This window comes from Zophobas morio, unplaced genomic scaffold (assembly GCF_036711695.1).
Source record: "Zophobas morio isolate AGI-343-1 ecotype UQ-CSIRO unplaced genomic scaffold, CSIRO_AGI_Zmor_V1 ptg000019l, whole genome shotgun sequence".
NCBI classification, from domain to species: Eukaryota; Metazoa; Arthropoda; class Insecta; order Coleoptera; family Tenebrionidae; genus Zophobas; species Zophobas morio.
In genome coordinates this window covers 714,711-836,951 of record NW_026972124.1, presented here as the reverse complement: position 1 = coordinate 836,951, position 122,241 = coordinate 714,711, and the positions used below count along the sequence as shown (strand labels likewise).

The window sequence follows — 122,241 nt, the reverse complement described above, 5'->3', positions numbered from 1 at the left end:
GTGAAAGTATTAATTCTTAGTTAAACAAAAAAAATAGTTGAGTGTCAAAGTCGAGTGAAACATGTGAGACGTGTGTAAACAAAAGCATCTAAATAATAACTATTTCCCGCAGAATTTCTGGAGGCTTATAGAGTCGACATTGGCCTGAGCGCGCTCCGGTCTCTAGATCATACAAGTTCTCGGGCGATGTATCTAATAACGAGGCAGTTGAAATACCTGATATGTCACAGCGCAAAAAGTATTTCTCAAAAAACTTTCAAACCTTGATGTCTTTTTAATCGAACAAAACACAATTTGCGAGCGCAATAATCCAGAATGGTGCGCAGAAAAATCCTTTAGACTAATCGAACGTTATTTTGGTAAAATTTGCAAAATGAGAGAACAAGTAACACGGCTAATCCTACTGTACTGTGAAAAACATTTTACATCCCTGCAAATCTAGTTCTGCATGTACTCTCCCAAAATCTTTGCATAGAAAATGAAGCAAGAGCAACTGAAGCATTTTGCAGTAACACCAAACTGACAGTAAGACAATGCGGTTTGTACATTTTTAGCGGCATCGCCAGACGGCTTCATAAACAAAAACGCTATCTTAGAAATATATAAAATGTCCAATTTAAATAATGCTTAATTCAACGGGATGATAAATTTTGGGAAAATAATATGATAGAGCGAAATAGATAGAGAGAAAAATTTTATTTTATGCCTTACTTCTGGAGAGAGTAGATTCTCGTTATTAAACAAATCAACCCATTAGACAAATTGTAAAGAAAAGATTGTACAATTAAAATTTTTTATTTGCATTCGCGTCATGTGTAGTTCATATAAATATTTTCCCTTTCTACTATAAACACGCACAGGAATAAATAGTAATATTGGAATAGGTTTACTGGAGATATCACGTAAAAAACGTGCCTATAATACTCTACCTCATAGGTGGTGCGGAAAAGAGTATCAAAAAATTAAATTTAAATAAATATGATTGTTCAGGTAAATAAGTGGTTAGTGAAGTGATGAGAATCTAAATCTTGCCAGTTTTGTGTATTGATTTATAGTGAACCAAGAGTTATAAGGTTATATGGCCATCATAAAATCATCCCATTGTGTCGAAGTTAAGTTGTTTACAATAGAAAAGGTTTTAGGGTCGTAAATAACGTGTCCACTGCAGCTCGACCGACTCTTCTGGTTTCGTTCAGGGGCGGCTTTCACTAAATATGAAAATCCACCACTCCACTATTTCTTTACTACCTGCAGCCGCTGAGGGTTCCGAAATAACCACTCGCTTTGAAAGCCGGCCCTGTTAAATATGAGCAAGAAATGTTTAGAAGATGATTTATTGCCAACCGGTAAGCTTAGTGCGAACCACACAAAGGGGGTGTTTATTTGCGGTCAACTACTTTTATGATGGCCATATAACCTTATAGCTTTTGGTTCACTATATATATAGAATGACAGATTAGTAAAAACTACTGGAATAATTTTTTGTAAGAAAATGTTTTAGTAGAATGTATAAAATTATAAAAATTTGCATACTTTTAATTCAAATTATGTTAGCAATGAAAGAAGTCGACTTGTAAAAGAGTTTCAACAATGTTCGTAAGCTAAAAGTATTTATGGGTTTTATGACCAGTAAGCGGAAATTTATCTTACGGATGCAATTCCCCAGTTGAAGCAAGGTGTGTTTTACGGCGAGTAGCGGGGACGCTTTGATCTGGTCCACAAGGTCGTAGCCAGTGCGTCGCTAGGAGTGTTTACAGCTTGTTAAAAAACTACTTCTATATTACTATATTACTTAAAAAAATAATACTTGATGCCCCTTTTAATTTTTCAAACACAGGACCACAGATTTGTGATCTTGAAATGTTATATTATGTTGATATAGTCCAAAATAAAAATATATTTGTAATCAAAGTATCGCCGCGACAGCACTGGATCTAGCGTATGAAACACAATTCCGCCCGTTGTTTATGACGGTTTATGAAAGTACCTGGACGGATTACCTGAAAGGGTCGGTCGGCAAAGCTCCCTGCTGTGTCAAACTCAACCAATTATGGAAACGAATCCTTTGTAAATAGAGTTGCCTAGTTTCAATTTGATTTCTTTAGTCAGTATTTTTTTAAAACGCAAATATTTTGATAAATATAAATTTTAAACAAAAATGACCGGGTCTTCCCCATAGAGCTCAATGTTGTCTTTGCACTGATATAAAAGGTGAAGCGAAAAATGCTTTCTCCTCGTCTAAAAATGCAAATTCCTTCGAAGAATGAACGATTAATTAAACACTAAACAATCACTTATTTTAAAAAATATTGTGTGTTCCCCAGAGATTTAGACATAATCTATCAATTGAAATGTCGATCTTTTTTTCAATGTTGAAATTACGGCCGTAAAATAAAAATCTATTTAGCTCATTTTTCGGTCTGCTACTGGGGACCCTTAAGTATATACAAGTTTGTTGTTTTGTATTTTGTTATCCTGTAATTGGACTTCGGTCTGCTGGGTAAATAAATAAATCTTAAATCTTAAATCTTAAATCTTAAATCTTAAATCTTAAATCTTAAATCTTAAATCTTAAATCTTAAATCTTAAATCTTAAATCTTAAATCTTAAATCTTAAATCTTTATCTGTTTTCCCATTAATAATAATTAATTAAGAAATTAGCACTTTTCTGGGTTCTTTTTGAAATTCAAATAAAATTAAGTTTTAAAAGTTAAGTATTATTAATTTAAACTTTTTCTCAAAACGTTTTTTTTACGTTAGGTTTCTCAGAAATTAAAAATGTCTCTAATTTTCTTTAAAATATCTTTAAGATTTTGTTTCCTATGAATTTTAAATTTTCTCTTCTGGACACCACTTTGTATTTTTTAACTGATGATGAAAATTTATTTATACCTCAAAGGACTCGAAACCAGTATATAGTATGTACTGTGAACCAATTTAACAGCAAAAATGACGTGTAAAAACACACCGTAAAATGAGAGACTGGACGAAAAAATGCCGAACCTATAAGCATTCTTACATAGTAGCAACTGATTATTATCTAACAGTGATAAACATGAACTCAAATTATCGCAATTCACGTATCTATAACAAATACTCCTATATTCGTAATTTATATATTTTTTAAATTTAAATGTTAATAAATTAATTAATAATTAACAATAAAATAATAAAAAAATAAATTAAAAAACTAAATTAAATTTAAATAATAAAATAATTTTTTGAAGTGATTCGTTAGGGACCCTGAGCTTTTAGGGCGATCGCCGGGTAGCCGGGCGAGCCAGTCCGACGCTGTTTTAGTCCCTAGTCTATTTCTTTTAAGGATTTCTTCGAATGTATTGAAATTTTGTATCAACAATCCTCGTTTTGATAAATAAACAAATGTCGAGTTTTGACATGACTGGAGTATTTTTAACCCCTATTCTCCGAAATTTTGCATCAATAATCCCCGCATCGAAAAACTAGTAAATGTCACAGTCTGCAAGTTTGTTGTGGGGGTAGTTTTTAACGGTTTCTCCGAACGGATTGAAATTTTGAATCAACAATCTTGGTATTGAGAAATAAGCAAATATCGAGTTTTAACTTGATTGAAGCATTTTTAACCCCCAGTCTGCAAGGTAGTTTAGGGGGTGATTTTTGAGGATTTCTCCGAATGCGCTGAAATTTTGCATCAATAAATAATCCTCGCATTGAAAAACTAGCGGATGTCAAATTTTAACTTGATAGAGTTATTTTTAAGCCCCAGTCTGCAAGGTTGTTTTGGCGGTAGTTTTTAACGGTTTCTCCGAACGGGTTGAAATTTTGTATCAACAATCTTCGTATTGAGAAATAAGCAAATGTCGAGTTTTAACTTGATTGGAGCATTTTTAACCCCCAGTCTACAAGATAAACTGTGGTCTGCAAATTAGACAGGCCCGAAGTTAAGAAGATCCTACAAGTGTCAACGTATCAGACATCATCTGATGCCCTAGTTCGTACGCTGGAAATGGAGGCGGCGTACAATTCTTCAAGAACGTGCTACAAAGTCAGAGTGGTAGAATTAGAGACGGAAGAAAACGACAAGTTAGAAAAATTGTCACAAGAAATGGATGGTATAGCATAGCTCAAGGACAAGGATTAGAGAATGGTATGCCTTGTCAACCTAGAAGCTATAGGTGTGGGCGTCAGGGACATCTCAAATGCGATTGTCGTGCTCGATCACCAGCTCCGAGGAGAAGCACAGAATAGAGATCTCCTCAACGGAATGTGTGAGAAAACTAAAAACAACCAGTACTTTGGGGGATGTGCTGGCTGATAAGAATAAGGACCCCAGGGAAGTCAAGATAGGAAGTTCCATCAGAGGCAGTAGTCCAACTATACTGGGGAAGATTAATGGAACTCCCGTAGCAGTCACGATCGATACTGGCGCTGAGGTATCAATTATACGTCGAGGACTCGTGAGAGCTAAAGACCTAGCAGCTTCATCCGAAACAATCAGATTGAAGACAGTGCTCCAGTCACTGCCAATCATGGGCCAGGCAGAACTAGAAATCTACACTGGTCGGCTGAAGATAAGACATCGTGCTCTCGTGGCTGGCATCGAAGATGACTTCATTTTGGGAATGGATTTGATTAGCCACCATGGATTGACAGTCGATCCAGTGGAGAAAGTCCTACGTCTTGGCAACGAAGAGTTTATCCTGGATCAACGCAGTATTGAATCCAAGCCTGTAAGATTGATCGCGTGCCAGAATGTGAAAGTCAGAGGAATGCAGAAACGATTGTTCCAGTCAGAGCAGAAGTGAAACCCGGATTTGCCCTAGGCATTATTCAACCACCACACATCCCCAAGAAGAATCTCATGATTGCTAGTGCTTTAATCAATACCGAAAATGGCATACCTGTACGCGTTGCCAATGTTTTCCCCAAAGCCATGAACATCAAGAGTGGGAAGGTTCTTGCCGTCTGTGAACCAGTCACGAAGATAGTTCATTATAACGGAGGACTTTATGATAACAATGATGAAGAAAGAAAAAGCAAAGAATAAAAAAAAAACTTAGAAATTCCTGCCCTAGAGCTTGGTCATCTAACCGATCCTCAACGGAATGTGGCAAGAGACTTTCTGCAGAAACACAGTGGAATGTTTGCATCTGGAGAATCCTCTGGGCGCACAAACATAGTGCAACATCGGATAAACACTGAAGATCCGCAACCGATCGGTCAAGCTCCGCGAAAATTACCTTTGGCAAAACAAGAAGAAGCCGAGAAACTTGTACGGAAAATGCTGGGTGACGGCGATAAAAAGGAATTAAACAGTCCATGGTCTTCGCCTGTAGTGCTAGTCACCAAAAAAGATGGGTCGACGAGATTCTGCGTTGACTACAAGAAACTTAACGATGTAACCAATAAGGACAGTTACCCGCTTCCACGAACTGATGATACGCTTACAACATTATCAGAATCCGTCTGATTTTCCACGTTAGACCTAAAAAGCAGCTACTGGCAAGTTGCTATTCATCCAGAAGATAAGGAAAAGGCCGCTTTTTGCCGAGAGCGGCTTGTATCAATTTACCGTAATGACTCTGTAACGCTCCGGCTACTTTTGAGAGGCTGATGGAGCTGATAATTACGAGGGCTAACATGGAAAACATGTTTGGTTTATTTAGACGACAGCATGGTAATGGGAAAGACATTTGAGAAGCACTTGACCAAAAAGAAGTATTTAGTCGAATGAAAGAGGCAAACTTGAAGCTGAATCCAACGAAATGCCTCCTCTCTCAAAAAGAAGTAGAATTTCTTGGACATACTCTTTCGGCGAACGGGATCAAGACTACGGGAACGAAGATCAATGCAATTCGCGATTGGCCAAGACCAAAAGATAGGTAAGCAGGAAGTCCGGAGTCTCAGTTTGATTGGACTGCTGAATGTGAAGTAGTCTTCAAACGATTGAAGAATGCACTATGCTCTAGTCCTATTTTGTCCTATCCCCAGTCATCGGGAATGTTCACTTTGGGCACAGATGCGACCAACGGAATAGGTGCTGTATTGTCACAGGTGCAGGACAAGGAAGAAAAAGTCATCGAGTACTTCAGCAGAATACTTTCGAAACTCAAGAAGAACTACTGTGCCACGAGGAAGGAGTTGCTGGCGATTGTCAGGGCTGTTGAACACTTCCATAAGTATCTCTATGGACGCGAATTCCTGATTAGAACCGATCACGCAACCCTCACACCGCTCCTTCAAATGAAAAATCCCGAAAGACAATTGGCTAGATGGCTTGAACGACTCCAACAGTATCAATTCAAAATTCGAGACAGGGCTGGTAAGCTTCACAATAATGCGGACTCCTTGTCGAGAAGACCGTGTAAGAATTGCAAACACTGCGACAAGATCGGGCAGCGTGAAACGTCGTTCAACGGTGGGAGGACAGCAGTTGTGGAAGATGAAGAATGAACTACGGTCCAGCTTAGAAAAGACCAAGACATGGATATCGGCGGAATGGGACTATTTGGCGCGGCCAACTTGGCGCGGCCGACTTGGCGCGAGCCATTTTGGCGCAGGGACACTTTGGCGCAAGACATCTTGGCGCGAGCCATCTTGGCGCGAGTACGTCGGTATATAATATTAAAAATATTTATTGTTCGTACTTTAGTTGGCACCCTGTTATTTATGCTAAGTGTAGGCAACCAAATACACATTTTCATTCGCACAAATTCCAATAACTAAATGATCCACGGAGCAAGAAGTACCACGTTTAGGAGTATGTTTATAACGGGGTGCAGGGCGCGAAGCGCCCGTGTGTCCATTAAAAAGTCGACATTACCCCTCCCCGCGTTGGAGACTATAAAAATTAGGTTATGGTAACAACGGGTGCAATTTTTGTATATTTATATCTATTTTTCTTGGTGCGAGTTCATTCGCGCCAAGATGGCTTGCGCCAAAGTGTCCCTGCGCCAAAATGTCTCGCGCCAAGTCGGCCGCGCCAAGTTGGCCGCGCCAAGTCGGCTGCGCCGAATTGTCCTAGACCGGGATATCGGGCCGTTGCTCAAATGGAAAGAAGATGGGGTAGAACAATCAGCTTGGTCAGAGATATCAGACGAGTTTCCCTCTTTCAAAGCGTTGTAGACTCAGTGGGACTCCCTGAGGGGGCGAGAGGGCCGATGCAACAAAACAACGTCGGTTCGCCTTTCGAAAGAATTGCAGTGGACATAGCAGGTCCTTTCCTGGTGACCGAGAAATAGGTACATAATGGTCGTCAGAGATTACTTCAGCAAGGCAGAAACTTCGAGTCAAACCTATTCCAAAGGGTTACTGAAGTACTAAGGATACAGAAGACACAGACTACACCGTTGCACCCGCAGTCAGATGGAATGGTAGAACGGTTCAGTCGTACCATGGAGGAACATCTCTGGAAGGTGGTGGCCGAAAGATTGGGATCGACATCTTCCACTGTTCCTACTAGCTTATCGATCAGTTTTCCATGACATGAACTTCGTCTGCCTTGTGACACCTTGTTCGGCTCTCCGAGTGAAGAACCAAAGGAGGTCATAGAGTACGTCGATGACTTGAAGGAGAAGCTGCTGAGCGTTCAAGATCCGGGTGGCGAGTGACACAATGAAAACAAGCTACGACCTTAAGGGTAACTCAGTAGGATTCCAGGCAGGAGATTTAATATGGCTTTATAATCCCCGAAGAAGAAAAGGTCGTTGCCCGAAGTTGTCACCGGTATCGTTTACAGAATTCGATGGTGGCCGAAGACGAAAATAAAGATCGTTCATTTAGACCGCCTCATGAAGTACGACAGTGACACGGTTTACGTTTCTGATCGGGACGATCAGAACCAAGGAGGGGGCAAATGTTACGAAATAAACCCATACGGCGCCCCGGTACGACGCCTATGGGTGTTCTAGTATGTATGTGTTGTATTGTAGTACGTCAGTGGCGGCTCGTGACTGTCTGATGTGGTGAGGCGATGATAGAAGTTTGACAATAATAGTAATATTACTTGGTCATACTAGTTAGTAATAATAGAAGTCTTGCCTGAGTACCGGTCATTCCCGGGTCAATGGTAGGTCCCAATAATAATAATAATAATAACACCCATAACACATTGAATCAACAATGTTTTTACAAGTTAAAATTTTGTTGAAAGTAGCACTTTCTTGGAGGGATTCGGGAATAGTTGCTGTGTTCTTTTCTAAACGTTTTAAGCCCATGAAATTTTTAATGTGTACTTTGGAACTTTCATGTAATTTTGCACTTCGGATGAAATTCTTTAAATTGTTATATCCTGGGATATTGTGTAAATATTACGGCAGAGCCATTTATATGTTTCGTAGGTACCAAGTTGATTTAAAAAACTTGGAGTACTGACGATTCTGTCGCTTATCAATGGAAGTTAAATGAATTAACGGTTTTGACTGTTCGATATTTAGCAAAATTTGCCGACGTTCTAGCTCGGTTCGCCGTGAAAACGGCGTTTCAAGAAGCAACATGACGATATCATACTCGGGATTCATTTTTCACTCACGTACACCTACGAAAGAGACAATAACACAAAACACCAACACGTGGGTTTTTATTCACGTTCATGCTAATTACCCACGCACCCCGCAACCCTACCGTTCTGTAAAATAAATGGAAAAATGGTTTAATGAGTACGCCGAAATTGGCCGAGAAGCACCGAAGATATCGCCTCAGTTCCGAGCGAACGGATGTATAGGAGTATGGGAGCTGAGTCATGGAAATCCGTGTCTGTGATTGGGCTTCGCTGGTTCAAGTGAACCGACGTTCTGGCCGCTTCAGTTAAAGAACTAGGAGCATAAATCGTACGGTATTCAACGAAAAATATCAGCAGGAAGCGTAAAAAATAAAAAATCATGTACAGATTTCCCATTTCAACATATTTTTGTAACTAAAAATGCATTGAAAACTCTTTTTTAATTATAAATTAAGTCAATCTGTTCTTAAGATATATGCTGTGAAGCGCCGCCTCACTTGCCTCATCTGACGAGCCGCCACTGTAGTACGTAGTATGATTCTTTGGCCAGGCGGCCCGGCATTCGCTACAGGAAGGCCTGGAAGCGGATGTCGACATGAGTAAAACTCAATAATTTATTTCTCAGTACTTAATACAAATTTACACGACTAACTAGACTGCAGAAATGTAACAGCGAATGATTTTCAACTCAACTTGTCTGATACTCATTAAGCGACTCGGCTTGATCATTATTTGTATTACAATCCATATAAAACATTTACTGATATCTAAATTTGTAGTTAAATGTTAACCATAACTTAGAAATATGTCACATTGTTCAATTATTAGTGAGAATATGGGATGTAATACACTAAAAACTGAACTGAATGGGCGTGACTGATATTACAAATAAAAAAAAGTCAAAGATCCACATCCTGCTGGCATTGATTTTTGTACCATACAAAACTATAGTTTTTATACCTCGAAAGTCGAAGCATCTTGTTACGAAATAAACCCATACTCCGCCCCGGTACGACGCCTATGGGTCTTCTAGTATGTATAAGTACGTTTTATTGCTCACCACCAGACTGGGTGGGGCGGAGAATTTTGTTCACCTCGAAGAAGTTTTGTTGTAGCGTTTTATTGCCGTCAATTTAGTTTACTTTAAACTCATCTGACAATCCCCTCCACCAACCATTCCAGGTCTCATTTGCCCGAATGAAAAGTTGCCACTGATGGCGTTGGAACGGTCCAATAAAACGCAGTGGAACTCTTTCTGATAGCGGAATTACATAAACAAAAACGCAGCTTATGTGTTTCTTCTAGTATGTAGTATGACTCATCGGCCAGGCGGCCCGGCGTTCGCTACAGAACAGCCTTGAACCGGAAGTCGCGAATGGGTGCTCCCGAGAAGTCTAAAAGCGGTGACTTAGGTTTTTTGAGAAGGACCGCGTGCTGTTTAAATCGGAACCACCGTCGGGAGCAGTTAGTGTAGTCCAAACAACGAGAGCTGAATTCAGTTAAAAAGTCGAGTCCAATGAGTGACGAAGAAAACCAGTGAAGTTGCGCCGGATTTATTTTGTATATAATTGCTGTAATAATTAGTCGTGTAAATTCGAGTTAGCAAGAAATAAATAGTTGATTTTATTCACCGATAAATCGTAACTATATATTTCTTGCACTTCGTAGCACTCTGCAGGGGGCAAATTAGTCAATAAAAAACTGCTGTCGTTTTTTTCCTTACTTTATATTTTGAAAAGAATGATCATATTCACAGGGATATTTTTTAAATAAAAACTATGTGCACTGTTATCCAGTGTAGCAATTAATTTAGATACATAAGACAATAATTAACTCAACGTTGTGGAAAATACTACCGAACTACTATTATGTTTTAACAAGCTTTGTACTTTTCTTTCAATTGTGAATAGATGTTCATCGACAACGTCTGGTGCAATATTTCTCATAGCTTTTGCTAAATTGAAGACATATTCAACATTAGTGCCACTAGGTCCCTTAGAATTCACTACTTGATGTGCTATAACATCTTCATCTGCAGGTCCTGCATACTGTGGGTTATCATTATCAGCTACATAAATAATTATTTCAAAAGGATCTTTAACTTTGTCTTTTGGATAAAAAAGTATTGGAGTTCGTACATAGCCTCCTTTCTCTCGGTAATCCAAATGGTCTATCACAATAGCTCGATCTTGTTCACTAATCTGATAAGCAATGCCATAGACCTTGTCCTGAAATTGTTTCTATTATCAAAAAAAAAACATTTTTAATGAACTTACTGTTTCTGCCCCTGGCACCAGAGTTACCACCCGTCCTGGCTATAATTTACATTGATTATTTTTGTTAAAAAGTGAATTCATTCACCTTTCCAGGAATTCCTCGATGATCTACACTATGTTGATAGAATTTTCTTTGAAATCCGCTGATGTAACCAACAATTTTTGTCACGTACGGAAAATCTACTTTCCAAATCAAAGACCCATAACCAAAAACCCACATCTTACTAAAATCAAAATAATACAAAATCAAATCGCAGAGGTTAGTACAGAGTGGGTAAAACTTTACAAAATTCACTACTCGATTTCGCACAAACCGTTTGCACGAAACTGTTCTACAGCACCCCCTGATCACGTTCCTCACCTTCAAATGTTGTGCAAATACTTCCTTGTGTCTGATGGTGTCTGAAAAAAATATTTTAGTGTTCGCAATTTCGCACTTCGCACTATGGTTCACACCTGTGATTCGCACCCTATCAGTTGCGCCAAATATAGGCAACCAAATACACACCCAATTTTCCTAAATAATTCACAGCGCAAGAAGTTCCACGTTTAGGAGCATGTTTGTAATGGGGCGCAGGGCACGAAGTACCCGTGTGTCCATTAAAAACCAGGCATTAAACTATGACGCTTTTCTATGTATCGTGCCTATGCAAGTTTTTAATTTTTTATTTTAGAGGATTGCTATGTTGCCACTGGTAGTTATTTCTGAAAATTTTGCGGCGTTGCTGGTTCTTTAAAAAAAATTTAATAAATAGCTTCGGGTATTTTTTTTTTCAGATATTTTTCGAATATCTCCTATCACTTGGGTGGCGACATCTAGAAATAGTTTAGGCAACAACCACCAATGACGGCTTCTACTTCTACAGTAGACAAACGACACAATTGTCCTAACCTCGTTCTTGTGTAATTTTAATTATCTACAATTTGCTAGTTACGTTCGTTAAGGCCCAGTTATGTTTGTTTCAGAGTAAGTGTAAGATTTAAAAGAATCTAGTCTATTTTGAAAATTGCAGTGAAATGGTAATTGCGGCTCTCGTGAAAGATGCCAAAAGGTTCAAAAGCAAATGGGAATTACACACAGGTGAAACTATCCGATCAAAACCCAATGTAGTTTTTCTTAAAAGAACTTTGTCCAATGTTGTTAAAGTAAATCATGATTTAATGCGAAAACCACACAATGTGGAAAGTATGCATAGTACTTTGAATGAAAAGATAAAAGAAAAGGAAATTGAGAAGAGTCCAAAGAATGGTAGAAAATCGCCTTCTAGAGTGCCTAAAAAATCAAGAGAATGCTCCAAATCAAAATATCAGACTGCTAAAAATAAAAGTAAGTCAATGAACTCCTCACAGCAAAAGCGGAAGAAAGTCTAAGTGGAGGTCATCTCCAAAGGGATATTTTGTATATATTTAATGACCTACATAAGTACTTATTCACAAACATATTTACGTTGTTACATATAGCTTTTAATTGTAGGTTAAACTCATTTATGTCCTGTAAAATGACATTCGAGTGTATTTGTTTTTGATGTCACACATATAGGTTACTGTAAAATAGTACATAAGGTTTAAGGTCCAATAAAAATTCATTTTCCATCGCTCTTTTCTGAAGCGCATACTAATTTGCTCTCGCGGTCAGTTTTGGCCCATCACTAATAAGTAAATTGGGTCCTGTCCTCCACTGGGCAAGGCAGGTAGAATTAGAAGGGATTATACAGAACTGTTTTCACGAAATTGTTATGATACTATAAATTATTTAATTTTTATTTCAAAAATAAAGATTTCCGGTACGTATGAATGGGTGTCAACCCACAATACTGAAATAAGGAACAAAGGAAATTTTTTATCACTTATTGTTTATTACTCCCCGAGCGTAAGCTAAGGAAGTATAGTAATTGAGTTTATATTTTCTCGACGCGTGATGTGTGTGAGTACGAAAAAAGTGATCTCCCGTTTCCGTCTGTCTGTCTGTTGATGTGGTGTCTGTATCCATTCTTATTAGACAAATAATTTCCAAAGCGATTGTTGTCATATTTTGTATGTATATTAGGAATATCATGTAGATGGTTCAACGCTAACTAAAATTTGGCTAATCATCCCCACCACCAGTGGGATGACGTCATTTATAATAAAAAGTTTTTTAAATTTAACAAAATAAGATACGGCTGCCACTTGTGGTATGTGAATCCGTGTCGAATTTTCACCCTAGACTCTTGAAATAGCTACCGACAGAAAAAATAACTTACACCGTTGAGTGTGGTTATAAAGAAATACAACAGTATAATATGTAACTAAGAACATCAAAAATCATCGAAGAGACCTGGGACAACACGTGTCATATTCATCCCTTCAAAACATCAGGATTTGGGAAACTATTCGTTTAGCATAAAATTTTATCTGCCAACAATAGCGTTTACCGTATCTCCACCCCATCGTCAGAGGCTAAATATCGTCATAAATTTTTTTGAAGTATATCCTAAACGAAACGAGCATATTATAAATGATATGACATGACTGATGATTAAAAAAAGTTTAGAATCAGCAAGACTGTCTGTCTGTATCCAATTTTATTTGACACGTAATCTCCGAAACTGCTGTTGTCAAATTTTGTATGTATATTAGAGATATGTAGATGGTTAAACACTAACCAAAATTTTGCTAATCATCCCCACCAACAATTTGGTGATGTTATTTCAAAGAACATTTATTTGATCTAACTGTTATACAACGATATACTCCTATACGTGTGGTGTATGAATCCGCCTTGAGTTTTTCCCTAACCGTCCAAATTTTCGCAAAAACATAGTGCATAGTATAATCGTAACAGTTTACCATCAGCGTAATATATCCCGATCATGGTGTGGTGGATAATAGTTGGGAACGCGGACCGGAGGTCCCACGTTCGCTGTCAATTTTTGATCAAATTAAGAACGAGTCACTCCATTTTCTCGAAAGGGTGAGAATACGCCCGTCTTTATTTAATAAAAATTATAATAATAATATTCAGAATATTTAATTACTTTCAGTCCCCAGTTTTGAGGAGACAAACTCATTCAAATCAAAACAAATTTCTAGGTGACATTCTTTTCAATTCAAGTCTAATTTTATAATTTTTCAAAGAGGCGAGGGAAGTTCTATTGAAATAAACTTTGACCAATTTTTTTGCTTCAACTTAGACTTTGGTCGGTTAAGTAAATCTATCTTGTATAACTTATCTGAATTCAAAATTTCAGTTATTAATTTTGGTAACTTAACTACATACATATTTTCTAAAAAAAAAAACTTTACAGAAAAAGTTTATCCAATTCAAGTTAAATTTGGACCAATAAATTTTACCATTTGTCTCAAGCTTACATAATATCAGATGCTAACATGGATTTAAGAGTTACGAACTATGGACTAAAATTTATTTTTTCATCGCTTCTAGAAAATTAAATAATGCCATAAAAATTAGTAAATTTTAAGTACGATGTACTGGATAATATTCCAAAGTATCTAAAAACATCTGAGGCGCGTCAGGTAACCATGAAATCAGACATTTACGAAAATAACCGTATTGCAATACTTGCCGTAGCGGGAAGTAACAGTACACTTTTAGTTGGGTTGATACAAAAACACAAAAAATATGCCTTTCAGGAGCTTTAATTATATATTTTGTCGACCTTAGGAAACTTTAAACAAATGATTCCTCATCAAAGGAAAGTCATAATTTCTGTAAAAAAAGCAAAGCCCCCACAGGGGGAGCGATTTACGTAACTTCATGATTATATCGTTCCCCAATTCTGGTAAGTTGAAAACGGGAAATAATTTTAGATTAAGAGTGTTAATAGTCCAAACAGGTGCCTCCTTTTGTACCTTTGTTTTTGCAATAACTATGGCCTGACGTAGGCACCTATTTGTACTGGATGTCCTACGCTATAAAAATAAAACATAGACACAGATAAATAATATCTATTGATGCTGACTAGATAGTGCTACATTGATTTTGAGCCAGCATTGTCGAGAAGGTTGGGTAAATTGAATATTTCTTAATAAATAATATACAGATCACATTTAGGATACATCACCTTCACAAATTATAATACACAATATACTGTGTAATAAAATTTATGACTATGAAATATTCTGTTAAACCAACCAGTCTTTGGTTTATGCTCTTCACATTCACAACAAATAAATAGGGTACGCGACAAAGCAGATATGAACTATCACGAAAGCTCAGCGTATTGTGCAGAGCGCATGTCTTTGCTTGTATTGTCTTCAGTCTGTAGAACTTATACTAACCATAAAAAATATATTGATCTGCGACCCAAGCACGATCAAACTTAAAACAATTCCCAAGGACAGTTCAATATCAACTACAAGTAGGCACTTTCGGACCTTCAATTTGTTCAAACTAGATATACACAGGATTCTCCTGGCCGGTCAGCAGTCGGAACATGGACGTCGGCATAGTCTTCATTAGAATCTGAAAGTGAATTTTATTTAGTACAAGACTGCATCGACGTAGGGATTCATCAACAACAATCACGGGCCTCGTACAGCTCAAATGTCAGTTAACATTTTTTCAATACGTCGATCCTTGGTAATAGTGATAATAGTAAATAATAATAATAGCAAGACAGTTAAACTCGAGTTACACTAGTGGTGGCTCTTAGTTTATTATACTGTAGGGTCAATTATATATACACCGGGATTTTTGGAATCTTCATTTTCCTCATGTTCTTCTCAACGCCAATTCAAATGCATCACAAAATTTGATAAAACCTACAATTTTCGATAGCGATTTTTTTTTACGTTTTCATTGTGTTGATGAACTTGTCCATCACATAATTTATAGTCGGATTCGAGGAAGTAATTACGTCTTGAGATTTTCCACATAAAAACAATTTTCCTATTAAACTATAAAGATAAATTCAAATTTTTATGAACTAGAACTTCAGTTAAACTAAATGTATTGTTACAAAATAAACCCACACACCGCCCCGGTACGACGCCTATGGGTTCTAGATGTACGGCGACGATGACGCGGCCGGTTGGCATTCGCTACAGAAAAGCCTGGAAGCGGAACTCGCAACTGGTATTTAAGAAAGACCACGATCGCCGACATCTAGAAGGAAGTTTGAGTTTAAATAGAGGCCACGATTATTATTTAGTTAACAAGTCGAGTCCAGCGAGTGTTGAGAAGCCAGCCAAGTTGCGCCGGAATTATTTCGTACATAACCGCTGTGTAATCAGTTGTGTAAATTCGAGTTATTAAGAAATAAATTGTTGAGTTTTACCCATGCCGATTTTATTCACCAATCAACGTAACAATGGTGTCGGAAGTGAGATTTGAGATTAAAAACTGGTTTTCTGACAACTTGCGGGGAAATCGGACAAGAATTCTGAAGAATTTATGCCTGTCGAGACGAGAGCTCAAGCTGCGAAAATGGTGTAACAAGTAAAACATGATGGCTATGCTTGCAGAAATGAAAAAAGAAATGGATGAAAAAATGGATGCAAGAATGGAAAAAATGGATGCGAGAGGCGAACAAATGAACGCAAGAAACAAAGAAATAGACGAAAAGATGGAAATGATGGACGCAAAAATAGACAAGCAAAAAGATGACATAATCACCAGACTAAATCAGAAATTTCAAATGGATATAGAAGCAAACCAGAATGAACTAGAATAAATCAAAGAAATGAAGGACGTAAAAACAAATTTGGAAAATATGGGAAATATTGTCGGACCAAATGTGATCTTAATGGAGCATCAGTTGAAGAGTGAGTTAGAAAAATCAGTTATTATCGATCCCAGTGAAAAACCAAAGGAGGTCATGGATTACGTCCGTGACTTGGAAGGAGAAACTGCTGATAGTTCACGAAACGGTGCGTCATAAGATCGGGGTGGCGCGTAACACAATGAAAACATGCTACGACCTGAAGGGTATCTCAGTAGGATTCCAGGCAGGGACTTTGGTATAGCTTTATAATCCCCGAAGAAGAAAAGGTCATTGACCGGGAAGGTCCATATACTGTCGTGACAAGAATCAACGATGTAGTTTACAGAATTCGACAAGGGCCGAAGACGAAAATGAAGGTTGTTCATTTAGACCGCCTCATGAAGTACAACAGTGACACGGATGACGTTGCTGATCTAGACGATCGGAACTAAGGAGGGGGCTGTGTTACGAAAGAAACCCATACGCCGCCCCGGTACGACGTCTATGGGTCTTCTACTACGTATGTGTTTATTCTGGTATGTACGGCCTGGAAGCGGAAGTCGCGAACGGCAATCCAGAAAGATCCCGACCACGCACATCTAGAAGGAAGTATGGCCACCTTCCGGAACGATTATTATTCAGCCAGTCCAGTCAGCAAGTCGAGTAGAGTGAACGAATGCATTCAAGTTGCACTACGGAGTTATTCTGTAATAGTTAGTCGTGTAATTCGAGTTATTCGATTTTTAATTACCCGTTCAAAATAACAATATTATATACTATATAATATACTATATTTTTTTGTATTCGTTTCTTTCTGTAAACGAATTAAGCATTGTCGAACTGTTGTGTCGGTGTTATTTTTCATAATACATGTTTCGTTGCGTGTGTTTTTGAAGTGTTGCACAATGTCTGGTTAAATTAACCAGTTGATGTTCTATCAATTTATTCATAAATGTCCCGATAAACATAAATATGAAACGTGAAATAACAATCTTACTCACTTCACCCACAGACGTCGCCAGCAAATTGACGATCTTCTCATGCGGTACCGCAACTACACTTTGGTTGTTGATTTCAATTATCCGATGTCCGACTCGAACTCCTCCTCTTTCAGCGATTCCTCCACGCAACAAGCTGCATATCTATAAAAGCGTATTTGTCGCATAAAAGTAATGTACTATACGTATACTTACGACTCCATTTTGAACACTGAAGCCTAACTGATATTTAGTATCCGGTCTCTTAATTTTTACTTCAACTACGGGGGCACAAGGTACGACGGTTAATTTAACTACAGTCTGGTTTTTAGAGTTTTTAATATAATTCTGACATGTCGATAATGGAAGGCCAACAAGACTAACTCCGTTAATAGCGATTATTTGATCACCGATATTTAGTTGACCACATCGTGCAGCAGCTCCTGAAGGAGCTAAATTCGCGATTACCACGGTAGGCAACATTGAACCCCAACCAGATTCCACAATGACGACGCCCAAAATTTCGCCTTTGGCTTTGGGCACGACGACCTCTTTTTGCATTTCCTTCTTAGCGAACATTTGTAATTCATCTCCAAAAATTTCTTGCGAGTTGAGAACTTCTTGGTAATCCATTTCTTTTACAAAACTGTGATCTTCAATTCCATTCGCTTTCAAAAACTCCATGTAGGCTACTTGGAAAGCTTGACCTATAGATTGAGCAATAAATTGGGCTTCTTCACTCTCAAATACGTGACATATCATTTTTGGTGTTCGATTAATTTTTGGAACATCTTCCATTTCGTGGGGTACGAATCGCCTACGTGCCATCAGCACAACTAAATCGCCTATGTCAGCAATATAAGAAATCGTTCGTAGTGCATGATCCATCATGATTTCTTTTAAATCGGTATTTAAAACCATTATCTTTTCAGTGGAAATAAATAAATCGACTTCGGTACTAGGTTGGGTTTCACCATCTGGTGCCTGTGAAAAGAATGACAAAAATAACTGCTGTGTATATTTAAATAGAATTTTAACGACTTACCAAAGCCTAATAAGGCACCGAAAAGCAGCGATGAAAGATAAAAAAAAATGTTAGTATGTAAGCAAGAAGATCACATACACAATCAAAAGCTACTTATATAACATGCAATCATATTTGGTTATTTTCATTTCCATAAAATCAGTATATTACTGAACGTAAAAACTATCAACAGACCTTAATTTTCGTAACTGCGACTTCGACCATATTTTTCTTGAGGCGTTTTCGACGTTTGCGACCCCCTTCCTCATCCACCTCAACCGAACCCAGAAAATGCAGACGAAAAACTGTTCCAGTAGCACCCACTCCCAATGGCAGCGTATTGGGGTTGAACACTCGAGGTCCTACAGAATTACTTTTCAAACATTGCAATTTTGTTTTCGAGGTTTAATTACGAATGGAAACATATATAAATATATATCGTTCAAATACAAAATAGCAATGTTTGGAAAAGCTCACCCGATATAGGCTGCACGGTTGTTTCAGTAACCGAAGGCTCTGGTTCAACAGCAGGTTCATCATCATCAAAACTAGCATTTTCCGGAATACTCGGGTCATATTGGTGCCCACAATTTTGAATCATTTGGTTGGATGCCTCCTGCAAGTTTATTTTGTCATATGTGCACTTATTACGGGCACAATTAACCGATGGTCTACTTTTGTCTATCTCTAACAACAGAAAAATGAACACATAGGGCCTTTATGAATAAAACAACATACAGAAATATAGAAAAATCCACATAATGATCTTACACAAGTGCAGTTGTCTATATACACTTTAAGAGAACATCCAAAGCATAAATGGATAGAAGGGAGTGCGACAATGTGAAATCCAAGATCAGACATGTAGCAGGCAACCAACCAAATAGAGCACATTAAGCGTGCACCACGGCACTGCGAAGTCGAGAGTGGGGGAAGGGGTCGTGAATAATTTATCTTACTCGCCATTATATCACCCACTCTTCGAAATATTTTACAAAAGGATAAAATAGAAATCCATCCGTGCTGGTTTCTAAAGACATGCCGTATTCATGCCTTTCTCTTTTCCAAAAATTTTATTTTCATCTTTTATGCAAATGAAAATGTACACTTTATGATTTTGATTATTGTTTTCTGTTACTAGTGCATACAGATTTTGGGACTTGAAAAAAGCATGCATTACCTTTATTCGAGATACCGCTTCCTCAGCTTGCATCATCCTCGTCGTTTTCGTTGGCTGTCCCTCACAAACGAGCTGAGTCGATCCCAAATATCTCGCCCGAAACAGAACTCCTTCTATTAATACTGATCGTTGAATAACATCTGCAAAAAAAAAATAGCAATAACATAAATATGTAAAAATAAACAAAAAATTCAAAACACCAGCTCAGTTACTCGATACGACGTAATATTTAAACTTACCATCAAATTCCAAATGTATTGCAAGTTAAATAAAGTAGTTATTTTATAGTTACTAAATTAAACCAAAACAAAATACTTACCTTCTTTGTTTCTCCCTTTCTTTTTATTGTCTTTTTCCTGAAAATAAAGATGCCTTTAGAAATATCTTATAAATAAAATAAGGTGGCGTACCGAAAAAAAATAAAAACTAAAAATGCGTTATTTACAAATCAAGGATGCATTATTATAGCTCCTTCCATTCAATTTTTATTTACATTATTAAGATGATTAAATGATGTACGAAATACTTTTCGCATTGATATGAAGTTTGACGTTATTTTAACCTCTTAAAGAAACTACTTGCGCATAACCTAGTTTAGTGTTAAAGTAACGCCACTGCAAAATGTGTTGTCGTCGTTTTTTTTATGTTGTTTTAAGTATTTGATACATCGCAGATACATGCATTTACCGCAGTTGTTTCTCAACGGTTTAATCTATTTTTAGTGAGGGATCTATCTGCATGACATTATAGGAAATTATCACCTTTGTAAGGTTAGTATCAAATAAAAAGAAATTTACAAAGCTTTAACTAATCTAGAAGAATCTATACATGCCAGGCTCACACCTTTTTAACTTTACTTGACGAAACGGATCCCTTCTGACTTTGGGGCGACTGGCTTTTTTCAGATACAGCTGTGGGTGAGGAGGGGTTTGAAATTTGAGGTTCAGAAGGAACTAGGGGTAATGTTCCTTCATCCATTGCATTTAACATTTGTTTGGGATTGGAAAGACTATGTGAAGGCATTATTGTCCGACTTTTAGGTTTTCTCCAACCCTACCAATACAAAGATTTGGTTAAAAGGAAGATTGTAAATAATCACGATTTGTTAATATTAACCAATACCATTTTCATATGTCCTAATTTAATCCAGTTGCAGCAAAATCGCAAATCATGCACTTCACTAAATTTTCGTGACTACTCTGGACATGAGACAAAAAATCACTAAGAAAACTACTTATACAGGGTGAGTCACCAAGCGCGCCATCCCCGATATATCATTAATTATTAGGCTTTACAACCACAGTTTACTTTTGAAATTTCGATGCGACGTTGCCACGTTATTGCAATTTTCTTGAAATTTTTTGGTAAAGGGTTCGCAAAAAAAAAACGCAAATAGGGCTATTTTTAGTCGGTCTTACAATTAAGATAAACGCTTTGTTGTAATATCAACTACATCAAATTTTAATACACAGGGTATTTATAAAAAAATTTAAAACTTTACAATTTTCAAATATCGATATTTCAGATTTTTCAAACGGAACACCTGTATTTTATTTCTGTATAGTACTCTATTTTTTTGTCTTCATTCTTATATAATGTCAATAATATGTTTCTTAAAATCGCAGTAACAATCAACTTTAAATAACAAAAAAGAAAGAGAACAAAAAATAGAATAAGATGCCGAAAAAACTGAAATATCAATATTTGAAAATTGTAATAATTCAAACATTTTTTTTTAAACACTATATGAAAATTTAATCTCATTCATACCACAACAAAACGGGTACCTTTTTTTACTCTCCACAAAATGTTGTAACACAGAGTTTAAAAATACCCCTACTGTGATTTTTTTGCAAACCCTTCCTGTGCCAAAAAATTTCAAGAAAATTGGAATCACGTAGCAACGTCGCACGGTAATTTCAAAAATAAACTGTGGTGGTAAAGCATAAGAGATCAGTTAAGATACGTAAAGATATATAGGGCGTTTCACTTAAAAAAACAAAGTTGTGTTACGGGTCAAAAACAGAACACTTTATATATTCGAAATAATTTTAGAGTATAGTCCTCAAAGAATCGTAGAACTTTGGTCTTTTTTTTATTTCTAATAATTAACGATGGATATCGAGGAAAGTGCCCTTAGTGACTCAGCCTGTATATAATATATATAAGTATGCCCCTGGATTGAGTTTACAAGAGGAACTTTTTTTTATTTGTTATTTTACAGAACAAAATCAACGGAATAAAAACTTTAGCTTGACTTAAAATACATATTTCACCTACAAAAAACTTTTAAATAATGCAATTTTTTTAAATAAATAAATTTTTATCCAGAACAAGACAGTTAACCAGTATGTTATTAATAAATTTAATAAAAATTTTCGTATATATTTATGTGTCGAAAATTGCAAAAAAAACTACACACTCACTAAATTATGTATTAAGAAAAGCAAGTTTTTTTTCCTTTGATATTTTTTTAGAAAACCACAAATAAAAATGTTTTTCCTTCTGTAAACTAAATCTGAAGAGATGCACTATATATATACATAACAAAAAAAGACTAAGTTGGTACCGACCTGATGAAGTTGTGAAATAAGAAAAATAAAAAGGATTCAATAAAAACTGCAAGAATACTTCCTAAAAAAATTAAATTAACACAACTTACCTTTTCATCATAAAAACTTTGATCGTCTGTTCTTTGTTGACCCAATAACCTATCCGTCTCTAAATCGGTATCATTTTCTTCTGAAAATTGTTACAAAAATTACTCTTAACAACTCAACTTCGCTATAAAATACCTTCTTCCCCGCTGTTTACTTTTCTATCGGAATCACCGCTAGCCGCCGACATACCCCTTTGTCTTTAATAAAATAAATAATAAATAAATAAATCAAGCTTTATTAACAACCCGTGATATAATTTATTATAGGATATTATCGCAATTACCTTGGAACCCATATAGGGCTGACCGCGTTTTCTTCACGTTCTTCTTTGGGATGGCCTTTGAGAGGTAGGGTTTTTGTTCTTTGTAGCGTTAATCTTATATCTTTAATGGCAGCTTCTACTTCGTTTGTCTTTTCATTTTGTAATAAGCGGTGAGGAGCGGGTGCTGGAGGTGGTGGTGTCTTTTCTACTAACAAACGAGTTCATTAAAAATTCGGACGAATAACTGTTTTAATACCTAAAGAATCCATCTGGGGCAAAAGATGAGTTTCTCCAAAATTGCTGACGCACCCATTAACGTCATTTGGTGACGTACTGATGCAATCTTTCTTAGGAGATAATTCCTTTTCATCGTTTCTGTTATTCACCTGTTTCGATTTGCATATTCCTTGGTTAATTTCGCGTTCGATTTCTGTTATTTGTCTTTTCATGAGCATTACTGTAGGGTTATTGTTGTCAGTGTCACTTGCATGACCAGATGACAAACCATCTTCAAGAACTGGCATACTAGAGTATAAGCGTAATGAATCACTTGGAATAGCTAAATCTGTATTTGATCCTGAAAGAATAAATTGTAAATTACCACGTGGTGTAGTTAACGACAAGGAAAAATAAATACACAATATTTTTGTTTTACTTGGGCCGTTCTTGATTAGATGAATAAAATAAGTTTTCATTCTTTTTTTTGAGTCCTGTATAAGCAATTCTAAACCATCAGTCGTCCGGTGCACACGATTACAATACTTCTTTAGCTTACGCTCAAAAAGTAAAAATTGGGGCAAAGTTATTTAGTTCAGGTAAAGAAGCATGCTATGCGTAGTTTCAAGTGAGTTTTTCTATAATAAATTTTGTGATGACGTCATCAACATTTTTGTAAGGACAGGTATATCAATTTGGGAGATGCAGTGTAACAGTAATATTGACAGTACTGTATTTCCAAATTTTCAGGAAAATGGAGTGAGTCGCTCTTGATTTAATCAATAAAATAAACTACCTCATTGATTCATTCATTTTTTTTTAGGAATCAGGCATAAGTGATTCTTAACAATGAGTGCATTAATAAACCACAGATATAAATTTATAACATTATGCATATTTTAGAGAGAATGTATTCAGATAAATTTTGAACAACGTTTTATCATGCTTCACAGATTCATTAACCACAAGTGCAGAAGTATTTTATTTTATATAATTTAAATAAGATTTACTATTGTAAAATTTGAAAATTGTCATTCCGTCGTTGGTGAGGTTGATTAGCCAAATTTTGGTTAGCGTTTTATCTACACGACATTCCTAAATTACATACATATAAAATTTAACAACGATCGATCCAGTAGTGTCGAAGATTATATGTCCAATGAAAATCGACACAGACAAACGGGAAATCTATTTTTTCGTACTCTACAGTAGTCACCCAATTAACTCGATTACAATACTTTAGTTTACGTTCGAGAAGTAAAAAGTAAAAAACAAGAATATCTTACCTAGTAGACCGCTTGAAGGTCCCAATTCATTTTCCATTAACATTAAAGATACTTCACTATCTAAATCGCCACAATTCGAATCGCAATCGGTGGTTTCAGGAGATAAAGTGAAATTTCTGCTATGTCCTACTTGCAATCCAACTTCAGTTTCGCCGAGATCGCCGCTGGAACCGGTACCGATTGAAAGATCCAAAAAGTTATTTTCGTATTCAGTCATATCTTGATCCTGAAAAATGTGAACTAAATATTGTTCTAAAAGTCTTTCATCAACCAACCTGTACATTTGTAACGGGATTGTTGAAACATTTTCGTGGTGAATCTATTCTCATACAAAAATCGCTCTGTTCTCCTCTACCTTTTGCAAGCCTCTGTCCTACGTAAGAATTGCCAGAATCACCACCTTGACGTCGCAACTCATATTCTAGATCTTGAAATTCAACTTCTAGACGATTTTCTTCGTCTGGAGGTGGACATTTGAAAAATTCCTCCAATACTTTCCTGGTCTCCGAAAATTCATAAAGATAGTCAAAAGTAGATGTAGTGGTATTTGACGTAGTGGTAGGAGGAGGCGATGCTTTTTTCTGAGAAAAAAGTGCCATTTTAAGAATTTATTTATATAAAATGTCGGTATATCATTAAGTACTATTTTCACGATGACTGTGTGTGTGTGTGTGGAAAATGGAAAAGAATTTGTAACTTTGAAACGTTCAGTATTTGTTGCACGACAAGCTGTAAGTAAACATTAGTAATATATCAACTCACATTGAACGTGCTGTTTTCAGTCGTGGGACTTGTTTCGCTCTCGTTAGGACTCGGAGTATAGACGACCCTTTGGGGAAATCCCGGCCTAGGCGGATATACACTTGGGGAAGCTAATAAACTTTGTGCACTAGGAAGTTGTGGATGTGAAAAGTTAGTTTCCATTTGCCTAGGTCCGTATCGGCGTGGTGATCCTTCATAAACAGCAATAGGTAAATTTCCTATAATTTTGGTAACTTTTTCGACATCATCGCCTGAGTTGAATAAATTAGTGGCAGTGCGATTGGAATGATCCTCCCTTTTATTTTCATCGACATGCCAATTCTCGCCGATATCATCAAAAACCACAACTTCTCCTGGAAAAGTCATACTTATATTGGGACTCGAAACGTTGTCCGTCGAATCTCTCCGTTTTTCATTTTGCTGATGAGTCACCGAACATACTTCCGATGAAAAAACAGTTTCAGTATATTCTCGTGAATTTTTTAATTTTTTGGCATCATTACTACGGCCCCGTAATTCCCAAACGCCTTGTCTCATTGGTGATTTTTGTATTTTCTTTTCACCATCTTCACCAACTCCGGAGTTTCGTGATTTCCTTACCGCTTTACTGCGACTTTGAGAGAACAGTTCCCTACCACCAGCAATTTCGATTATCCTAAAAATATATTATTATTTCCAATGATGAAGCTTTAAATGATTGCAAATTTTAGAACTGTAACAAGATGTTGTACCTGGAATCACGTAATTTATACGTTCCTCCGGTATGCTCACGTTCTATTATAATATCTTCATCATCAGTCGAGTGTAGCTGACTCACATTATCTCTACTGATGTTACAGGAGCTTTCGGCCACCCATCTGACAAACCAATTTAGAAATAAATAACATACAACACCACTTTTATTAACTCCCTGCAAAGATATTCCTAACTTGCCGCTTATATGCTTTAGATTTACTGATAAATTTACTAAATCTACATCAGGAATTATTACGGGATACTCCTAATCTTAAATTTTATCGAAATTTAGTTAATAATGTAACAATATTATATTAAATTAAAAAAAAAAAAAAACGTGCTCACTACACCGCAATTTATTATACCTATATCACATCAATCTACTCTCGTTATAAAATGTACCGTTCGTGAAAACGTAATGATTTCATATTATACTTAAACCGTACACTATTTTGAGTACATCTAACCCTTCAGATAGACTAAAAAGTCCAATGTAATAAAAGATTTTTGTTAACTTTCAAGTATTGGGTGAAGCAGACGAATCTAATTAGTCTGTCGGGTAACACTTTGAATGCACATGCAATATTTTCTGTTATGATATGCGATAAAAGCTAAAATTAATGGTATATTAAATACATGTATTCACTTATAATTTGAGGTTTAAAGCCACTGCAAATTTTAGGAACTCATGTAGGGGAGAGACGAGCACTATGTCACATTTTGGTGATGCAGAATCAATCAAACGTTTTTTAGCTGTAAGAACCCAATTTTTTGAATTATAAACTGGATCACAGTAGTTTTTGCTTCTTCGGCGATCACCAATGTAACAATCATTTTGACAAATATCTAGTTTGAAGGGTACAGTGGTACAAACATTAAATTTGATCTCTAGTGGTTGAAAACTGTTAGTTTTAACCTTACTTTTATCGCATATCACTATCTCTACCAAAAACGAGAGATGTTACATAGGCATCAAATGACTCCGTGCAAGTATTCAAAAACACTATTTAGATATTAAAAAAAACGTAATTACCTATTCTACTAAAAAAATCACATATGACATCAAACTCAAACAGTTGATACCGTTATAAAAACATAGAATTAAGTAAATTATTTGACCTGTTCCAGCGCTTTTTGGTGAAATATTGTTAATTTTTTAACTTCTGGAATAAATTTTAATTAACCGGAAGTGATGGCCACACCATATTTTTTATACTTATTTTGTTCGATTTGTATGACTCACAATACTTGACAAACCCAAAGGATTCAATTGCTTTTCCTTCTTTTTTTATGAAATTGTTAAATTTACTGTCAATTTTGTCATTAAGCTGCATAGTTCAAAATATCTTTTCAGAGTTTAATTATTGTGTAAATGTTTATGTACATATACAGGGTCTGTAAGGTTAAGTGCGCCAGATAAATAGCCTAAAAACTGTATAAAGTAATGCCTATGAAATAAACACTTAAAAATTATATTTTTCTGCGCTTTAAAAATTATAACATGTTTGCAGACTTGTGATATGTGGGCGAATTTATAAAACAAAACAAAACTCGTGATGTCACATTTTATCCCTAGTTAGTACCGCTTAACACCAGGTTGGCAAATTAAAAAGAATATGTAGTATTCATGTCGAATTCTTCCGAGTATATGGAAAAACTTTAAAAGTGAATAACAACGGTTTGCAAAATAATTTAAAATTTTAAGCGACCCTGTATATGGTAATTTTCGTGTTTTTTTAGACACAACAGGGTAATCAGTTGCCTTCTTTCAATAAAGATTATTCAGACTATTACCTGTCATTGTCACTGTCGATATTCATTACAGTATTGGTGATGTTGTCTGTACATTCATTTTCATGTCCCGGAGCAATAATTGGATTAAGATTAATATCGCTTCTTGGTCGACACTTTGGAAACAATTTGCTAATTTGTTCTGTATTTTCACTCACATCCACATTATCTAATGTGAGAGTCAAACTGGTCATTGCTACTTAAAGAAAATTTCCATTGATTTAACGTCTCTCAACCTACGGATTATTTCCACTTTTTATTTTAAATACGAGCACAAGATAAACTGAATTAAAACGAAAGTAAGGATAAGAAACCACCCCTTTTTGGCAATTTCAATGAGGGGAAGTAAATGAGTCATCAGTTGGGAAGCACATTGTTTATTGTATTGAATTACACGTACTGAATTTAAAATGAATAACTTTCTTCTGACACAATGTTTTAAATTTGATTGTTTTAACACAAAGTTATATTAAAATGTGCATTAAATATACACAAAGAGTTTAACGTTTATTACAGGTTTTTATCTAGTTTTAATGTGATACTTTTCTTATTTACGTGCCGTCAAATACTCGCGGTGATGAAAGTCTAGGATACACTTTCTCACAACTGAGCAGTTCCAACCCAAAATCAATATTTGAACAAGCGGCGCAGAAAATTAATTATATACGAGAAACAGTCTTTATATGTATTACCGATTGATAACGTTAGACATGTATTACTTTAGCACAATTTTAATATACATGGTATAAACACGAACTCATATTTACTTTTTTATCATATTTTCACGGTTTAAATAGGAACCGACGCCATGCGCCAGTTTCGCGACGTCGCAATATGTTTAGTCAATGGTAAAATTATTGAACGCATGTCTCGTTATTATAATATTAAACATTTTTCGACATCAAACTCGATGTAAGACAACTACTGCAAAAACATGGTTAAGATCTTTTATGGGTCTTAGAAAAAACACTCCGAAATAATCAGCAACAATTAGTAAAATATATATTAATAAAAAAGGTGGGGCCCATTCATTTCAAAAGTAATAAATTCAATCTGAACTAATTTTTGAAGTACTGCTATCAAAACTTCTGAACCACCAAGTAGGTAACAAGTGACAGTTACGCGATGATAGGTTAACTAATTTGAAAACACAAATTTACTGTACCTTCTGTATTTTTGATGACTTGTGGCCTAAGGACTAAAACAGATACTTTAACTTCTGTGTCCAAAAACATTTCAGTTGTAAATAACAAATCTCCAAGAAACGATTTCCAGGACTGAACGATACAGAAAGTAGAGTTTGTACCAACCTGACAACGTTAAATAACTGAAAGTTCTCAAGGTGACAGTGACACATCTAGATTTACTAATAAATAAACGCTTTGAAAAAAACGTATCACAAGTTTGTGTTTTGTGTGTTATTAACTACAACATCAAACTATAATTAAAACGTGGACGAAAAATTTTCCTTTATTCAAACATTAAATAAATAATAAACAAGTAAATTACACATTTTTAACAAAACATCAGTTGTAATTTTTTCAAAACTAATTAGAAGAATGAGTAGCCTTCGACATCATACTTTCCACCCTATTCGCAGTTTCTCTTACAACATCAGACAGTTCTGGGAGTTCTGGCAAGTCCAGTGTAATGTGCGCAGAAAGTCTTTTGTACACGGAATTCCCGTCAATTCTTTTTTTCCGAGACTCTTCATATTTCAATTGCTGCTTTAAGAAAATAGCATTTTTTAAATTATCTTGAATATTTTTGAAACTATCTTCTGCTTTACTCATTAACTTGATGGCGCTAAAATTACGTGTTTTATAATACGTATTGCATCGTTTGGTTTTTACCTACCTAACAGCATATTCTATGTCATAACAATGTCCTTGCAATTCTTGGTGAAGATTATTAACATCAACCCTACGATCGACCATGGGGTTTAATGCTTTTCGAACATGTTCTTGTAATCTGTAGAAAGCTAAAGATGGTTCATTAGCTACTATATGCATATTTTCGGAAATACGTTCAGTTGCTGAAATACACAAATTATTTCGGCTTAAACATAGTCACCATTTACCTTTCCGAACTTTATTTTCTAAATCAGAGTCACCGTTAAAAGTCATTTTTATCACGATTACTGTTCCTATTTACATGTTTACATTCATTCGGATGTTGTCTTCCCCCTGGTTTTCCATTTGACAATTTAGCTAAAAGAGAAATCTATCTGAATTCTTCATTATGTCTTCTCGCAGAAGACAACTGCGCAATGCGCATACGCACGGATATCAGTCATCTACCTAATACTATTAAGGGACGTAAGCGGCGAGCAACGTGTAAGTGGCGTATAAAGCTCTATTCACAGTAGGAGCGTCGCGCTCGATCAGCGTCTAGCATTGTTGAGCGTTGCGTTAGCGTCGCGTGAAAGCGTCTACCAAGCGTTATTAGAACAGCAGACATCACTGCACTTATTTTATTAGAATTTATTGCTGGAAACCCCGTACTATTCGTTTAAGAAGTTAAATAAAAAAGCGAAAGATACTTATTTGGTGCTTTCCACGATCTTTATCCGAAGATAAGAAAATACCCAGATAGATCGGCACTTCAACGTATAATCGATCCCGTACATTTATGTTTTTGTAAGAAGCTAACTTTGTATTCTGTAGCGTAGGTCTTGACTGAATTTCTGCTATAAACAGAAGACCATCAATGCAATGGAAACGCTACCGTTTTGCTGCCTGACGCAAGAAGAAATGATCACTGTTGCCATATTTTTTTTAGGTAAGGCACAAATTCCATTGTCAATTATCGCGAAAAATCGCGATGACTAGGAAACTGCACAGGGAAAATGTACGTTTCACAAAAAAAGAAGTTTGATAGGTTTGATTATTGAAAATAAACAATCAACCCCAAGAGCCGGGTTGCCGGGAAGGGATGATCCGCGGACAGTTGGTAGAAGACCGGTGGAAGACCAAGACGAGTTCACCACTTATTACTATTGAACTATTGTACATATGTTAGTTAATATATAGTGTACCGTGATATCTAAAGCGTTACATCATAACACTGGCGACGAGAACGGAGAAGATTTGGAGGAAGCAGGAAGCAGGAAGACGAGGTCGAAAGATAGCGCCGATTGGAAACTTAGAAGAATTCAACCCACGCGCACCAGAAACTTGGGGCAGCTATAAACAACGGTTAGATTTCTTCCTAGTCGCGAACGATATAGACATAGAAGCGAAGAAGAAAGCTGCAAGGACAGACTAGTATGTGGGGTGCGAGATGAAAACCTTCAGATGAGGTTATTAAGTGAACAAGGCTCACATATAAAACAGCATTTGAAGCAGTCAAGGCACTATTAACATGTAAGTCTCTCTTGACACACTATGACTTGCAGAAACAATTACGACTCACATGCGATGCATCATCCTGGGGACCGGGAATGGTGCTGTTCCATATGAACCCAGATGGGTCCGAAAGCCCAGCTGCATATCATTCGAAAATAAATATTTAACAAAACGGAACGCAACTATTCGCAATTAGATAAGGACGGAACGTGGATATTGTCACAGATCACAAGCCATTAATGGGACTCCTGGGGGAAGGCAAACCAGTCCCGAAAATGACGTCGCCAAGACTAGTCAGGTGACCACTCTTCCTGACAAATTATGATTACAGACTAGTGTATAGCCCAGGGAAGTCGATTACACTGCGACGAAATTCCGGGTAGGACGGACAATGACGGTCCGGAACCTCGTCGATAATGTGTGGTGGCGGCGTACTTGGGTGCCAAGATTTGGGTCGACTAGTGTCGCTGATGTAAGAAACACGTTTGGTCGACCTTCACGCCGCCGGGGGTGGCGCCTTCGGTCAGGAGCGGCGGTCGCTCGGACGCCAGCTCCCTCTTCGGGGGATCGAGTGCCGGGGTGCTCTAAACCCGGAGACACGGATATCAGGTAGTGAGCGCCCGCGAAAACACGAGAATAAAAATAAAACGGCAAGGATTTAAACAATAAATAGGGTTTATTCCCTACCATAAGCTACACGGTCTAAAATAATAAATCTTAGGGCTAAACAACTTAAATAATTACAGATCGGTTTTACAAACAAAAGTAAACGAAAAGAATTAAATGTCCGGTACGGTCGTTCCTCCTGGGCGGCGACTTCCTTCAGGACTTGCGGGCGGCAATCTTGAGACCTGGAAATCGCGCGAAGACGGCATGGTGACCCGGGACGGTGATACGGTTTTTCGCTCGGGGGCGGCGATTCGAAAATCGGTACTTAGACGGGCAGACGACCCAAAAAGGCACTTACGGTGGTCGGAGGGTCGAACTGCTCTTTGAAACTTCACACTTTCAGGAAAAAGAAAACCCAGCCACAACACAGGCAACACTTCTTCCGTTTCCAAGACTTCGTTACAACACATGCAGATGCCTTGAGCCGACTTCCATCAAGTGCGGAATTGGAAAACGGAATAAGCTGAGTGATGGGAGATGTGCTGATGGTGGAGAATTTGCCGGAAACTCCATTAAAGACTGAAGTCGTGGCGAGATTAACAGCAGAAAACGAAGTATTGGGGCAGATCATGAACTGGGTACAACAGGGATGGCCAAGATAAGTGAAAGAACCAAGTCTATAAATATACAGCCAGAGACGGGAGTCGTTGTCAATATATAAACATTGTATTTTGCATAATAATCGCATTGTGATTCCAGAAAAAGCTAGGCAACAAGTCTGGAAATCCTGCACACGTCCCACACAGGTATGGTTCAACTCCAGATGAAGGCATTAGTGCGCAGCTTCGTGTGGTGGCCGAAGATGGAACACAGAAATAGAAAACACGGTTCGATCTTGCGAGGTTTGCCAAAAGAATCAAGAGTACACATAGACTTTGCGGGGCCAGTAACCGGGAAATATTACGTCATAATAGTGGACGCATTCTCCAAGTGGCTAGAAGTAGAAGAAGTGCCATTAACCGCAGCGAAACCCGTCACGAAGGTACTTGAAAGACTGTTCGCCACACATGGGATTCCAGAAGTCGTTGTAAGCGACAGCGGAATGGCGTTTACGTCACAGGAATTCGCCGAATTTCTAGAGAGAAACGTCATCAGGCAGGCCCTTACCGTCCCATACCACCCCAGGTCCAGTGGACAAGCAGAAAGAATGGTCCAGGAAACAAAAAACAAGTTGAAGAAGTTGTGTCAGGGAGACACAGATATAAAGATTGCGAGGTTCCATTTACACAACATACCACGCCATCAATGGCAACAGGCGTGATACCAGCTGAACTGATGGTGAACAGAAAAATCCCCACAAATTTAAACATGTGTCACCCCGGAATGACGGCAAAGTGGAAGAATACGCCCATACCACAGCTGAAGTCACCATCAACGAAATTTATAGAAGGAGAGAGTCTGGGCACGTAACTTCGGGAAGGGGCCGAAATGGATCCCTCAGACCGTAAAGAAAGCAAAAAACACCGAAGGCAGAACACACAAGAGGCATATCGACCATTTGAGAAGGAGATATATAGGGGTTCCAGAAGAATCGAGAGATAGGGACACAGTGGAAAGTCCCATCATATGAGAGCCCCCGCAGCAGGTCGAGAGGGAAGAACACGCAGAAGAACCAACTCTGGAGTTCTCAGCAACCAAGCAGACCCAGGAGAGAGGAAGACAACTTCAGGGAGAATCGTGAAACCCCCACTTCGTTTCAGGGCGATCTACAAAAGGGGGAGGGGTGTTGTTTCCTGAGGTGCAGGCGTGCAACCCCAAGTGCCGGGAAGGGATGATCGGCGGACAGTTGGTAGAAGACCGGTGAAAGACCAAGACGAGTTCACCACTTACTATTGTATATATGTTAATATACAGTGTGCTGTGATAAAAAAAACGTTACACCATAACAGTATAGTAGACGCAAACATTTAGGCCGTCACAGCCGGATATCTTAAACCCACTTACTGCAGTAAGTCATGACAACCTACCTGAAAAGACCTTTTGAGGTAAAAGCACAAGGTGGTACTGTCTCGGCGGTCCCTGACACGTAGCATGGTTTGTATTTGCTATGTTTTATGAAGGGTCGGCTGCAAAGTACTTTAAACGTCAAAGCCATAAACACACTAATAAATGTTTGCGTCTAGTGTACTTATACATCTTTAATAAATATAATCCTGACGGGTAATAAATCTGAACTCCATTAATAGTTAGAGCAATGCAGTAAATTATTATCTATTCAATAGAACCCTCATATTTTAAGGCTCCTCTTTACAGTAATTAAAATTAAAACGACATTTCCAATATCATCCTTATGATAGCACTTGAAGACTTGTGCGACATATCTACTCATTCGCAAACCAAAAATCTTCATGGAAATAGTTTTTATATTACTTTCGTTACTTTAATAAAAAATAAAAATGGAGAAACGTTCTTTACTTTTTCGGCCAAAACTATAAAATATTTTGGCTTTTAAAAAGCTGACAGTGAAGATAATATTACTGCCCCCCGGCTATTGAATTTATTTTTTCTTTGTTTCCCTGTGCAAAGGATTGTTTGACTGCTGACGCGACGTGAACGCAACGCGACGCACAACACTCCCACTGTGAACAGAGCTTTACTTTTACGCGTTGTACGCAAATGACAGGTAACCCAAACCGTTAAACGTGGTACGAGGACGTGGCTGTACGTGGATCTGCGTGGCTGACGTTTATTACAGTTGTCTCGTCTCGCGCGTGGTGTGGGTTTAGTTCGGACAGCTGTAACATCAAAATCACATTTCAGTTACATTTCCATTGATTTAAACACATTCTTCAGTGAGTGTAACTAGTTTGTAAACGTGGAACTGTTTTAAAATTCTTCATAGCCAAATTTAACAATGTATAAAATAACTATCGCCGTTTTCACAACCTTCCTTGCGGTTGTTATGTGTAATACAGAAGAAGAAGTAGGTCCGCGACTTCTCGTTTCTAAACAAATCCTCAACAGATATTTAGTGGAAAATAAGGACATCGAAGTGAAATATACCTTGTACAATGTGGGTACCGCTGCAGCTATTGGGGTTCAGCTGACTGATAATGGTTTTCATTCTGAAGCTTTTGAAGTAGCTGGAGGGCACTTATCAGCCAAATTTGATAGAATTTCGCCCCAGACTAATGTTTCTCATGTTGTGATTGTGAGACCAAAGCGTTACGGATACTACAACTTCACTAGTGCCGAAGTGACTTACAAGATTGCTGATTCTTCAGTGGTACTTATTTACTCATTAATTATTATATTTTTATCAATTTCTTAATTTGTAGGTACAGATCTCTCTTAGCAGTGAACCAGGAGAAGGTGGTATTATTGCTTTTCGGGATTATGACAAGAAATTTTCATCACATAGTTGGGACTGGTTGGCGTTTACTCTCATGACTACACCATCGTTAGCTATTCCATTGGCTCTGTGGTATTCCAGCAAGAGCAAGTATGAAAAACTTGTCAAGCCCACAAAAAAGAATCATTAAAATTTAAGTTTTTGTACTCTGATGATCAGAGAAGAATTTGTTTCACAACTTGTTAATTTATAATTGTTGCAATTTTGTAATACATTTTTTTTTGCACATGGTTTTTCATTTTGTATGAGTAAGTTCTGTGTGGAAGAAGTCAGAAACAGGTTATTGGTGTTTGTAGGAGTGTTGTTAGTGAATCGAAAGCTGATAAATATCCAGCTATTAACGCTATTTTTGAAAATAGTCGGCTATTTAACAACAATAATTAGCGAAGTGTACAACAGTTAAAAAACAGACAAAAACAAAGGAAAATAATTAATTGCAAAATTTATTAGTAACAAGAAAACCATTATAACAAGTCCTCAAATTAAACTATACAGAATACAATCGTTATATAATTCCTCTCTGAATTTATGAGTATATAAATATTTTAAAAGGATAAAGTTTTTAGTTGATCGCGACATAAATTGTCAGCAAGAATCTGTCTTAAAGATTCGTTTGAATGACAACTTATATCAGGAATCATAATGATTGAGACTGGGTCAATACAATAAAAAGAAACTATTGAAATACTTATCGTGCATGTACTTAATTACGTTTTTACTATTTATTTTAAATATACAAAATACACACCTTTATATTTGCTTATAAACTAAGCTCACAGCCATACCACAAGCAAAAACTATACTTATGCAATAGAAGAACCCATATCCGACCTTAACTGGACACCTACTTCATTAACATTAGAACCGTAAGATGGAGAAGATATAATAACTTCACTTCCTTGTTCTACATTTTGCGAACTTAAAAGGACAGGGGCAACATACTGTTCGCTGCTTTCTGGAAAATTAGCAATATTCGACTGAGTCGGTTTACACGACGGAAATGGACTCAAGAAACAGAAAAACGCAATAGTAACAAAAAGTCCCATTAAACTAACATAAAACTTAACATTTAAACCTCCTCGGATGAATGAAAATGCGGCCATTATTAACTGTAAGACGAATATAGCAACTCGTACCATTTTAACAGCACTCGCGTGAATTTGTTGGCCTTCTCCGCACATAGTTATAGGTCTATAAACATAATAGATGTTATATTTATCAACGAAATGTTTCAAACAAAGGTAAAGTAAACCGAACGGGGTAATTAAAGGACACGTCAAACTGTAAACGGTGCTTATTGTAAAGATAAGTAGAGTCCACGCATAATGGATGCCGAACGGAAATTCAGACATAATTTCTTTACGAATACTTGTCTTTTCTGCTTCTGACTTAATACGAAGAAATCTAAAGACGTACATTGCAAGTTCTGGAAACCGAAGGAGCTCCAAGGCTGTACCAATTAAAGCTGATGTTATAATATAATTGACAAAAAAAGCACCTTTATCTGCCAGAAATACACATTCCCATCGTACTGTTACATTATGAGATTGCAAAGGCCACTCGAAAAAAGCTTGTGCGCTTGTTAATCCTAATGAGGGAAGAATCAAAACCATGAATAACAGAAAGAAGAAGGCTTTGTGCATAGTCGCATGATTTTGCTTAGATTTGGTCCAGTGTGACATCCATTCGTCTGAGTACGCCACAAGAACAGGCATTAAAGCAGAAAATGATAAAAGCAGAAGAGTTGGAAGAAAATCAGAAAGTACAGGACTAAGTTTACTTACAAAAATGTCTTGGGCTGAAGTTAGATTGTTGAAAACGTTAACCACAATCAAAGGAGTTGTTAAGAAGAAGAGCACTAGAAATAATATCCCATTTATTATTATTGCTTTTGAGTACCAATTTCTGTAAGAAATTTCTAAGTTTTCCCAATTTATGTCAGATGGGGATGGCGCTTTAGTGATCAACCAGTGTCTGACAGAACCAGGTTCAAATGACTTGATCACGTGTTGCGCACTTTCTTCCGAATTTAGCGTCAAAAAAGCAATTCCAAGAGGATTTTCCAAAACCGTCCTTCTCTCTCTAATCACCAATTCATTAAGACGTGTTTCTTCTTCTGTATAATATAAAAGGGCGTTTTTTGCTTTCCATGGACAACATATAATACAACCATAGGGCTGAACTTTAAGGTCTGGTTTATGGTTAAGTATACAGTACATTTTCGCCTCGCGAGATAATTCTCGCTCTCTCTCTAATTTGGTTAATTTTTTTACCCTATATGCAATCTGGATATCTTTAATTTCAATATCAGGGTATTTTAGTGTAAAATAGTTTTTAATATCTTCTGAATTTCTTTGAGAGCGTGAAATATGCGTGATCATTATTGTACGCGACGTCAATGCAGTAACGCTGGGCTTCCGTCCCGAACATCTTCTCATAATTAAGACAGTTAAAGGTACAAAACAGAAACTTGCAATAACATGTACCCACAACCAATTAGAAGTTGGCTCCAAATTACTTACAGTAGTGTGACCAAAAGTCGTTTTGCCTCCTTGTAAAGTACCTTGGAAGTTGATAGGTAAGATAACACAAACTGAAAATATCATTATTGCAGATGACAAAAACAACAGATGCTCTTGAAACGACAAATAATGGGAAGCATCAGGGCCACAGCGTGTGTAAATTCTCTCACGACTTATTTTAAAAATTGAAGGAAACCATAAACAACCAGTATCAGGAATAAGAGAAACGTCTGTACTTGACTCTTCGACAGCAACTGCGTCTTCTGTGTTTTTGTAAAACAACTGGGTCCACTTTTCAGTGTGGACCAAAGCCAATCGACCATAATCCCATGCTCTATTTCGTAAAATGGCGAATAATAGGATAAGTAAAATCCAGGAGACAACATTAAGCAAAATTGTTTCTGGAATTCCTTCATACACGTTACTGATAACTGTTGCATTTGCACGTCTTGTGGTTAGACAAGTGTCGTTATTTAAATTTCCTAAAGGACGCGAGCGATCCCCAAAGTTGTTGAATACCATCTGCGAACATATGAACATTACTAAAGTTGTACTTACAGAAAAAAATTACTTACATTAAATTGCAAGATTCATCACAAATATACAAACTCTGTATTTACAAAAAATCTCAAAGAATGAAATGAAAGCACCGCATTCCAACGTAGTTGTTGATGACGCAATTTCAATTACATTTGACCATAATATGTAGCCAATTATTACACACACTACTGTGCACACCACAGAACTTCAATACTAGTGCTGAGTGGCAACTGTTAACACCAGGCAACACTATAAAATTTAATACATGCTTCCAATGCTTCGCTAATATGGTTCGAAATGTCGGGATCAGCTGTTAACTGTTACTCTCTATCCGTGGTCGGCACCAAAATACTGTAAACTGTAATAAGCTGTATGCCCTGCGATTGACTATAAATCTTTCCTCGAACTAACAATAATAATATTTTACAGTACGTTGGTCGAAGTACAGTCAGGATCAAATATTATGTTTACATGATGGCAAACAGACTCACTGCCATTTTTATTATTGTATTAAGATTCTCTCTACATGACGTTTCGACGTTGTATTTTCTCCATTTTAGTATAGATGGCACAGTAGACAGAGTATTTATAAAGTCACTAGATAGTGATCTAGTGACTTTAAGTATTTATTACCATATGTACAGACTATTATACCAGAGAACATAGAGAAGCGACATAGAGGCTGATTTTGCAAAACCACCCTTATTGACATTGGAGTCCTCAACCAGAGAACATAATTATACTGTGCTATTATTCAGCTAAGCATACCCACCTAGTTTTTTTAATGTGGCAACCCAAACTACCGATTACCAATACTGCCGGTTTTCAATTACAGACGGCCCCTTAAAATATGGAACACCACTCGTGTGTTGGACCATCGATGCGAATTACACTCAAATTTGGTTTAATTTTTTACTTCCGCAACGTAACCGAAGGAAGTATTGTAATCAAGTCCGTCGGCCGACTCTCTAATTTCAGATTTTCTCGACCTTTCGTCACCGAAGTACGAAGAAATAGGTCCCTGTTTCCGTCCGTCTGTCTGTCTGTCTGCCGTCTGTCCGGATTTTTATTAGACAGATAATCTCCGAAACTACTCGACCGATAATTATCAAATTTTATGTTTATTTGTATTACGAATATCATATGTATTTAGATAGTGAAACGCTAACCAAATTTTGGTCCCACCATCAATGTGACAACGTCACTTCAAAATTGTACATAGTAAATGGGTACTAAATTGTATAAAATAACATAGTCCTACACGGGTGGTTTATGAATCCGTGTTGAGTTTTTACCTGAAACGTTGTAAGGATCCAATTCGAATTTTTAAATTTCAAATGAATTCCGCGCGCACAAGAAACGGTTAGTGGTAAGAAGAAGAGGTTGGCAACCAACCACCCCAAAGAAACAGACGTGCGCAAAGCGAGGCTGGTATTGTCTTGAAAAACGGTCACTTCGCTTTGACCGCTTGGAACGAACGGTCGACTTCTTTTCGAGCGCTTCGAGCAACAGGTTGTATTTTTAATTGTGAATTATTCTGTGCCTTTTGCTGTTGTGTTTTGTTTTTCCAGTGTTGATCTGTTCCATTGGAAAATCTAGCAGCCCGTTGAGCCATTGGGTGTTCCTGATTTCTCATCGTTCTTACGACGAGGTTTTTGTGTTCCTGTTGGCGGTAAGCCGTGTCGAAATCTTCGCATCTTTGGAGAGGTATGTTTTGAACACCTGTTTGGCGGCGAGTTTCAAGCCCCGACGATACTTCTGACCTCGTGACACAGCGACGCGTGCGTTTTTTCCACTAATCTCGTTTTTTTTTTACCTTTCATTTAAAATCCATCGCAGTAGGGCTTTACAGGAAGTGATTTTTATTTCGGGCCATGCTTTATTTAGCTATATTTGTGAAATCTGTATTTTGGATGGCGGCAAACGAGTTGTTATTCTCACCGTTCTTTGTTCAGGCAGCGGCCATTTTGAAGCGTCCATTTGTTTCCTTTAATCGAGCACATATTTTAACTGAATCTATTGAACAAAATAACAACATTGTGGGTCTTGGGGGGACGTGCCTTTATTCCTTGGATTTAGCACATCGTTTATACAACGCCACAGGATTCATCGTATTTTTGCATCGCATATTTTCGACGCCTATTATTTGGAATGACGAATTCGTCCAACGCCATTTTGCAACTGCAGATTGTCTGCCATGTTTGTTTATGTGTTTTGTTTGGGGAAATGTATGTGTAATAATGGCCCACAATGCAGCTAAATAATTTCACGTTTGAATTTTAACCAATAACTTGACTGGACACGAATTAATATTAATCACATGTAAATCTGTTAACTTTACAATCTTTCACCTCATGCAATTTGTCTTTGTCTCACAGTTTTAGCTTCAGTAATTTTCTTTGCTGTATAATTTGAAGTGAACGTAAATTTCCATGCTCTACAGTTCTGACCTAACATGATATTTAATTTGTACAAGCTTATTTCACACCAGATTTTGTTTTTTTAAATCTTTGCTAAGTTTTGCTCATGTAAATATTTTGTTGATGAAAGTCTTTGTCCTGCAAATTATCTGATGTCCATATTTAATCTCAAGTAAGAATTATTTGTTGTTGAATTTTCGTAAGAGTGTGTGGCGAATTTAAATGTTGTGTATTGCTCTTTGTTGAAACTTTAACACTTGTTCGGTTGTCATTTAATATTAGAGTCATAGAATTTGAACATTTAAATAGAATTAAAGGTAAATAACACATAACTCGTAGTGTACGTGGGGCGCGCGACTCCTTCTCAAACTGACGGGATTAATCGCGTCACCTGCACAAGTCCGCGGGTGTTGTATAGCTTCAGGGGGCGATCGCGGGTCTTTAACGCTGTCGACTTGGCCCAATAGTCGGGACCCCACTACGGATCTGCGATCGTAACCGCCTCGTTTCGCAGGGCACGTTCGTAATGGAGAGATGCGTGTGAGCAGGCGTTGGTGTAGATAGAATCACCGTCGTGGGGGAGAACAGTGACGATCAGGAGTCCCAACCTCTACTTGCGCTACAACGCCCCCTCTGGGTATTTTGCTGTGCTCATAAATGAAATTGCTATATTTTGTTCTATATTTTGTTCGATCGCCACACTCTCATAATGATTCGGGTTCTGCCATCCAATTTACATATGTGTAAGTCTTGTGTTTGTTCGGTTTTCATATGTGTATGTCTGTCAATTCGCGAGTGTTTTTCTTTCACATATCTTAAGGTGTTTGACATGTAATATGTCGGTGAATAAAACCCCAGGGGGTTTTGGGGAATGAAGACCGATGATGCCTTGGCCCTGCGGACTCGCCAGAAGGGCAAATCGAGCGTCTGTCGTTCTTCGTTTCTTTTTCCTCCTTAGGAAGGCTCCTAATTTTGTCTATCATTTCTTGCGCTCTCGACAGTGTATGCACTTGTATGAAAGAACGTCTTCCCGCCATTTTTCAAAAACAAAAAAAAAAACACAACGTAGGTTCCTATTTGTTAGACGATCACAGCCAAGGCCAAACTTTGAATTTTTAAATTTTTCGCGGGCCCTTCAAACTGTTTCAAGGTCAAAATTTTGAGGCGGGAAGTTTGGGTTATCACAACGTCCAGATTTTTGAAAAAAAAAACATTATACCTATATCAAAATTTTGCAATTTAATTTTGAATAACCGAATGCTTTGAAATCTTGCAGATGTTTTAAAGTTATCATAAGCATGATACATTTTTAAACAAAATATATCTGTTTATTCCCCCAAAAAAATTGATCTTGTCATCTCAAAATTTTGCCGAATAAATCCTATCTAAAATATGCAAAATATGATGAGGATGTACTTGTAATTTATCACTGCATTCATATTTCTTAGAATTGCTTACACAGGTGACTCAAAAAATAAAATTTATTTGATCGATTAAATTAGGAACTGCAAAACCGAATGCTTTGAAATCTTGCAGACGTTTTGAATTTATTGTAAGCATGGTAAGTTTTTTATCAATATATATCTATTTAGTCCCCCCAAAAAATTTACGACGTCAACATAAAGTTCTTTCGAATAAATCCTATCTAAACATCCCGCCTTATATTGACATGTGAGAAAAAATTGAAAGTCCGCAAAAAATTCGAAAATTTGGCCTTGGCTGTGATCGTCTAACAAAATGGTGCCTTACATTGTGTTTTTTTTTTGTGGCGAAATGCGTTCTGCAAGTGGTGCACCCCAAGGTTGGAAAAGTACCGCTAAATAAAACACAAAGTATATGGAGGACACAAAATCATTTATTTCTCCACTCACAAAAAAAAAAAAAAAAAGCTGCGACTAAGTTGTGCCGGGTGAACGTTCTGAATCAATGCAAATATTTGAATATTACAAATTTCATAAAACAAAGCAAAATCTGAATTAAAGTAACTGGATGCAAATACACAAGTTATAACGGACGTGTGGCGGCAAATTTAAAATTATGAAAGTCAACAAGAGAACAAAATTTTTAATGAAAACTATGCAGCGGCAGCCGCACCAGAACGCTATAAGAGTGTGGCGATCGAACCATATCAATTTCATTATAGAGCGCAGCGAAATTACCCACAGGTGGAGCGTTGTAGCACGAGCGGAGTTTGGGGCTCCTGGTTGTGGCTGTTCTCCCACTACTACGGTAATTCTATTCTATCTGCAAGCACATGGCACCCAGCACCCCTCTATCTAAAGAAGAAACGTGCCGCGCTAACAGGCCGTACGGTCGCAAACTCGTGGTTGGAAATCACGGTATAGATAAGAGCATTAAACTACATGTAAATTCGCCATACACTCTCCTGAAATTTTAAACAGCAAGTAATTCTTATCTGAGATTAAGATTTGACATCAAACAATTTATATGATGGAAACTATAGCCCCTAGAAATACATAGTAGCGTCACCGTGGAGCGAACATGGCGGAAACTTAATAAAAACAAAAATTATTAACACCATTTGACAGACCGCAAAATTTAAAATGGTTTTATGTTGGCTTTAAAGTTTGTAGTTTATATACAAAATATGGATTTTAAATTTGAATAAAATATAAAATTTAATCAATAACGTCTTATTTAATAATTATTAGTTATATTAATTGACATTTAAGTGACTTTAAACAAAAAGACCACGCCAAGACCACGTGACAACAACGGTTTACGAGCTGTCAACTCTCTGCTGACACAATTTGGTTCCAAACCAGGGGAATTTTTTGCGTTACCAACTGCATTTGCTCCACTCGTACAACAATGAATGACGCTACTATGTATTTCTAGGGGCTATAATGGAAACATTAATCAACAAAATATTTACATGGTAAAAAAAAAACAGCAAAGAAGGTGTGAAGTAAAACTTGTGCAGACAAAAATATTACGTGAGATTAGGAACTGCAGCGCATGAAAATTTATGTTCAATTTAAATTATACAGCAAAGAAAATTACTGAGGCTAAAATTGCGAGATAGAAAAAAATTGCAAAGCTAACAAAATTACTTTGTTAATATTTAATATTTGATGTTCATTCGAGTTATTGGTTAATTTTCAAAAGTGACGTTATTCAACTGGATTGTGGGCCATTGTTATACATTACCCCAAACAAACACATAAAGAACATGCAGGCAATCTGGAGGTTCAAAATGTCGTCGAACGAGTGCGTCTTTCAAAGAATGCGTCAAAAATATGTCTCCCAGAAATACGATCAATCCTGTGGCGCTGTGCAAACAATGGTCTAAATCAAAGGAATAAAATGCAGGCCTACCATCACCCATGAAAATACTCTTTCAACATGGCCGCTGCCGGAACAAAAAATTTATATGATGTTAAATTATGCCACACTTTATCAACGATTCAAACAAAGAATTTACATTATGTTAAATTATGCCATTATCCAAGTGATTGGTTACTTAAAACAATTAGCTTTGAGAGTTTATATTGTGAACTGTCCTCAGCTTATCCCGAACAAAACACATGATAAATAAACACAAAATGCATCGAACTTTGCGAGAAATGCTTCTCGGTGGTGTAATTTTCCACGTTGCGAGAAAATATGTCTCGGTGATGTGATGATGATAACGATGATAACTGCCTAAGGGGAACGATATTATGAATTCTACCGCACTTTCCACGGTCCTTTTTTCCAGAGTGGAACAACGTTAGGTTAATTTTATTGCCGTAAATGAACTATTAGCAATCTTGTGTGAGGAATTAAGAAGTGTTATATGTAATGTAACACTTATGTATAAGTATCCAGAAACTTATTTATAATTTGATAAACAAAGGATGAGTCCTGACTCAGTAAATTTCATGAAATTCCCTAACAAGTGCTTTAAAATCCAAACTGTTAAATTGGGTTAGAACCAGTTAACGAATAAAATCCTGACATGAACTGTCAATTTACACCACGTGTTAGCATCGGGCGAAAATTCGCATATTTCCGCTTGGAAAAACCTCAAGAATTAGCTACTCGTGTTGGGGAAAATGGTAAATGGGTTTTAAATTGTATGAAATAACATAATCCTACACATGTAGTTTATGACTCCGTGTTGAATTTTTACCTGAAATGTCCAGAAAAAAATTAAAATTATAAAATCTTTTGCAATTTAATTTTGAATCGGCAAAACATAGTGCTTTGAAATCTTGCAGATGTTTTAAAGTAATGATAAGCATGCTAAATTTTTAATCAAAATATATTTGCTTACCCCCTCCAAAAAATTATTATTTCTAGGAGCTACAAAAACAATGAGCACTGTATTCCCTCTATACATATAAAACCTCTTTAGATGAGACAGACGTATGACAGAATGAGAGAATATGCACTGTAATCATATTCTACAACACAGACTACCCCCTCCAGACTGCCAAGTCCCGTGTAAAAATTTAAACTAGTAGAAGGTAACAAATATAGAGGGCCAGACGAAAGATAGTAGGGGAAACTGTGGGAAATTTGAAATTTTGTTGAGTAGGCGCCTTTGGCGGGAGATTCAAAGTCATTCTCAAAATATTGTAAAAACATATTTTGTATATCATAACTTCGTAATTAAATTATTTTACTAACGTATAATGCAATATTATTATACGTTAATAAAATAATTTAATTAAGAAGTTATGATGATACAAAATATGTTTTTACTACTTAAAAAAAAGTAATAAAAACACACGTACTTTTTGTCATTAGTAAATTTAATAGCAGACATATAATGGTATCTAACAGCAGTGGTATTGTTGATATAATTATTATACAATAGCTTAACAATATGATTAAAATGAGATGACATACCAATTATTATAAATAAGGAATCTTCTAATTCTCTTGCTTTATATTAAATAAAAATTATTGAAACTGCGAGGATATCACAATAATTTTTATTTAATAATAAAACAGAAACTAGAAATCAAAATCTTTATTTAAGTATGGATCTCAATTTCTTTTCGCGTGGAGTACACCTTTTCCACGAGAAATTGAGATCACATTTCTTAAACAAAGATCTACTAATCGATGGTGCTTTGGACTCGTTAGTAGACAAAATCGTCGCATTTTGACGAAAATTAATAGAAGAACAAGAAGAAGTAGGCGTTTCATGCAAAGAAGTGAGCATAGAAGTATCATACATCAGAGAAGCACTTCCTTTTGATGTCGATGGAACAGGATGAGTGGAGGGAACTTTAATTGGTGTTGAAAAATGTATGTCTTCATCTGTAACCTGAAACAAAGATCAATTAATCATTATTGCATACAAAGACATTATAAGTTTGTACCATTAACGGTTCGACCGGAAGAACTGGGGGTGTCACAGTTGGTGGCTGCAGCACATTCTCTTCAATGATCTAAAAAACATGAATATTTAATACAAAAAACAAAACGAAGCAAATTTCACACAATAGTTATTTTCTTTTCTTTAATAATTAGTACCTCAGTCTCGGAAGTTTGGATGTATTGCGAAGGTACTGCATTTCGATTTAAAGTTGCTGACCAATTGTTAGCGTAAAAATTTGCGGAAAAGTATTCACTGCAAATTCTCCAGTGTGCTTTCACTTTTTTTCTATATTCTCGATTTTTAGTGCTTCTCCCCATTCACGTAATCTAAAAATTAAAATGATTTTGCTTTAAATTTTTCTTTTTTTTTTTTCTTACTTATAATTTTTAAATTAAATATACTTCAATGTTTGTAAACTCACCTAGCAAGCGATCGAGGAAAACAATGCAGTGCCTTCGCATTTTCTGTGTTGTTGCCACAAATAATACAATATCTGCAACAATAATACATTATTTGTTTTATTTAAATTTGCAATAAAAAGCTAAAATTTTTTACCTTCTCGTCATGGCGTTCCTTCAAATAATTTTCGGTAGGTATTTACTTCTTGTTGGTGTTCGACACGTATTCGCACTCACACACTTAAATTTTTCAAATTCAAAATCGCGCAAATTTATTACCGTTATTGCTCATGTGCCGCAGCGCGTCACACCTGTGCGTGCGTCACACATACGTCAGAACACCGTTAGAAGTAGGGGTATCTGTAATGGCGGATGGCGTCCGGCAGTTGTTTTCTTTCAATTTTCAAATGTGTTACAAGTTGACAGAAATTTTGCGACTGCAGAGCCATCTGCCTTGAGATTTAGTTGTAGCATAAGGATAGGTTTATGTACGCCCAATATGATAACACGAGAGAGATATAGAAACGAAGACAGACTTATGGGTCTATAAGTGTATTGAAGTGGTATAGATAAACCGGCTCAAATTTTCCCACTCAACTTGGCAGGCCCTACACAATTATGTAATATCTTTGGTTATCGCTTATCGCATTGGTTATGGTTTTGAGGTTATGACTTATGCTTATGAGTAGTTATGACATTCTATCATCAGTATTCATGAGTGTAGAGCACGGTGGTATAAGTAAGGTGTTTCAACTCCATTCATAAATTTTCATAAAACGGGCGCTTAAGGGTGCCGTCTGGAGGCAAAATATCTGCCTGGTCAAAGTGAGAATAAAACGACCCGGGAGATGCTGCCTCCTGTTAGTGAATTGCTAAAATGTGAATAAATGCAGCACCGATCCGTAGAATTCTACATTTTACTGTACGGAAATAAGTTTTAGTACACAAGCCGCAGTGCCTGTCTAGCCATAATAGTTGCAAACAAAACCCGGGTACCTGAATTTACCCTTGACCGTTCAAAACCGGAAAGATGTAAAACTCACTGATTCATTTTCCTATTTTGGCTACAGTTAATTCTTTCCAGTTATTTATTTTGTTTCCGTACTTAAATTGTTTTCGGTAAATATATTAAATATATGTAAATATTAAAGTACCTCCTACTGTCGGGGAATCATCTGTAGATATGTGATTTATTCCTATCAAGGATGTGTCGTTTGTCTGAATTACAGGAACATCATGTAAAGCAAAAATTGGTCGCGCCAAGGTACTATTTACGAACGGGAGGGATTTTCCACATTTGTAGGCTAAACTTGAAATAAGAGAATTAACAATATTTCCGGTATAAGTAAATATTTTTATTATTTTCCTACTATCTGCACTGTCGGACATGCCCATTCATTACAAATAGAATATTTTTGGCGGAAAATGTTTCTTAAACTTAATAATGTATAAGAGTTTGGTTTTGTTATTTACTTTATCGTTTGCAACAAAACAATAGTAATAAAAATAAAAATATATTTACCAAGTAAATAACAATAAATTGTTAAAATTATTAGCCGCAATCGTTTGAAAATGAATAATAACGTGTCCTTGAAGCTATTAGCCACATAACAAAATTTTTTACTTTCTTCAACGCAAATCATTAGTACGTTGTATGCAAGTAATTCTAAGCATTCAACGGTGGTTTTTTATGTAAGTACTAAAATATTCATGTTAATTATTTTGGCGGCTAACTGCATGGCAGAAGGCAGTTTATTTAAAAATTTGACTTTGCTTAAACTGTTTGTTAGTATATCGTTTTGTAAGGATTTAAATAATTAATTTTAAATTTTTAATAGAAGCAGCTGCTATTTTTTATGCATATTAACTTTGACTTGCACTTTTAATTTTACGTATATCATATGCTTGCGCATCGTAAACCTCATTTTTTTGTATAAGGTGTAAATATTTTTTGTTCACTACATATTTGTCATACTGTTTCGGAAAGATTTAATTTTAAATTTTAGGCTTGAACAACAGCTCGAACGTAATTTTAAATTCGGAAAAAAATTGCTACTCAAATGGAGTCGAAAGCGTGTACAAGGGATAATTTCAGTCCGCAATACCAGTCCCACTTCCGGTGACAAACAAAAGTTGTTAAATTTATTGTAGGTGGTTGTTTACATCTGGCTGGTAGAAATGGTAGAGTCCTATGAATGTAATTGTTTGAAATGCACGTAAAGTACCTTTTTTCGGCAAAACTCAGTTTTGGAACAGTTGCCAATGTTACTACCACTTTGTCAGTGTCTGCCTAAAACATAGTTTCGGTCGTCCACTTACAAATTATTTGCACTATATTTTTGTTGTTACACCTTATTTTATAATAATGGCTCGTGACAAATTTTATCTACGCAAAAAAAAAAACAAAACGTGCAATTAGCACAAAAAATTGTACAAACAGTAAAAAAACACATAAGTTTATTGAATTGAAATAAAAACATCCAACTTAAACGAAATCATCAATACTTTTATCAAGTATGTTATAAGCTGTGAAACATTAATCCTTTTCCCGTCATAATTCAAACTACAACATTTTTAGATTCAAGGTCAACTGGAAATTTGTGAAAAGGAGATTTGCTACTTTGTGGTTTATAGTGGAGATAAGAATGACCTCCATATAGAAACAATATTTAGAGATCGAAAAATATGGACAGAAATTATGTTTCCAAAATTAGAAAAATTCTATCGCTGCTGTTTGGCTCCTGAAATAATACTGAACAGGAGGTCAAAAAATTTGAAATGTTTAAATTTTGTTGGTTGTCTGTATGCCCCATTTTTTAAGGGATTAGTAATATATAATTAAAATAAGCAGCATTTACAAATATTAATATTGCATGGGTTCGGTTTAACAAGTGTGTGCTGTGAAATTATACTGAGTATTACAGTCTGGATAGAAAGTCGCTAACCCGATTTGTTCTGTTACTGTCCTACAGAAGATAATATGCTTTTCTACCTGCCATCAACTCATCTCTCTTTAATCATACCTATATCGGCGTAGGTTGATTATGATTACAAAACTTTGACATCGTTTTACTTCTTTCATCTTCAGCAACAACTCAATGACGTTTCAGAGTATATATAATAAAACACGTTTCAATTTTATTTTTCATAAAGGATAAAAAATAATTAATATAAAACAGATTTATATGTGCCTCAGCTGCGGAGGATTGTAAATACCTTTTGATCTCTTAAATAAAACATACTTTACTATAACTAACTTTTAACGTATCCATCTTTTTTACTCTTTTAGTAAAAAAGATGGATACGTTATTTTGTCACTTCTAAAAACCGAAATGGTATTGTAAAATCGGAAATGCGATATCAAAATTTTATTCCGATAAATCGCTGAGTAAAAACAGCTCCCCCTGGTGGACAAGGTCCACATTAAATTAAGTCTGCAACCAAACCAGAATCTAAGTAAACCTGTATTCTGCTACGGCATCATAGCTCGTTTAATGGCGATTTCTCGTTTCAACAGATTCTGTCTTTTCGAGAGTTATTTACCTCAGTCGTGAATTTTTTAGGATTATAAATGGTATCAAAAGAGAGCTGACACTTTTCCCCAGGGGACCTCCTATCTCAGAATGCAAATCACTTCAGCACTTCTTCAAAAAATGCATCAATGTACCGGTTAAATCTGGTGTAAAAATTGGCCAACTTTATAATTTTTTTTTGTAAAAACTGCGGACTAGATATGAATATAAATATGGAGGTCCCCTGGACTCAAGTTTCTTAATTCGAAATATAATTTTTTTAAAGCGATATATCCCGTATTTTCAAAATGCAACTCCGGAAACCACGACGATGTTTTCAATGTATTTAGTATAGGGCAAAACCGATCCAGACGCGAGCCTTAAAAACTGGTATCGTAGTAGAGCAGCTTTCAACACGAAAGGGTACAGGTGGTGGGAGTGCGCAGAACATTGTTTTGGTTTGGCTTTACAAATATCGTGCAAGCAGTGGCAGCGGCGATGAATATTTCGATTTTGAAATATTAAAATATTATTGCGGTTAATAAAAATATCACTTTTCTATTTTATTAGCGTTGACATTATAGAAAAAGAATTTAAACTATTATTAGTGCTGTATTTGATGTATGAGTTGAATAAAAAAGTAAGTAAAAGAAGTAAAAAGGTAATTTTTAGTGAGCAATAATAACTGTTAAATTACGGTGCAGTCGAAGCTCTAGTTATAAACGACAATTAGGCTAGAATATGAACTGTGATTATTACTTCGATGTTAAAGACAGAACGTTAATCCTTATTATAATCCAACTTTACGGTATCGATAAATTGTGCCAGAAAATTAAAAACCATATAATTATAGTCATAGGTTGCTTATTCTCAGAGTTTTAACCCCGCTTTTATCTAAAGATTTAACTGTTGATTTAAGACTAGTCGGCTATAAAATAGTATATGATACTGGTTTATAATGAGGGGTTCGTGAAATTTTTTACTCATGCTACAATCCCTCACATTATAAACTCGTTTAATAATTAAAAATACCAAATTTTGTGTGATAGATTATCATAATTTATTCGTTACGGAAGTCTATTTTTTTAACAAACAAATTAATTTATTTTTATTAAATGGTTGTCTGTATTCTTTTGTAGAAATTGCTCTTTTTTAATTGTTTTTGAAAGAAGTACAACTCAGCCGAGCCTCCCTTCTCAATGCATCGATGTTACGCCACTGATGGCCCGGCTACAAGTCGCGCAACTTAAGCCCCGCCCCTGTACCATTTAGTGGTGAAATTACTTCTAGGTTGTGGGAGCTAGAGACCCTAAATATCTTATTTAGGGTCTCTAGTGGGAGCTTAAGATGACCGCCACCATGTGGCAGTTAATTGTGCTATTTGCACTAGTGTTGGGCATAATCGACATATTTCACTAATCGAATGAATCGAAATAATCGTTTAAAATAATCGAATAATCACTCGAAAATTCGATCAATGTCCAGTGCGCATGCGTGGCTTGACGAAATCTGAATCGAACATTCAATTACGATTTATTTATTGATTGAAAATAGTTTCACTGTCAGTGGTCCGTATTATTTTCTCTCAATTAATATTTAGAGACGTTCGTTATTTTTTTTTCTCTGATATATGCTTTTATCGTATTCTTTTCTCACTCACTGTAATCAAAATTTTAGAAACCGATTGGCTTAACAAAAGGGAAATCATACGGCCCAATATGTTTGTAAATTATTATATTTACTATTATGTAGTTAGTTATATTCAGTCACACTTGTAACACACTACCACCATCCTAACAAATGAAATTTACTAATGATTTCGATTATTTTCTACGGTTAGTTGCCTGAATCCGAATGAATTATTTCGAAATCTCGAATCGTAATCGGTTCGTGTACTCGTGCGCAATCGAAACGAAAAACGAAACGAATAAACGAATGATTTCTAAACGATAATCGAATGATCGATTATTCGGGTATAATCGAGATATCTCGATTATATCATTCGTAATCGCCCAACACTAATTTGCACTATCGACTGATGTTTGACATGACATTTGACGTATATTTCCCCTCATCTTTCAAAAAGACGTCACAAAACCGAACCTATAAAGCTGACATTTTCGACAACTTGCACCCAAGGACATTTTTACGCAAATTTCATTCATTATTGCACGACCTTTGTGAACAGTTTCATCATAGTGTCCAGTAGACGGCGCTAGGAACTTTAAGCTCCCGTGGCCTCCTGGGATCTCTTCTAAAAAAGACCATTTTAAATGGGAGTTCGCAGACCTGTTATATCTATAAGCGAATTTTCGCGACTAACTAAGTAAGTTACGGTATCTTATTACGTGTAACATTAACATTTTCGCTTTGGAAAGGTATCAGAGGAGAAGGTGTTGTGACGTCATATCGACCTTACCATGAACATACTGGCACTAACGGCCTAACGTTGCATGTATCTCGCGGTAACCAAATGTAGATCTGTCAAATGGGTCTAATGTGTTTCAAGTTTTGTTAGGTTATTTTCTTTGCCGCCTAATAAATTAATTTGCGTTCTGAGACTGATTGAGTGTTGATGGTGCAATTTTATATTAATTTGTGAAAAAAAATGTGTTCGTCAACAGAAGGTCAACTTATTAAAACAAGTTTTAACACTAATTAATGTCACAAGTTGATGAAAATTAAAACAGAAACGATTTTAAAGACAATGTTATTTCCTTCGTTAGAATTTATGTTTTGTTGTTTTTAATACATATTGTATCTATCTTTTCTTATTTTCTATAATATATATTATACATTGTTTAATAATTCTCTAGCTATTTGGTTCCTTTTGAGTTGTGCTCTTCGAGTTTCTTCATCATTGTCTTCTGCAATGAACTCTTGTACGTTAACATCTTCATAGAGCTCATCTTCCCACTGATCTTTATTCATGTAGCAAAAATTATGTAAAACGCATGCAGCAGTGGTTATTTCAATAGCTTTGCTAATGGAGTAGGTGTTAATGAATATTACTCTCCTAAATCGACCTTTAATGCGGGCAAAAATATGTTCGACCACAACACGATCAGCACTCAAATGATAGTTGTGCTGTCTTTCAATTCTATTTAAAGCTGGTCTACGCTTATAGGGTGTCATCATCCACATTTTTAATGGAAATGCACTATCTCCTAATATATGACATTCTTCATTAGGAAAATAGAACTGCGAACCATGTGTTGCAATGTTTTGGACAAATGTTGAGTTCGAAAAGACCTATAAGTTACACTTGAGGTTCAACTTCCATAATTTCAAAAATATAAATTACTCTGGAATCATGTGCCGATCCTGGGAATCCAATAAAAACGTAAGTCAAAATTTTTTCAGCAGTAGATATCACCATGGCATTAATAGAATGTCTAAGATATCTATTAACATAACTGTCATGTTGAGTATGTGGCACGACTTTTATATCTATCTGGCTACCATCAATAGCACCCAAAACATCTAAAGAAAAACATGAACATGAATCATTTTGAAATATCAAACAATTTAAAAATTTACTTGGATAATGAGTAAAACCGTTTATTACATGTTCTACCTCTTCATCAGTTCGAGGCCAAAATATGTATTTCTTCTTTATTTTTAACATAATATAAAGCAAAGCATTCACTATATTCATTGCAGTTGATGGAACAATTCCAAATCTTTGCCCAATTGACAATAAACTTTCTTGGGTTGCCATATGTGTTAAAAACGTAAGCAAAGCCTTCTCAGGTGGTATTGGTAAATTACCCCCGTGATATTTTTTCCTCATTAACTTATGGTTGTCATTTTCCAGAACAACATTTAATAAGTTTAAAAACGTTGACTTTTGTATTCGAAAAAAACGAAAAAACATGATGTCATGGTAATTTCTTAACCAATCTTCTTCAATCGGCCCTTTGTAATAGGTTTCACGTAATTTTATATACAAATTTGTGGCATTTGTTTTATTGAGAATCCAGTTACACAACAGAAGTTCATCAGCATCAAAAAAGTACTGTTCACATAAATTAATTACGCTGAGTGGCTCCATTTTCCACCAAAACTTTAATGCTGCACAGTTTTTGCAAATTGCAAGGTTATATTTTCTTACGTTCTTGTCACACTTCTTGACAGTCAATCATATTACATTATTTTCGTGATAATCGTCGCAGTATGTTGATTACGTCATTGTCATTAGGTGGGGATGTTACCAGTATCATACTTTTCAGTTACAGAAAGTTAGTCGCGAAAATTCGCTTTATATGGCCGTGGTGTAGAGTGTAGTTTTCTGTGGGTTTTATTGGATTGTACACCTCGTGGTGTGAGTGTACCAGTCGTTACATGGTGGCGTCAGCAGCGTCTATGTCACGGTGGTATAAGTAAGGTGTTTCAACTCCATTCATAAATTTTCATAAAACGGGCGCTTAAAAACTGGTATCGTAGTAGGTTGTGGGAGCTTAAGATGACCGCCACCATGTGGTAGTTACTTGTACTATTTGCGCTATCGACTGACGTTTGACATGACATTTGACGTATATTTCCCCTCATCTTTCAAAAAGATGTCACAAAACCTAACCTATAAAGCTGACATTTATGACAACTTGCATTCAAGGACATTTTTACGCAAATTTCATTCATTATTGTGGACAGTTTCATCATAGTATCCAGTAGACGGCGCTAGGAACTTTAAGCTCCCGTGGCCTTCTGGGATCTCTTCGAAAAAAGACCATTTTAAACTCGGAGTTCGCAGACCTGTTATATACGGCCGTGGTCTATGTTGTCCGTGTAATTAGACTGTCATTAAACGTCAATAGAATATATAACAAAATTGTGCCCAAAACTGATATTTCATAATCATTTCGACATCAAATGTTGACATTTGTGACTGCTGAACAGAGTTAATATACATAAAATATAACAAAACAGTAACTATATTTTGAGGTTATGTTTTAATTGTTATAAAGAAAATGAGTGTTAATTCTCTACCTCCACCTTCAACGCAGCGTGATTGTATCTCGGCGGCTACTAAACGATACAAGTATTTAAGAAGAATGTTAAAGTTCGACCAAATGGACTTCGAATTCGCATTTTGGCAAATGTTGTATTTGTTTATCGCACCTCAAAAAATTTACAAAAATTGCCGTTATAGAAAACGTAAGTTGGATTGTTAACGTAAACTGAAAATAATGGAGAACTTGCAGAAACGAAATCGCAGTTTGCGAGAGATGATCCAGCATTTCTTGTTTTGTTTGCAGCGTGGCTGTGCAGTAAGTGTTGCCCCAGTTTGTCTATTGCAACGATAATTTTCGATTTTAGTTACATCAGTTGGTTTTGCTATTGTATTAAAACTTAGATTTTGGCAATTTATTAATTTTCTTTTGTACGTAATTTTTGTTGATTGTATTGGCGTTGGAGTGATAACTGCTACATTGTTTTGGTAAATTATAATTCGAGTAACCACAGATGATTTTAGTTGGTATTTTTAGGTATGTGCTGAACAAATACTTTAGACCAAGTACTGAAGTACAAGATGTAGAATGGGGCTATTCTTTTGATGTTCATCTGAATGCCTTCTTCCCACCATTAATTTTGCTACATTTTTTCCAGCTATTCTTTTACAATGGTAAGTTTCCCTAATTGTTTACCATATAAATAAACGTGTACCTTGCAGGTCTGATAAGTCATGAATGGTTTATATCGAGATTGCTAGGAAATACCTTCTGGCTGGTGGCAGTGTTGTATTACATGTTTATAACATTTTTAGGTTATAGTTCATTGCAAATACTGAACCGAACTAATTTAATCCTCACACCAGTACCCATAGTTGTAGTTTTTTATATAATTAGTTTAGTTACTGGACTAAATATAACACATGCTTTAATGAATTTTTATAAACATAGAGTTGTTTAATATATATTTGAATCATAGTTTGTATCTAGTCTCTTAAAGTGAAATATTTATTCGTTTGTTAGTTTTTATACATATTGCTGTAATATAAAGTTTGTGGACGATTTTCATTTTTTGCGTAATGGATGACCTTCAATGGATATTAGATTGTTGTTACAAGAGTATGAAATTCGACATCGTTCAGCAATTGCATCCCCACTTAAGCGAGATTGTGATGTTTTAAATTTAATTTGTGGCAGGTTGTTTCTATGAATACTTCTTTTCTCAAGAGTGTCATTCATGGTTTGTACATTACATGTAGAGTCCGACTTTGAGCTCACTGTATCATAATTAATTTTAAAACCTTTGACATAATAACTGGTATCAGTATTTGCCTTTGGTTTACGAGAACATAACCTAAAAAATAACATTATTATTATTTTTTTCCAATAACGTGAAAACTAACTTATTCATTTTCTGCAAACCGTCATAAATTGTCAAACGGAATGAAGCCAAAAAAGGCACGATAGAGTGGACAAACGGTATGTGGTAGAAACACTAATAAATGTTTAATATTCCTGGTTCACGGAATACAAGGATTAAAAACCATAGATGACCAAAACACAGGACTTAAGCAACCAAAGCAACAGTGCAACAGTGATGAAAGGAAGGGGGAGAAAGGTCGGACCATGATACAAAGACTTTAGGTATGCTACTCCGGTGGACGAGTTTGTGCATTTTCTGAGCACAACCAACTGACGTCACAAGACCTTGATGCAGCAGCTGTCAGTGATGTGTTGATGATGTCAAAAGTCAAAACATTAACCTGTTTGCAGATTTGCAGATACGTTTTGTTATTTTCCACAGATTTTCTTGATTTTTCTTTTATTTTGCCGTTTTAAGTTAGCATAAAATGATCTTTTATTTAATTCGCGAATTCGAATAAACGTTCTTGTGCGAACTAAACAATGGTAAACTTCGTCTGCTAACATATTTTCTGGTAAGTGACGCTTTAACTGTTGTACTAGATATTTAATTATATATGGTTGCTTGTTGATTTGAGTTCCATGGAAGGTCAAGAATAGTGTTTCCAATAATTCCGCCGCATGCAGAAGGTCACTGGAGGGCTGCAGTAAATTTCCCCTGGAGAGAAATTGAATCCAATCTGCTTCAAAAGAGTGTGGTACATTTTCTGCTGGTGTTCCAAGGTGGGGATATTTGTGACGAAAACGATGGGCAACATACCCCGCCACATATCGAAGTCCTTCTGTTGAAATTTTATTGTCTTCTACATCAACTTCGACTTCGACTTCAGAAAAATGATGAGTATTAGTATCAACAAACTGCAATTTGACCAAGTGGCTATCTTCATTGCTTGGAAGAACACATTTGGTGTCGATTATTGATGAGAAAAGAGATTCCGTTAGACAAATTTCTTTCTCTTCCAAGGGAGTAAGCAATGATTCATCATCATCTTTCTCACAGTTCTTATTTATGGATATGGCAGCTGAGGAGTGTCTACCCAGTATGTACCACCTCAACCGATATTTAAAATCAATGGGGTTGGGATGATCATTACTGCCTCCCATTCCCCGAATCAATGAAAAAAAATTTTCGAGTACATCTTGATTTAAACGTCGGGTTAAAATGTAACTGATATTGTAGAATTTACTCATATACTCAAACAACGCTTGTAATGATTTGTTACTGATGATGACACCTTTTTGAAATGGTAATAATGTTGACTTTCCGATGGCTCGAACATTTTTCATTGTCTCTGTCATCATATTTATTACTAAATTTTGCTTGTCAAGTTCAATGCCATAAGCACTTACTCCTGATGGTGAAAATTTTAGGTAGGTGTTGAAAATGTCGAACCAGTCATTGACAAGTTGAATAAATTTCGATGTTTCTGAGTAGTTCCCATCAATTATTTTGTTATCGCCACACCACTGTATGGCTTTTGCAACGGTATTTGAAAAGAGTTGTGCAGCAGGTTTGACCTTCTGCCTCTGACTGCCTTTAACATCAAGGTGATACTGAGTAATTTTATGTGCAATTTTTAAATCAGATGATTGTGACGTTTTCAATAATGATTCAACATATGTTTTAGTGATGATTTCTCCATTAATTTCAAAACCTTGGTCAAGAAAATGATTTCGCAATAATTTTAGCAGATGTGGAATGTCAGCGAAAACAAAAATTAACTTTTCTGAATCAGATGGATGTGGAAACCAAACACTGTCTATATTTATTTGGAGCTGTTTCCACAGTGCCATATTTCCTGACCCCATATCACTAACAATTGCTACGACGGTATATTGGCATTCATAAAGTTGACTGACAATGTTCAATAATATTTCTTTTTTTATAGGTGTGTCAAAGTTATAATAAATTGGCTGCTTCCATGGCGAAAACAATCCACGACACATAATCACTTGTGCGGCTCTGTGAGGACCCAACGCTTGCTCAAGAGTTTTATCAAGGCAGATCTGATCCCTGATGTACATTTCATCAAATGATAGTATCGTGATGCGTTCAAGCTCTGACAGTGAGCGAGCCTTGTCGTTCATTAAAATCAAAACATCGTTTAAAACCCCTGGGTTTATGGTAAACGAGCAGGCCCATTTGCGTAATGTACTCAGTGCAGGAAGTGGATATTTACATTGTTGTCTCAAATATCTGTACGCTTTGGGGCTAATACTGCGAAGTGAAATTGCAGCCGAAATATCTTCAGTTGTCCACCTCACTCGTTTTTGGCTAATTAAAGCTTTTATTTGAGACTTTGTAAAAATGTTTGACAAAGCCTGTACTACTTTTGTATCAGATGATGTTTTTTCTAATTGTTCATTTAGTTCCATATTTTTCATTTCTGTCAGTTGAGTCTTTGTAAGCAAATCATTATATTTTTGTTCCAATTGCTCATACTTTGCTTGCCAGTCAAACGTTGCTACTTCTTGCAAGGGCTTAACATCATCGCCAAATAAATTCCTTCCACACCGTTTTGGTGATATAATGTGAGAACTCATTGTCTGAATTTTATAGTTTGTTGGCGATGCTGTTTCAACTATGTGTTGTATCTGCGTGCAGCCTTTCGGGCTTGGCGACAACTTACTTTTGTTAAATCCATTTTTTGTCGGGATGGCATTAGGCATTAACCTTCGCCTGCATTTAGGGCTGTACTCCAAAAGCCTGTGTTGTAGAGACTTATAAAAGCACTGAGCAGCAAAATGCAACGAACACATACGAGCTGAAAGGTAAAATATATTATGTTGTAACTGTTTTTTGTTGGTATAGGTTTTGTTTTAATAAATTATAATACATGAACATTTGTCTCACCATTTTTAATATTAATGACATCACTTCTGTTGCAAAATTTTACCCATTCTTCACAAATGGATTTTTCTTTCGGAAACCTAAAGAAGTGAATGTTTTTATTGTCTTTACACTTTATATATGAACTTGAACATTCAAGCACTGCACATTTCGCCATTTTCGGTACAAACTCAAAGTTTGAAATTCAAAGCACTGCAAAATACACCTGTTTTTACAAACACGATTTGCCGCCAAAAGAACGAACAGAGCTTCTATGGTTATAATAATATTAATACTAACCTGTCGGTGTAGAACAATGCTTATAACGCTCTTTTTAATGAAAAGTGTTGTAAATAAATGTAGTGAAACTTACACATTAGGCTAAATAAAATTCTACACATTCAAAAATATGATGTATTCCAATAAAAACAAAACTTTAAACAACATATTATGTATTTAATACTTTTTTAAGGATAACACGTTTATCGTACACTTAAAGTTCTTAATTTACACCTAATAATTACATACTTTGCTCGTCGACCTTTGCGTTCGCTGAAGTTTAAATTTAGCGGTCATATGTAACCGGGTGACGTCACGCAGATGTGCGCAATAGCATACCTTGTTTTCTTGTATCATGGGTCGGACCATGTCGGACGATTTCAGATATGTATTTAGATGACGCCACGGTAGGGAATTAGGGATCGTTACGTTTGGTGTTCGTTGGGTAAAAACATCTACAATTTAACCGTGCTTGTTTATCGCATCACGATCGGGGAATAATACCGGAATTGCGATTTTGTAAGGAAAAGTAGTGTGAAAATCTACTTGCCACTAGAGTATGAAAAAATAAGTCTCCCTTTTCGGTCACTCTGTTAATCGTCGAGCCGACTTGATTAGACAGATAAGCCTCTGAAACTACTGAACCGATCTTTCTAAAAATTTTATATGCATTTTAGGAATATCGTGTAGATAAAAACGTTCATCAAAATTTGTCTGCTCATCCCCACCAGTAATTTGATTACGTCATCTCAAAATTTTGCATAGTAGTACTTAATTGTTACGTAAATTTTATAAAACAAGTGGTCATTCTTAAAAACCCCCGACACAAAAAAAATAATGCTTAAGAAGTCTGAATTTGACGACATTCCCCCACCTTCGCGCTAACCGAGCTGATTTCTCTACTAACTATGTTATGGGGTTATGACTTATGACCTGATGATCCTGAAATGACTGAAGTGATTATCATTAAATATAGCTAAGAACCATCCAGAATAATTCAACTTTCAAATAAAAAAAAAACGCATTGACATCGGTTCATCCCTTTGGAAGCTACGGTATCACTGACAAAGGCTTTATACTTAAAAATGACTAATGTGATTATCATCAAACATAGCTATCCCGATGAAACCAGTTTTCAAATAAAAGAAACCGCATTGAAATCGGTCCATTCGTTTGGGAGCTACAGTGTCATAGACAGACACACAGAGAGGCAAAGGGGTCAGATATATCTCCCTCTTTTTGCGTCGGGGGTTAATAACATATTCTAACTTGTGGTTTATGAATCCGGCTTAATTTTTTACACAAGCCAGCTAGATTTTTAGACAAAATTTCAAAGTAGTATTCTTTGAATTAATGACATTTTAAAATTTACTTTAGAAATACTCACTACTAATAAGGCCCCCTCAGAACACAATACATTTTTAATGCTTTTAGCCTGGATTTCAAAGTAACTTGTAAAAAGTTAAATTTTTTAAAGAATTTGCAAGAGTTTTCGAACTCGCCCTTTTTCAAAAAAGTCAACATTTCAAGGAAAATACACCGTTTTTTCAAACAAGAATACAGTTTGGCCCAAACAAATTCCCCTTGTAAAAACACTAAAAATTCGTCTTTTAACCCTGTTATTCTGTTGGGGGCACTTCAGCACAAAAATGAATACGGTTTCGTCCAATCGTCAGAATATTAGAGCATGTAAAAATAAATAAAATAAGATAATAATGATACTTTAAGATGTAATTATTTATGATCCTATTAGAAGAGTAAAAACATCTCCGTGTTTATAAATTCCTTCAATTGATAAAGTTTTCCAATCTAAAAACATTTAAAATTAGGAATTTTACCTGGTTTTCAAAGATTTTACCCTGTTTTGAATTTTGTACTAGTAGGCCCCCTCAGAACACAATACATTTTTAATGCTTTTAGCCTGGATTTCAAAGTAACTTGTAAAAAGTTAAAAATTTATTTAAAGAATTTGCTCGGTTTTTCAAAATCACCCTTTTCAAAAAAGTCAACATTTCAAGGAAAATACACCGTTTTTTCAAACAAGAATACAGTTTGGCCCAAACAAATTCCCCTTGTAAAAACACTTAAAATTCGTCTTTTTACCCTGTTTTTCTGTTGTACTTCAGAACACAACACATTTTTAATGATTTCAGCCTGGTTTTCAAGATAACTTTTGAAAAGTTAAAATTTTTAAAGAATTTGACCGGTTTTTCCAAACGTAACCCTTTTTAAAAAAGTCAAAATTCGGACAAAGTCCTCATGAGCGAAGCGAATTTTAAGAAATATATCCTGTTTTATCAAACGTAAATACGGTTGCGTACAAACAAATTTCCCTTTTAAAAACATTTAAAATTAGGAATTTTACCTTGTTTTCAAAGATTTTACCCTGTTTTGAATTTTGTACTAGTAGGCCCCCTCAGAACACAACACATTTTTAATGCTTTTAGCCTGGATTTCAAAGTAACTTGTAAAAAGTTAAAATTTTTAAAGAATTTGCCATAGTTTTCGAAGTCACCCTTTTTTAAAAGTCAAAATTCGGACAAAGTCCTCATGAGCGAAGCGAATTTTAAGAAATATATCTTGTTTTATCAAACGTGAATACGGTTTCGGCCAAGAAAAGTTACCATTTAAAAACTCTTAAAATTCGTCTTTTTACCGTTTTTTCTGTTGGGCTACTTCAGAACAAAAAATGAATACGGTTTCTTTCAAACAAATTTCGAACAAAATCCTCATGAGCGAAGCGAATTTCCCTTTCAAAAACACGCAAAATTAGAGATTTTACCTTTTCAAGTATATTTTAAAATTAATATTTTTCAGACTTTCCCTTGTTTTTAAAAAAGTTAAAAGTTGAAGGTACTTATTTTTTATTCAAACATACATTTTTTTTAAGTTAATACACTATGTTGAAACAATATATGTTGAAACTAATTGAAAAATTCATTTATTATGATGAAGTTGAGGATAAAGTTGATCTTCCACTATATGTTGAAACAATATATATATAACAATCCCATTTGATCCCGATTTCGCCAAAACGATCGTCGAAAATAGTTCCGTAAAACTAATTTGTAATATGTTACATCATTTGTGCAATAAATAGTGTGGTCTTAAAAAAAAGAATAAAAATTCATAGTATATTACATTATTATTTTATTTCGTACAATATAAAACAAAATGCATACCTACATATAATACTCCTATTTAAATAAATTTCAGCTTGTTAAAAATAAATTATCCCTCAAAATTGGTTTACTTAAATTAACGACTCCACATATAATTATAAATAAAGAATCTACAATGGAGACTAAATGTAACGGTAAAGTATTTTTGAATATCTTGAACACTTTAATTCTCGCGTTTACACGCTCAATATGTACGCGAGCGGAAGCTATATCCCTAGAGCTTAACGCCACAGACTTTGCAAATTGTTTTTGTTTTTTTAAGAATGCTGGCCTTACCAATTTAATACCATATTCATCACATACCTTGTCGATTAAAAAACCCTTATCGACCATGATTTGGTCTACATAGGGTTCTAATTGGTCTAATAATTTTGACTGTTCAAAAATACTTTTATCTGATGCCCTCCCCCCATAAGAAGGGCTTACATAACATATAAATCCAGACGGAGTAACAGCGGTCATATATTTCAAAGTATGATGCTTTTTATAATGCGAATATAACTTTATCCGACAACATAACTTTTTGGGGGTTTGTACAGGTATTTCAGTGCAATCTAAGACAATTCGTACTGTTTGGTAATTTTTAAAACAAATAGGTATATTTTGTAAGATATTTTCCTTTGAGGGCAAATAAATGAACAATTTTAAAATATCTGATAAAACCCCAACAGTTTCAAAAAAAAAAGTCTTACATGTTGGTACACTTATATCATAAAAAAAACACATAAAGCTGAGTATGTCAAATCCAATTTACATTTCATAAAGGTCAACAAAATACGTTCTTTAATTGATAAACGTTTTACACGGGAATCCTTTTTGACAATTAAATACGAATTTGCCAGCTGATCCAAAAATTCAAATGATGGAAGCCCAGTCAAAATTTTCAAAACTTTTTCAGTTCGAATAAGACTAACAACAGAAAACCAGGACATTTGTACTTGTGTGCTTTGATTAACAACACATTTTGAGAATGCATTGTTTGTGATTTCAGTTTGGGTACTTGCACTGACACATTTTTCACTGATTGTTTGATTAAAACTGGAAGATTGATTCAATTCTTCGAGTACTTCTTGTGAATGTGATGATGATGCAACACTGAACTGCATAAGAGTTGCCGCAGCTTCTAACTCAGCTGTTACTTCAAGATTGTCTCTCCGTGTTCTCATGGTGGTCTCATTTTCAACTAATTCCTCTTGGATCTGGAATTTTAAAAAAGATCTGTACTAAACGTTTTTTGTATTGTTAAACTTACTTGTCTACGATGGTTTAATCGCTTCAACCTGTTCTCCTTTTGCTTCATCATGTGTTCAATATCTCTTTCTCCTGCTTTTGGCAAATTCTGAGTTGGTATGGCAGTTGTTTTTAAAACCCTCCTAGCAAAACAACCTGTTTGAAAGTTCATGTAGGTATTAAGTATGTATTAACATTTCCTAACTTCATTTCTTACATTCATTTGGGGTGATATAATCTTCTTCTGTAAAATGCCTAGAACACACTCTTGTATTCGAACGTACAGGTTTACCCATTTTTATATTCTTCACCCAGAGAACACGTCTTTTAACCCGAACTTTATTTCCAAAAGCATCTGTATATAACATCGTTTGATCCACAGTGGGAAATCGGTGATACAATAGTTCAGGGTTTTTCTTCATAACTGCATTGCAACCATATACGCAACAATTAACATTGGACTTACTAGTGGATCTTCTTTTATTAATGTCTTTCAAAATACAATCCATATTGGCCTCCGTTTGATTTATTTTTCCGAAAATAACACTCAAACACTCCACACCGTGAAACGTCACTAACTTGGTATCCCACCAAGACGCACGTGTCTGTTAGTACGCAATACGCCGTCAGAGGGCGTATCACTTGTCTTTAAAACACAATTATTATGATGAAGCTGAGGATAAAGTTGATCTTCCCGACTCGGGGCTTGGGCGATTACTATTAATGAATGAACAAAACATAAGATTATAGCTATGTATATGTACTTTCTCACCTGAAGGCTAATACTCGCTTGAGGGCTTCAATAAATGCATCTACTTGGACTTGCTCTATGAATACTAATCGTGTGTTTGGTTGCCCATGAAGAAATAGGGTGACTTCCCCAGGCACTGTATCGTCAAAAGTTTGTATGTCACTATCTTCCAAAAACGACAAACGTTCACCGTTAGAATAATAGAACAGCACAGTATCGGTTTTTAGGGTAACCTTAACAGCTTCTATCTGAGGGGACTCTCCCTGTTTATATGTTACCACGTAGGAGGACATTTTCGCTTTTCTGAACTTTATATTTCGACGTTCACGGGCAAACTGGCGAAAATTGCTTATCCTGTTTTTCATATTCATTTTATCTAAAATAAAAACTACCTATTCTCAGCATACATTAATTTCAACACCCATGCGGACCAATGGGCAATCCGCTTTACAGAGTCCAATAAAAGGCAGAGCACTTTAGCGCGCCAAATACAAAACGGAAAACGCTCGAACTCTTGTTACGTGTTTCTCCCTTCATGCAGAGGGGGTAGTTTGTGCTGCAGAGCGTGCACTCGTGCAGAGTTCAGCGGTGGTTCAGCGTTTTAAGCGGGAAAACATTTGTCCGTAAAAGTCACTGTTCTCTAGATTTTTGCGAACGCAATTTAAGTGTAAATAGTGAAGCTGTTAAAAAATCAGCAATTATTATTGCTTTAATTTTCTCGCTGCTATCAATTTATTAGTTCACTGTTCAATAGTTAATTGAAAAATGGAAAGGTATGTTTGAGGTTACGTTGTATAATTATTTATTAAGTATTGAATATTTTTATGTAAGTCCACCAACTTGTAATGCATGTCACAAGACATTTAGCAGCGTTTCGACAAAAAACCGGCACATGAAGACAATGCACAATATAATGATCGAAGAAAAAAAATCGAAACACATTCGTTGCCCTTTATGCCCCATAGAACAGGAAACTCTAGTAAACCAGGAAATGCTAATTAATCATTTAACAGAAATACACAAAGTAAGTATTAAAGAATTTGACATGAGTTTTAGAAATATGGAAGAATTTCAATTGTGGAGATCGAAGGAAAATAGAGAAGTAGATTATGCATGTGCTAGAAGTAAAAAAACGTCAAATGGTGACCAATTAATCTATTACAATTGTAACCGAAGTGACTCTTATGGTGCGTTGTTTAACGTAATTATAAAATGGATAATAACTGTTACAATGATGTGAATTTAGGCTTCCATAGTAGATGTACGAAGAGGGGAATGAAGACTGGGGGCACTATTCGAATTTCAGGAATATGTCCATCAAGGATAGTCGTTAGAATCTGTGGAAATGGTAACTTTTATGACTTCAAATTAATGGTAGTTATGGTGCAAACATTTTTAGGTATGGTGAATGTAAAATTTGTTGAAACACATGTTGGACATCAAAATGAATTAAGAACAAAAAGGTTAACGAAAGAAGATCAAATGATATTAGTGGAACAGTTGCATGCAGGAGTAACAAATGAAAGAATACTACAGGATGCACGAAAAATCAATGAAAACCAATTGGAACGAAAAAATTTAATAACAAGAGGGGATTTAGAATATTTGATAAGGAAATTTAATGTGAATAAAAGACGAAATGCAGATGACATGGTGGCTACAGCTTTGAAAATTGAAGAGTGGAATAAAGATGGGAAAAATTATGCATTTTTATTTAAGAGAAAAGGTAACTAAACATTCATATAAATTACTTAGCTTTTTTGCATGAAATATTAGTAAAATTGTAATAGTAGTGGGTTAAGTTTTTAGAAGTAGATATTTATAGGGTAACTGGTGAAAGAATGGTGGTGGAATTAATATGTTTCAGGTGAAAGTCACCCTGACCTATTAGATACAGATTTTGCAGTTGGATATATGAATGAGATAATGGAGAAGAAATTGAAAGATTTTAAACGAATAATTTGTATTGATGGAACACATGGAACCAACAGAATGAATTATGAGTTAACAACAATTCTAATAAGAGATGAAGATAATATGGGTTTCCCAGTGGCCTTTTTAGTTTCTAATAGATTGGATACATTAATTCAGAAAGTTTTTTTTGCAGCGTTAAAGGAAAAATTAGGTCACATTATTGAAGCTGAATATGTGATGAGTGATGATGATCCAAAATAGTATAATGCATGGATTGACATAATGAAGACTGAAAGAAAACCACGACGACTACTATGTAGCTGGCATGTTATTAAGAATTGGAACATTCAAGGACGATCAAAGTTAAAGAAACAAGAAAATAGACTCAAAATGAAAAAAGAGATGCGAAACATTTTAAAAGAGACCAAAGTCGAAAAGTTTATAGAACTTAAGGAAAATTATTTCAACCATCTAATGGAGGAAAATGAATTTTCTTTTTTAAATTATTTAAAAAAGTATAATTTTTATACCATTTCAAATAGGAAAAGGGTGTAATTATTATTACTAGAGCTGTGCGGTTGAAATTTATTTACCCCCACTATCGGCCCACAGTGCCGATCGCTACACAGCCTTGCCTTGCTTGCTTCTCGCTTTTCAGTTGTGGATTATTTTTGATAATTCACACAAATAGTTTTATTGTCAGCGAGACGGACACCTGAACATTATTAAAATTATGATTACTCTTATTTCGTGAATATGGATTTTAAAATCATGAACTGACATGCCGTTAACATTATTTTTCGCGTAATTTTCTTCGCGATACTTAACGTCGGTTGCAAGCCTATGGCCTGCCGGAGTGGGGGTCAATTCGCAGCGTTTAAATTTCAACCGCACAGCTCTAATTATTACTTTCAGGAACTACTTTCAGAATGAAGATAGGATCATGATGTGGGCTCACTGTTTTAGGATTAATGTTGGAATTAACACGAATATGGCCATAGAATCCCTAAATAAAGTATTGAAACATAATAAAATGAAGGGGAACCGTAATATCAGGTAAAAATAATTATTAATGTTTTAGTGAATTACATAAAATATAGTAATTTATATAACTATAATATTAATAGCTATATAAAACTATTATATTTCCAGAATTGAAAAATTATTAGACATGTTAGAAGAACTAGTAAACGAAAAAATGTGGAAAAAAATTTTGAACACTGAAAGACCAAATGCCAATAATTATCAACATAAAGTAACAGCAGAAGCACATAAGAAGGCGGAAAATATGACAAATTGTGTAGACACAATTGAGTTTGGTAAGTTCAGGGTAAAATCATCAACAGGTAAACATTTTTATTGCGTGTCTTATAATTTAATTTGTGATAAAGATTGTCGAAGTATGTATTGCAATGAATGTAAAGTATGTTTCCATAGATATAAGTGTGAATGTCCAGAATTTAGTGTGAAAACTGCTGTATGCAAGCATATACATGCGGTCGTTCTGTATGAAAGGAGAGTGCATGGATCTGTTTTAGATACTGTAAATACAGGTACAGGAGAGCCTTCAAATGCTAATGAATATACCAAAAACAAATACCAGGATGACTTAAATTTATTTTTAGAAGAACAAATGAGTGAAGGAAATAATCCAATTGATTTTGAAAGACAAAAAAAGGTGCATTAAAGAATTGTGTTTTGAAGTATGATTAGTAAAATTGATTTTTTTTATAGATTGAGCTAGATGAAGTGGTTAATTATACGATGAAATTAGATAAGGGGTCTTTTGAAAAGTTTATGAACATGTTTAGGAATTTTAAGAATAACCTGGAGGGTGCAGAGACGACTGAAGTACTTAATAAGAAGAGGAAAATAGAAAAACAGACGTATTATCCAAATAGAAAATAAAATGGTAAAATTTGTGAGAAAATTATTGGTGGGGGCAGTAGCTAGTCTGGTGGTAGATTGCAAATAAAACTGCTTTTATAAATTTAGTTGTTTTCTTGTACATATTCTTGAAATAAAATTTATAGTTATTACTGTATGATGGATTCTTTAAAAATGTAGTTAGTATATAAATTTGTTAGTGTTTTTTATGGGTGTTACTGGTGTTGACTAGAGCTTGTTGGTTTGTAATTTGTAACCAATATATTTCTCAAGTGATTTGTGTTGTTTTTTTTTTTAATAAATATATTGCACAATTTATATGTGTATTATTTTATTGTCGTCTGAAGCATTTTCCGAGTTTTAAATTTCATTTACGTTCCAATTTTATACAGTGCGTTATTTAACGAATGCATGGATTTACATGGTGTAAACTTCATCTCGTTTTAATGGTTTTTCTACTGCGAGTTTCCAAACTCTGATTGATATACGCTTACTTTACATTATTTTTACACGTTATGACAGTTTTTGAAGTCCAAAAAGTTAAAAAAAATTATTCCGATTTTTAATGTTTTATACTTCATTGTCACCAAAGAATGTCACAATAAAATGATAATGACATACCGTAACCATTTAAACCTTTGCTTGAGTTGTATAAATGGACGTTTTTTATTTGTATGTAAAAGTCAGGGGACACGTCTTCAAAAATATTAGATATCAGGTAAAGTGATTAAAATGATGGAATTATTTTAATTTTTAATTGGACTATCTGTGGCTCTAAAAATTATCAGAATTTGTAAAAAATAATGTGAACTAAGCGTGTACTTGCAGCAGAAAAACCATTAACACGACTCAAAGTATACGGCATGTCAATCCCTATAATGCATCCGTAAAAAAAACCCACTGTACAAGATTAATTTTAAATTTAAATTACGCGCCATTGGAAGACCCCGCCTCTTCTGTGTAATTGGTCCGCATGGGTGTTGAAATTAATGTATCCTCCTATTCTCTCAAACTGTAAACATCAGGTAAACATCATGATACAATAAATACTAGGTATGATATTGCGCACGTACGGAGTGGGGGAGTGACGTCACTGGGTGAGTAAACACAGGCATTTCGCGCGTATTCTGCAACGTTTTTCTGTCTTCCACGTATTTTTCAGAAGGTTTAGTGGCTGCACGTTATGTTTTAATAATTTGATAAAGTTACAACGATGCGTTGTGGCGTTTTTGGGTGTAATAGCGATAAACAATCAAGACATTTTCAAAAAGACATACAATTTTATTCGTTTCCAAGGGACAAGTATGGGTTATTTCTTGTCGTACGGACTCATTTATAGTAAAAAATGCAAGAGTGTGTTCACAGCATTTTAGTGAAGACGATTTCGAGCGAAATTTGCAACACGAACTTCTAAATTATCTTCCTAAAAAAGGAAAAAAAAAAAAAAAACTAAAATTTGGAGATCAGCCAAGTTAGTTAAAGACATTTGTTCTAGGGATGAAATCTCAGAAATTAAGTAGGTTATTTTACTTGAATATTGATATAAATCAAACAAATTCAATTAAAACAAAAAGTTCCCAAAGAACATCTTGTAGTACTCTTTTTTTAGCAATTATTTTATATTTTCATTTATTTTATAGCACTTAAACTAATGAAGCAAATGCTATTTCGGATGATAAAACAGAATCTACAAGTAAATCTGTTGGGTATATTGAACATTTATTGTATTTACTCAAGGATTCTTTTTTTTTGCACAATTACTTTTATGTTTGCACGGTTTTTTTTGCATGATGTATATTTCTTTCTCAAGGGAAACGATTATTTGTATATTTAATTATGTTTTTTACGTAGTACATACAAGTACAGATCAAGATATACAGACAGAAGATCTAGAAGCAAAAATTGCTTATCTTAAAAAACTAAACGACGAACTTTCAAAAGAAAATCAAGCTATGAAAACAATTTTCACTCCAAGACAAATCATCGAAAAATTGTTAATTAACATGTAGGTTACAGTTCAATAGTACATTGTACTTATTTTTAGTGGTTACTTTTTCTTGTACTCAGTTTTTGAAAGATTAGAACAGAATTTCTAAAGTAGATTTATATTTAAGATAATTATGTTCACGTTAAATGTACATAATTACCATAACAACAAGTCTGTTCATGATATCAAATAAAAACCTAAAAAAGCAAAAAATGGATAATTCTGAAGATCTTGGCATTTTCAGATAACCTGTGCGCTACTAACGAGAAAAATAGCACTTTTTTTATAATTATCTTCAAATTAAAGCCGCACTTTTCTATTGAGTACACGAAAAATAAAATTAAACGCGAAATTTTAATTTGATGCACACAATAGAAATACGTATCAAACTCCGTTAAATTCGTTTTTACAATTTAATTCAGATAATTCACGTAAATTTAGTTTTCAGGTTGTTTAATGCAGCATTACAATTATTATATTATAATATAGAGGTTGTACAACACATTTTTTTAAATATAAAATAAATTATAACAATAAAAATAAAAAATATTAGCGATTCTTCGTGCTTTTGTGTTGAAATCCCAATAGTTCTACTCACCGAGTGACGTCACTGCGCGAACTGGTTTCATTTTGAGCCGCACGAGTATCATACCTAGAGAATTATTATATCATGGGTAAACATCAAATGTGTCCATGGGACAAGACTACACGCGCGCGCAGTTGTATGTATAAATGGTTGCATATGCTGCATACCGTAAAATTAAATCGAGCGGCTTTTATGTTGATTAATAACTCACATTCCTAATAAATCGCTTTGTTTTTAAAAAAGTACAACAATATCCCATTTCTTTATCTAAGAGAACAAAAACAACAATTTTAAACAGATTTTAAAAATTTATGCACACGTTCTTTCACTTCTTCTGGAGATAACTTTGTGATTAAAATAACAGCAACTCGTAATTTTTCGCAATAATTCAACTTCTTCATCTATATACCATATAACCGAAGTATTTTTAATAATGTTTTTTAAGGAGAGAAATATTAAGTTGCATCACTCTGCATTCTACATACTGTAATTTTTTTTTGTCTAATTAATATCCAAAGGGTATTGTATCAAAGTTTTTTAGAATAACTCTCTTGTCATAAACAAAACCAAATTCCGTTGTTTCTACTTTATTTAAAAGTTCTTTAGTTTTAGTATCTCTGGTAATTCGATTATATTGTGTACTGATTTTTACTGTCTTTGTGTCCTAAACTATTATTCATGCTATCGGAATTAATCTTTTCGGACGTTTCATAGTTTAATGTAAATCCTTTAATTTTGCAAACAACTTTACCTGTATTAGTTTTATAACAATAACTTTTTGGACCTGTTGATACCCAATCAGCAATCCATACGTCCTTACCTAATTCATCGGTCCAATCTCCCAATAGACAACCTGTTTTAACAGTGTTTTTACCATTATCTATATATACAATGCTATCTGTATCATAATATATTACACTTTCTCCTAATATGTCTAACATTTCGTACAATCTTAGTCTAGCATTTGCAGTTGTAAAAGCAGCTATAAATATATTAGTATTGAAATCATTTTCTAGATAGCAACCTTTATACTTGTAATCAATTTGTAACATATTTTCGTTTAATTCATTGATATGTATATTATCAAGTCTGTCGTCTAATAAGATCTCATAAAATCTCTTAATATCTGTAACATACTCTGTTGCCCCCATATTTTGTCTTTGACCAAATTTACCCCATAAGGAATTTAAACAGATTTTTGCAACAGCTCTCTTTCCAGGATTATTTTCTATTTTACCCAATTCAATACCTAGATTCTCTTTTACGGCTTTTCTATATTCTTCTTCTGATTCAAAATCATTTCTCCATTCACTTGTCTCTAACTTTATTTTCATAAATGCTTTTACATATCCTTTAAACAAATAACTCAATTTTTGTTCAAAATGCCAAACTTCATCAATAGTTATTATTTTGTATCCTTTTTCAATTGCTTTTCTTACTTCGTTTGTACACCAGGTTCCTCTGATAATTCTTTGAGATTCCGTATGAGTACACTTATCTTGTGGGGTTTATGTTGGTCAGGACTCAATGACTCTCAATCCCCAACAATTAACAATTTATTCACAAAGGTTCACACAAGAGAAAATACAAAGCAGTGTTCACGTCAGAGCGAGACTCTCAGAAGTACTAATTCTCACTAGCCCTCTCGTGGGGGGAAACGCCGCGGTCAGGTCTACATAGATGGCGCCACATCACTCCTTCCCCAGTGAGAGGGTTGCGAACACTCGAGCGATTAGAAAGTTTTTACTATTATTTATGTACAATGAGTTATAAGCATTACATTTTAGTGAAATTGGACGAAATCTTTGTAGCGCGACGGAAATCTGACGCGTCTCCCTGATCGGGCGGTCTGCTCGCTTCGTGCTTGTTGGTTGGGCGCGACTGTCTCGGCGCCAGAATTGGAATCGTCACTAGGGACTTCATCTGGTGGGTTGGCGGTACGGTTGGTACTCGTGCATGGAGTGAAATCTGTCATTCTTTCGACGTATGCGGGTTTTAACCTATCAACGGATACGTTTGCAGCCCTACCCTTAATTAGCAAGGTGAAAAACTTGTCGTGGCGTTCCAGCACTTTGAAAGGACCTTCATATGGGGGCTGAAGTGGTTTCCGTATGAGATCCACTCTCACAAACACAAACTCTGATTGCTGCAAGTTGTTTGGCATATGGACGTAGGGCTTGTTGTGGTGCCGTGCTGCTGGGTATTTTAGGCACTGCATTCGGGCTTTCAACTGCTCCACGAACTGGTTTGTCAGCGGGGGCAGTGTCTGTGGGTTCGACGTTGCTGCCTCAAACATGTCGCCTGGAAGCCGGAGAGACGTACCGTAAACTAAGTCGGCTGCAGATGTATTGATGTCTTCTTTTAGCGTTGTTCTTAGGCCTAATAAGACTAGAGGTAGGGCGTCAGTCCACTTGCTATCGTGGCACATGAGAGATGTCTTCAGTGACCGATGGAAACGTTCAACTAGACCATTACTCGGTGGGTGGTAGGCTGTGGTTTTAATGTGGTGTGTGTCTAGCATCTGTGTCAGGGATGAAAACAGTGATGACTGGAATTGGGTACCTCTATCTGTAGTTATTTTGGCTGGTGTTCCGAAACGACAAATCCATGTGTTGACAAATGCTTTAGCGCATGTTTCAGCTGTAATATCTTGAATCGGCGTTGCCTCTGGCCATCGTGTGAATCTATCAATTAGGGTTAGCAAGTACTCCTTCCCATTTGCTGAGGGTAGTGGCCCTACAATATCCAAGTGCACATGGGAAAATCTGGCATCCGGGTTTGCGAACGTGCCAACTGGTGCATGGGTGTGTTTGTGCACTTTGGCCTTCTGACATTTTAGGCATTCTCTTACCCATGTTGCTATGTTTTTCCGCATGGAGGGCCAGAAATATTTCTTCGAAATCTGTTTAGTGGAGGATTTCACTCCGGGGTGTGCTACTTGGTGGATGGTGTCGAAAATGTGTCTTCGGAACGTTTTTGGAACGTAGAGTCTGTTGCCGTGGTTGGATTCATACCAGAGTGGTTCGTCTATGACAGGTGCTGTAATGGTGATGAACGCGAACTTGCTCTGCTTTTTTAGCTCTTGCAATTCTGTGTCTTCCTTTTGTGCTTTAGCTAGTTGTGCGAGAGAGAACTCTGAACGTGTAATTGCGCTGATTCTTGATAGTGCGTCGGCTGGAATATTGTTCGAGCCGTGAATGTGTCTGATATCGGTGGTGAACTGTGAGATTAAGTCCAGGTGTCGACACTGTCTAGGCGAGCATTTTTCAGGTTTTTGTTGGAAGGCGTACGTGAGTGGTTTGTGATCGGTATAGATTACAAAGTGTCTACCTTCTAGAAAGTGTTTAAAATGTATCACGCTTTTATAGATCGCTAGGAGCTCCCTGTCATAGGCGCTGTACTTCCTTTCAGCGGCTGTCAATTTCGATGAGAAAAATGCGAGGGGCTTTTGAGACGATTCTTCCAACTGCTGTAACACTCCTCCGATGGCCTCAGCTGAAGCATCTACTGCTAAACTGAGTGGCAGTGTGGGATCGGGGAATGTTAGTGTTGTTATGTTAGCTAGATCCGACTTACATTTTTCGAAAGCTCTCTCAGCTTCCTGGTTCCAACGTAACTCGGCGTTTTTACGTGAACACCCTTGAAGAAGGTTGTTCAGGGGTGCTTGGGTATTTGCTGCGCCATTGATCCATCTGCGGTAATAGTTTAGCATTCCCAAAAACCTCTGCAAGTCTTTTGAAGTTTTTGGTTTTGGGAAAGTTCTTATTGCGCTGACTTTCTCTGGGAGCGGTTCCAGGCCTTTGTTTGAAACCTTGACGCCAAGGAATGCTAGCTCAGGTACGCCAAACTTGCATTTTCCTGGATTGATGACTATGCCATGTTTGTGCAGACGTCGGAGCACTTCCTCCACATGTTGGACATGTTCTTGTTCTGACGTACTGGCAACAAGTATGTCGTCTATATAGGCGTAGGCGAAGTCGAGTCCGTACAATGCTTGGTCTACAAATCTCTGGAATGTTTGTCCAGCATTTTTTAACCCATATGGCATCCGCAGGAATTCGAAGAGTCCGAATGGTGTTGTGACAGCTGTCTTTGGTCTATCGCTTGGATTTACAGGTATCTGAAAATATGCGGTTAATAGGTCCAATGAGGAGAAAATTGTCTTGCCCTTTAAATTGGCGGCGAAGTCTTGGATGTGCGGCACTGGATAGCGGTCGGGGATTGTGACTGCGTTAAGACCGCGATAGTCCCCGCATAGACGCCATGTGCCATTGTTTTTGGGGACCATATGCAAAGGGCTGGCCCAAGGTGAGGAGGACGGCTGTATGATGCCATTTTCCCTCATGCGCCGAAATTCTTCTTTGGCGATTCGCAGCTTGTCAGGCGGCAGTCTTCGGGGTCTACAGTGGGCTGGGGGTCCCCGAGTTGGAATGTGGTGAACCACGTCGTGTTTCGTTTCGCGTGGTGTTGTTGTAGTTCGGGTGACCTCTGGGTACTTTTGCAGCATCTGTTTATATGTTGCACTCGCACCTTCGAAGACTGCGTGGATCCCGTGTTCGTGAGCGCGCTTCAAACACCCTTCGACCGAGAGCGATGTGCGCGAGTCACTTATTTTTTTGTTTTTTATGTCCACGCACAAGCCATAATGTTCGAGAAAATCTGCGCCGATTATTGCGTTCGTTACCTCGGCGACTATAAAGGTCCACTTGAATTCGCGACGAAGTCCAAGGTTTAGTGTGACGGTTATTTGACCAAAAACGCGGATTTCCGAACCATCGGCTGACTGTAGTCGCAACGAGGTGGGTTCACGGGCGCACTTGTGTTTGAATTTGGCGGGCAGAATGCTGATATCGGCGCCTGTGTCGACGAGAAAGTGTGTCTTTGAAGCTTTGTCGACAATAAACAGGCGTCGGGACGCTTGCCGGGCCACCGCAGCTGCCCTTACGTGCGGCCCTCGTGCCCGTTTTTTTGAAAGCTGCATGGACGTGTGCACTTATTGGCTTTCTCCCCAAATTTTCGATGATACCAGCACTGCTGGTCCTCTCTGCTTCTGCTTCGACTTCGAGTTCGCTTTTTGCTTTCCCCTTCGAGCCGTTGCATCAGATTGTCCATTTTTTCCAGGATTCTTGACATCATCTGCATCATGTCGACGTCGCTCGAGCGTGATGGACCTGGTTGCGGAGACCTTGCTCGTGCTTCCGCCACCGCTGCCGACGGGGTGGACTCAAGTATTTTGTCGGCCACTTCTGCCACCTTGTCGATTTCGACTTGTGTAAGCGACACGAGGATCGGTTGAATGGATACCGGCATCTGTTGAATAAATAATTCTCGCAACGCTGTGGCATTTACGTAGGGCGTATTTTGTATTAGGGACTGCATGTGTCTCAACAGCTGTGAGGGTTTCCTAGAACCCAACTCCTGGCCACCTAACAACTGCTTTAGTCGCTGCGTCTCGGTGATGCAGGTGCGACTGACGATGGCTTGTTTGAGACATGTGTAAGGCTCCGTGTCGTGTGGCTTCAAGATGACGTCGGATACTTCGGCTGCTACGTCGGGTGGTAATATGGTGAGCACATGGTTGAAACGTGTCTCCTCCTTTGTAATTTTGCTGATCTGGAACTTTGCTTCTACCGTTGTGAACCATAGGTCTGGCTTGGCTGGCCAGAATGGGGGCAGTACGAAATGGGTTGCGGCAGACGCGTGCGTTTGTTCGCTTTGTTCATCGTCGCCAGCCATCTTGTTTTCTCGTCCCGGTGCGGCGTGGAGTTGCTTGACCACGTGGCTGGGTTTTTCGCTCTCCTCGCGTTGATTTGCCTTTTAGTCGGGGTCACCAATTTGTGGGGTTTATGTTGGTCAGGACTCAATGACTCTCAATCCCCAACAATTAACAATTTATTCACAAAGGTTCACACAAGAGAAAATACAAAGCAGTGTTCACGTCAGAGCGAGACTCTCAGAAGTACTAATTCTCACTAGCCCTCTCGTGGGGGGAAACGCCGCGGTCAGGTCTACATAGATGGCGCCACAATCTTTTTGATTATTTAATTTTGCACACAATTGACATAATGGGAATGTTAGTTTTTCATCGCCAGATTTCCTTTTATTTTTAACAGGTAAAATAGGGTGATACAAACCTCTTGGTGGTAAAATTGCACATTTTATTAAACCATACCATTTTGAATTATACGTAGGAGGTTTGAATATTTTAGTAGGATGTCCAACTGGATAATCATCATAACATTGTACTGTTGGATATAAACTACAAATATCTATATATTTCATTTTCTTTCCATTAACTTTTAGTTTTGTAGCATTAGTTCTTCCTCCGAAGAACGCATTTCTAGGATTAAGTTCTTCAATTTCTTTATATTTGCTTTTAATTTGTTTCATTTCTTCTTTATATTCTTTAGATTTAATCCAATTGCATTCCCACATTTCTATTAAATTATAGCCAGCTTTTTTTATTTGCTCGCTTCTTTCTATTGTTTGTTCATAAAGATCTTCCATAGTTGTTTTATTCTTATTATTAATAAAATTTGAACTATAACATTTTGTACAACCATGCCAAAAACAACCGTGATATTGATAGACTGTATTAGTTTTTTGATCAAAGCCATCAACTTTTGATCCACATATTCTCACTTCACCATCGTTTAATGCATGTTTTATATTTGGATTATGAAAACTATTTAACCAAGAAATTGATTGTTGAGAATATTGATCGTTTTTTAGATTATCAACAACTGCAATTGTATCTTTCTTAATATATTTTGATCTATATATAGCCATACAAACACCTGCAATTGTAATGTATCTAAAAGGATCTATGTTAGCTATTTCTAGAAATTGTTTTCTTAATTCAAGACATCCTCTTCTTAATATATCCACATCAGAATTACAATAATCATAAAGTTCATTTTTAAAATCAAATAAATAATTTTCTTTTCTTTTTTGTTTATGCCATTCTAAAAAGTGATTGCGACAACTATCATCTCTGCATACCTTTAGAGTTTGCCCTTAGCTCACGAAGCATTACTGAGTTACTTCTACCATAACATTTTTTACATTCTCTCATAGAATTAACACCATAGTATTTTGTATTTGGTTTTTTTTCCAATATAGTTCTGATTTTCTGTTATGTTGAAAAAATGTGGAAAATAACCTTTTTTAAGTTCGTTTAGACCGAATGTTTTCGGGAAGTTTTTTAAAGGTCCTTGAACAAAATTACTACTATCAATAATTCTTAAATTAATTGGTTTTATTTCCATTAACATTATTTTAGATCCATTATATATGCAGAAAGGTTTAATACCGTTTTCAACGCAATATTTTAGAATAAAGTAAGAATCATAACCTTTGCCATAATGTGCAATAGCTGTGTATCCTTTATGATCTCTAGAAACTAACCATTTACAGAAATCTTTGTTAGTCTTAAAAGAATCAACATTACCGTAAAAATCGTGAGCTATAACTAAATTAGGTACGTGTTTGCCCGTTTCTTGCATCGCCTCATAATCAAAGAATAAATATTTTTGTGTGTAAGAGCATTTAGTTGTATTAAATGAACATCCGCAATTAAGACATTGATAACCGTTTTCGTTCTTCGTCTTCGACTCTGGGCTGGTCCTGCCAGTCTTTCTTGGTATTTTAACACAATTTTTACATTCTTTACATTGATAAATGTGATATTTTACTCTTTTGTTTGTTTTATCAGGAAAAGTTACTGTACAACCTTTTCTATCACAATTTTTACAACCTTTTAGTTTGTATTCTTTACCACCGTCTTTTATTTTTGTTTGACAGATTCCACCTTTTTGCCGCTTCCACTGCATATAACATTTATGTTTACGTATTTCAACCTCTTTATAACAATTTCTACATTTTTCCCAGCCACATTTGTGTTCTTTACTACCCTCTTCTATCATTTTATTACCTCTTTCAATAAATTTATTACATTTTTGGACCATTTTCGGTTTTGTAATGTAACCATTCCATATTTGGTGCGGTCAATCAATATATTTATTTTATTTTATTTTATTACGTTTCCCTACAAGCCGATGGCCCAATTACAGGGGAACGGAGGACATACACAACACCCAGAGCCGGGCGGGAATCGAACCCACGACCCAAGGTGTAGCGGGCAAGCACGAAGCTACCTAACCCATCCGGACCCTGGTTACTGCTACTGATCGCTATAAGTAAATGCTTACTTTTATTAAAATACTCGTAAGAACATACTTCAATTGTTACGGTTTTTGTAGTTACAATAAGTAAATGCTTATACTGATAAAGTAAGTACTAACAGCATTAGCATATACTTAAATTTTATTAATACATTTAGCAGTATCTACTTATAAAATCATCAGTATAAGCATATACTGTTATGATTGTGATCGTGCTGTGTGTACACAGGTTTAACTCAAGTTTCTGATTGAAGTGGTATACAATAAAACATAATGCCTCAACCAGTTTGTAACACATGTAATATTGTTATTAAAGAAGAGGACAAAGTAGTTTGTGACATCTGTAAGGATGTATTACATGGAGCTTGTTATGGACTATCTCGTCAAGAAATTGGGTGTCTTCGTAGTGTTAATCGTAAAATACACTTTTTCTGCAAAAAGTGCAACATTATGGAAGTTGTACATACGCTACAAGCCGAAATTACAGCTCTAAAAGCCGAAATCTCCGAAATAAAACAGATTCCAAAAAATGATAGTAAGTTGTTATCGCAAACTCTTATCGATGAAGAAATGCTGTTCAACGAACTCGAGGAGAGACAGACCCGTGGCAACAATATAATAATAAGCAAGTTGCCTGAATCAGAGGAAAATTTAACGGATGACAAATTAGCTGATGATCTTAATAAAATAAAACAAGTACTTAACAACAATAGTATTGTTTCTTCTCATATTGTTAAGCATCATCGTATTGGTAAATTTTCGAATCAAAAAATACGTCCCATTCGTGTGGTTTTCTCATCGTCTAGTATTGCTCGTAATGTCATTGTTAACTATAGGACTTCTGATAAAATATTTATCAACAGAGATCTGATTCCGATGCAGCGAAAGAAGGCTTGCAGCATTCGCAATGAATTCAAGAGAAGGATTGCAGCAGGAGAGAATTACATCACACTGAAATATCGCAACGGTATGCCTAATATAAAAAAAACCAATAACATCCCAACGGATAATTATTGACCAAGTCCCCTCAATTAATTTCAATATAATTTATCAAAATGTTCGTGGACTCAACTCAAAGGTAAATGAATTTTATATGAATATTTGTGCAAGTGATGCTGATATAGTTCTGTTAAGTGAAACATGGTTGCATGAAGGAGTTGCTAATTCTGAGCTTTTCCTACGGGATACAACGTATTTCGCTGCGATAGATTAACATCAAGAGGGGGAGATGTCCTTATAGCTATTAAGGCTCTACCACACCTCAAGAAAATTTCTATTTTAAAAGATATGCAACTTGTAAAACACCCATGCTACCTCGTTATGACAGCTGCCACTCATCTCTAAGGGTTAAAATCGTTTACTTCGTTTACAATAAATATTCGGCATGCTGTGTTATTTCTAAATCACCTATTCCGGAAATAGAGTTAGTTGCTGTAAAAACATGTAGCGGTTTACAGAGCTTCGTAATTGCATCGCTATATATCCCACCAGGACTTGTACACAATATATATGATCGTCTATTAGAATATTTGGAAGCAACTATTGCCTTTACGGACCCAGTGCTTATAGCAGGTGACTTTAATATCCCTGAATTTGTTGACTGCTTAAATGATATGGGAATGTCGTATCTTTTCAATATTTTTAGACACTTTCTCAGCCTTAATGGCCTCACTCAGCGAAATACAATTCTAAATCACAATTTCACGTTTACTTGATTTGGTTGTGTCAACCAAGGATGTTATCACTGACATTTCCAAAGAGGAGTTCCCATTAGTTCGTAAAGATTTACATCATCCCTGCTTAAGTATAAATATTACAGTTAAACTAGTTGAAAGCTCATATTGTCGGAATAATCCAAATTCGTTCTATTTTAATTTTAAGAAAGCTGATTTAGTTGGCCTCTATTCATCAATATCGACCTTTGAGTGGTCTAAAATAGAAGAAATTAAACAAGTTGATACGGCTTGCAACTATTTTTTTGTTTGATTTGTTCTCTCAGTTTGTACCATTAAGTAGTGGCCATTCAAAACGACATAACTATCCTGTATGGTTCACTAAATCTATAATCGATACAATCAAACAAAGGCGATATCATTGGAATAAGTACAGGAAAACTGGTATAATTAATCACTTAGACAAACACAAAGAACTGAGGCGAAAATTAAGTATGATATACGTAATGCATATTCTTCGTTTTTAAAAAATGCTGAACATTCCATTAAATATAACCCAAAAAATTTTTGGACGTTTGTTAATAATAACAAACATCAAAGTAGGATCCCTGGAAATATGATTTCTGATGGTAACACATTCACATCGTCGCAAGACATCGTTGACGCCTTTGGTCACCTATTTGCTGGGGTATTTAGTTCTAGTGATAATCATATATGTGGTCAGTATTGTGATAATATTCGTTGTGAATTCTGTGATAAAAAGTGCTGCCCATCTTTGCAATTGAAATCTAGCTGTGAATCTTCTTCTGTTCTACATCCTTTTAAAATAAATGAGTCTGGCGTTGTTAAGGCCGTTAAAAGAATTAAGTCTAATAATATTGCAGGTCCTGACCGGGTTCCTGCATTTATAGTATCTGATTGTATTAGTTGTTTCTTAGTACCTCTTCTTCATATTTTTAATTTAATCATAAAAACATCTGTATATCCCAGTAGCTGGTTAATATCTAGAGTCTGTCCAGTTTTCAAAAATGGTGATAAGTTTGATTACAGACCTATAGCTATATTATCAAACTTTGCTAAATTGTTTGAAAGTATCTTATCCAATGTCATATATGCACATGTAGTTAATCTTATTTCGAATGATCAACACGGCTTTATTAAGGGTAAATCAACATCAACTAATTTATTTGAATTTACTCAGTTGGTATCTCAAGCACTGGTTACAAGTTGATATGATTTACACCGATTTTACTAAAGCTTTTGATAAAGTCGACCATTGTATTCTACTGAAAAAACTGCAGAGGTTTGGTTTTTGCACCAGCTTAGTTTCCTTGTTAAAAGCCATGGTTATGAACAGATTCCAGTACGTGGAATATAATGGTTACAAATCGTGTGAATTTAGTTGTAATAGTGGAGTAACGCGAGGGTCAAATCTTGGACCGCTTTTATTCATTATATTTTTTAACGACATTTGTGAATACATCAACTCCAAATTTTTTGTATACGCTGATGACTTGAAGCTCATTAAGTTTATAAACTCATCGTCTGACTGTTATGATTTGCAAGAAAACATTGACTCCTTTGTTAAATATTGCTCACTAAACTGTCTTGTCATTAATAAATCAAAATGTAAGATTCTGTCGATAACCAGGAAAACAAACCTAATTAATTACAACTACAATATAAATGGTAATGTTTTGGAACGTTGTAATCAATTTAGGGATCTAGGTGTTATCATTGATACAAAATTATCATTTGTGCCGCACATTGAATATATTACAAATAGTGCTTTAAAATTGTTAGGTTTTATAATACGTAACAGTTCAGATTTTCGAAATATATTCTCCATAAGGTTATTGTTTTATAGCTTAGTTAGGACCAAACTTGAATATTGCAGTAATATATGGAGTCCTGCACAACAAACGTATGTTACACTGCTTGAAAATGCCTTACGAAAATATTGCAAATTTTTATTTTTTAAAATGTTCAGACAATATCCAGTTCTAGATTGTAATCAGAATGTGCTTCTTAATGTAGTTAATGAAAGGTCTTTGGTGAGTAGAAGAAATGTGGCTAGTTTAGTGTTCATTCAAAAAATAGTTAATGGCTCAATTAGGAGTGAATATTTACTTAATCAAATAAAAATAGTTGTCCCTAGGGCTGTAAGCAGATCGCTACTTACCTTCTTCTATAACATACCAAACACTTTTCACCATTACAACTCGCCAATGTTAAATTGTTTCAAATTATAGAATTGTATTCAAAATAAAATTGACACTTTTCATGATGACTTGAGCAAACGTAAGGTTAAGGATCAATTACTTGACTACTACATGCAATTTTAATAGTATATTTTGTTTAGTTGTTATGAGGTTGAAAATTATGTTTATGTTGTTTTTTTTTAATTATTATTATTAGTTTTAATTATTTTTTCTATTCATTTTTTTTGCCATTAGTTATCAATGTATGATTTCTATCTCTATATGGACCTTGTGTCTGTTGGGAAAATAAAACCTATTATTATTATTATTATTAATGATATTATATACTACTATTTATTAATATTAGCCATTATTACCCATTATCTGATGCCCTAATTTGTGCGCTGGAAGTGGAGGGGACGTACAATTCTTCAACAACTTGCCACAAAGTCAGAGTGGCAGAATTAGACACCGAAGAAAATGACAAGTTAGAAAAGCTGTTGGAAAAGTTCTCACAGCAAATAATAAATGGCCTAGCTTAAGGACGAGACAACGATGCGCCTCCTAAGAAAAGCCTAATTCAAGGAGATCTTAAACGCGATTGTGGTGCTCGATCACCAGCTCCAAGGAGAAGCACACAACACATCTCCTCAACGAAATGTGCAGGAAAACTAAAAACAGCCAGTAGTTTGGGGGATGAGCTGGCTGGTAAGAATAAGCCCCCCAGGAAAGTGAAAATAGCCATTTTCACCAAGGGCAGTATTCCAACTATACCGGGGAAGATTAATGGAACTTGCGTGGCAATCACGATCGATACTGGCGCTGAAGTCTCAATCGTGCGTAGAGGACTCTTGAGACTCAAAAGATCTGAGGACTACGCCCGAAACAATCAGACTGAAGACCGTGACTGGAGAGTCGACGCCAATTATGGGTGAAGCAGAGGTAGAAATCTACATTGGTTAGCTGAAAATAAAACACGAGCTCTCATGGCCAATATTGAAGCCAACTTCATTCTGGGAATGGATTTGACTAGCTGCCATGGATTGATCCAGTGGAGAAAGTCCTACGTCTTGGCAATGAAGAGTTTATTCCGAATCAGCGCAGTATTGAATCCAAGCCTGTAAGACTGATCGCGTGCCAGAATGTGAAAGTTAGAGGGAATGCAGAAACGATTGTTCCAGTCAGAGCAGAAGTGAAACCCGGATTTGCCCTAGGCATTATTCAACCACTACACACCCCCCAAGAAGAATTTCATGATTGCGAGTGCTTTAGTTAATACTGATTGTGACATATCTGTACGCGTCGCAAATGTTTTCCCAAAGCCATGAACATCAAAAGTGGGGAGGTTCTTACCGTCTGTGAACCAGTCATGAAAATATTTCATCACAACGAAGATCTTTCTGATAACAATGGTAAAAAAATAAAAAGCGGCTTAGAAATTCCTGCCCTAGACCTTGATCATGCAACTGAATATCAGCAGAAAGTCGCAAGAGAGTTTCTGCAGAAACACAGTGGAATGTTTGCATCTACACAGTCCTCTGGGCGGACAAACATAGTGCGATATCGGATAAACATTGAAAACGCGCAACTGATCCGTCAAGCCCCGCGAAGACTACCTTTGGCGAAACAAGAAGAAGGCGAGGAACTGGTATGAAAAATGTTGAATAAAGGCGTTATAGAGGAGTTAAACAGTCCATGGTTTTCACCTGTAGTGTTAGTCACCAAAAAGGACGGGTCGACGCGATTCTGCGTAGACTACAGGAAACTAAACGATGTAACCAAGAAGGACAGTTGCCCGCTTCCAGGAATTGATGACACGCTCACAATATTATCAGGATCCGCCTGGTTCTCCACGTTGGACCTTAAAAGCGGCTATTAGCAAGTTGGTATTCACCCACAAGATAAGGAAAATACCGCTTTTTTTGCCGGGAGCGGCTTGTATCAATTTACAGTAATGCGTTTTGGACTGTGTAATGCTCTGGTTACTTTTGAGAGACTAATGGAGATGGTATTACGAGGGCTAACATGGAAAACATGTTTGGTTTATTTAGACGACATCATGGTAATAGGAAAGACATTTGAGGAGCACTTGACCAACCTTGAAGAAGTATTTAGCCTAATGAAGGAGGCAAATTTGAAGTTCAATTCCAAGAAGTGCCTCCTCTTCCAAAAAGAAGTAGAATTTCTGAGGCATACTGTTTCGGCAAACGGGATCAAGACTACGAAAACAAAGATCAATGCGATTCGCAATTGGCCAAGACCAAGAGATAAACAGGAAGTTTGCAGTTTTTTGGGATTGTGCACGTACTACAGAAGATTTGTCAACGGGTTTGCTGACATTGCTGCTCCTATGCACAGGCTGACGGATTTAAAGTCTCAGTTTAATTGGACTGCTGAATGTGAGGAAGCCTTCAAAAAATTGAAGATTGCACTATGCCCTATCCGCAATCATCGGGGAAGTTCATCTGGACACGGACGCAAGTAACATCGGAATAGGTGCCGTATTGTCACAGGTGCAGGACAAGGAAGGAAAAGTCATCGAATACTTCAGCAGTGGACATTCGAAACCCGAGAAGAACTACTGTGCCACGAGAAAGGAGTTGTTGTCAATTGTCAGGGCTGTTGAATATTTCCACAAATATCTGTATGAACGGGAATTCCTGATTAGAATCGATCACGCAACCCTTACGTGGCTCCGTCAGATGAAGACTCCCGAAGGGCAAGTGGCTAGATGGCTTGAACGTCTCCAACAATATTCAAAATTCGACACAGGGCTGGTAAGCTCCACAATAATGCGGACTCTTTGTCGAGAAGACCGTGTAAGAACTGCAAACACTGCCACAAGATCGAGCAGCGTGAAACGTCGTTCAACTGTGGAAGGACAACAGTCGTAGAAGATGAAGCACAGCTTAGAAACGACTAAGAGAAGAACGTTGATATCGGGCCGTTGCTCAAATGGAAAGAAGATGGGGCAGAACAGCCAGCTTGGTCGGAAATATCAGACGAGTCACCCTCTTTCAAGGCGTTATGGGCTCAGTGGGACTCCCTGCGTGTGGAGAATGGATTGTTTAAGCGACCTTGGGAGAGTCCGGATGGGATGGGAAACATACCACCATGCAGTTGGTGGTTCCAGCCATTAGAACCAAGGAAGTACTTTGAGAAATGTATGACGGTGTTTCTGCTGCTCATTTCGGAATCAACAAGACGCTTTCTAAAGTTGGGGAGAGATTTTACTGGGTCCGTTACCGAGAAAACATCGAGAGCTGGTGCAGGAGACGTACGACCTGTGCGGCGGTCAAGGGACCGAGGACTAGAGCGAGAGGGCCAGTGCAACAAAACAACGTCGGTTCGCCTTTCGAAAGAATTGCAGTGGACATAGCAGACCCTTTCTCGGTGACCGAGGATGGGAATAAGTACATAATGGTCGTCAGCGATTACTTCAACAATTGGCCGGAAACTTATGCCATACCGAACCAAGAAACCACGACGGTTGCAAAAATGCTGATTGACAACTGGATCAGCAAGTTTGGGGCCCCAATGGAATTACATTCGGACCAAGGCAGAAACTTCTTGTCAAACCTATTGCACAAGGTTACTGAAGTCCTAGCGATACAGAAGACACGGACTACTCCGTTGCACACACTGTCAGATGGAATGGTAGAACGGTTCAATCGTACCATGGAAGAACATCTTTCGAAGGTGGTGGGCGAAAATCAGAAAGACTGGGATCGACACCGTCCACTGTTCCTACTGGCTTATCGGTCAGCTGTCCATGACACGACGAGTCAGACACCTACGCGCGCAGTTTTCGGAAGTAAATTTCGTCTCCCTTGTGACATCTTGTTCGGTTCTCCGAGTGAAAAACCAAAGGAGGTCATAGAGTACTTTGATGGCTTAAAGGAGAAGCTGCTGAGCGTTCACGAAACGGTGCGCCACAAGATCCGGGTGGCGAGTGACAGAATGAAAACGAATTAAAGATTGTCCAGAATTATGTGAATTTTATGGACTCCCAACGTTAATTTGTTTCACAGCTCAGGCGTCAATTCTATTGTACAGGTAAAGAGTCTGTCAGGGGAACGCCAATCTTTTCTGTACCTGAGTTCACCCCGCTCTTCAGCTAAACAATAAAACTGACAACAGGGCTGTAAAACAAATTAACTTTGGGAGTCCATAAAATTCATATAATTCTGGACAATCTTTACGACCTTAAGGTTAACTCGGTAGGATTGTTCATTTAGACCGCCTCATGAAGTACAACAGTGACACCGTTGACGTTTCTGATCGGGACGATCAGAATTAAGGAGGCGGCAGTGTTACGAAGTAAACCCATACGCCGCCCCGGTACGACGCCTATGGGTTCTAAATGTATGGCGACGATGACTCATCGTGAATGACGGGGCTGGATGGCGTTCGCTACAGAAAAACCTGGAAGTGGAACTCGCGATTGGTATTCCAGAAAGACCCTGATCTCCGACATGTAGAAGGAAGTATGGGTTTAACTAGAGGCCACCTTTGGGGACGATGGTTATTCAGTCAGCAAGTCGAGTCCACGAAAGTACAATCAAGTTGCACCCGAATTATTTTGTCCATAATCGCTATGTAATTAGTCGTGTAAAATTGAGTTATTAAGAAATAAATTTTTGAGTTTTACCCACGCCGATTTTATTCACCGTTCAACGTAACAGTATTCTGGGGGGCATGAAACGTTGAGAAAACATGACTGTATCCATTTGTCTCGTCGGGTGGATCGTATTACAATATTTTCTTAGCTTACACTCGAGAAGTAAAAAATGAAAACAATAACAAAATAATAAATAGGTAATTACAGCAAAATCAATGATATAGAACTGAAATGAAGCACAGGTAATTTGGCACACTTTTTAAAAGTAATAACAGATGTAGTCATTTTACGCTAATCTATTACTTAAACTTACGTATTACTTTTAATATTAAGTAACATTACACCATGTACAAGGAGAATGCAAAAGTACTTGGGGGTTCGTACCATCTAGAAAACACAGAACTTATTAAAATAAATAAATAAATAAATAAATAAATAAATAAATAAATAAATAAATAAATAAATAAATAAATAAATAAATGGCGAAAGTAGAGATTCAGGGCACCAACAGATCATTCCCAAGTATTAACGACCTATGATGGGACACTGTTGGAAACATAGTCACATTTTGTGATTCTTGGTTGACCTATCGAAATAACAATGTGCAGGCGATATAAATTAAAAAAAATATATATCAGCAGACACTTTTCGAAAATTAAAACTGAACTAGATGTAATAGAATTTTAAAACTAGGGAGTGATAATAGAACACATTTTGCAATTTAACTTTGAAACTGGAGAACCGAATGCTCTGAAATCTTGCAAACGTTTTATGCTTATCGTAAGCATGGTATACCGTTCATCAAAATTTACCCTTTTGTGTTCTTCCAAATGGAGTCATATTTTTTAGAATTACTTAGGTATACAAGATGAGTTAAAAAAGTAATGAATGAGACAATCTATTGAATGTCTAAATATAAAAAACCTGGTCAACAGTGTTGTCACGAGATTTTGTTGTCGTTTCCGAAATGAATTTTGAAAGCTGTAAACCGCTTGTCACATCGACTGTTGTGAATTAGGAATAACCTTTAAACTGAGTCTGACATCGAAATGACAACTGTCTCAAACACGATGACAAACACTATGACAGGCAGCCTTCTCGATCAGATTTTTAATTACACCCGTTATTTTATTGATCAAATCAAGAACGTCACTGCACCTATTCAAACTGATGAAGTCATTACAGTAAAATTTTGTTGTTGAGAAATTCACGTGAAACATAGGCATCGCATGCTTCTTTACCTATATTTTAGCAGTCCACATATATCTTTATTTTAACTTCTAGAGATTATCATAAAAAATTCTCAAAATTAAATTTTATAGTCTTCGAAGAAGCTGTATTTGTTCGACTCTACCTCAGGGAGGGAAGTCGTATCTAAATAAGTTTGAACAATTTTTTTTATTTCGATTTTAAAAGAACAATGTAAAGTAAAGATGTACGTTTGCCTTAAGAAAGAAAGAAACCCGCCAAAATTAGGACCTGGGGATGCAAATGGTATCTCGCCTATCGTTTACATACTCTACTGCACTGTTTTGAAGTGGACGATGTATTTTATACACAGACAACAAGTTCTAGTTTTTTCAAATTTTATTAACATCGATGACAAAGTACAGTATTTTAACATTAATTTTACTTTTTTAATATTTCATCAATGCCTCTAAAATACAGCCTAATAAAAAAATTAATACAGTTATTTTTGCTCTTCTCTGATTTACAATGTTTTGAAAACTTGTCTTTGATTGATGAATTTCATTGTCATTAATTTTGGCACTTTGTGATTTCTTTTTTTTTTGTCTTTATAAAAGATACATAAAAAATGGAACATGCAATAAGGCCAATTAGACGGTGTTAGCAGAGAAATGATTTCTGAAAGTATTTTATCCTTTTGATAATATATTTGAGAGAGACAATAATAACTGTCATTATAGTGTAATACTAAAATCATACATATATTATATACACAAATAACATTGGACCACGTCGTATATAGATATATTAAAATGTGAAAATTTTATATGAAAAATATGTTGTGTACAATTTGATCGATCTAAAGAGAATGTCACAGTGATAATTCAGTGTTAAATTGGATATATTTTACATGAGCAGTTCTTTATTTAGTTATTGTTTATGGTAATAATTATCTCCGTCATTTATTTATTACAGTTGTCTCTACATGTATAGTAATTGGCAACTCATGTTTAAAACACTTTTGTAGAAAGCAAATTTGATTGTGCATACCTACGTAGGTAGAATTAATCAAAACTATGGAACCAATTTAAATATTGCACAAAATATTATATCACGGTTATTTTAAATTTTGCATGGCTTTTGGTAAATTGGGGATTTTTATATGTATTTTTTTAATATCTACAATCATTAGTTTCTGACTTTTAAAAAGCGCTATAATTCAAAATAATGGGGGCTGCAGTACGGTACAGGTCAAAAAGTAACCGACAAAAATAGGCTGTATATGTATACAGATGTCCCAGAACCCCCCGATTAAACTTCGCGGCCTTAGATCTCGAGAACGGGTAAATTATATTGAAAATTTGTAAACGCCTTTGTTTTTAGCTTAAAGGGAGAAGCTGATATATATATTTAGTTGTCATATATTGGCAAGAAAACAGATGTCCAAACACAGTTACACCATTGTTTTTAAATGTTAACGTCAGGTTGAATTTTTTAATTTTGTAAAACATTTATTATAAAAATTGGGACGGAATAAAAGCTCTAGGTATTCCATGGCCAGCTCGCAGCACATATTTAATGCTCTTAAATTTATTTTTGTGGTGATATATAAAAGATTTGGTATATTTGTGACTCTTGCGTAATTTAGAACTCTTTAATTCTATTAACACGTTCGCGGACACTGACAAATTTTTGGTGTTCGCAGAATCGCAGTTTTACCGCTTCGGTATTAGTATAGCTAGAAATGTGGGAGTTGCAAATGTAATATTTATTACTTTTTTACTTTAGTTTTTGATATAAAAAAAAAAACTAAAAAATTAACGAAAATGTCAACATTTGATGACAGTTTTCGAAAAAATGCATTTGTGTAACATTTGGAATCGGTTCCACATTAGGTTTGGATGAAGGTCTGCATTGCCCAAATGTGGGACATTTTACAAAATTGAATCTGCCTTCCTGGGACAGTGAAGTTTTGTGTACTTGATTCTGTATAGACTTCTTGACGGCGAATCCCGCATTGACTTTATACGGAGCTCACAAAGTTGACGGAATATCCCGCTTTGTCCCTAGATATAGAGCGGCATTAATCACTTTGTCCGCTAACGGGTTAATCGCCACAGGTCGCCAACTAACAACAAGTTTTCTGTTCAGTGTGCGACAGTACGAATATATGCTTAAATGACTGCTTTTGAAACAGATATCACCAATTGTTTGTAAAAAAGTGGTAGTATATTATTTCATTCAACTTCAATTTTTTATATTATTAAATTTTAATTTTTTTATAGCATGAAAACGAAACAAACACCTTGTTTTTGTCATGTCTACTGAAACACCACCTGCTTAAAATTTAGCAATTGATAAGCGCTTTCGGTGGATTGTGAACGGATTTTAGTTAAAAAATTATATTTTGACCAGTACTCTTTCCTGTGCGAAGTCTGCCTCAGGCGTCTATTGTTAACCACAAATTTTTATGAGGGCTTAACCACCCACCGTTGTAAACTTGTCAACTTACCCCGAGTAATACAGATGGCAGTCCATCTGGACAAACCCCTTTCCAGTCATCTCGACTGCGGCAAGTTTACAAGGGTCTTTGGAAGTCAATAGACGCCTAAGGCAGACTCCGCACAAGAGTTCTGGTCAGAGTATGTCTGAACATGAACGTTGCCAAATTTACGATCAAGTGGTGTTTCAACAGAAATAGCAAAGACTATAAATGTTTTATATCACTGTCATCGCAATTTCATGAAGTATCAAAATCAATTAAAATGTGTACGCTGCAAATTAAAAACATAATTGCGACGCCAACCCTATGTATATGTCATATTTGTAGTGTACTAAATTAAGTTTCCCGAATTAACCTAAAAACAACAGCGTTTACACAATTACAATATTTCTATCCATTGCACACTTGTATATAAATAAGTAAAATTAACATAATTGAAGTGTTTTTGTTTTTAACTTCACCGATTTATCACACATGTATATTCTCTTTTTTGTGTAAACATATCCAAAGAATTCACAAATCACTGCTACGAAAATAGTAGATACTGTTCACTTTGTGTCTTCCAGAGCTGTCTATACATTGCGTGCGCCTGCTTTATTATAATTTTTTTTGATCAATTGTAAAAGCAGGTTTAACAATTTTTCAACAAATTGAAAAAAAATATGTCTTTACTGTTGTACATAATTTCAAATTATGAAATTTGGTGAGTTCGTTTATTACCACTCTGCAAACAAGATCCGTCAGATGAAACGTATCGAATAAAAACCTTAATAATTATTGCAAATAATCTTTACCAATTTTTAAGCATATTGACGAATTTTACCTGTTTAGCGAAACGCGTCGATTTTTTATATCAACTTTGGTGTTAGGATGTTGTATGTTTTTAATGCGCACATAAACCACATAGGTAATTTTGTCGATTATTGAAAAGTTTCTACAAAATGGCAAATATTTTAAAATTATTATCAAAAAAGCGAAGGTCCACTGTTCTGTTTGAAAAGAGTGCTTCATTATTGAATAAAAAATACATATTTACAATATTGTTTACCTTTGGTTTTAAAAAAAGATATTTTAAAATTAGGTTCATTTTACAATAACACTTCATGTTCTTCCTATGTCTTGAAGCGGTGTCTCTGCGTTTAGCCCATGGGATTTTAAATACATTTCCAACCTGTGTGTACCTCCATGTTAGCAGACTTAACTGTTATGAATTTCCACAACTTTCTCTATATAACGTAAGAGCGATTTTTTTTATTAGTCTATTATCGTCTTTTTAGTTTTTCATCACGCATTTTTAAAAATCAATATCCCAATTATTTGTGGCAATTTCAGAACGCAGTTTTCATCACTGTTTTCGGTTTACAAAATTATAAGCTACCTGGAAAAACTGACAATTTTCTGCCTTTTGCTGTATCTCAATTGGAACAAAAAACTTGACAATGGTTCCCGGGTAACTTCTAGAGTTTTATAAGCTGAAAACAATAGTGAAACCTGCGTTCCGAAATTTTCATAAATAATCGAGATATTCATTTTTAAATATACGTAATGATTAACTTCACCCAAATGTTAAAAAGAAGATGATAACAATCTAATTAAAAAAAAAGCTTGCTTTTGCGTTACATAGAAAAAGTTGTAGACAAGTTATACTTAAAATTTCATAACAAGAAATCTCTCAATAATGGAGATATTACATTCTAAAACTGTATTGATACCATAGGGACGCCTCTTAAGAATACCGATGCAATCAACAGTTTTTAAAGATTTTAGTATATATAAAAATGAGTACTATTTATATTTCAATAAAAACAACTAGCCACTAGAAGTAAACGAATTTGACAAAATGGTATGATAAAAACAAACCACATTGCTGTACTTCGCGCATTACTTCTTGATTCGTTCAAATTTGGTTAAAAAACAGACCATTACATTTATAGCATATAAGTCGACTGCGATTTGTCAACAATTCAATATTTTCAATTTAATGTTGCTATTTGCGGAGATTTATGTCTAAATTTCGAAAATAAATATTTTATGAATATATTTTTAAGTCTTGTAAATATTGTTGGTAAGCTTCGCCTGATAGATCTTGTGTATATCGCAATAGTGAGTAATAAACCATCAGAGTTTTTTTTTTATTGTAGAAAGTCAAGGTGTGATTGTTTTTCTTTATAGCTCGTACTAAACAGATATTGACAATTTAAAAAAATATATCTATTTTTTTAAATATACATTTGTAAAACACGTTCCAACTAGACAAGCATCCAGTTTTAGTAAATATGATCAAATAACAAATAACACTTATTTATACAACGAAGTATATGTGCTCACAGCAACAGGTTATAAGGCTACAACACAATGTGCAGGCGCAAAAGGCACATATTTATACACTGACTTTTAGCTACAACGTACTACTTGGTCACAGACAGCATGTTAGAATATATGCTTTGGTGTAATAATGCTATTAAAAATTTAAAATAAGTCTTTGATAGGTTATTTTTAAAAATCTAGTTTAACGTTTCTCTCCTGGAAGGATCGTCGGATTCCGGAGAAGAAATTTCATATTTATTATTAGCAGGTATCATTTCACTTAAGTCAGAATTATCTTTTACAAAACAGTACTTACAGCGCATTTTCGTGTCATCGTCTACTCTTACTGACTGCATAATTATGCATAAAGTTATAAAAGAAATCACGAAGAGAACTGATGGTATGCTAATGGCGATAATTAAATCTCTCCATGTTCGTTTCAAATCATATCGGGCTATTACCATAAAGGAGTTATTCTGGAAAGGACTAATTAGTATGTTGGTATTTGTTAAAAGAACATACTTTATTATAGTAACAAGGATAACGCGACTGTGCAGTCTGATTTTTTCCATCACTCCCATGTGAATTAAGAAAATCTAAACATTCCCCTTTGAGTGTATTTACGCAACCATCTAAATTGATATATAGTCGCGAGCTTTTGTATATAGTTAAGGCAGACTGCATTGGAACGAACTTATCCTGGGAATCTATTACTCGTTTCCATTTTCCACATAAATTCCAAAATTCTCTAAAAGTCATATAAGGCGACGGTATGTCTTCTAAATTATACAAGGTTCCGTTGATACAGTCAGTGGCACTGTAACGGAAAGAAATTGATGGAATCATGTGCAATACCTCAGCCACTTTTTGCCACGAAACGTACTGAACATGTTTCAAAAGAGTGCATTTTATAACTCTAACCATTGTTGGATAGTAACTAATAGAAAAAGAACATTTCGTCGCTTTCAATGACGTTAACATTGTAACAAATTTAAAAACATAGTATATACAAAACTATTTCGTGGCAAAAACTGACCCTTTTACCGTTTTACCTTATGCGTTTCTCCTCGATATTGTATAGAACCGTAGCACATGACACCATAAATACTTCATCAGGTTTTGTAATCCAAAACTGAGTAGGCTCAACTTCTTTTCCTTCTTGGTTACCATTAGCTTCTGTAGTTGCGACCGCAGAACTGCAAGAAGCCTGGTAAACTTTATTACCAGAAGAAATGAAGACGTTCTTCGTTATGGAGGTTATATTTTCTTTACATATTCTGTCACAGCTAAAAGGTTTTTTTATTCTCGTGCACTTCGATCCTTTACATTCGAAAAATCCATTTAATTTTGCGTTGTCTTTGTCACTATCAACTGTAGAGCCATCAGCTCGGTAATGACATTTGTAAATTTGCGAAATATTCATGCAATGACCAAGCGAGCAATTAAATAATCCCTTCAGAGAGCTACATTCTGTTCCGTTGTTGCAATTATGTTTCTTCAGTTCTTTTATATTGGCAGGAGGACAGTGAGATGTCCGGAAAGTTGTACAATTCAATATTTGTATCGTAGTGCCGTTTTGCCTAGTGGTCGCATGGATTTGTGGACAAAATCCTGACGTTTTGGTCAAACACCACTCACCACATGAAGCCCAGCTGCAGTTATTGAGCATACTTGTGTTTACAGTTTGGCACATGACAGGCCGCTCTTCAAATCCGGAATGAAAAGCTCTGTAGGAAGGAATGTAAATAACTACAGTTAAATAAATTAACGAAACACAACTAAAAACTACAATTAATTGGCAAAAACATATACATCCACAAATACGTTTGTCCTGTTGGGGAATCATGCGCGGCTTGCACTTGTTTCGACGGCCCATTTTTTTTTTGTTTTATTTTGTTTTTAGACAATTAAAGGCACCTCGTGTTTTGTTATTATTAAAACATATTACTTCACTACATGACGGGAGTTAACTAAGGAGAAAATACTCTTACACCCTGACGACGTGGAGCGTCGCAGCGCAAGCGTCACTCATTCGAATAAATTTCAGATGATTATTGGATTTCTAATGTCATCCAGAAATAAACGCACAAGTCGATAAATTCCCAAAAGAGGAAAATTCAATGAAAATATAAAACAACTTGCTGACTTTTATTTATTCAATATATCCACACATTTGTACATAATTTAACTTGAAATAGTACGCCATAACTAAAGTTCTACAAATTTCGGTCATTTTGTATATTGATACATAATATGTGGATCAACGTTTATAAAAACGACAATTGTATAAAATACAAAAGATGCGAAGCGACGTGACGAAATCTTATACGGCGGTGGTGCTAATATGAGTTGTCATCGTAGTCATCATCCCTGTAAATAAAAAAAATCTTCGATTAGAATGAACATTCTCTTGTATCAAGTCCCTAGTTGAAATATCGGTATACTGTGAAAAGGACATTTGTTAACAATTTAAACACAATATAAAAGATATGGTCTAAAGAGTGTAGACAGTATTTCACCTTTTGTATTTAAAGGTACGTGTCCACTGGAAAACAACTCTCACGAGAGTTCTGATTTTGATTTTATACCATCTTTAATTTTAAGTTGTTATTTCAAATTTCAAAGGTCTATTAAAATCTATTAAAAATACACGTAAAACAGACTTATCGGAGATCACTGTCGCACTTCGAAATGCGTTCGTATTTTGAGAGTCGCTCAGAAACTCCGAGAAACCAGGTAAAAACGATACGCTTACCCAGTTGAGGGCAGGCCCGAACATGGCTTTACGGGCTGATTTTGGAATTATTTCTCGCAAGCGCCCTCCAAGTGGACACTTACCTTAAGAATTAATAAATCACAGTTAAAGAACTTTTAATAAGATTTACTTGGTAAAATTTTCAGAGCGAAATGGACGATCAGACAAATTTTGGGTAGCGTTTTACGATATTTTTAAAATACATCTAAAATTTTACAACATTCTAATAATTTCGCAAAATTACTGGATAAATAAAATAAAATTAGTCCTTCGTCAATTCGGCCAATTAAACTTGCGGGTACGTAGAAAGGTAAAAAATGTGTTGTATAACTGTTATGAATTTTAAAACATTACGACACGAACTTGTTTACTCCAGAATCTACAATCACGCTTAATTTGCTACATACTAACTAAAAGATACTACGTTCTAGAAAGTGAATTATAATGTATTACGAATACGTACTCGGCAGGAAAGTGATGCATGTACTTATTGCAGGTCTTGCCACAACCAGGGCAATACCAGTAGCTAAGAACTCCAACAGAAGCAGCAAAGAGCAAGTTTGGAATGGTAATGGAAAGAATAAGATGCCTTAAAGTGTCGTCCCACGAATACCTTGCTACCACAATATCTGGATAAACTCTGCTATAATAACATGGAAAAGGGGTTCCAGCTGTGTTATATCCATACTGTCGTGCGAATTCGGAGCAATTAACAGAAGGTGGATATCCGCATCCTTCCGCATTTATAAGAAATCTTGTATCGACTACATCCCATTGAACATTTAATGGCGGTTTCCAATCCCTGAATGGTATTTTCGTATAATTTACATATATTTGATGGCATCGTGTTGCTTCACGTGTACAACCTTCACGACACGACGCCCAAGAACAATTCGTTAGTCCTTCAGCATAAACATGCTGCGTTCCGACACAAGTTACCGGTTCGGGTTCATAGTCCGCCATCAAACTCGTAATAGCAGGATCAACAACGAAAGGAATAAGAAAGAGAAATGCGAATACTGATATAAAAGCGGTGATTCCAAGACATAATGATGTATAAAACTTTGCAGTTTCTGCAATTGAGATGAGCGTCAACTGATTTTTTTCAATAATAGCACTCATTATATTAGATTATATATTACGAAGTATATATATATATATATAGTGCTACTAAAAATGACGCTTTCCCCTTCGCGATTAGATTGCTTTCATTCAGTCTCGATCTAGCAGGAGGGGAATGCCTGAAACAAAACCATTTATTAAATTCACATATAGAAATGAAGTTAAATTACCTACGTGATTGATCTCAAAGTGCCATTATCGAGTTTCCCCCTCCTCGATCTGTCATATTGTTTGCAGAGGTAGTCTTCTCCAAAGTTTCGTTGTCAGCAGAAACGCAGCTCTGAAAACGCATTTTAGCGTCATCTCCGACAACAACGGTCCGTTGACAAAGAATAAGTGTGAGACATGATACAACAAAAAGTACGGAGGGCAAAACGGACGCTACAAGGAACTGTTTTGTTGTGGTCGCCAAATCAAAACGTGCAACGACAACTCCTGGATTGTCGATCGAATAGAAACACGGGAAGCGCGCACGAGCGTTATGATCGGTTCCATCTTTACCATAAACGCGTAAAAACTCTTTACATTCATCACGTAAAGTATTAACACAACCTTCCAAATTTATCAAGAGTCTACTTTCGTTCGCAATTAGTAAATCTGGCTCCGGAGGCGCTATAATTCTTTTCTCATCCAATGGAATCGCATTGAAAACGCTCAAGTAACTCAAATATGTAAAATTTGTAAGGTCAGTCAATATATTATTTGCAAGCAAAGAACCATTGACGCAATCAACTGCAACTACTCCTTTAGTTGTATTTAGAATGTTGTAACAAGAAGACATCATGATGTTGTCTTGAGATTCATTCCATATTTCTTCACCACTTTCGAGATCTATAGCACGTTGACATTGCGATAGATAGACTTTATCACCACTCAGTAGTATAACATTTTTATTTCTAGTCGGAATATCAACACATCGTCTGTCACAGTTGTATGGAGTTCGAATTCTCTCACAAGTTCCTCTGTTACAGCTGTATAAACCATTTAAATCGATACAGGTGATCTTTCCTCGTCTACCGGAACATTTAAGAGGAGGATCTGTTTCTTTAAAGATGCACTCAAACGCGTCTGTTATATTTATACACATACCCATAGTACAATTGAACGTTCCTGTAAGGTTCTTGCAGTCGTCCGCTATACATCGACTTCTTTTAGCATTTTCCTGATCAATCCCATAACATGTTTTGTTCGCCGTGTTTGTACAATTCGCTAAAAGTAAATTGGATCCATTTTGTCTAAGATTAACGTAAATCTGCATACAAGAACCGGACGTTTTACTTAAACACCATTCGCCACATGACCCCCAATCACAGGTTTCCACTTGTACCGCTCTTGTAGTAGTACACATAACCGGGTCTTCTGATATCCCCGATTTCATTGCACGAGTTGACGGAACGTATATTGCGACTGTTAAATAAACTATAGCTACACTGCTAAGAACTAAAGTCATTTGACATAAACATATTGTGCCACAAATTCTGTTGTCTTGGGGAGGAATAATAAGGTCCTCGACAGGTACTGGCTTCTTTTTCGGCATTTTACTTCTTTAGATATCATACCGTTAGCAGCACATCATGTTCGAAACTAGTGTACGAATTTGATAAATGCGCATGTCCCACGCGCGCGTTAGTTGATCAATAGCTTACTGCGGCTGCTTCTAATCAATATTACGCGCACCACCTGCCCGCAGAACTCGGAAAATCAGTTTTTTTATGTGAAAAATAGTCTTAGTTACGCGTTGGAAATTAAACAAGGAGTAAAATTAAATGATGTAACTTAGTTGTGAATGGTTATTGATGGGAATACTTACGCGAGAAGGCAGAATCTCTCTGAAGTGGCGCCTCACATGGATGACAGCGTGCTAGTGCTGTTTAAGACGTCTGGCGGGGATCGGCGCCAAAATCGATACTGTAAATACGGACTGCAGTGTTCTGAACATCAGGCCAACCGACAGCACTTCGTGCATGTGTTCCAAGTAACCAGCTGTTCTGGAGCACCAAATCCGTCTGAATGTTAGTGATTTTATGCAAAGACATGCAACGTTGAATAATGTAGAGAGAAATTAACCGGAAGTGCAGTAAAATCGAATCAAGTGGGTTTATTATGTAGTTAAATTTAGGGGAAAAAAACTTTTTGAGTTTAAGTGGATTCGCGATTTATGCTGTGAGCTGGCCACAGCCGCTCGCGCCTGAGTGTGTATGCAGATGGTGGGGTCCAGGAATTTGTTTTATCTTGAACCGCGACCATGGAGGAGGCGCCAGAAATCAAGCAAACTTGGCAACAAAAGTTACTCTTTTACACTACAGCGTTCTTCGTACTGCTTGGCACTTTTAGCTTATTTTCGTTTTTATTCCTTGTGCCTTTCGTCATTGATCCGGCTTTTACAACAATTTTTATGGAGTTTGACGAAACTCCCGCATTATGTATGACAGTGAAAGCTGATAGACGGTTAGGTGTCTCTAATTGTAGTTGGACATCATGTCGGGAAGGGTGCACGAAAGACATATATGACTGCACACAAATTCTCGTTCATTATAAAAAAGTACCTCCGGATTACAATTTGACAGCTCCTCCAGACATCAGAACCCCACGTGAAGAAAGGAGCATACCTGAAGAGTATGACTACGAAAAGAATATTTCGGAGGAAGAACAGACCACCGGTCTTATGGGAGATGACTCCGAATGGTATTACCGTGAAGCAAGATTACTTCCGAACGTTAAGGGTTGTGGTTATCCACCAATGCTCAATTGTTCCATTTTTCTTAAATTGTACAAAGAAGTAGGTACTAATTACACGTGCTATTACAGCCGGGTAGACCCCAGCATGGTGATTAGCCATTTGGACATGTGGCAAGTCTACATGAACTTGGTCTATGCCATGGCAATTCCAATTCCCTCCTTTATCGTGTCCGTAATATATTTGGCGATTGCATATTTCAAAATATATAATGATGATGAAGAGACTGCACCACTCGAAAAAAATGCTGAAGCCATGGATATTGAAGGTGAAAGCGGACCAGATGCTACTCCCGTTCAACCTGCTAGCGGAGGAATAACTCCAGCCAGTGAAGCTTTCAGAGAAGACTTGGCTAGTTTCGGACATCACTTTAAAGTGGCGATGGTTGATGAGATGAGTCGTGACAGCTTTACCGAAGGTGTACTTTCGGTATCGATAGGAGGGTAAGTCACTATTTACTTCTTGCTCTTCTACGTCCCCTCATATATGTAATATATCGTTTGTAATTTTTACAGAAATGTTGGAAAAACAATGACTACAAGTATCTCGACCACAGGAGGTCCTATAGCTGATATTTAATTCCTGTCACGTCTTGGCATTTCTCAGGCTTGTGTGTTTTATCTTAATTTGATAAGGTTTAGGATAAACATACGAATAAAATTAAAAACAAAATGGAAGTGGTTATTACCTCTTCGCCACAGTTAAAGTATGTTTAACGTGGCTTTAAAAATATTTTTTAAATATAGTGTTTTAGGCCGCTACAAATGAATATGAAACGCTGATAACAGCTTCATTTATACAAAGGAGCGAAACTGATGCTTCAATGGTTGTTTCATATTACAAACATCGTATGTGCAGTACGTGAAAAAAAAATTTAAGAAAAAGACTTAATAACAAACACCAACCGGGTCTCATGTAAATTTCATAAAGTTCAACGAAATTGTAACAAAATTATTCCTTTGGGAATTTTAATTCCCTTCCAGATACGTACTTCTAACATGTTTGATTCATTTTCAAAAGCAATACTGTGCATTCGTTTGTGGGGTTTCAGTGATATAAGCTCCTGTTGTGCTACAAACATATTTATCCAAATTTCTAGTTCAATTATCAATTTTATAACATCCATAGTTTAAACACGTCCGTGTGTACATTGCGTAATTTTTACTGTATTTTTTAATTTAATCTTGATGTTATTGTACATAGAAATTCTCTTTAAAATTGTTACAACACTAATTATATTGTTAAAATTTATAAGGAAAAAATTATATTAATTTGTAAAATTTCATGTACAGTTTATCGACTATATGAAATTTCAACGTATTTATTGAAAATTGTTCAAGATTTTTGCCTTCTTATTATAATATGCATTTGTAATATTTTTAATACACGAATTCAACTAACTAACTCCCTTGATATGTTCACAATGCATGTCTTCAAAATAACCCAGTTGTCGAGTGAAATTTTATTGTTTACAATACCCTAAAACCAAAGTATCTTTATTTTCAGAGAGGGACCAACCGAGGAACATTGCACAGTAATGTTGCAAGTATCGATGCAATGAATTATTTTCTAGCACATGCAGTTGTCAACATATTCAGTTATGTTATCTTCTAATTAAAACATATATAATTTTAGGCAAGTGTCATTATCGGCAATGTTGTTCACCACTCTAATAGTGTCGATAGCTTAAAATCATTATGACTCACTGCTGACAATTTGTTTTACCTTGCTACTATCACCGATTAATTTAACTCATTTGTGATATTTAACACTGCTCATCTAGGAGTAAAAATATTAGGTTTCAGTAATACACATCACAAAAATATAATGTTTTTGTCTCTCAATTCTCAATCCCATCCCAATCTCCAAACTCTAGTAATTTTGAGAAAATAACGAAATATTTAAAAACATATTTGTTTCGTAATTCAAACAGCGATGGTAACTAGACAGATGACGTGTTGATGAAGCACAAGTGTATAAAAAACGCTTTTTTTCGACACAATTTTTTCTGTTCAAGATCATCCAACTGAATACTGGACGGAAATAATTAATAACTAACCAAAATAATTTTTTTTGCATTGACATTTTTTTAAAACTTTGTTGTCATATGTAGAATAAAATAAATCACCAAACGAGGGATCATTCGACTCCCATGATGTTTAATTTTTTTGATCCACCTGTTATTGTTCCGACGTTTCATGATTACAGCACGTCACCCGTGCGCGCAAGATTACTCCATAAGTTTTAAATTTCAAAGGGGTACCGCTAGCGATTCCAAACTAATGGGGGAGGGAGGAGAGGGACTGATGTTGCATATCGCAAAAAATTTGTTTTAGTAACAGTAAATTTATTAATTTTAATTTCTATAGTGTAACTCTATCAACGTTATTCTCATGATGTGATATTTTATCTTGTTCATTTATAGATGTTATTACTGCTGAGTATCAGAACTGCAAATTATAACAAACATTGTGTAAGATGTTGGTGCAGAGTACTGCTGATGAAGATGTAACCTATCAAAACCGGTTCACCAGTAATTACAAAAATTAGTAACATGAAGAGAAATCGTGTTTATGAATTAGAACTGAAAATAGTGGATATGTTGCAGATCGAAACCGGGATCTTTCACATTCAAAGCAGAGCGCATTGCCATTTTACTGCATTTCGCAAGTTAAAAAGACGTTTATATTTATACGTATTTAATTTTCCTTTAAAAAAAATTTTGCTTGTAGAACAACAGAATAAGAAAGCCATAATAAAAAAATAATAATAATAACAAATTTAATCCATGAGACGAAAATAAAGTTAAAACACAAACAAAAAAAAATCACAATTATCGGTTCAATAGTTTCAAAGATAGACGTTAAACAAACAGAAAGGAGACCTATATTTTCATATTCTAGTAGCTACGAAACGTCAAGAAAACATGAAATCAGTCATTCGTCAAATGAACGCTGTTAACCTTGCTTCTCCGCTTACACCTGAGAAGCAAAAAACGACACTTCGTCACTTTTGTTGAAATATCTAATATGTGATTATTTTATAAATTATTTAGATGTAACAGATGCGAATTTCTGTATCTGCTTTTTATTATTCGCAAGCATATCTTACGAGCGCCTATTTGCAAGCAACTTTTGATATCTAGTTGCTTTACAGAAATTACACGAATATGGACAAATGCGAAATCCAAATGACACGGTTTAATTCGAGCACATTTGAATGATACATTTTTTAAGCAAATGTCCCCTCCCTCCACCGTAGACAGAAATGTGCTATTAAAGTAAGTGCCCAGTCAAGCGGACGCCATTGCCGCAACTCAGTCTACCTGTGTATGTGTCATGGTTGACCACTTTGTTAACCACTTACTGAAGATCTCTGAAAACAACATTTAGGAATAATAAATATGCAGTGTAATTTGGTGGTACCGTTTCATTTAATCAAGTAGGATGACTCCTACATTAAAAGGGGTGACCTGAAAGGCCGATATGTCGGGTTACCACGAAACCAGGTGGCATGAGAACTGCTTCGGTTGCTGCGACGATTGCACTACATGCCTCCATCAAAGAAACAACAATGAACCTTTGTACGAGGGCCTCTGCAAAAGGTACGACCCTCGCTAGCTTTAGGCTCTGAGATGGATTTGTGTTTTTAGGTTTATGACAATGGGTTCGGTGCGGTACGGCATGCGACTGGGAGCGGTGTCGCCGCCACCACCAGGAGCGGGTCCGCGTTACCGCTCTCAATGCTGTTGGCCGTCGACAGCGACTGTCGTTCCTGGCTCCGTCTCCCGGATCCCGCTACTTACCACGACGCCTATAAATAACTTCGATATAATTAGTTGCGCAAATAGAGTGAGGATGACCGAGGATGCTACGTCAGAGCAACCTCAGCAGACGGCAGTGCGCGGTCATGTACTATATTCCACTAAGTGCCTGCTAAAGAGCCAGTTTAAACGGTGTACTTTGATGCGACCTCAAATCTACAGTCGGTTGTGCGAGTACGGCGACGGCAACGGTGAAGAAGACGACATATTGAACACTCTGGATCGGCTCCCTAGATTCCGCTTCGGCGGAAATCGGGCAAATTCTAACAAAGTGAGAGATTTCGAGAAACGAGCCAACGAACAGAGACTCAAAGATTTAACGGAGCGATTGAAAAGAGGACCCGTACCACCTCCGAGAACACGGCATCCGGTGAAAACGCCAGTGACTACCCCTGAACATTCACAAGATGACAATTGCATCAAATTCATTCCTTTCAGAAGTGCTTCTTTTTCACAAGTTGATTATTCAAGCGACGATAAGAAGTATATAAGAAAGCGAAATCCTAGTAATGACGGAACGGACAACGAAAGATTGGCTTGTCGAGGAGTCGCTACTTTACCAAGATCGAAAAATTTACGTGACATAATATCAGTTAAATCAAAAATACCAAATATCAATCAACGAGAATCTCCTTCCGTTTCTGGAGCAAGTACTGGCGACCCACTTTATAGAATACCACATTGTGAATCGGAAAAAAAAGTGAATGAGGAAAACTGTGAAATACCTGAAAAAGATACTGATAAAAAATTACCACCTTTCATAACTAGATGCAACACAATATCGACTGCCACTCTAAACACTCAAGAAAAAAAGCGGGATAAATTACGACGACGTAAAGGAATATATATATCCCAATGGCCGAATACTTATCAAGCTACTGAAAATGTCATTCCCAAATTCGTAGAGGATGGGGATTTTGCCTCTTGTCCCGACAACAGCATTACGATTCTTGAACATCCAGTTACAGATGTTATTAAATTACCGACAGAAGAAGATAAAAATTACGACATCTTCATGTGGACGAGTCCACAAGAAGAACCATTAAGTCCTGAAGATACCAACACTCCACCCGAATGGCCTTATAATCAAAATCGATCCCGTTTTGTTTCACCGTCTCCCGACGAGAAGGATAAGCCCTTAAAAGCACCAACAAGAGGTATGCATTTTGTTCGTTCCGATTCTTTGTCGGAAGGTGAACTTGAAATTGCAGAGCGAAAATTAGATCAAATCTCTTTAGTACCGTCAGATTTTTCAGACTCTGAAAGTAGACTAAGTCTTAATAATGATGTGAGTCCTTGTATTACGCGACGTTACTCTAAACGACCTTTACGAGGACCTTACGGCCAAATGTTGGAAGCTGAAATGAAGAAACCCGAAAGTGGGAGAAAGAGTCAATTTAACACTGATTTAAAGTTTTTAGAAGATCTGTCCTTATCAAGTAGAGAATCAAAATTAAAACATTCGAGATCACGAAGTTCTTGTAATAATTCTCTCGATGACACTCCTTCAAAGGGAAGTTTTAATAATTTATTAAGTTCACCGAAACAGTTAGCGGCTTTATCGAAGAGAAAAGTTAGTGCAGATAGTTTAGTCATTGGAAATGAAAATGATCAAAAGTTGATAATTAGTCACCAACGTACTACATCAAGTCCGTCTAAACTGGAAGGTTATACCAACGCTGAAGTATCTCATGAATTACTCGAACAATTATTAAGAGGAAGTTCTGAACAACTTGCCACGTCAGATACTAATGTGCAACAAAAAACCGTAAGTTTATCTTGTTATTTTGTTGTTTCTGTCGTTATTCTTGTTGTTTTGTTGTGGTAGAGGTTTTCTATTTTAAGAAACGTTAGACAGGCACTAAGAAGTTGGTTTCTGCTTTACGTAATGAAAAATTCAGTTGTAATTGTCGAATCCCAAATATTATTTTTATTCTACGGATCTTTACATAAATTAAAAATATTATCAGTCGCGGCTCATGTTGTGCAAAAATATCGTTCCCGTAAGAAAATAAAGATAGTTGAAACTGTGGGAGTATCGATTACGCTAGGTGTTAAATTTGTTCCCCTAAAGGAAATGTGACGTCAGCTTGGACCTTATCATTTTCCTATGAAACTTTAATAATGAAAGTAAGATCTGTAATGAAATGGCGTGATCACAGCAGCTGTATGAATAGAATGGTGTATAAATACAGCTTTTTTTATCTCCTGGGCGTAAGCTAAGGAAGTATAGTAATCGAGTCCATCGGACGACTTGCCACTTTCATGTTTTTTCGACGTTTCCATCTTTCTGTCTGTCTGTCTGGCGTCTCTGTCTATTTTTATTAGATGCGTAATTTCCGGAACTACTGGAACGATTGTTGTCAAATTTTGTATGTATATTAGAAATACCATAGATGGTAAAACGGTAACCAAAATTTGGCTAGTAATCTTCACCACCAATGGAATGACGTCATCTCCAAAATTTACAACGATATATATTTTTTATTTTATAAAATGAAATATTCGCTCACTTGTGATGTATGAATCCGTGTTGAGTTTTTAGTCTACACATTCAGATTTTTGAAAGAAAAATCAAAGTTTTATAACATTTTACAATTTAACTTTGAAACTGCAAAACCGAATGCTCTGAAATCTTCCAAATGTTTTAAGGTTACCATAGTCATGGTAAACGTTAATCAAAATTTATTTGTTTATCCCCTTCCAAAAAATCGATGACGTCAACTCAAAAGTTTGCCTAATAAATCCTCTCTGAAATATGCAAACTATTATGACTCTATACTTATGATTTATCAGTGTATTCATATTTTCTAGAATTACTTACAGAGGGTGATTTAATGAATGAGGCATTTTATTGGATTAATTAAATCAAGAACGACTCACTCCATTTTCCCAAAAATTTGGGAATACTTACACGTAGAATACAGTACTATTATTATTAGTATTACACTGCATCTATCCAAATTGATGTATATGTCGTTACAAAAACGTTGATGACGTCATCACAAAATTTTGAAATGGAAAAAGTCACTTGAAACAAACGCGTAGCACGCTTAGTTACCTTTACTTTAACAGAACATACATGACTTAAAGGGAGGGAAGTTCTCTCCAAATAACCTGCGACCAATTTTTTGATATTTTCCTAATTCAAACTGTATAATAATGAACTGTGCAACAATCAGTGGTTCGGATACAATATTCATTGTTATTAAAGAGAATAGAATTTTTGTGTAGTACAATTTGAAAATTTATAAATGCCATATGATCAAAGTGAATGAGCCAAAGTGTTAGATTTTTTAACCCTCATTGTGTATTTTTGTTAATCTATTGGATTTTGTCATATAAAGCTACGTGACTTCCTATTATTGTGAGTCAAATTTAACGTCAATGAAAAAAATCTTCGAAGTGGGTGGGGTTCGGTCTGTTTGCTCTATTTCCTGAAATAATCGGTGAATAGAAAAATCCAAGCGTCCTTTTTGGAGAATGTGACTGCCTTAAAAAATAATTACGTAACCAAACAAAAATAATGCCGTACCTCAGAGCACATTTTATGTTAAGTAATTTTGGTTTATGCCAGTGTAATAAATTATAATTGTCAGGAACATTTATTGATTACTGTGATTGTCGTTTGCAGTTATGTCACTATTAGACAATTAAAATAACTGGGAAGTGGAAATGTTTATTAAAAATTGATTATAAAAATAAATGAAGTGAGCCCATGAATCGTTCTATAGAAGTAAAATAATAAATTACTTCTTTTTACTTCCCAAAGCGTAAGCTAGGGAAGCATTGCTTGAGATGCGGTACATAGAAATATCCAACAATTTGATGCCAGTTGTTATTTAAATTTCATAAAATGATATACATGTATATTTGCGGTTTATGAATCCACCTCGATTTTAACCCTAGGCGTCTAGATTTTTAGAAAACAAAAATCAAATTGTATATCAACATTTTACAATTTAATTTAGAGACTGCCAAATCGAATGCTCTGAAATCTTGCAAACGTTTTAAGGTTATCGTGAGCATTTTAAATGGTTAATCAAAATTTATCTATTTATCTCCTCCAAAAACTTAATGTTTATTTGAAATTTGCAAATTGTTATCAAATCATTCAAATTTTTTAGAATTAGTTATATAGGATGATTCACAAAAATTAATGGGTGAGGGAATCAACTGAAGAACGGCTCACTGCATTTTGCCGAAAAATTGGAAATACAGTATTATTGGTAGTCGTATAATCATTAGAAAATTGTGTTATGAAAAACTCACTTGAAACGGAGGCATAGCGTGTTTGTGTTTTTTTTATCTGCACACATACCTTGATTTTAACTTATAGGGATTATCAGAAAAAAAATCTCAAAATCAAATTTTATAATTTTTTAAGAAACTGGATTTGTTTGATTGTACTTCAAGGGCGGGAGAAGTATAAATAAAAACCAATTTTCTGTATTATCTTAGCGAAGGGAAGTACTAAAACAGTATATTTTTAACGAATGTATAATTTCGTGTTTCTCGACATACATACAGCTTACAGAAAAATGTAAGAGCCTCGTTTTCGCACGGCGGCGGCGTCTGTCTGTTAATGTAACTATCATGTATTGTCTACTATCTGTCTGCTGGAAATGTATGTTTGAAAAGTAAACTGTAACACAAACGGTATTAATAGATTTCTAAATCTCATTTAAAGAAGTAGGTCAGGCTGCACATTTCAAGTCACATTTACTTAACAAAGAGATTAAGATGACGTCATAAATTTTTCGGAGAGAATAAGTAGATAAACTTTTGGAACAGTTTTACAGGACATAAAATTTCCACGTAATCGATTGAGTAGTCTCTAAAACTATTGAACTCAAAATTTAAATATCTTAAGATTATCACCTAGGTCTTAAAACACTCACCAAAATTTATTATTATTCTCTGTATCACTTCCATATGGTGAGTGATGTTTTTTCAAAATTTTGTGACATACTCTGGCTTCTCTTTGGTTTATTAAGCCGCATTTAATTCCCCATCGTTGCTATAAAAATATGATGTATTTTATTAGGAATAGCAAATCAAGTTTTATTCAAATTTTGTGAAAACATTTTCTTAAAGAACCGTGTGGCTTTATTCCTATAAATAGGAATAGGAGCACGTCACCGTATTTCTTTTTTTCCTTTTTTTTTAAATTTTTAATTAATCTTTTTGTTATATTATTTTTCCTGTAATTGGGTGGTTGTCTAACCCGTTGGAAATAAATGCATTATTATTATTATTATTATTATTATAAAGATTAAAATATGTATCCTAACAAACAGTGGATAATATCTTAATAATTATCAAATAATGGTTTTCCCTAAAGTACAGCATTTATTGTGTTTATTATAGTGTTTTGAAATGTTGGCCACATGGTGCAAAAAATACACTATTATTTAATCGATTTATTATGTCGATTATCAATCTTAAACTACATCTAGAATTTGACAGTCACCAGTTCTGTATTTTTAAAGATCATCTCTTTAATGGTACATACTGTCAACACACAAACTTTTGTAAAATAACTTAGTTCTATACCGGTGGTTTATGAATCCACCTTCATTTTTTATTGTAGACATGCAAATTTTTGAGGAAAATTTAAAATAACAAAATTTTACTAGTTCACTACAAAACCGACATCTTGGAAATGTTTTAAAGTAAGCACGGCAAATCGCTAATCAAAATTTATGTATTTATTCTCTCCAAAAAACTTTATAATGTCATCTCCAAATTTTGCTGGTTAAATGTACCTAAAATGTGCATAGTATATAGTACTTGGGTTTATCAATGCATTTTTTGAACTGTTTGTAGACGGTCACTGAAAAAAAGTTAATGAATGAAACAATTTATTTTATATATTAAATAAAAAACAGCTTACCTCATTTTCTCAAAATTTTAGATGTGTGTTTACCAAAAAGTTCATGACGTCATCAGTTCTAGGGATTATTATTAAAAAACGAAATTTGCAAAATCAAGTACTTCAGGTCCAAAGGAAATTATGTCTAAAAAACGATGACAACAGGAAATAAACTACTAAATACATTGAAAAAATTATTTTAAAAACAAATATCGCATGTATTTCAGGATATATTTTGGAAAATACGTATTTAATATTTTTTTAAAATAAACGTTATTAACTTTTTGGTGGCAGAAAGTATATTCTCCGAATTTAATTTTTAATACTAACCTCTATACATTAAAGTAAAAATAAGAGTGAATTATGAAACTACAAAGAAGTAAAGAACCATGTTATACGTGTGTAGCAAGTGACTTTTTCTTAACAAAATTCGGTGACGACGTCATCAAGTTTTTGGTAAGTACAAAATATAACAGTTTAGAGAAATTAATTATAATTCTAATAACAACTATACTGTGCTGTCAGAATTTTACGAACATAAGATAAGACGTTTTTGATGTAATTAATAAAATTTATTTTATATAGAATTTGTTTGGGAAATTTTTCGGTGAAATGAATACATAAATTCTGATTAGGGGTTTACCATGTGTATGTAGCATATTCTTTAAGCGCTTCCGAAATTTTCGAGCAGCCCGGTTTTGTAATTTTCTATGTTAAACTGTTTGTACATATAATATTAATGTTGTTGTACAATTTTTAATGTAAATGTAAAGTAAAATCAAGCGAATCCAGTTTATTAGAAAAATTATGAAATTTTATTTCGCGAATTTATTTTTTTACGAGAAGCATGCTAAACAAATATTTCAAGTGAAATTTTCATATCAAAATTTTGTGATGACGTCATCAACATTTTAGCAAAAATGCATAGGTATATCAATTTGAACGAGTTAAATCCTTACACCATTAACTTCTCAGGTTCGTTGCAAAGTAATTTAATTATGGTGTTCCTACAACTTCGTTAAAACATCAAATATATCAGATTCGAGTTTCTTATGGTTGTCAATTGAAACGAAGACCTCAAAATATAGAAATCTGCTTTAGTTTAAGAGGTCTGACCGATTAGAAAATTCGTTTGAATTCACAATTCAGCCAGAAAAACTGATCAAGCAATAGCGTCGTCCCGTTAACGGTTCTCTTCGTCTATTCTTGTCGATTGTCTCGTGATTTTCTTTTCAAACCTAGGTCACGTACTTGTTAGTTGTTTGTAATCGCTTTTCGCGATGTATCGCTTAGCAACGCTGGTGTTAACTGTTGCGTCGCGACGTCTCGCGTCGGCGCAAGTTGCTCTTGGTAGTATATACGACATGACCATAAGGTGTGGCAGGGTACAAATGTGATGTTAGTCGAAATGAGTGGTCTTAATTCCAGACGCGAATTGCGATTGCGTTTAGAGGGTTGTTCAACAGGTGAAGAAAGTGAAGATGAGTCACAAGTGACGCTAAACCTTTCGGACGCGTTATCGTTTTCGGTAAATTTTGATAATGTTTAACGTATCTTTACGTACTGTTTGTTTACCAGTATTTGTTTATATTTCAGGATACGAGAACGCACGTGGTTGTTGAGCTTTACGATAACGAAAGAACGTACGTCGACTCCCTCCAGATTTTAGTTACGGTGAGTTATACGATTGGAATTTGAATGGATTATTATATTTGTTTTGCAGAAATATTTAGAACCGTTGAAAAGTCCCGAGAATACCAATCTTTTGGATTCAACACTCGTCGATGAAATTTTTTATCAAGTAATTTGTTCAACATTTTCGCGTATGTTGTTCATTTGTCTTTTTTAGATACCGTTTTTACTAAGTCACCATCAAACGTTTCTAGAGGAATTGAAAAAGCGTTTAGAACATTGGGACTTTAAACAAAAAATCGGCGATGTTTTCTTGGAGATGGTAATTAATTATGATCTAAAGTACCAAAGCAATTTTTTTTCTATTTTAGTTTTCCAAATCTGCTGTTATCGAAAGCTATACAAATTATGTGAATAACTGGAAACGAGCGAGAGAAATTATTAAAAGTGCCCAACAATCAAAACCTGCTTTTGCTAAATTCTTAGAGGTAAGTTATTTATTTTGTAAATCGGCAACTTTAAACGTTAACAATTTTAGACTACAGCTAGAGAACACAAGGGAAAATTAGCATTAGATTCCTTGCTTATAAAACCAATTCAAAAATTTCCCAAATATGAGCTTTTGCTTCAAAGACTAATCAAACACACGGATGTGGTGCATCCTGACCACAGTTTGTTACTTGCCGCCCAAAAAGAGGTTCATGATCAGCTACTGAAAATCAATTGTACCGAAAGAGAAGCTTTAGAATTGGAACAACTACGTGAAATCGAAGGTCTAATCGAAGGTCTCATCGAATTAGTGTCGACTGATCGTCAGTATTTGCGTCATGACTTGGTCAGTATGGCGGCTGGAGGAGGAACGAGAAAAGAAAGAGCTTTATTTCTTTTTTCGGACTTGTTACTTGTGACCAGCATTAAACGAAGGAGTGGAACAATCAGGAGACCAACAGGTCAGGGAAGCGTTACAAGCACGCTTGAAGCAAATAAGTACAAATTGCTTATGAAAATAGCATTAGAAGATTTAGAAATTGTAAAATCCAAAGATGAAAATTTAAGACAAGTGATGATTGAAATAGAAAATTTGTCAGGTGACGTGGGGATTTTGAACCAAATTAATGAATTAAGTTGGTCTCTACATTGTAATCATAGCCAATTAGATGATCTTGTTAGAGATATGTTGACATCTTTGAATAAGCAGTTAATGGAACAGCAAAACAGTGACTCTCAACTCTCTTGTTTAGATCTGACGCTTAATACATCGTAAGTATGCGTTTTGCCAACAGTTAAAAAATTAAAATAAATGTTCCTCGTTATACAATATCTAGGTTGTTATGACTACATATTTTTTCTGTACTCAACGAAGTTGTTTATTTTTTCATACTTTCCAATCGATTGTTAGGCAAATACGAAAATGCAGGATTCATATTTCAATGGTATGCGGTTGATCTGTTGTCAATCTCTCTTTCTACTTGAAAAATTTTGAACAAATGATTGAGATTTCCAGAACTGGCAATGGTTTCTTTAAAATATTAATCGTACTTCAAGGTTATCGTGAATATACCACTACTTAAAATGTGATCTCTAGTTTTAAATTTACGTATTATCCTAACCAACTATAAATAATCATACAATGACATTTTAACAGTACAGAAGCAGATTTTTACCGGACTCTTTTCACATCGCAGATAGAGAATATCCCAAAAAAGAATAATAAGTGCGTGAATTGTTTTACTTTTTTGATTATTTCACAAATTAGCTAATCTAATTTTCCTGAGATTTTGAAAATACATCAGTAATATTTTCTACTTTTGTCCACATCAAAAAGCAAATGGGTTCATCTCACAAAATATGAAATATTTTTTCATCAAAAAACACACAGAGGTAAGCTGTGTGTAATTAAACTCAGATATCTTTTATCATTTTTACTTCCCCACCGTACGCTAGAGAAATGATGTAATAGAGTCGATTTAACGAATAACTAATGTTTTGTCAACTCGATAAAACCAAAAATGTGCCATCGTCATCTTAAATTTTGATAAACGTGATCTGATACGAATTTTTCACACATAGTTTTTCATACATTTACTTTTTAGAATTTTAGAATTATTTTGCGTCACTGAACCATTCTACTGTCACGTTCGGGACATTTGTAACAATAATTTTGTGTAAAACTTAGTCATATTAGTTTTCTAAAGCGCAAACGATCACAATGGGGGCTACCTTAGAAAAATTGACAGTTTTTTGAACAATTTTGGTCAATTTGTTTTGCAAATTCTGTCCAAAGAAGTTTAGAGCATTTTTTTTTAAATAACTTGTGTATTACGTACATGTTTTTTCCCCATCAAAAAGTAGAGACGTAATCTCAAAAAAAAATTAAAATCTTAATTGAAAAGTTTCCATTTACAAACATGCGGTTTTTTTGTGCTTTAGAAGTTAAGAGAGTAAATAAATTTCCAGAATTTTGAACTTACGGTATCGTAGTAGTTATAAAAAACGGTCAGTTATTAAACTTTCCATTATTTTTCCGTAACAACACAGAATTTTTCAGACTCTTGGTGAATGAAATTTTGATGTTTTCTTTTTCAGAAACGGGTTGGAAAACATATCTGTTGTATTTTCCAATCCTGAAAAGAGAGTATCATGGGAAGAGTCATTCAACGAAGCCAAACAGAAACTAGGTAAACACTTCTTGGATTTGTATATATGACTTTGTTAAATTTTCATAATGAACAGAATACGTTCATTATTTATTATGATCTCTAAGCTAAGAGATCAGTGGTTATTTTACAACTTTAAAAAAAAAGTTAAAAAAAATGTTTTCTTTTAATGCTTTGTCATTGTTACGACACTCACTTGTCAACTTTCAGCAATATCCGGAGACAGAAAACTATGTCCGGAGCTATTAGCAACAGTCCCTATACGTAAAACTCGCGCTGGCCTCCAATTTACATGTGCAGCTCCTATACTAAGCGACAACAGTAAAGATGTGTGGGTTTGCAACAGTGACGGTTATGTGGGTCAAGTATGCATTCTCAGTTTACAACCTGAACCAACTGTCACATCTTGTAATGGTGTTTGTAACGCGAGGATTTTATGCATAGCATCAGTTCCTGGAGTCAGTTATAAGTAAGTGGAAATTAAACAGTATGCGTTTAATTAGTGCAATAGTTCTCTTAACAGAGGGAATAACAACAGAGAAGAAACAGAGGAACATAAAACAATTCAGTTTGATAGTGGTTCGTCCAGTGACGAAGATGACGAAAGTGATAACGAAGAGATTGATGAATCACAGAAGATCTTAGACACTTCTGATGTTTCAAGTTCAGAAATCGATGATATAGATAGTCAACAATCAACAATTTGGCTAGGAACGGAAGATGGGTGCATACATGTTTATAATGCGAGTGATAACATTAGGATTAAGAAGAATAAGATTCGGTTGCAGTTGGGCTCTTCAGTACTATGCATAATGTATTCAGTTTCTGACGTATCTTGCCAACATTCTGATATTATTAATTCTTTAGATATTTCGACAATCGTGTGTTTGTGTCATTAGCAAATGGGGATTTAGTAATTTACGACAGGGACGCCTGTAAGTATAATACATTTTTACCAAAAATGATTTTTCTCATGCTTTTTTTTCCAGCTGGTGGTTGGAACGTAAATTCTCCTACTACAGTAACCGTTGCGTCGACAAGTATCCCTATTTCAAAAATGCTTTCAAACTCTGGGAAATTATGGTGCGGTTGTGGTAGTACCATAAAAGTATTTAATACACAAACTCTCGCAACGGAGAACAACTTTATAGTTAATAATGATAGTAATAAACCTGTATCGTGTATTGTCTTATCAGGTAATGGATTATGGTTATCGCTGCAAAACTCAGCGATTGTGAAATGTTTCCATACTCTTAATCTTGACCACTTGTGTGAGGTGAATGTCGCACCGGCTGTAACGAAAATGTTGACAAGTAAAACCAGTTTTCCACTGATGTCAGCCATCGAATAACAATATTTTTTTAGGTTGTGATGACATAATTAGACAACATAAAGCAGCATGTTTGAGAGTAACGTCTCTGCTCGCATGTAAAGATTTGTTGTGGATAGGAACTTCTGCAGGGGTTCTTTTAACTATGCCCTTGCCACACATCACCTCAACCACTACAAAATTATCAAACATACCTCCCATAACAGGAGTTTCTCATGGACATACCGGTCATGTTCGCTTTTTAACCTACGTCGAAATGACGTCTAGTAATTCTGACGGACAACAACATAGGAATTCTTATAAAGGGAAACCTGATCAGAGGAGTAATACAAAAATGCTAGTGATATCAGGAGGTGATGGTTATGAAGATTTCCGAAGTTCCAATATGTCGGAAATTGCTGGTCGCGAAGATTCCACCAATCATTTATTGTTGTGGAATATTTGATAAGAAAAAATGGGAGTAAATTTTAAAATAACATTATATAGATATATGAATGTGGCATATCTGAACTATTTATATGTTCGAGTGATAAATGCATTTTTGTAAAATGTGTGATAGTAATATTAGGCTTGTGCATAACGGCGTTGTTTGATTTGCGGTGGTAGTGTTAATTTATCTTAAAGTTGCCTAACTTAATATGTTCCTAATATGTTGTTTGGTGGTAAAAACTGCATTATATACAAAATTATAATGCACTAGATAAACCCTTATGTTATTTTTTTAATGATGGCTCTATTTTTCCTTACATCGAAAATGAACTGTTTTATAATACATTCTTTTAGCCGTTTATAGTGCAGTCTATAAAACACTTGAAAAATTATTATCTTTATATTGCTCAATCTATGACAAATTCTATTATCAAATTGATAAAAATACAATATTTATTTATTTATTTTTATTTATTTCATTCCCGTACCTATGTAACACTGTAGAATAAATGTCAACAATGTCATGTTTGACGAAGATGCGTTTGATTAAAAACTAACCCCAAAAATTGAATAAAACCAAAGACTTTTTATGTTTTAAATACTTTTTATTAAAACGGGACCACAAATTAGGCGGTGACACTAGAGTGAGTATAAATTGAAGCGTATACAAACCTGGTTTTAGATTAAATCATATATATTTTAAATGTCCCTACAGTAACTCCTGGTTTCTTTTTATCATATGAATCAAATTGTGCTATTATCCAACAGATGTCGCTTTTTAAATATAAAAATTACTCTTTATTAAAGTAGCATCTAAAAGGGATCTGTCAATTTTACAAAAGACTTTAAAACACAAATCCGGTCCACTCCTAAAGAACAATCCATTAAACAAGTCAGGTTCCTTACACAATTGGGTAAATTTAATTTTTTTTATGACAAATGATATACAGCGCCTTTTTTTAACGCTAGCAAAAGGGATTTACGTAACATTTAGCAGAATATTAAACTGGTATTTTGTAAATCAGTTGCAGTTCATTTTATCATACAAAACAAGATAATTACGAAATTGTAATAAATTAATAAAAATTAGCTTACGCTGCTCGGGAAGCAAAAAGTTTATTAAATTCGTTATGTATTGCTTGACAACTGTGAATCGGTGGCAAAATTAATAAATGTATTAAACGAACTGAAATTGATTTATAAAATACTAGTCTAATAATTTCACTTGAAAATCGGTACTAGAAAACTCAATAACGGCACGTAAATCCTTATGGCCAGCGTTAAAAAAAAGGCACTGCGTACTATCGTTTCATACATTAATTTATTTTTGAAACATCTTTTATAGACCATTTTAATGCATTATTAAACCATACATAAAGGAGCACTCACTATAATAACAGCAACTAATATTATAAGTTTCAAGTCAGGATTATTTAACAAAATTTTGAAATGACGTAATAAAATTTTTGGAAGGGAAGATAGCTGAATTCTGATTAGCTATTTACCATGTTCGTCATAACCTTAAAGCATGTGCAAAATCTAATAAAATCTCCCACAGAACACAGACAACATTTTCGGGAAGATAAAATGGCCCGTTGGAAGTTGAACAGTCCATACAGGATGATTTTTTTAACCTGAAATTTTCAAATATGTACAAAAAATGTCCGAATTCAAAATTTAATCATTCCATGGAGGAAATACTTTGGTGTAAAAAACTAGTCCTTGTAAATGGGACAGGCGAGTACCTAACTTTGAAATTTTAAATAGGAACTTTTATTACATATACATTTTTGTATATTCAGGACAGATGATGCTGTAGTAAACGAAATTCAATTTTTGCGATTTACCTAGACATACAATTCTGCAGCAAAAAATACCACGTTTTCATTGTAAATAATCAAAAATGAGTCGCCACACTATTGAAGCTAATTTGAATGATGAAATGTACCGAGAAATTTTGGAAAATAAACTGCCAACATTACTTGAAAACTTGAGTTTAGAAGTGCGACAGAATATGTGGTTTCAGCATGATGGTTGTCCAGCACACCATTCGATGGTCACTGGATGGGTAGAGTTGGTCCGGTAAATACGCCTGCCCGATTACCAGATCTTAGTTCGCTAGATTTCTTTTTGTGGGGCTACCTCAAAGACAAAGTTTACAAACAAGAACCAACAAGACGTAAGAATATGATGATTGAGCGAATGAGAAATGCTTCTGCCGAAATTCAAGCAGACACATGTCTCAGTGCACATTCAATATGCATTGAATTCGAAGGACATCATTTTGAGCACTTACTTTAATTGAAAGATGATGACGCGAGGGGACTCATGTAAATTAAGCACCCTGATAAGAAGAGCGAAGAGACTCACATAAATGAAGCAGCCTGATAGGTGAAAACCGAGGGAACTCACCTAAATCAAGCATCCTGAGACGCGAAGGGACTCACCTAAATCAAGCACCCTGATACGTGAGGGGCAAGGGGACTCACGGCTTGCAAAGAGAACAGAAAACTACTTCGTGCACATCGTTGGTCCTGGCTTACGCTAAAAGTAGTTTATTCACCAGTCATTTACATTTCTACAGGTAACAATTTCCAAGTTATTCGAAATTTACAGTAAAAAAAATTGATTTAAAGAGTTTAGACAGTACTTCCCTCGCTGTCGGAAACTTGACGACTGCATGCCTATTGTGTTTTTTTCTCATTACATTTTTGTAGTGGGAATTTAAAAAAAAATTGCGATGACCTCATCAACATTTTTGCAAGGACACGTATATCAGTTTGGATAGATGTAGTGTAATACTAAGAATTAAGAATAAAATTATTGTATTCCCAAATTTTCGGGAAAATGAATTGGGTCGTTTTGAATATTGATTTGTTATAATCAATAAAATAACGAAACAATTTATTCACGTATACGGCGCCGGCGTGTAATATGAGAGACAACTGAAAATCGTTTATGTATAAGCATTCTTAATTTAAGATGACAAGCGTAACAGTGTACGTGAGAGTCAAAAAGAGAAACTGTAAACAAAACGACCATCGGTTTTATTGCTTCGACTTCCGCTTATTATATAAAACATTGGGTTTTATTTTAATTTTTGACGGTGGAATTCACAATTGGTTGATTATAAACATGTCTATACCACATTCGCGGAACTTAGTCAGCGCACAAAACAAATGCACGTCTGTAATGTTAAAGTAGATGTAAATAAGCGTGCTACCCTTATGTTTCAACCGAGTTTTTACTTTAAAAAATTTTGTGTCTACCAAATTGGGTTGGTCCAATGTAATACTAATAATAAGTGTTGCCTTTAATTTAATCAATAAAATAAATTGACTTCATTAATTTTTTTGAGCCACCTCTTAAGAAAATCTAAAAAATTGGTCTAAAGAGTTTAGACAGTACTTCCCTCGCTGTCGGAAACGTGACGACTGCATGCCTATTATGTTTTTTTTTCGCAGTGGATTTCAAAGAATTCGGTTTTGTAGTTCCTGATTAAATCAATAAAATATATTTACGCATTCATTAATTTTTTTGAGTCACTCTGTATATGCAAATCCAAAAAATATAAATGGAGTGATAAATGACAAGTACAGACTCATCATATTTTGTACATTTTAGATATGATTTATTCGGCAAACTTTCGAGCTGACGTCATCAAGTTTTTGGAGGGGATAAGCAAATATATTTTGACTAGACATTTATTATGCTCTTTATGACCTTAAAACATCTGCAAGATTTCAGAGCATTCGGTTTTGTAGTTCCTGATTAAATCAATAAAATATATTTACGCATTCATTAATTTTTTTGAGTCACCCTGTATATGCAAATCCAAAAAATATGAATGGAGTGATAAATTACAAGTACAGACTCATCATATTTTTACAGTTTAGATAGGATTTATTCGGCAAACTTTCGAGCTGACGTCATCAATTTTTTGGAGGGGATAAGCAAATATATTTTGACTAAACATTTATTATGCTCTTTAGAACCTTAAAACATCTGCAACATTTCAAAGCATTCTGGTTAGCAGATTAAAAATTAAATTTCAAAATGTTGTTTTATAATTTTGATTTTTTTTCCAAAAATCTGGACGTTTCGGGTGAAAAGTCGATTCGGAGTTGTAAACTACATGTGTAGGACTATGTTATTTTATACAATTGAAAACCCATTTACTATGTACAATTTTGAAGTGACGTCATCGCATTAGTGGTGGGGATGATTAGACAAATTTTGGTTAGCGTTTTACCATCTACAAGATATTCTTAATATAAGTACAAAATTTCACAACAATCGGTCGAGTACTTTCGGAGATTATCTGTCTAATAAAAATCCGGGACAACAGACGGACAGACGGACGGACAGACGGACGGACAGACGGACAGACGGCCGGACAGACGGACAGACGGACAGACGGACAGACAGACGGAAATGGGAGACCTATTTCTTCGTCTTCTAGGGGTCATGAAAGATCGAGAAAACGTAAAAGTAGAGAGTCGGCCGACGGACTCGATTACAATACTTCCTTTGCTTACGCTCGGGAAGTAAAAATATGAATGGAATGATAAATCACAAGTACAAACTCATCATATTTTTTGCATTTTAGATAGGATTTTTTCAGCAAAATTTAAGGGTGACGTCATTAATTTTTTAGGAGGGATGAACAAATACATTTTGAACAAAAGTTTACCATGCTTATAATAACTTTAAAATATCTTCAAGATTTCAAAGCATTCGGTTTTGTAATTCCTCATTAAATCGATAAAATAAATTCACGCATTCATTAATTTTTTTGAGTCACCCTGCATATGCAAATTAAAAAATATGAATGGAATGATAAATCACAAGTACAGACTCATCATATTTTGTACATTTTAGATAGGATTTATTCAGCAAACTTTTGGAGTGACGTCATCAATTTTTTAGGGGGGAAGAGCAAATACATTTTGATAAAAAATTTACCATGCTTATGATAACTTTAAACCATCTCCAAGATTTCAAAGCATTCGGTTCTGTAATTCCTGATTAAATCAATAAAATAAATTGAGGCATTCATTAATTTTTTTTCAGTCACCCTGTATTTGCAAATCGAAAAAATTTGAATGGAATGATAAATCACAAAAAGAGACTCACCATATTTTGTACATTTTAGATAGGATTTATTCAGCAAAATTTTGTGGTGACGTCATAAATTTTTTAGGAGGGACGACCAAATACATTTTGATCAAAAATTTATCATGCTTATGATAATTTTAAAACATCTTCAAGATTTCAAAGCATTCGGTTTTGTAGTTCCTGAGTAAATCGGTAAAATAAATTTTGCGCATTCATTAATTTTTTTGAGTCACCCTGTATATGCAAATCCAAAAAATATGAATGGAGTGATATATCACAAGTACAGACGCATCATATTTTGTACATTTTAGATAGGATTTATTCGGCAAACTTTTGAGCTGACGTCATCAAGTTTTTGGAGGGGATAACCAAATATATTTTGACTAAAGATTTATGATGCTCTTTAAAGCCTTAAAACATCTGCAACATTTCAAAACATTCAGCTTAGCAGATTCAAAATTAAATTGCAAAATGTTGTTTTATAATTTTGATTTTTTTTCCAAAAATCTGGACGTTTCGGGTAAAAACTCAATTCGGGGTCGTAAACTACATGTGTAGGACTATGTTATTTTATACAATTTAAGACCCATTTACTATGTACAATTTTGAAGTGACGTCATCGCATTAGTGGTGGGGATGATTAGACAAATTTTGGTTAGCGTTTTACCATCTACATGATATTCCTAATATAAGTACAAAATTTCACAACAATCGGTCCAGTACTTTCTGAGATTATCTGTCTAATAAAAATCCGGAACGGCAGACAGACGGACAGACGGAAAGACAGACGGAAATGGGAGACCTATTTCTTCGTCTTCTAGGAGTCATGAAATATCGAGAAAACGTAAAAGTAGAGAGTCGGCCGACGGACTCGATTACAATACTTCCTTTGCTTACGCTCGGGAAGTAAAAAACTGTTTTGAAGACGAATTTTGAGTATTTACATAAAACGTGGTATTTTTACTGGCAACGTATTGCAGAATCGTATGCATAGGTTCTCAGTAAGAGAAATCGTAAAAATTTGAATTTCGTCGATTCAGCGCCATCTATCACTAATCGAAAAAGTGTTTCAGGCAAATCATACGTATGTACTTTTAACCGTAGATTCCGAATCTGCAATAAAAAATAGCAGTTTCTATTTAAAGTTTCGAAGTTAACCCCTGCCCCATGTATAAGGAGAAAGGGAGGGAGGCTAATTTTAGCACTAATGTCTTTCCCCCACGTCGTTAATAAATTTTAGTTTTGGATAATTTTTCGCAAAGTGCTTATTTTTCGAGACATTTGAAAGTTTTAGGTCAGGTCAGGTCAGGTTAAAAAAATCACCCTGTATAAAACTAAACTGCATACTAATAGTTATAAAATAACTTTTTTCGTTTCTCTTATCATCTATTATCATCACTGACGCATAACACACTGGGGTTAAAAATGTGTATGTTTTTATTCACTAGAACCATATATCTAATAGTACTATATTGCTAACAGGCCTCAAAAGATTCCGAAAACATAACAGTAGAGAAATATATCGGACCTCTCTGTCTCTCTGTGGTACCAAACAGTACTGCGCATGCACTCGTACTTGGTTGATTTGTAGTGGATAGCGTGACTGGATGCGTTTTGA

General features: G+C 35.6%; 16 protein-coding genes and 1 long non-coding RNA gene across 36 annotated transcripts; 7 read left to right on the top strand and 10 right to left on the bottom strand.

Annotated features, from left to right (window-relative positions):
* Positions 1-10,195: 10,195 nt before the first annotated feature.
* Positions 10,196-11,393, bottom strand: LOC135131181 (putative glutathione-specific gamma-glutamylcyclotransferase 2). 2 transcript variants are annotated; one of them, XM_064058771.1, is made up of 5 exons: positions 11,213-11,393; positions 11,118-11,158; positions 10,842-10,980; positions 10,757-10,795; positions 10,196-10,708 (listed from the first exon to the last, which is right to left on the bottom strand). In XM_064058771.1, exons 3-5 carry the CDS (start codon positions 10,974-10,976, stop codon positions 10,310-10,312), a joined length of 573 nt encoding a protein of 190 aa, XP_063914841.1. In that variant the 5' UTR covers positions 10,977-10,980; positions 11,118-11,158; positions 11,213-11,393; the 3' UTR covers positions 10,196-10,309. The 2 variants fall into 2 exon arrangements, with proteins under 2 accessions (XP_063914841.1, XP_063914842.1); XM_064058772.1 differs by lacking the exon at positions 11,213-11,393 and having other exon boundaries at positions 10,196-10,528; positions 10,583-10,708; positions 11,118-11,206.
* A 148-nt stretch (positions 11,394-11,541) lies between these two features.
* On the top strand, positions 11,542-12,349 carry LOC135131187 (uncharacterized). Its single transcript, XR_010280883.1, has 2 exons — positions 11,542-11,723; positions 11,770-12,349. It is a non-coding gene; the product is annotated as an uncharacterized LOC135131187 (long non-coding RNA).
* Positions 12,350-14,379: 2,030 nt separating this feature from the next.
* LOC135131239 (amyloid-beta A4 precursor protein-binding family A member 1-like) lies at positions 14,380-28,686 on the bottom strand. 11 transcript variants are annotated; one of them, XM_064058866.1, is made up of 16 exons: positions 28,520-28,684; positions 27,358-27,590; positions 25,560-25,685; positions 24,829-25,483; positions 24,342-24,647; positions 24,067-24,292; positions 22,821-23,141; positions 22,586-22,772; positions 22,438-22,499; positions 22,305-22,384; positions 20,486-20,695; positions 19,962-19,998; positions 19,633-19,782; positions 17,655-18,418; positions 17,463-17,603; positions 14,380-15,221 (listed from the first exon to the last, which is right to left on the bottom strand). In XM_064058866.1, exons 2-16 carry the CDS (start codon positions 27,546-27,548, stop codon positions 15,150-15,152), a joined length of 3,528 nt encoding a protein of 1,175 aa, XP_063914936.1. In that variant the 5' UTR covers positions 27,549-27,590; positions 28,520-28,684; the 3' UTR covers positions 14,380-15,149. The 11 variants fall into 11 exon arrangements, with proteins under 11 accessions (XP_063914936.1, XP_063914940.1, XP_063914942.1 ...); XM_064058870.1 differs by having other exon boundaries at positions 17,655-18,422; positions 19,643-19,782; XM_064058872.1 differs by having other exon boundaries at positions 19,633-19,764.
* Positions 28,687-28,798: 112 nt separating this feature from the next.
* Positions 28,799-29,642, bottom strand: LOC135131240 (BLOC-1-related complex subunit 8 homolog). The gene is made up of 3 exons (XM_064058880.1): positions 29,435-29,642; positions 29,212-29,389; positions 28,799-29,160 (listed from the first exon to the last, which is right to left on the bottom strand). The coding sequence occupies exons 1-3, from the start codon at positions 29,478-29,480 to the stop codon at positions 28,902-28,904; spliced, it is 483 nt and encodes a 160-aa protein (XP_063914950.1). The 5' UTR covers positions 29,481-29,642; the 3' UTR covers positions 28,799-28,901.
* Positions 29,643-31,399: 1,757 nt separating this feature from the next.
* On the top strand, positions 31,400-33,582 carry LOC135131185 (uncharacterized protein K02A2.6-like). 2 transcript variants are annotated; one of them, XM_064058778.1, is made up of 2 exons: positions 31,400-31,631; positions 31,714-33,582. In XM_064058778.1, the coding sequence occupies exon 2, from the start codon at positions 32,119-32,121 to the stop codon at positions 32,629-32,631; it is 513 nt and encodes a 170-aa protein (XP_063914848.1). In that variant the 5' UTR covers positions 31,400-31,631; positions 31,714-32,118; the 3' UTR covers positions 32,632-33,582. The 2 variants fall into 2 exon arrangements, with proteins under 2 accessions (XP_063914848.1, XP_063914849.1); XM_064058779.1 differs by having other exon boundaries at positions 31,400-32,019; positions 32,070-33,582.
* A 426-nt stretch (positions 33,583-34,008) lies between these two features.
* Positions 34,009-34,948, top strand: LOC135131142 (translocon-associated protein subunit beta). Its single transcript, XM_064058718.1, has 2 exons — positions 34,009-34,596; positions 34,649-34,948. Exons 1-2 carry the CDS (start codon positions 34,225-34,227, stop codon positions 34,850-34,852), a joined length of 576 nt encoding a protein of 191 aa, XP_063914788.1. The 5' UTR covers positions 34,009-34,224; the 3' UTR covers positions 34,853-34,948.
* On the bottom strand, positions 34,451-38,333 carry LOC135131141 (calcium permeable stress-gated cation channel 1). The gene is made up of 2 exons (XM_064058717.1): positions 37,820-38,333; positions 34,451-37,766 (listed from the first exon to the last, which is right to left on the bottom strand). The coding sequence occupies exon 2, from the start codon at positions 37,764-37,766 to the stop codon at positions 35,526-35,528; it is 2,241 nt and encodes a 746-aa protein (XP_063914787.1). The 5' UTR covers positions 37,820-38,333; the 3' UTR covers positions 34,451-35,525.
* Positions 38,334-45,069: 6,736 nt separating this feature from the next.
* On the bottom strand, positions 45,070-49,970 carry LOC135131203 (uncharacterized). Of its 3 annotated transcripts, none has more exons than XM_064058803.1 (6): positions 49,829-49,970; positions 46,095-46,720; positions 45,961-46,032; positions 45,695-45,886; positions 45,541-45,609; positions 45,070-45,485 (listed from the first exon to the last, which is right to left on the bottom strand). In XM_064058803.1, the coding sequence occupies exons 4-6, from the start codon at positions 45,854-45,856 to the stop codon at positions 45,186-45,188; spliced, it is 531 nt and encodes a 176-aa protein (XP_063914873.1). In that variant the 5' UTR covers positions 45,857-45,886; positions 45,961-46,032; positions 46,095-46,720; positions 49,829-49,970; the 3' UTR covers positions 45,070-45,185. The 3 variants fall into 3 exon arrangements, with proteins under 3 accessions (XP_063914873.1, XP_063914870.1, XP_063914871.1); XM_064058800.1 differs by having other exon boundaries at positions 45,695-45,865; XM_064058801.1 differs by lacking the exon at positions 49,829-49,970 and having other exon boundaries at positions 45,695-45,865; positions 46,095-47,341.
* Positions 49,971-52,239: 2,269 nt separating this feature from the next.
* Positions 52,240-52,828, bottom strand: LOC135131165 (putative nuclease HARBI1). The gene is made up of 2 exons (XM_064058747.1): positions 52,754-52,828; positions 52,240-52,701 (listed from the first exon to the last, which is right to left on the bottom strand). Exons 1-2 carry the CDS (start codon positions 52,826-52,828, stop codon positions 52,240-52,242), a joined length of 537 nt encoding a protein of 178 aa, XP_063914817.1.
* Positions 52,829-53,432: 604 nt separating this feature from the next.
* LOC135131257 (protein unc-50 homolog) lies at positions 53,433-58,665 on the top strand. Its single transcript, XM_064058918.1, has 8 exons — positions 53,433-54,606; positions 54,654-54,719; positions 54,769-54,889; positions 54,939-55,075; positions 55,124-56,863; positions 57,195-57,371; positions 57,452-57,654; positions 57,713-58,665. Exons 1-5 carry the CDS (start codon positions 54,420-54,422, stop codon positions 55,360-55,362), a joined length of 750 nt encoding a protein of 249 aa, XP_063914988.1. The 5' UTR covers positions 53,433-54,419; the 3' UTR covers positions 55,363-56,863; positions 57,195-57,371; positions 57,452-57,654; positions 57,713-58,665.
* A 3,400-nt stretch (positions 58,666-62,065) lies between these two features.
* On the bottom strand, positions 62,066-64,486 carry LOC135131140 (uncharacterized). Its single transcript, XM_064058716.1, has 4 exons — positions 64,117-64,486; positions 63,562-64,061; positions 63,367-63,500; positions 62,066-63,313 (listed from the first exon to the last, which is right to left on the bottom strand). Exons 2-4 carry the CDS (start codon positions 63,851-63,853, stop codon positions 62,819-62,821), a joined length of 921 nt encoding a protein of 306 aa, XP_063914786.1. The 5' UTR covers positions 63,854-64,061; positions 64,117-64,486; the 3' UTR covers positions 62,066-62,818.
* Positions 64,487-64,605: 119 nt separating this feature from the next.
* On the top strand, positions 64,606-67,999 carry LOC135131139 (uncharacterized). Of its 4 annotated transcripts, none has more exons than XM_064058713.1 (8): positions 64,606-64,868; positions 64,927-65,282; positions 65,342-65,443; positions 65,495-65,821; positions 65,963-66,524; positions 66,925-67,065; positions 67,162-67,687; positions 67,744-67,999. In XM_064058713.1, exons 1-5 carry the CDS (start codon positions 64,861-64,863, stop codon positions 66,268-66,270), a joined length of 1,101 nt encoding a protein of 366 aa, XP_063914783.1. In that variant the 5' UTR covers positions 64,606-64,860; the 3' UTR covers positions 66,271-66,524; positions 66,925-67,065; positions 67,162-67,687; positions 67,744-67,999. The 4 variants fall into 4 exon arrangements, with proteins under 4 accessions (XP_063914783.1, XP_063914785.1, XP_063914784.1 ...); XM_064058715.1 differs by having other exon boundaries at positions 66,913-67,065; XM_064058714.1 differs by having other exon boundaries at positions 65,963-66,560; positions 66,938-67,065.
* A 20,910-nt stretch (positions 68,000-88,909) lies between these two features.
* Positions 88,910-95,163, bottom strand: LOC135131169 (uncharacterized). Its single transcript, XM_064058752.1, has 3 exons — positions 94,198-95,163; positions 93,668-93,962; positions 88,910-93,621 (listed from the first exon to the last, which is right to left on the bottom strand). The coding sequence occupies exons 1-3, from the start codon at positions 95,019-95,021 to the stop codon at positions 93,343-93,345; spliced, it is 1,398 nt and encodes a 465-aa protein (XP_063914822.1). The 5' UTR covers positions 95,022-95,163; the 3' UTR covers positions 88,910-93,342.
* Positions 95,164-95,274: 111 nt separating this feature from the next.
* On the bottom strand, positions 95,275-97,122 carry LOC135131172 (protein tipE). The gene is made up of 2 exons (XM_064058756.1): positions 96,364-97,122; positions 95,275-95,515 (listed from the first exon to the last, which is right to left on the bottom strand). The coding sequence occupies exons 1-2, from the start codon at positions 97,020-97,022 to the stop codon at positions 95,485-95,487; spliced, it is 690 nt and encodes a 229-aa protein (XP_063914826.1). The 5' UTR covers positions 97,023-97,122; the 3' UTR covers positions 95,275-95,484.
* Positions 97,052-98,604, bottom strand: LOC135131170 (uncharacterized). The gene is made up of 2 exons (XM_064058753.1): positions 97,197-98,604; positions 97,052-97,141 (listed from the first exon to the last, which is right to left on the bottom strand). The coding sequence occupies exon 1, from the start codon at positions 98,557-98,559 to the stop codon at positions 97,207-97,209; it is 1,353 nt and encodes a 450-aa protein (XP_063914823.1). The 5' UTR covers positions 98,560-98,604; the 3' UTR covers positions 97,052-97,141; positions 97,197-97,206.
* Positions 98,605-98,738: 134 nt separating this feature from the next.
* On the top strand, positions 98,739-101,587 carry LOC135131171 (protein tipE). 2 transcript variants are annotated; one of them, XR_010280880.1, is made up of 3 exons: positions 98,739-100,202; positions 100,275-100,465; positions 100,514-101,587. XR_010280880.1 is itself a non-coding variant. In XM_064058755.1 (2 exons), the coding sequence occupies exons 1-2, from the start codon at positions 99,268-99,270 to the stop codon at positions 100,336-100,338; spliced, it is 999 nt and encodes a 332-aa protein (XP_063914825.1). In that variant the 5' UTR covers positions 98,739-99,267; the 3' UTR covers positions 100,339-101,587. The 2 variants fall into 2 exon arrangements, 1 of the variants encoding a protein (XP_063914825.1); XM_064058755.1 differs by having other exon boundaries at positions 100,275-101,587.
* A 1,476-nt stretch (positions 101,588-103,063) lies between these two features.
* Positions 103,064-115,970, top strand: LOC135131180 (rho guanine nucleotide exchange factor 17-like). 2 transcript variants are annotated; one of them, XM_064058770.1, is made up of 13 exons: positions 103,064-103,363; positions 103,412-105,350; positions 111,054-111,131; positions 111,181-111,258; positions 111,307-111,411; positions 111,461-111,577; positions 111,628-112,349; positions 113,676-113,767; positions 113,957-114,215; positions 114,270-114,560; positions 114,614-114,681; positions 114,736-115,059; positions 115,112-115,970. In XM_064058770.1, exons 1-13 carry the CDS (start codon positions 103,245-103,247, stop codon positions 115,519-115,521), a joined length of 4,602 nt encoding a protein of 1,533 aa, XP_063914840.1. In that variant the 5' UTR covers positions 103,064-103,244; the 3' UTR covers positions 115,522-115,970. The 2 variants fall into 2 exon arrangements, with proteins under 2 accessions (XP_063914840.1, XP_063914839.1); XM_064058769.1 differs by having other exon boundaries at positions 114,258-114,560.
* The last annotated feature ends 6,271 nt before the right edge of the window (positions 115,971-122,241 follow it).

What these genes read in the sequence shown, in the direction of transcription:
- LOC135131142 (XM_064058718.1), top strand. Translation starts at nt 34,225, where the DNA reads ATGTATAAAATAACTATCGCCGTTTTCACAACCTTCCTTGCGGTTGTT. An exon ending in AGATTGCTGATTCTTCAGTG is followed by an intron (nt 34,597 to 34,648) that starts GTACTTATTTAC and finishes CTTAATTTGTAG; the next exon opens with GTACAGATCTCTCTTAGCAG.
- LOC135131239 (XM_064058866.1), bottom strand. Translation starts at nt 27,548, where the DNA reads ATGACCAGTTTGACTCTCACATTAGATAATGTGGATGTGAGTGAAAAT. An exon ending in CTGAAAACAGCACGTTCAAT is followed by an intron (nt 24,648 to 24,828) that starts GTGAGTTGATAT and finishes CTTTTTTCTCAG; the next exon opens with AAAAAAGCATCGCCTCCTCC. An exon ending in AAAGTTTTTATGATGAAAAG is followed by an intron (nt 20,696 to 22,304) that starts GTAAGTTGTGTT and finishes TTGTATTGGTAG; the next exon opens with GGTTGGAGAAAACCTAAAAG.
- LOC135131180 (XM_064058769.1), top strand. Translation starts at nt 103,245, where the DNA reads ATGTCGGGTTACCACGAAACCAGGTGGCATGAGAACTGCTTCGGTTGC. An exon ending in TCGATGAAATTTTTTATCAA is followed by an intron (nt 111,259 to 111,306) that starts GTAATTTGTTCA and finishes TGTCTTTTTTAG; the next exon opens with ATACCGTTTTTACTAAGTCA. An exon ending in GATCTGACGCTTAATACATC is followed by an intron (nt 112,350 to 113,675) that starts GTAAGTATGCGT and finishes TTTCTTTTTCAG; the next exon opens with AAACGGGTTGGAAAACATAT.
- LOC135131169 (XM_064058752.1), bottom strand. Translation starts at nt 95,021, where the DNA reads ATGGGCCGTCGAAACAAGTGCAAGCCGCGCATGATTCCCCAACAGGAC. An exon ending in ATCGAGGAGAAACGCATAAG is followed by an intron (nt 93,963 to 94,197) that starts GTAAAACGGTAA and finishes TTTCCGTTACAG; the next exon opens with TGCCACTGACTGTATCAACG. An exon ending in ATCCTTGTTACTATAATAAA is followed by an intron (nt 93,622 to 93,667) that starts GTATGTTCTTTT and finishes AGTCCTTTCCAG; the next exon opens with AATAACTCCTTTATGGTAAT.
- LOC135131203 (XM_064058803.1), bottom strand. Translation starts at nt 45,856, where the DNA reads ATGGGGAGAAGCACTAAAAATCGAGAATATAGAAAAAAAGTGAAAGCA. An exon ending in TCCAAACTTCCGAGACTGAG is followed by an intron (nt 45,610 to 45,694) that starts GTACTAATTATT and finishes CATGTTTTTTAG; the next exon opens with ATCATTGAAGAGAATGTGCT. An exon ending in TTCCGGTCGAACCGTTAATG is followed by an intron (nt 45,486 to 45,540) that starts GTACAAACTTAT and finishes TCTTTGTTTCAG; the next exon opens with GTTACAGATGAAGACATACA.
- LOC135131139 (XM_064058713.1), top strand. An exon ending in CGTTAGAATCTGTGGAAATG is followed by an intron (nt 65,444 to 65,494) that starts GTAACTTTTATG and finishes AAACATTTTTAG; the next exon opens with GTATGGTGAATGTAAAATTT. An exon ending in ATTTTTATTTAAGAGAAAAG is followed by an intron (nt 65,822 to 65,962) that starts GTAACTAAACAT and finishes AATATGTTTCAG; the next exon opens with GTGAAAGTCACCCTGACCTA.
- LOC135131171 (XM_064058755.1), top strand. Translation starts at nt 99,268, where the DNA reads ATGGAGGAGGCGCCAGAAATCAAGCAAACTTGGCAACAAAAGTTACTC. An exon ending in CTTTCGGTATCGATAGGAGG is followed by an intron (nt 100,203 to 100,274) that starts GTAAGTCACTAT and finishes TAATTTTTACAG; the next exon opens with AAATGTTGGAAAAACAATGA.
- LOC135131170 (XM_064058753.1), bottom strand. Translation starts at nt 98,559, where the DNA reads ATGCCGAAAAAGAAGCCAGTACCTGTCGAGGACCTTATTATTCCTCCC.
- LOC135131185 (XM_064058778.1), top strand. Translation starts at nt 32,119, where the DNA reads ATGGTTCAACTCCAGATGAAGGCATTAGTGCGCAGCTTCGTGTGGTGG.
- LOC135131140 (XM_064058716.1), bottom strand. Translation starts at nt 63,853, where the DNA reads ATGGATTGTATTTTGAAAGACATTAATAAAAGAAGATCCACTAGTAAG. An exon ending in TTATATCACCCCAAATGAAT is followed by an intron (nt 63,501 to 63,561) that starts GTAAGAAATGAA and finishes ACTTTCAAACAG; the next exon opens with GTTGTTTTGCTAGGAGGGTT. An exon ending in GATTAAACCATCGTAGACAA is followed by an intron (nt 63,314 to 63,366) that starts GTAAGTTTAACA and finishes TTAAAATTCCAG; the next exon opens with ATCCAAGAGGAATTAGTTGA.
- LOC135131257 (XM_064058918.1), top strand. Translation starts at nt 54,420, where the DNA reads ATGAGTGTTAATTCTCTACCTCCACCTTCAACGCAGCGTGATTGTATC. An exon ending in AAATTGCCGTTATAGAAAAC is followed by an intron (nt 54,607 to 54,653) that starts GTAAGTTGGATT and finishes GAGAACTTGCAG; the next exon opens with AAACGAAATCGCAGTTTGCG. An exon ending in CCAGCTATTCTTTTACAATG is followed by an intron (nt 55,076 to 55,123) that starts GTAAGTTTCCCT and finishes TGTACCTTGCAG; the next exon opens with GTCTGATAAGTCATGAATGG.
- LOC135131181 (XM_064058771.1), bottom strand. Translation starts at nt 10,976, where the DNA reads ATGTGGGTTTTTGGTTATGGGTCTTTGATTTGGAAAGTAGATTTTCCG. An exon ending in ATCGAGGAATTCCTGGAAAG is followed by an intron (nt 10,796 to 10,841) that starts GTGAATGAATTC and finishes TGTAAATTATAG; the next exon opens with CCAGGACGGGTGGTAACTCT. An exon ending in TGGTGCCAGGGGCAGAAACA is followed by an intron (nt 10,709 to 10,756) that starts GTAAGTTCATTA and finishes AAACAATTTCAG; the next exon opens with GACAAGGTCTATGGCATTGC.
- LOC135131141 (XM_064058717.1), bottom strand. Translation starts at nt 37,766, where the DNA reads ATGGTATTCAACAACTTTGGGGATCGCTCGCGTCCTTTAGGAAATTTA.
- LOC135131165 (XM_064058747.1), bottom strand. Translation starts at nt 52,828, where the DNA reads ATGGTGATATCTACTGCTGAAAAAATTTTGACTTACGTTTTTATTGGA. An exon ending in GATCGGCACATGATTCCAGA is followed by an intron (nt 52,702 to 52,753) that starts GTAATTTATATT and finishes TGTAACTTATAG; the next exon opens with GTCTTTTCGAACTCAACATT.
- LOC135131240 (XM_064058880.1), bottom strand. Translation starts at nt 29,480, where the DNA reads ATGACTTTTAACGGTGACTCTGATTTAGAAAATAAAGTTCGGAAAG. An exon ending in AGAAAATAAAGTTCGGAAAG is followed by an intron (nt 29,390 to 29,434) that starts GTAAATGGTGAC and finishes TGTGTATTTCAG; the next exon opens with CAACTGAACGTATTTCCGAA. An exon ending in GACATAGAATATGCTGTTAG is followed by an intron (nt 29,161 to 29,211) that starts GTAGGTAAAAAC and finishes ACGTAATTTTAG; the next exon opens with CGCCATCAAGTTAATGAGTA.
- LOC135131172 (XM_064058756.1), bottom strand. Translation starts at nt 97,022, where the DNA reads ATGAGTGCTATTATTGAAAAAAATCAGTTGACGCTCATCTCAATTGCA. An exon ending in ATGCATCACTTTCCTGCCGA is followed by an intron (nt 95,516 to 96,363) that starts GTACGTATTCGT and finishes TTTTATTTACAG; the next exon opens with GGATGATGACTACGATGACA.